The sequence below is a fragment of the Dermochelys coriacea genome, chromosome 5, assembly GCF_009764565.3.
Source record: "Dermochelys coriacea isolate rDerCor1 chromosome 5, rDerCor1.pri.v4, whole genome shotgun sequence".
Taxonomy (NCBI): Eukaryota; Metazoa; Chordata; order Testudines; family Dermochelyidae; genus Dermochelys; species Dermochelys coriacea.
In genome coordinates, this window is record NC_050072.1 from 36,244,749 (window position 1) to 36,382,805 (window position 138,057).

Consider the following 138,057-nt stretch of genomic DNA (forward strand, 5'->3'; position numbering starts at 1 on the left):
CGTCCTCTGTAGTGGCTGCCACACTTTTTGCCCAGGAGGCTGCTGTGCAATGCCTTGAGTGGGCTCTGCATCCTTGTGGAATTGGTTTACCACTGACTGAGTGTGCTTTGGGGATACAGCTTTTTATTCACCTAGCTACAGAGGATTTGGATGCTTTCAAGCTTGTGCATTTAGGGTCTGATATTTGGATCAGATGCTTAGGTGCAAACACAGGAATCAGGAACCCATTTATAGGAGTTCTTTCCCCTCTATTTTCCCAAAACAGCTCTTGACTGTTGGGCAGTTTTTGTCTCAGGACACCTGTGAGAAGGACAAGCCATCCTTTTCTTTGACTAGATCACCTTGAATTGAAATCAGAAACTTAGGTATTGGCACTTCCACAGGTTGAATACCTATGTTGTGCTGGATTTGGCCTCTACTGTGAGGCAATTAAGAAAGAATCATGTAGCTAATAAAACATTTATCTAGAACTACATGGGAGTGCTTATTCCATTCTCATTGGCAGAGTGAGAGCTAATTAACCCATGTATTTGACTGAAAATGGAGAAGTAGTTTGTTAACTGAAGACTGTAATATGGGAAAGTAATGAGATGAGCACCCTGTAGCAATCATATGCTAACTAACTCTGTCAGCCTCCAATAAAGTACAATGTTAGAAAGTGTTTTGCAAAAGACCATACAGCATGCACCCATATAATGCAACTCAAATTTCTGTTGATTAAAAGCTTTCAGTTTTTATTTTTTTTAATTTGTAGCTCAGAAGGATTAAATTGATGAAATAACAGCTAATAACACTGATCTGATTGAATTATCCTTGTTATATGAAAATAATACAGTGTCTTGTTATTGAAGAATATAAAGTATTAAGTAAATCAGATACATAAATCAATCTGTGCAATAGCAAACATTTTGAAAGGCCCATGCTATGTCCCTGTCTGTCTTACAAAGATTTGGTTTTTTGTATTACATTTTTTTGGCATGTGGAGATCACAAAAATCACAAATTCACAGTGTAGAAAATATGTTAGAAATAAATTGGAAAATAACAGCTGATTTACCAAAACTGATGTTTCTTTAGAGTTCAGAATTTTAGTTTAAAAAAAAAATTGGTTTTCAGCATCAGAGCCTTTGCTTTTTGAACTACAGTAGAACCTCAGGTTTCAGAGTAGCAGCCGTGTTAGTCTGTATTCGCAAAAAGAAAAGGAGTACTTGTGGCACCTTAGAGACTAACAAATTTATAAGAGCAGTAGAACCTCACCAACTCATATTTCACTTATCCAAACACTTTATGACTCTCACACAAACCCGGCATTCTAGCCCTCTTTCTCAGCAAAGATTTAATAGCACAGTGCTGTAGTGGGGTTGTATGTTACCAGGGTTTCCTTTCACAAAATATACTACAGTATATTTACTACTCACTATCAAATTAATCATAAATTAAAATACTAAAAATGTCAAAACAGTGCACAAAATACTGTGTGTGATGCATTATCTTTGCTTTTTAAATTGCTTAATCATTAACAGTCTACTTCACATCAGCTTTCATTAATGTGAATTAGCGAGGTTCTACTGTATAGTTATCTTGTAATAAAAAGCTTAGAAATATTTCCATCTATGTGTTTGAGGCCAGCAAGATGAGCTAATTTTCACTGTCTGATTTGCTGGAAGATTTCTTAAAGTATTCCACTGTGAGAGTGGATCCCTTCTGACTCGGGATAGCAGGCAGGACACGGCTTGTTCTGAGAGACTCCCCTGATACAACAGGTAAGAAGGAATGCAGTGAATGACTTTGAGAAAGTCCTCCTCTCTGGGATTTGGAGGTAAGTGCTGGTGGGAGAATAGTTGTGCCAGTCCTTAAGGAGTTTAAAGACAGAGACTTTGACTTCTTGACACCATGAGAAACTTCAGTAGGTGGTAGCCGGACTGAGGAAAAAAGAGAAAGAGAAAGAGTGCCCAGAAAGTCAGAAACAAATTCTATAATTTGTCAAGTTTGTCACTTTCTTATTCTTGTACGTTTATCTTGTATCATGTGCACTTAAATTGAATCCATGAAACTTAGAAACAGTATAGAAAATGAGCAAAGAATTACTAAAGTAATTTAAAACACACTCTGGCAGAACTAATCATGTGTGAAAATACTTTTCTTTGTAATAACCAAGCAAACAACGAAATGACAGATGATTTACAAGGAGTTTTCAGTGATCTGTGAGCCTGCATAGCTTCACTTATGTTAATCACTGAAACACATGGATACATATCCAAAACTTATCTGAACATGAATCTTCATGACTCCCTCTCTTCCTTTGACAGTTCTTCAGTTCTTTGCTCCTTCCTCACAACCCACCTGATGGGGAGTTTCTCTGCACAAGTTTAAGTAAATTCTACAAACCATCAAGGAGGAGATTCTCTCTTAATCTGATGTAAATCTGGTGTAATGCCACTGAAAACAATAGAATTAATCCAGATGTAGATTGATTGATTGACTAGGGGTTACCGAATGAAATTAATAGGCACAGGTTTAAAACAAATAAAAGGAAGTATTTCTTAACACAATGCAGAGTCAACCTGTAGAACTCTTTGCCAGAGGATGTTGTGAAGGCCCAGACTATAACAGGGTTCAAAAAAGACCTAGATAAATTCATGGAGGATTGGTCCATCAGTGGCTATTAGCCAGGATAGGCAGGGATGGTGTCTCTAGCCTCTGTTTGCCAGAAGCTGGGCATGAGTGACAGGGAATTGATCACTTGATGATTACCAGTTTCAGAGTAGCAGCCGTGTTAGTCTGTATTCGCAAAAAGAAAAGGAGTACTTGTGGCACCTTAGAGATTAACAAATTTATTTGAGCATAAGCTTTCGTGAGCTACAGCTCACTTCAAATGCAAATGCATCCGATGAAGTGAGCTGTAGCTCACGAAAGCTTATGCTCAAATAAATTTGTTAGTCTCTAAGGTGCCACAAGTACTCCTTTTCTTTTTGATGATTACCTGTTCTGTTCATTCCCTCTGGGGCAACTGGCATTGGCCACTATTGGAAGACAGGATACTGGGCTGGATGGACCTTTGATCTGACCCAGTATTGCCATTCTTATGCTCTTATGATTTAATAGAGGAGAATTTGGAGCAATTTTTGTTAGAATCAACAGGTAACATCCTTAGCTGGTGTCAGTTGAGTATCTTCACTGAAGCTATGGCAATTTATATCTGCTGAGGATCTTGTCCTATAAGTCCACTTTAAACAATCTGAATTTACCTGATAAGAGTAGATTTGCTGTATATGGAACACTGTAGAATCCATATTTACCGATTAATTGTACCATTAGAAAGAATAGCAGATCAAAAAATGTACAGACAGAAGAGTGGCCTGTTTGTTACACATCTAAATCTGTTTTTATTTAGGATATTGTAATACGTTTACAAATCCTAGCCATATAAATATCAGAGACAAATGCAATAATCATTACGACAGTGAGCTTTGGTTTGGAGAAACATGTAATTGTTGGAGCTCTCCACTTAACATAGTGCTACCATGTTACAGAGTGAGCATCTTTACACTACCCATGACATGTTGTTGTCTAGTGATTTATTGAATTATATTTAACAAATCAGGCATGTCTACTGAATGTTAATATAAAAAATTAACTGGTGTGCTTTTTTTGTAGAGTATTGAATAAATGGTAACCAGTATCTAAATATCCAATAATTTGTGACATGTTGGTTACAAATTGCACCCCAGTACTCTTTAATGACTGGACATGTCCACCACAATTTCCCCAACATTTATCCCCATTCAATCTATAAATATTCTTTAACCTGACTAGCCCGAGCGACTATTGAAACAGTATCGGAAAGACCTTTTTAAAAAAAAATAAAAATTGTGCTACAGACTGAAATTGCTTGTCCTCTTCTCTAGGTAATTTATCTATCCATATGCTTCTCCCAGTTTGTCTCATATGGACACTTTTTTTTTAAAAAAGGTGTCTGCAAAGAGTGATTATAAATTAGTTATAATGTCTGTCACCTAACTGACCATACGCCATCTCGCCTATTAAAGTTGGCTTTCCATATGAAACAACTTTTCTAGAAGGTTGAGAAACATACTGCCCACCTTGAAAGTACTGGTACCATGGGAAAGTGAGCCAGTTAAAGATAGTTTTGAGCGCTAATTAAATTAGAAAAGCTTTTTTGCTGAATAGCTGGTCAACTGTTTGTACTCCATGATCTTTTCAGTCTTTAGACTTTCTGATTCATAATTTGGGTTAAAATTTGGAATGTTTGCAATGGGGGAAAGGGATTTATTTTATCTTTAGTTCAATCCCAACCTATAGAGAAGTCTTCACTTAAGGATGAGTATAAATTTCTGGAGGGCGTGTTTTTTTTAATTGATCCACAGTAGCCTAGCAATGTTTATTCTGCTCCAATTTTCTTGTTAAATAAAAGACCCAGTGTTTGGCTGGGTTAGAGTGCTTTCAATCCACTACTGCAGGGGCAGGCAAACTTTTTGGCCTGAGGGCCGCATCAGGTTTCAGAAATTGTATGGAGAGCTGGTTAGGGGAGGCTGTGCCTCCCCAAACAGCCAGATGTGACAGGCAGCTTCACCACCTGGCTGGAGCCAGCTATGCACCACGCAGCACAGAGCCCTGGATCAGGCTGGGCTCTGCAGTTTTGCTGCCCCAAGAGCTCGCAGCCCCACCGCACAGAGCATTGCGCCGGCGGTGCAGTGAACTGAGCCTATGGGGGAGGGGCCGGGGGCTAGCCTCCCAGGCCAGGAGCTCAGGGGCTGGGCAGAATGGTCCCGCGGGCTGGATGTGGCCCACGGTCCATAGTTTGCCCACCTCCGCACTACTGCTTTGAGTGGGCTGCCTTGGTAGTGCCACAGAATATTTGTAATAGCTAAACCACCTTGTTCAATTGGTGTAAAGAAAGTATCTGCACTCATACTTGGTCTTTTCTTATTCCATATGAATTCTAACACCATCCTCTGTATTTCTGCTATGCTTTTTATCCAGCATGATTTCAAGAAGACTTTGAAAAAAGAAAGATATCCTTGGCAAAATGTTCATTTTGACTGTGACTATTTCTCCCAACCAAGAAATGGCATACTTCCCCCAGGACTCCAGATCTCTTTTCATTTGCTGAAGTAGAGATTTGACATTTAAATTATAAAGTTCTTCTAGGTTGTTTGAGATGTGAATTCCAAGGTATCTTTGTGAGTCTTTCTTTGGGCGCCCAAAATCACAAGCCACTGTTATCCCACTATTTGTGTGAGCGAGAGCTTTACTGGAACTTAAACTGCATGTGTCCTCTCCTTGCCACACCATTCTGCCTGTCTCACCAGCAAATTCCTTGAGACTCTGTCAGTCTTAACCTTGTGTGATAGGTGGCACTCACTGGCAGTGTTGCCAAGTGGTTAGGATGCTAGGTCTCTACTTGCCCCACTTCCAGTGTCTCCCACTGGCTATAGTCATGTCTTGTGGTGGTCTGCCTTCTGATGTGTGTCCATCCGACCCTCTGGTCATGTCATCCATAGGTGCAGATCATCCAGGGGACTGGGCTTGGCATTCAGTACCCCAGAGGGCATTCCCCTCGCTGGGCCCATAGATCCACAGTCTGTGATCCTCTGGAATGAGCATATTGAGGCCTCATTGTTCCAATTTTCTGACAGCTTTATTGCATCAGCCAGTGTTTCAGGCTTGTGTCACAACACTCACCCATGTCTGCCAGCTGGGAGAATCTGCATGAATTGCTTGAGCATGACTTGCTCAACTGGAGCCACAGCCAACAATGTTCTTTAAGGCTCTGAGCCACTGCTTAAGGCTGGGATTCCAGTGGAAAGTGCTGCTGGTGGGTCTCGGCTATGATATCAAAGATGTCTAAAATGGCTGCCTTGACCCATGCATAGTCTTGCACATCCATGGCATCAAGGCTCTGATATGCTGCTTGAGCTGTCCTGGTAAGATAAAGTGCTGGCGAAACAGCCCAGTGTTCAGATGGCCATTGAGCTGCTGCCGCGATCTTCTCAAAAGTAGTAAGGAAAGCATCAGAGTTGTCCCCAGACACCTTACCAGAAGGTTTGGGGTTGGGGTAGGGTTTGTGGTTCTGACCACAAGATTTGTGCTTGTCCCTAGTGGTTGTGAAAGGGTCACCACCTGCTGGACCAGGTGTTGTTGCTGCTCTAACTGTTGTGCAATCAGCTCCTGGTTGAGCTGCTGCTTCTGTTGTCGTGCTGCTTACTGCTGTTGCTGGGTAGCCATTTATGTTGGAATGGCTGGTTCTGTTAATGCTGGCTGTCCATCAGCCACTTCAACAATTTGTCTATATGCATAATTTTTTTTTCTTTCAAGGCTTTACTGCAGACCTCTGATAAGTGCCCACCTTCTCCACCAAATTGCGAAGGGTGGCTCACTGGTGATGTTGCCTAGTGGTTAAGATACTAGGTCTTTACTTACTTCGCCTCCCAAGTCTCCCACTGGCTACTGTCATGTCCTGGGGAAGCCTGCCTTTTGGTGAGTGTTAATCTGACCTTCTGGCCAGGTCACCAATTAGCTGTATCCCTCATTGGGCCAACCGAGTCTCAAGGAAGATATTGGGCCCCACCCCCCCATGAAGGGATGGTGGGGAGATGACCTTCAGTCTGTTTAGTGACCCCTGGGAGTGTTGAGTTCCAGCCAGGCAGTTTGCAAAGTCTTTACCCTCTCTGGCTTTCCCCAAGGGGGAGTCTGGAAGAGAGAGTTTTTGTGCCCTCCATAACAAGGTGGTTGGTAGGGGAGCATGGGCCCTCCCCCTCCACTGGGCTCTGGCACCCAGGAGTGCCTTAAGGCTGCCTCCTGGGACCACTTCTTATCACTCGCTTACCCTGAAAAGTCTTACAGTTTGTCACAGTAGCAAAGGAAAGGAGAATAATTGAAATTTCTGCCCCTCTGGGCTCAGCAGGGTTTTTCTCCCAGGGAAAAGTTTTTGTAGCATCTTTCAGGAGCTTTTAGGGTAGGTGTCTCTCCCTGTCCTGTCAGGCCTCTTCTGAACTGTCTGGCTCCCTTTTAAACTCCACCTCCAGCTAGAGTATGCTCTGCAGGTAGAGATGGGTAGGGCTGCCTGGGTCCAGGGTTACTCCTTAACCCCTTCAGTTCTGACTTGGGGTAAGTACATCCCATCACACCTTGCCTTGCGGGTACCATTCAGTAAACTCTAGTTCCTGAACCTCCAGAAGAGCATTCATTTGCAATATCCAGGCCTTCCAACTGGACAATCACAGAAATTACCAAGTCAGCTGTCTCCAAAGAGACAGAATACACCCCAGCCTATGGTCTCAACTGAGAATGCACCCCTCGCTTTAGTATAACAGCACTGAGAAATTAATAAAACAAGAATAAGTTTATTAATAAAGAACAGATGTAAGTGATGCTAAGCAGAGCTAATACAAGCAGAAAATAGTTACAAATAAAACACGCTTTCTAGAGTATAAAATTTAGATTACAATCCTGGTGTCAGGAAATTTCTCACCTACAGTCAGTTCTGTATCTTTAACCCATTCACCTTTCACAGATTCCAAGAGTGCTGGCCCCTTTTGTCCCTTAAGTAATAGATATCAAAGGAGTCCCCTTTCTTACCTTTTATAGTCCAGAAAAGCTTTGAATTGTATTTTTTGAACAGTAAGCTGAGATAAAGTTCCTCTCCTCTGCTGCTTGTTCTTTGGGGTGTAGGTACTTTTGATCATCCTCCAGTCAATTTGCTCTTTTTACAGGCTTGAGTACTTTGTTTGTAACCAAGCCATGCTTTTGTTCATCCGCCTGCAAACTGGGTCCATATAGATAGGTAAATCCACATTCCTTTGTTTAGGGCAGGCTTGTTTATCAGCTGCCTCCACACCATACTTTAAGAACTTACTTCCAGCATGCTCATGTAACTCTGTATACACAACATGCACATACATCACACAATGATATTCCTGATCAGTGTGACACCAGTTTTCATGAGATACCTTACAAGACACTGTTTGGTAAAATATTCTGACAACTGTGTGTTGGGTGTGCATTTTTCCCATTGGTATAAATGGGTTCTTAGGGTCAGAATCTTATAGAATTTGTTGCCCATTTGTATCCAAAAGTCTTCTGGAAGATTGACTTCTTAGAGCCTGGCAAATTTATAGCTAGCATTTCAGATTTGGCATAACTGACTTTAAATTCAGACACTTTCCCAACATCATGGATTTCTTTAGATACTAATTTCAGGGAAATATTTGGTTTAGCTAAAAATAGTACTACTTCATCTGAGAGATACCTCAACTAGTTGCAAAAAAGAAAAGGAGTACTTGTGGCAGCTTAGAGACTAACAAATTTATTTGAGTATAAGCTTTCATGAGCTACAGCTCACTTCATCGGATGCATTCCAAAACGAGTTTTTTCATGAAGTTGATAGATTTCCACTCCATACGGCTAAATTCAGTGCCTTGCATAATAACAGGTTTCAGAGTAGCAGCCATGTTAGTCTGTATTCGCAAAAAAGAAAAGGAGTACTCGTGGCACCTTAGAGACTAACAAATTTATTTGAGCATAAGCTTTCGTGAGCTACAGCTCACTTCACTTCAGCTCATGAAAGCTTATGCTCAAATAAATTTGTTAGTCTCTAAGGTGCCACAAGTACTCCTTTTCTTTTTTGCGAATACAGATTAACACGGCTGCTACTCTGAAACCTCAACTAGTTGAGGATTCACTGCCTCCATGCCTATCCTTCTCCAGCCAATCTCACGACTTCCTTCCAAGCTGACGTCTAGGGAAGCTCTGTGATTTGCAGAACCTTATGTGGAATCCCTGAATCCCACCTGCCCCTGCAGAGTGCAATCAGACCAGTATTGTCATGCTCAGGGCCTTCTATACCTGCAGAATTACAGAGTGGGTAGGGAAGCAGAATTTTCCCTTGTGCATCAAGGACCTGATTCAACTCCTATTGAAGTCAATGCTAGCTTTCCTGTTGACTTCAATGGACACTGGAACAGCTCCCCTCCCCATATATATAGAATTTTTTTTTGTTATATGCATGATACAACAAAGGCTGAAGTTCTCCCAACCATCCCCTTCCAAAGCCACATGCCTATATAATAATTCGTCATTTGCCATGAACAATAATTCTGGAATGGCCACAAGGGTCCTGTTTGTTGCAAAGCAGATTCTTATAGAAAGAATTTAAAAGTACTGGAGGTCTTTTTTAAAATTTATTTTTACTGGCTTCTAAACACACAAGTCTATTCTAAACTCAAGCTTGATCAAAGCACACAAACCAAGTTCTCATGGGGTGTAATAGGCAGTATTGTAAGCTAACTACCTGGTCTTTTGCAGTTTAACGTGATGCATAGCTCAGATTCATGGTTCATTAATATTTAATACTGTAATTCAAGAAATATTTTTAAAAGAAAAAATGCATCAATTATGGTTTCAATCACTTTTTACAGAATTTGCCTGGATGACTCCAGGGACACATGCATTGTGATGTTCTAAAAAGGAAGGGGTCAGGATTTCTATTTTGTGGCATGTGGTAGAATTGGTTTAGTGGAGACTTTTGCATGGAAACCAAACACATCCAGAGGAGCACTCACTCATCTCTTAAGAGGACAGCACCAAGCTTAACATCTGTGACATTTGCAGATTGTTATTCAACTAAGTGAAATTCACACGAGTGCAAAGAGTCTGCAGAAGGCCCTAAACACCAAGAAAAACCCACTTAAGCCCTTAACTAAAAGTGTAAGTGGTTTAGAGAATCTTGCACAGGCCTGCTGCGCTGTGGTGATTTTACCACCAAGCATCAGAAGCCACTACATAGTAACATTCTTTCAAACAGGCAAGACGAGGTGCCAGAAGTCAAGCTCTGTCTGTCTGTCGGCTCCTGAATAATGCAAAACTCCCTCTAGGACAGTGGTTTTCAAACTTTTTTTCTGGGGACCCAGTTGAAGAAAATTGTTGATGCCTGTGACCCAGTAGACCTGGGGATGAGGGGTTTGGGGTGTGGGAGGGGCTCTGGGCTGGGGAAGGGGGTTGGAGGGTGGGAGGGGTCAGGGCTCTGGGGTGGGGCCAGGGATGAGAGGTTTGGGGTGCAGGAAGGGGTTCTGGGGTTGAGGGATGCTCAGGGCTAGAGCAGGGGATTGGGGTGTGGGGTTGGGGCACTGGCTTACCTCTGGTGGCTCCCAGTCAGTGGTGAAGCCAGGGTGCAGAGGCAGAATTCCCTCCTGTCCTGGGATTGCGGACCATGCTGCACCCCGGAAGCAGCCAGCAGCAGGTCTGGCTCCATGGCGGGGGCGCGCAAGCGGCTCCACGCAGCACTCTCCCACAGGCACCGCCCCCACTGGCCAATGGGAGTGTGGAGCTGGTGCTTGGGGCAGGGGCAGCATGCGGAGCCCCGTGGCCTCCCTGCCTAGAAGCTGGACCTGTTGCTGGCCACTTCTGGGGCGCAGTGTGGTGTGGTAACAGGTAGGCACTAGCCTGCCTTATCTGGGCAGCACTGCTGATGGAACAGGGCAGGGTCAGTTCTCTGGGGAAGAAAGAGACTCCAGCAGCAACTCGATGCCCTTCCAGCCCTTGGTTCCTCAATATTCAAGTATGACTATTGCAAACTGCTCATGTCTGCAGAGACAAGAGGCAGATTGTCAGAGAGGTGGTGCCCAGGGGATGCTGGAAGACAAACTGTGGAGTGAGGACAAAGGCATCATAGGTAAGGCTTGGAAGGAGAATGGAGCAAGATTAGTCATGACAAAATGAAATAATACTGGTTGGGAAGGCAAGGGCTGGGGAAATATTTGGAACAGTGACTGGCACTTCCGTAAGTTAAAAGTTGAGATTTTCACTTAAAGCAGAGATTCAACCACTTTGTTACACATGAAGAAAGTGTGACTAGAGGGCTAACCTTTCAAGATACCCTCTTTCAAAATGGCCACTGACTCCTATTATGCCCTACGGGAGTGATGCCAACCTGCCCTCAAAGAAAATGGCGGCCTGAGTCCACAACTTCCCTGAGTGCAACTTGGCTTCACTCTCATTGGGAAAAATGAGAGGCAGTGGTCAATTTGAAGGAGGATGTCTTTGCAAAGGGCATTTTCAGCCTTCTCCTACTGAGACCCATAGGAGATGGCAGCCATTCTGAAAGAGGAGAGTCCTTTGTGGAATTCTCTGTTGTAGAACATTATTCTTCAGCCCATGCTGATGAAGAAACTTTCAGATTTCAGAGTAGCAGCTGTGTTAGTCTGTAACCGCAAAAAGAACAAGAGGACTTGTGGCATCTTAGAGACTAACAAATTTATTTGAGCATAAGCTTTCGTGGACTACAGCCCACTTCATCGGATGCATAGAATGGAACATATAATAAGGTGTGTGTGTGTGTATATATAGTGTGACAGGGTCGGGCCAGATGGGTTTAGGAGAGTAATAGACGACAGATATATTAGCACCAGGCTAAGTAGGTCCCTTTTCCCTGGGTAAGGTATCAGGGAAGGTTCCAGAACAATCAGGAACCTTCTGGAGACAATTAAGACAGGCTGATTAGAACACCTGCAGCCAATCAAGAAGCTGCTAGAATCAATTAAGGCAGGCTAATCAGGGCACCTGGGTTTTAAAAAGGAGCTCACTTCAGTTTGTGGTGTGCATGTGAAGAGCTAGGAGGAAGAGGCACTGAGGAGTTGAGAGTGAGAACGCAGACTGTTGGAGGACTGAGGTATACAAACATTATCAAACACCAGGAGGAAGATCCTATGGTGAGGATGAAGAAGATGTTTGGAGGAGGCCAGGGGGAAGTAGCCCAGGGAGTTGTAGCTGTCACACAGCTGTTCCAGGAGGCACTCTAGACAGCTGCATTCCACAGGGCCCTGGGCTGGAATCCGGAGTAGAGGACGGGCCTGGGTTCCCCTCAAATCCTCCCAACTCCTGGTCAGACACAGGAGGAGTCGAATTGGACTGTGGGTTCAGAAAAATGGCCAAGTTGAGGGCTGCCATGAAGCTCCAAGGTAAGCAAATCTGCCAATTTGCAGAAATCTACCAAGATAGAGCAGGAACTGCAAATCTACCAAGGTAGAGAAGGAACTTTGTCACAATACACACACCTTACTATATGTTCCATTCTATGCAGCCGATGAAGTGAGCTGTAGCCCACGAAAGCTTATGTTCTAATAAATTTGTTAGTCTCTAAGGTGCCACAAGTCCTCCTGTTCTTTTTGAAGAAACTTTGTTATAAAGAATAATGGCAAAAATGACCATTATTCCTATTTTCAAAATTGACCTGTTGAACTAGATCTACTCATATTTATATTTAAGAGGTGTGAATTTCACTGCAGTTTTAGCCCCTTTATGCCACATGAAAGGGCCAGAGCAGTATAAGGGGACCTTAAAAGCCCAATATTTTGCCAGGGGAGGACTCTTTCATTGCAGGAGCTGTGAAAGTCAGCTCTAAGGCTGTCTTCTGAGGACCCTGTTGCAAGCCTTGGTTTAGGAGGTATATACCAAGGGCAGGAAGGGTGTGTTGGGGTGGGGCAGCAGCACTGAACACTGCATAGATTCAAGGCCAACAGGCCAGCCACAGGAGGTTATGTTATGCTAGGGACCTCTCCAGCTCCCAGAAGCAGCCTAAAATTGGGAGGTCAATATGATGGCTTAAAGACAGCCTAGTCCCTCCTCCCTCCATATGTTTTTCTTTTCTTATGTTCCTGCTTCAGTGCTACTTAAACTTTTTTCTAAAAGATATTTTTAAAGTTGTTTTAAGGCAAATACATCTTCCTTTTTTTTTTTTGCTTCACTTCCTTTTTTTGGGGGGGTATACTTTTTTCTGTTTACATTCATAGAGGTTTCAGTTCTCTTTCTAATTATTTTTATACTTTTATTGTGTTTTCTTTCACCTTTTTATTCTATGTTTTTACCACTTGTTTCAATTTAATTAAAAAGTCATTGAATCTTGTCTTTTCTATTTGAATCCTAACATTCTTACTCAGGTAAACTTCCCTGGGACTAAAACTTCAGGAGTGGAAACCTAGATCTATTGAAATCAATTTGATTTCAGTAGATCCAGGTTTCCACTCTTGAAGTTTTACTCCCAGAGAAGTTTATCTGAGTAAGATAAACCCCAACAGTGTTGGATTTCACCCATCATATTTAAGTTTTTCTCTGTTTTCTTTAGCAAGTGAAACATGTAATCAGTTTTGCAAACAGATTTTCTTTTTGTTATTTATATCTGTCCTAGGAAAGATGATACCTTGTATATGGCATGCTGCTAAACATTAATACCTCACACCTCTATCTGTGATGCTTAACTGTGACAGTAATATGCTACTTGTAGCTGAAAATACCCTGGTTGCTTGTGTGAATTAAGTCTATATAAATGCCAATGACTATGAAATCCACCTTTGAAAGTTATACCTAACAGTATGCTAATTGGGGATGAGCAGAGAATATTTAAACATCAGAGTTTAAAATTAAAAAGACAACTTGAAGCTCTGGTTCTGAAAGTAGTTAAAGAATTTTTCCTTGACGACATGCAGTGTCACTTTGATCATTCTTCATGTCTTTGCCTCAAAAGAGAAGAGGTGAACATTAGTTTCTCTTTTACTTTCTAGACAACAGCAGAGCTCAGAGTTCTGTTTTCCCATCACCCTCGCTGGAAACATCATTAATGTGCAGAGCAGTGTAAGGAGTGCAGCTTCCTTTATTTTTTTGTTGTTAGCAATGGGGTCAACTTCAGCTGCAGACACACAGATTCCAGAGTGGTAGAACTCAGGTCCTAATGGGCAAGAAACCTTTTGCTTAGCTCTAAAACATTGGTGGTGTAGGACCTGGCTGATTTGTGCTTTGTAAATGGCAAACCCACAAATCCTTATTCAAAACAAATATATGGGTTTGGAGCTTACTGGAGCACAGAAATGTGAGACTGTGCTGAGAGTGGGGCTGGCATTGGTAGCATCACACACCCAAGTGCCTTACCATGTCTAGCTCCAGCTAAAACTCTGACACTGGCCTGTGGTCTTCCGCCTCTGTCCTGACTTTTTAAACATTCTCCCCGCTGCTGATGCTGATAACTGGGGCAGGGACCGGCTCTCTTTGCTCTTGCAGCAACTCTCTTGGGGTTGCCATGGGAATGAAGAGGAACTGGCTGGCAGTCTACAGCAAGAGAGGCCCTCACTGTCTTCCTGCTCCCCTCGATTACAGCAGAAGCTACCAAGACAGCCATAATTGCAAGCACCGAGCACAGCTGTAGAGAATGAGTGAAGGCAGCTGCCACCAGCTTCCTGTGAAGGAGAAGACAGCCTCAAGCTCTGCCTCCCATCCTTTCACTTGCAGATAGGATTGTGAGGCTTTGGCCCACAAACTGTACACATTTGTAGCTGTGTATGATGAAATAGTGACCCAAATTACCTAGCAGCTCAGGCACCATGGTAAAGCGCACACTGTCAAAACCTAGACACCTAGGTTAATGTAGACAGATGAACTAATGCTTTGAAAGGTCTGTTGTAGCAACATATAATACAGTACATTAGATTGACAATGTGGATATAAAGTTATATGCTCTTGCTTAAGATCAAGTCCAAGCACCACACTATAATACAGAGTAAAAGGTCAGCACAGACCACCTTCTCATTTGTGCACGATCTCTGTCTAAAGAAAACAACTTGATTTGTGGTAGGCATCCAACTAATCCAGAACTAATTCTCTTTCCTGCCATGATCACGGAAAAGGACATATAAATATAAGCACATACTTATGGGAGATGATGGATTTCTTCATCTTAACTATAGTAGAGCCATTGTGTATCCATGGTTTTATCACACACATCAAGCATTGCTCCATAATGCACCAAGCAGGACACATCTTCACTTTTCAGTGGCACTGTACCTATCATATGTTCTATGATCTACAGCACATTGTATATACATCCCTACTCTTCAGTAGGGTAAAACATTGCTTTGGAGTATCTAGGAAGGGCTGCTACCAGAGTGGTACAAGGCACTTTCACATCTACTGGAGACTGAGCATACCACATCTGCAACATATTCCAGCCCCTGCTATCCTACTATTAAATTCTCTTATGATCATGCTCATAACTGCTGCTAGACCAATTATATCAAACACATCTGGGATAAAGAAAAATTAAAAAACGATCCCAATGCAAATACTTTACAGATTCACATAGGAGTGCTACAGTAATTTAAATGCTCTACTTACTTTTCTGAACACAGTGGTCTGGTATGGGAGATAGATTGCTCCGTACAGGAGTAAGGTCTTTTACTTTGGGTCGGTCTAGGGACATCTGTTGAAAACTTTTCCCTGTGATAGAAAAATATATTTATATAGAAAAATACTATATGTACATGGAAATAATATGGAGCATGACAGTACTCTACTTGCTGGTAGACTAACAACTTCTGTGTTAATATTCAGAAATGGGTACCTTCATGTCTACAGAAAACCAACTGAAAATGGCTAGACAGAAGGTCACTGGAGATTGCTGATATTTATTTACATTCATTTATAAAAATGAGTTGACATCAAGTTGTGCACATAACAAGTCTACATAACAACATGACCTTGTTACTGTCACTCTGGTTCCTGTTCTCTCATATTGTGCAGAACATTCATTTGTACTGTCTTGTTTAAAACAGGCCCAAAATCTTGTAACTAGATCCACATAGGAAGCCAATAGGGCTGCACACTTGTGTGTGCATCCATCCGTAGTACAGTTTGCTGTTCCCACTTCTGAAATGAGGTATGGAAGTCAGTGTTTCTTAGTTACTGTCCTCTATGTAGACAAATGTAGTTCATCTCACCAGTCCTGGACCAAAGGCCTGATTCAAAGCCCATTGAAAGCACCACTGGCCTCTATTGGCTTTGTATCAGGCCAAAATAGCTTTGCTAAAATATGAAGAACACCTGTGAACATAAAAGATTTTGCCCCACCACTAGAGTCTAAATGCAGGTGAACTCCCTAGATCTGCTTTTCCTTTGTTTGGCAGTCTGTTTAGTTCCTAATGCTAGTGCCAAACAGCTGTAAAATGCTGTCACTATCTTACATCCACTTTGCACTAGGATAAACAACGACATAAGCTTCAAGGTAACAGAGAATATCTATCTGCTTCCATTACTGTAGTCAAGTTGTGTTTGTTGTATTGCGATGCTTTAAATTGGAAGCTGTTGGTTTTGCTTAATTTGTATGAATTTGTATGAGTCTGACTTTGGAATTTTACTTTGCATAAGAAAATGACTTATTTCTTAAATGGGGAAGTGTGGTCACATAATGGCCATAGAGCATAATTATATGCTTTGATATGAATGACTGGGAGACAATCCTTGTTGTTGGTTAGAAGGTCTGGAATAAAGTGGATGTATATCAGCATGCAGAGAGAATTTATCTTCCCCAAAATATTTTCTTTGGGCTCAAGGTACAGACTTTTGATGGCATTTGTTTTTGTATGCAGTAGTAAGGATATGCTGTTTTGATTGCAAAATGTTGTAATCTTTGCTGGCATTTTATTACATTGCCAGTTTTATGATAGCTGGCACTGCAGCTGTGTTGTTCCTTGCTCCCCATTTGCAAATGGGGACATGATCCCTCCAGTGGGGCTTCATGTGGCACAGAAATAACTTCTGATGCATAGGGTATCATAAGTTACCCCTTAGCTTTGAAAAGGGGAGCAGGTCACACAGATCAGCTATTGCCCAGCTCCTTGCCCTCCCTGCCAAAACATGTTCCCTTTTTTATTAGCCCATTTTTTAGATTACCTGTCATAGCACTCAAGATATACTGGGTGCTGTACAAACACATAACAAGGTCTAGTCTTGTGCCTGATGGCTTAGCAATATACACAACAAATAAATGAACAATAAAGAAGGGTGGGAGGTGGTTACATGGTGGGGGTCGGAAACATCTTGTGCACCTGCCTTTCTACCCCATACAGGGGGTCCCTTTCCCATATTACTTGGAATTTCTGTAATTTAACTCCTTTCCGTTCCACAGAGTAGATGAAGGGTTGTGTGTGTTTTACAAAGGGATATACTGGCAAGGCTCATTTAAGCAAAATATTCTGTATTGCTGATGCCAACTCAAAACTGCAGTTGACAGGAGTTTCTGCTTCAATGTTGCCAATGTGTTTTGGGATAGTTGATCATCCTTGTTCTACCAAGGTCATGCGCTGATGGAGACAATCCAAGATAGTGTTTTTGTTCTAAATTTGTGCCAGTGATAAGATGGTACGGCTCAAAATGCCCGATGCTACCAACGCCACACTCTGCCCTTTGAATAAATGTCAGGTATCAGTAAATAGATCAGCTGAGCTTTCATTGGCAAGAGTACAAAAAAACACCAAAAAAATCTCCAGTTTCATGACAGATGTCTCAGCATAAAATATAGCTCTAAATTTTAGGAAAGATAACTCAATTTTAGGGTCTAAATGCTGAATTTCAGCTGAGATAATGACTTGCAAATTAACTTCAGTTACTAAACCCCCCCCCCCCGATGACTGGTAATCATAATTTTGTCCTATATTTTCAGTGGATAGGAAGTTGTATGTAGCAACCATTGTCAGTATTGAAAATGGAGGAAAAGAATATTAACATTTAATCCCTATAAAGAGCCAAATGTATCTTTCTCTCTAATCCCTACCCTCTGTGCAAAGATGAAGAAAATGGGCTTTATGAAAGGGCCTCCCCATATAAAGCCCAGCTGTCTGGTGGGGAACCTTAATTTACTTCCAAACCCCTACGATTCTGCAGGCAGGGAAATGCTGTGAAAGTTATGGAGGATAAAAACTTCAGAGCTAAAGTAAGAGACAAGAGGCTTTGAATTCATAAAGTAAATGCAGTGTTAATAACAGGGATGCAGGTGTCCCTAATTACAGCAGCAGACAGATTTTAAACAACACACACAGCTCTTTTCTATCACGAAATTTTAAGACAATACCTGGGCTATGCAATATATTCCCATCAACTAGTGAGCTGCCTGTTTAGGTGCCCTTGTTTTATTCATTTCAATGGATGTCCTCTATTCTAGCTTATGGGAATCTTCTTATTGTTGGAAAATTTTCCTTGTTAAAGAGCAGCTGAGCCTGTACACAGACTACTGAACTCTCATAGTGCTCCAGCTTTATTTAGTAAGTTAATTTTTTAACTGTAATTTTTCATACCTCTAAGGTAAATTGCAAACCATTAGAGATAAGGGGATACATTCTTCCCTTTGATACACAAAGAGCTCCCACCATAATGAGTTAACTGTTTCCGGTAGGTTCCATACTTGGGCCATGATCCTGAGAGCAGGCCCATGCAAGCAGACCTTTACACCCACCCCAAACCCCATGGAAGTTAATGGGGTCTCTATGTGGATACAAATGTCTATTTGTTCAGATTCATTTGCAGGATTGGAGCTTTAAGACATAGAAAACTCTTGGAAGGATAGCAACTAGGTGATCCTGTCTGTCCGTCCATCTCTCCCTCCCTCCAGCATAGTAGAATTGACCCTTACCATATTATGCCTTCTTAAGAAAAGCCAACAATGTAGATTTAAACTACTTAAGTGATAGCTCTTTCATCACTTCCCCAGGGAAAGTATTCCACAGACTTGGGGAATGTTTCCAAATATTCAGTCTCCGTTTTCCTTTTTTCAGTTTTATCCCATTTCTCTGAGTGAAAACCTCTTGCATGACCCTAAACGATTCCTCAGCCTCCTTGGTAGTTATTTACGCTTGGGTTGCAAAAAAGTTACAGGATTTGTTTCATAAGGATTGTGTGAAGTGAACCCTGATGAATTCAATCTAGAGATGATTGCAACATATCAATCACTGCTAGTTCATCTGGAGTCTTGGGTGCATGTAGTGAGAAGCATGGCAAAGGGGAAGGTAGGGAAAAAACTATCCCTAGGCAGAGATCTGGGGTTCCAGACTGTGAGAATTTAATCAGCCAAGGTCTGTCAAACTTTTAGGGACCTGGCTCTACAAATAACTTCCAGCCCTTATTTGCACATCATCAGTTATTCTGAAATTATTTTGTCTACAGAGTCTCTATTACAAATGTAATGAAAGTTCAGCTACTGTGCAGTAAGTAGCTTAGTAGATTGTTCAGTCTTCACTGCCATGCAGGAGGCAGCCATGGCTCAATAGTGATGCATCTGACCAGTTAAGGGTTTGTATCAGAAAGGAGTCCCTTACAATCCTCCTTGAACTGAAGGATAGTGGGCTCTGACATAGTCCCTCAACAGCATTGGTCGTAGCTACAAATACATAAATTATTCTTGGAATTGGTGTAAAAATAGGGGGTTTTTTGTTTAATTTTCAATTAGCATCTAGATATTATGGTGCTTGGTGCACTCTAAGATCCCACTTTGGGAAGGTATGTAAGCATGTGTTGAATTTGAATCATGTGAGAAGTACAATTGGGAATGAAGTTAAAATTGCTTGTATGCTTAAGTTATTTCCTGAATCAGGGCCTGACAGACAGATTCATGAAGAGATAGATGTGAATCAAAACATGGGATCCCAAACTGCCAAACGTCAGCTCCAAATTCACTTCAGAATCTTGTAGCTCAGGCACATCTTTAGTTTCATTATCATTATAGAACAGTTTACAAAATACTAGGTAAAAGCATTTACTTTCTCTTACTAAAATTTAGCAACTTTAATTCAGCACTGAAGACAACGTAAACTTGAACACAGCACATATAACTGAAGTGCTGAAAAGACAATATATTAACTAAAAAATCTCTTAAGATGCTGTTTTGGGAGTCCTACTGCATACAGGAAGAATAAACTAAAAAAATTAGAAATATTAGCACTCAGACTTACCTATATTTCCAACATGCCCCTATCCAACCTGCCATGTCTGTAGAGATTAGATGATACGGGGGATATTGAACAAAGAAATTACCTGATGGAGAACTAGGCAGATAGGGAAGGTGGGGAGGGCACAAAAGCACATGGCTGGATCTTTCAGAGAGTAAACCATCTATCAGTTTATCTGAAGAAGTTGCAGTACAGACTTTATACGAGAGTATTTGATTAGCATCTGTGTTCCAAGGATTGTCTGATAAAGTCTGGCAGCTACTTCTGTGATTTAACAAGTCATGTTCACTTCTACTTTTCTGAGACCTGTGTGCAAAATGGTAGGCATTATTACCCAAGGAGACACTTGAAGATGCACTGTAGGAAGTTGTTAGAAAAGATTTGCCTACAGTAATGGGGGGGAGACTTTGTGTTCTTATTGGAGGAAGTCCATTACACTCTGGCTGCTGCTTTTCTGATATGAGGTACTTCTGGGTGTCTGTGCTCCTTCTTTTAAAGTCAACAGTGGTCATACATTTCTCGGAGTTGTCATTATAGTTTGTGTCCATAATGCAATCAAATGTAGTGATAATGTCATCAACTTCCGAGGTCTCTTCCCTTTGATATCTGTCTCTGCCTCTGTCTTTCTGGTTTGTTTTCTGATCATCTTTCTTCTTTTTGCAGGAGAAGATTTGGTTAAGCATACTGAATCTTCCTTCCTTCTTTAGGATTTTATTGTTCTGTGAAGGAGGGTGATGGACTGGCTCAGATCTACTGGAAAATAATAAATAAATATGAGAACAGAAAGTGGAAATCTGTCAGTTTTTGTACAAATGTCCTGAATCTTAAAAGAAATCTTGCCTTTCTTAGCACACAAAATGAAGACTGTCATATCCAGAAGAAGCTGCAGGAGTAATTTAAGTAGGTTGAATGGTATTGCCAAAACTGGAATGTAAAGGACATTATGATCAAAAAAGAAACTAAAAATGGTGCCTTCTGACTCAACTGATCTGCTTTTTGTGTGTATTAAGAATATATTAGATGGTGATGCATTAGCCAAAAATAACAGAGCTTAACTCAAATGCCAGGCTGAATTTACAGGGCAGGTAGTTAAAAAAAACAACCATTCTTTATTTGGAAACTGAGTAAATTTGGTCTGGAATCTTTGAGACACTAATAGATTTGAAACCTGGGGTGCCAATTTTGTGGGCAGTTTTCAGAGTATAAATGCACTTTATGCCAGTACACTGGGACTCCTTTTAACAAGAAAAAATGCATTGGGATCTTGAAAGACAAAGCAGCCTTTGTTTTATGTCAAATTTGAAAGCTGGTATTTCCAACTGCACAGCGATCACTAGCCTCATGTGAGGGGCAATGGTTCAGCAAAACAAAGCCACCATTAAATCAATACCATTTTTTTACTGTGCCCCAGGACTTTCCTTGGAGGTTGCTCATCAAGTGCAGCACAGACCTCACACAGTTTTGGGAGTTCTATCAAGATCATAGTCTGGCTTCAGCAGGTTTTACAGGAGGCTGCTGCTGCCTAAATCAACTTCTAGAGGCTGCTCAGGAAGTAGAGTTTGCAGCAGCCTCAAAGATCATTTGAAGTACGTCTCACCCTTTGTACACAGGAAATAATACTGACTGCTGATTGGAAAGAAAGGGGCAGGATAAAGAAATGTGACAAGTCTGGAAAAAAACCCAAAAAGCATGATAGCTTTCAGTCTTTATACGTGAGTTTTTCTACCAATGAAGGAGAACCTAAATGAACAAAATTGGAGCCATTGATAAAAGGAAAAATAATTGGTAGAGAGACAAATAATAAAGCCTCTTTAATAGAAGAGGTTTAGAAAAGTGAAAACATGTAGACAGCAAGGCACAGAACTAATCATAGACAAACATTTTATTAAGGGTGACAACTATTTTAAAGTTATGGGTATGAAAGCTTACATTATTAGCCATTTATTGAACATGACTATTATATTCTGCCATAGTTACATGAACCAGAATACATAGCTAACCTCCATGGGCTTCCACAGAAGGCAGATATTTGAGGGCAAAAATTGTCCCATAAAGTGTATTTTGTGCAGGAGACATTGCTGTATTGATTTACAACTAAATTCATGTTTGATTTGTTCTGAACCCTACAGTTGTTATTCTGAACCCTATCTGAGACAGGTCATTCATTAGTTGACTGACTTTACCATTGCTATTTAATAGTGAAGAATTTGAACTAATCAAAGTGAGCTATAGCGCATGAAAGCTTACGCTCAAATAAATTTGTTAGTCTCTAAGGTGCCACAAGTACTCCTAATCATTGTATAGGAACTGCAAATTAATTTCAGTAGTTACGTGGCCCTTATCCTCCTCAGTAGCATGCAGAGAGAAGGAAATGTCATTTCTTTCCTACTGATATACTGTTCTAGCAAGTGACCTGCTGGCAAAAGCAAGAGATTCTTTGATTTCTTGTTCCTTTACCTGTTCTCCTGAGAGAGCAGCTTGATGCATGCTGTGTGCCCACAGTACAAGGCATATGTCAGAGGAGTGTTTTCATTGATGTCCCGAGAGCTACAATCTATCCCCAGCTGCAGCAGCGTCTGTACACAGTCAGCTTTCCCTGCTGCTGCAGCCCAGTGCAGAGGTGTCCTAGGGAAAATATGGAACAAATTAATTACCTAATGAGACGTATTTCAGTATTACGTAGCCTGCATCTACACAGAGTGTATCAACTAGCGCGCTCAGTGATGTGGTGGTAAAAAATGCTTGTGGTTGATCTACATTAACACTCCACGATTGCTAGCACTGGTGGATCTGAACTAGGGAAAGAATTGCCTAAAATTTTCAGTGTGGAGTTTGAAGAAAAGCTTTCTAGTCTCCATTGTCTAGTAGCAAATCCTTCCCATGTCCGCACTGGACCCATCTGTGAGGGTGTAGGGGAAAGGATGCTCTCTCTAGCCACAGAGCAGTAGTGGATTTTCTCTGCAACTGCTACTTCATCCATCAGACTGCAGTAGCTTCTTTTGCTGCTGTGTTCCTATTACATAGTGGACGATGATCAGCAGAAGACCCATATAGAGGCAGATCCATTTTCTAAATCAAGCTGTCCTGATCCTTTTTTGTGTAGGGGAACCTATTTGATTTTCTGCAACCAGGAACCTCTGAAGTCACAGTGAAAGAAGCATTATTTGGGCCTAGTGTCTAGAAACTAATATTTGGGCTCAAAATTGTAACATTACCCAGAAAAACCACAGCTTATATTTCTGAAATTGAAACACGATGCAAGGTACAGAACATGCCAGATAAGAGAGACTGTGAATGACAATAGGTGAATAAAAGAGGAAATGTGTGAACATGGTGCAACTCATTGATTTCAAATGAGAGTAACAGGGAACAGAATTGAAAGGACAGCTAATGAGGGTTTACAAGGTATTGTCCAGTCTCCAACATGGTATCCGTTAAAGGAAAACATGAGGGAATTTAATAGAACTTTTTTTCTCATTTACATATTGAAGATGTTTAGGGTAAAATCTATAGAATCCTGTTGGTTTAATCTCTATTAAGTTTTATAGGACTTTTCCATAATGAATTAAATGTGTAAATCCTAAAGGAACAATCCTGCTCCCATTGAAGCTAGTGTGACTTTTGACCTTGACTTTATGGAGAATAGGATATGCCAATAATTGAACTAAGTCTGAGAGCTGTTACTGACAGCCCTCAGGTTCTAGTCTTACTGAATTCAATGCCAGAACTCCCATCAACTTTGATGGGTACAGGATTGGGACCCTAAACAGTAAAGAGGAGGAATTTTCTGCATGTACAATATAACGGTGCAAAAGACTTCCTATGAGAATGGGAAATAAGGTTCTCAGCATCTTGGAAAATTAGGCTCTAACATCTTAGAATAGTAAGGGTGAAAGACTGCATCCACGAAAGTCAATGGGAGTTTTGTCATTGACTTCAATGGGGCCAGGGCTTCACCCCAAAGTTGTAGGTTCTTGTTCTGGTATTTTGAAAGGAATGACTAATTTTAGTGAATCAAATAGTAACAACCCCCTGTGTATAACCACCATCTTTTCCTTCCAGGCATAGCATAAAAAAACATTTACGCAAGTCAGCAGTTGTATAAATATTATGGCCTGATTTCCACAGTCGCTAAGTGCACACGATTCTCAGAAAATTCAGTTAAATTAAATAGGTCATGGCCTGTAGAACAGGAAACATGATTATTAAACAGACATTCTTAGGCTCAGGTAATACAATGGGACTTAGAGCAGGGGGTTTCCAGCACTTTCAGTACATTTCCATGGGTACCTGTCATCCACGTCAAGGGCCTGTAGATTGCACTCTGGGACTCTAGCCAGCTCACTGATGATGTCACTGTAACCTGCAGCAGCAGCAATGTGCATACACGTCTTCCCATTCTCATCATCATAGTTTATTATCGATGGACCCTGGCGATGGTTCAGAATGATGGAACACAGAATCCTGTTTCCACTCTGGAAAACAAGGGGAAGAGAAGCATTTAACAATGAAGCACATGTAGACTGTGCTGTTTATTCTTGGGAGGAATAAATAAAATAAGAGCATTTTCTGTTTGTTTCAGATGTGAGAATTCCTGCCCCTCCCAAAATTGTCTGGTTTGTGCGTTTTCTAGAATGCCTCTGGGCATTGTAGAAATAACAAATAAGGTACCACAATAGAAATATCCAAAGAAAGACAGCATATAAAGTTCCATTAATACTTTCTCAGAAATGTTTTGATTTTTATGAAACACCAAATTTAGAGGGATACAAACACGTATTTGCATGTGCCCCTTTGAAGAGCATTTACATTTTCCTCTCTGTTTTTAATCAAGACTATATAAAATAGTATAAATCCCTAGATTGACTTAGGCTCTGTTATTCCCTTCTCTTGGTTCCACACTGGGGGTCTTAATTTGGGACAGAATTCTGCACCCCTTCATCATGGTGAGTTGTCCTTATGCAAATAGTTCCACTGACTTCAATGGGATTACAATTGTAAGTACTGCTCAGCAAGAGTAAGGGACAGAGAGTTGGACCTTTGATTACTGTTTTACAACCTTGTTTAACAACCAGTTTGTGTTCCGTGCAATTGTACTTTATCAGTTGGCATTTTTCCAGTTTATTTAGAAGCTTATAATGTGATGATAAACTGATGGCCACATTGAAATCCAAATATAGAATATCCACTGGCTTCCTGTTATCTGCCAAATCAGTAACTGCATCAAAGATAACAAACCTGAGCAGTGTGTTGATTGGAATCTTTTCTCCCAAATAATGACACAATGGCTCCCTTACAATATGTCTGAACATTTCATCCAATTGGCCAGTGGTTTTCCAATTTTTCCTCCTTAAAGTACAGTTCTTCATTTGCCTTTTAATTTTTATAGTCATCAGGTACTTTATTGAAAATTCCTCATCTCAGTCTTTTAAAACATTAACTTGCCCCTCTCTAGAACTGGCAGTTTCTGTATTTTTGAATGATCACTTTAATTACCCTGGATCCCTTTTGTTGAATACTGAGAAAAACAAGGTATTTGAGATTACTGTTATTTTGTAGTCCTAACTAATTCTACTTCTTATTCTGGAATGATCCTATGTCCACTGCCCCTAATTTTTCTTTTTCTGAAGTATTTCCTGTAAATCCAGAAGATCCAGTCACATGAGGATTTCACATGTGGAAGACTCCTTGGGTGGTGTACAACCTATGCACACTTCTTCGTCTACACCAGCATAGAGGAAGCATGGCTGAGACATCTCTACTTCTGGTGTTCGCAGGCTGCCACAATACCCTTTGGGATTGGAAGCCAGTAAAAAGTAAAGCAGTCCTGAGGCTGCTGTACTTTATGTTGGGGACAGGATGGGTGCAGTCCAGCATTTGGGAGTATAAAGGTGCTTTAACACCATCTCCTCATTTCTCCCCTCCCCGATGCTTAACCAAATATACTTGGACACAGCTCAGAAACTGGGCCTATGGATTCATGGGGTCTGATTATGGATTTCACACCAATGTAAATTAAGAATAACTCCACTGAAGTCAATGGAGTTATATAGGTGAGAATCAGAATGAAGCCTGTATGCTTCCCAAGTGAACCCATGATGTCATTTGTTCGCCCCTATCCTTGATGCTTCATCCTCAAAGCACCCACTGATGCAGTGACTCTCACAGAACCATACTGTCCTAACGTGGTTTTGTTTTGTGCCACTCTTGGGAAGAGATTGTATTGTGCAAAAAACTCTGCTTTAAGGGCCCTGAAAACACTACAGACAAATATTTGTCACTGGATCAGTTAGCAGACGTATTTCTAAAATAACTATCCAGCCACAATCATATTACAGGTTTCAGAGTAGCAGCCGTGTTAGTCTGTATTCGCAAAAAGAAAAGGAGTACTTGTGGCACCTTAGAGACTAACAAATTTATTAGAGCATAAGCTTTCGTGAGCTACAGCTCACTTCATCGCAAATGCATCCGATGAAGTGAGCTGTAGCTCACGAAAGCTTATGCTCTAATAAATTTGTTAGTCTCTAAGGTGCCACAAGTAATCATATTACAGTAGAACCTCAAAGATATGAACACCAGAGTTACGGACTTACTGGTGAACCGGACACCCTCTGGAACCAGAAATCAACCAGGCAGCACAGACACAAAAAAAGCAAATACTGTACTGTCTCGGGGCTTTAGCCTTGAAGTTCAGGACTTCAGCCATGGGGGGTTGGAGCTTAGCTGCAGGGGGGCTGGGGCAGTCAGGGCTCTGGGCTTCTAGGACTGGAGCTCCGGGCTTAGACGGGAGTAGGGGGAGTCCTGTGGCTGCGCTCCTGGTTTCAGCCCTGTGCAGGGTGCTGGGGTTCAGGGCTTTAGCTACAAGGGGGCACCGGTTTCAGCCTGAGTGCTCCCTCCATAGCTAAAGCCCTGAGCCCTGGTGTGGGTCCCCACCCGTTAAGCAGGGAGCGGAGCCATGGAGAGCCCCGAGCCCTGGCACCCCTGAGGGGGCTGAAGCTGGGATTGGAGCCACGGGGCTGAAGCCCCACAGCAGCACTCCCCCCAGGTTTAAAGCACTGAGTTTCAATGCTCCTGCGGGGCAGAAGCCGTGAGCCTCTGTCCCGAGAGTCAGAAGCCCCAGCTTTCCCTCCCTGCCCCGAACCCTGGCTCCTCCCACCCTGCGGCTGCAGCACCAGCCCTGCATCTGGCTGAAGTCCATAACCTCTTCTTCAGAGTTACAGACCATTTCAGAGTTATGGAAAACCTCCATTCCTGAAGTGTCCATAACTCTGAGTTTCTACTGTATAGCCTTTGTGCTTTCCAAAAGATACCAAATGACCAAGGACTACTTGAGGAAAAGCTGTCAGGCTGAAGTGTTGGTTTGTCCCTGTCTTTGTTGTAAGTATTGTTCAAATAAAAGTTGTATGAAACACTGACATTGTCTATTTGACACCTTATATGTATATAGAAATTTCTGTAAAGAGGCACAGGGTTTATCAAGTACTATGATTATGACTAAAACTAGTTGCAATCTTTCCCCCTTTCAGCACAGTATTGTCTCAACTGGATTATGTGGATGAGTTACTGGTGTGGTTTTAACAAATGAGTGTGCTCCTGTAGGTTCTTTATTCTGTACTACAAAGCAGCAGAACTTTCCATTATTTTTGTTGTTGAGGATTCATTTGTTGGTACCCTAGGAGAAGATGAGTCATGATGCTGCATTTTGATAAGATACAGAAAATTAAAATATATGTGGGCATACAAAAGGTGTGGGGGCATGCCCCTTACTCATGTTCTGACATTCAGCCAGGGGGCTACACACAGACCATCTGCTAAGAAGATGATTAACAGACATCAGTTATTCACCTGTTGTTTCTGTCACATGGCCCCATCCCATTACTATTGAATACCCTGGCAGTCAGTGGCTCATCTAAGGGTTAGATCACAGCTGGCCCTGTGTGTGTACTCTCTGGATTACTGTTACCATCAGTGGCGCTAGACACATTGCAGGGAATATGGAGGTGTCATGACCCCATTTCTCTTGCACCGTAGCTGGTGGACTGGAAAAGCAACATGTCATATCTTCAGTTGAAAGGCCTGCACTTAGGGGCGGGGAAATCATCTAAGCTCAGCTTAGGTGTTTTGATGACCTAGTGCGAGTGAGTTTATAGCTGAATATTGAGATCCAAAGCAGTGGACAAGCCCCTTTGTTTATTATAAATCAAAATAAATAAGTGTGTATATTCAAAGGCAGAGGCCAATTTTTGAAAAGTCCCTGTAAGAACAGATGTAAATAGCTTTTATTTACTTAAATTCTCCTTATTTGCAATCCTTTATTGTTCATTGTTTGAACATCAGCAGCTCAACTGTTCAGCCCTCACTGCTGTACAAAAAAAACTATCCATGGCAGAAGTCCCTTTCACTTCAATAGGAGGACACTATTTGCATGAGGAAAGATCACGGATGTGAGTACCTTGAAGAATGAGGGATGGAAGGGTGAGGTTGATTCAGATTTTTTTAAAGTAGAAATATTTTTTGAAGTTTCACAAAGTTAGTCACTCCCCTCCTTAGGCATTCCTGGGAAAACACATGAAACCAGCAGAAAGCAAGTTAAGTTTAAAAATGAAAAAGCTGTTTGAAACTGCAAGTAAACTCTACCTAGCAAAGAGTTACAGGTTACACACCTTATCCACCAACAAACCTGGGGCTAGACCATGGCCCTAAAGGAAACGCCCACTGAACTAGGAAACTCTTTTCTTTATTATACCTTTGGAGGGAGGAATCACCTCTCCCCAAAGAGACTAGGGGTCTCCAAGATCAACCTGAACCATGGGATTCAGGTTGACTCAGGGCCATCCACATGCAGATCCTGCACTTCTGCATTGCCATGGGTGGCTTCGCCTCCAGCCTGCACTGCCAGCTATTCCCCCTGAAGAGGTTTCCCAGCACATAGGGGGCTCGTCAGGCCATATTAACTTTCCTCAAGGGCTGTCTGTGGGAGATGGAGGGTGGGAAAATTATTTCCTCTGCCTCGTGCTCCCACCTCCTGGAGCCTGCCTACTCCCTCCACCTTCTCTATATGGAAATTCCCCAGGCCAAGGGAGAGCCTTCTGCAGAACCTAGTGGGAGAGAAAGGAATGCTGCTGAAGAGGCAGCTGTGATCCTTCCATAAGCAAAGGGCACCCTCTACCTGCAGCTCCAAAGGGTAGAGTCTTGTTCTCAGAGAGCCTGAACTTCAAATAACTTCTCAATAAGTCAGAGTAAGAAAAAGCTGTCAAGTCTTCCCCTATAAATCCAAACAAATAATCTACGATTTCATCACACAACGTGTACTAATGAAAGTTTAATCGTTGCCAAGGAGCAAATGTTTCTGGGCACAAGTTTGATAAACTTAGCATCATTCAATCCACATGAACTTGCGCTGCAATAGATCAGGTGTGTGTTGGTTGTTTTATTTTTTTTTAAATGTGAATTCTTTATTTCCCTTCTGATTTTTGAATCTTTAGGGTTCATGTTTTCCAACTTCTCTTGCCCCAAGCCTAGAAACTTTTTTTTTTAAATGAAAGCTGAAATTTTCATATAATTACCTGACTCCAGGAGCTGGAGCTTTAAGAAAAAGACCAAATACTGTGAAGCTTTTTGTAAAAAAGTCATGAGAATTGGCAACACAGCACAGTGAGGAAACCTTTTTAAGGCGTTTCTAGAACCTTTGTCATTACAAAAAAAGAAAAGGAGTACTTGTGGCACCTTAGAGACTAACAAATTTATTAGAGCATAAGCTTTCGTTAGCTACAGCTCACTTCATTGGATGCATTTGGTGGAAAAAACAGAGGAGAGACTTATATATATATACACACACACACACACACAGAGTATAAGTCTCTCCTCTGTTTTTTCCACCAAATGCATCCGATGAAGTGAGCTGTAGCTAACGGAAGCTTATGCTCTAATAAATTTGTTAGTCTCTAAGGTGCCACAAGTACTCCTTTTCTTTTTGCGAATACAGACTAACACGGCTGCTACTCTGAAACTTTGTCATTACAGTATTTAAGTGGCAGCATTATCTGGGATTTAAAACATTTTAAAGAAATTACATTTGGTCTCAACTTTAGTAAACACGCTTTCATGATGCAACTAAATTTCCCTTCCGGTTACAAAGATTATTGCTTGTTTGACTGAAAGGGGAAAAACAGTGTCCAAGGCCCTGTTCAAATAGGGCAAGTGAAACTACAGGGATGACAGGACCGGATGTTCACTCACGAACAGACATTCTCCTGTTTGTGGTGAAATCACATGCAAAGCTCCTAGTGAAGCCAAGGGGAAGCATGTGTGTACATATGCAAGGTAAGTATTTGGCTTTAAGTAGGTGCACAGTTTGGCTCCTGATTGACTGTTCCACATGGAAGTAGCCATGCTAACACTTAAGAATGGTGGGCACAGTTCAACACTACTTGTTCAGCAGAATGAACTGGAGAATTTTCATGTGCGAAAGCTGGGGCTGTGTGTGTGTGTGTGGGGGGGGAGCAGCAGGGATCTCTCGAGCAATTTTGGCTGTCTTGGGGGAGTGCATGCTGGAGCAGAGGCTCTTACCACCCTTTTTTATGGTGCAGCATGCATTACCCTACTGAATTGGGCCAGCAGCATGGAGGTGGGTGGAGGTGCTATGGCTCTGCCTTATCTCACCAGGAGGTCAGAATTCAACTGTCCTGTATTGCTCCCAAGCAGGGCCAGATACAGCCTGCCCTCAACTTCCTTATTTTCAGTTTCTAGCTACTTTAATTGCATAAATAAAAATACTTTTGGCCTGATTCACTACTGTGGCATGCCTCCATTAGAGCTGTATACACGGATGCAGCAACACTGATGGAGCTGAACCAGTGCAAACCCCTAGCGCACATCTGCAAACTGTGACTTGCTCTAATATCTTACTCTCATTTCAAAGGAGTTGTGTTTTACTCTGATGCAGCATGTCTACAATAGGGGCTTACACTAGGGCAACTACATCACTGTTGCTCTTCCGGTACTACACTTCCTGTAGTGTAGACATGTCTTTAGGCAAGGCCTGTCTGGTTCTCTAGTGTCACGAACTCTGGTGGGGAAATCAGATGCACAAACTTTTTGTTTGCACTTTGCCAAGTACTAAACATGCATTCTTTGAAACTGTAGGCAGAGGAAATATATTTATCTCCCACCCACACATAATAATTATAATGGGGCGTGATGGTGTAAAATGTGCATGTTTTAGCAACATCTACCCACACTGCCTCTTTTCTGTGCCTTCTGGCACAGATTTCTTTACTATGCCTGATGTTTCATCTGCTGCTTTCCCAGGAAAAAAAAAAGCACAAGGCCCCATTCAGCTGAAAACAGCTCCTGGCTCTGGGAGTTCTCTTGGCCTCGTGCTTCGCAGATGTTTAGCACAGCTCTTATGGGAAAGCTATCCCCCCCTTCAGCAGCTCCAGAAGTGGTTACTAGACATCCCTTGCCACTGCCACCTCCACACCTCAGTCCTGGGACTCCACCTCTGGGCTCTTGTGAAAAAGTTTGGGGGTATCCACCGAGCATTTTCAGAGTTCCCCAGATCTCAGACTGTGGCAATGAATCCTTCCCCATCTGTCAGCTCGGCAGGAGCTTTAGACAGGCCAAAGCCTTATCCTGCATGGGCAGCAGGTCTGCTTCTGCCTGGGATCAGCTATGGAGGGAAAGTTATGCCAATTATTAGTCTCTATTTGCCCTTATATTGGCAGGGAGGTAGAGAGCAACAGCTATCAAATACTACTCCCTGGCTAAGCTCAAGTCAGAGAAGGACGCTAAGGCCTAACACTACACAGTTAGGTGGATGCAAGGAAGCTTATGTTGACTTAATTATATCAGCGTACACATTACAGCCTTGTCCTGCTGAGGTAATTGCCCTACGACACCGACATACATACATGATATACACGAGAAGTGTATGACATGTCAGTGTAGTAAGGTAGACACTGCACCCTAACATCAGCTGTCTTGTCAATTTCATGGCTCCATACTGCTGCCGGGAGACTCCCCACTCATGGAGGTGAGAAGCCTGGGTGGCTGCCCCCCTCCCCAGCTCCCACCAAGAGCTGGGTGGGGAAGCTGAGCTCCAGGTGGGAGGGCTCTTAGCCCGCCACACTGGTCTCTTCAGTTGGGGGAAGTGCTCCTGGTGAGGACACACATCACTGACAGAAGGAGGGTAGCATGGACATCAGCCACCGCAGTAATTACTGTGCCAACTTTAAGTCAACCTAACATAGGTCAATTTTGGGCTGTAGTGTAGACATGTCTAAGTGACTACGCCCGGTCCAGATATTTAAGCCTGCCCATCCCTCTCCACACTCCCAAGAAATAAAGACTGTGAACAAGCCAGGTTCACTAACAGAAATGTCACAGAACAAATCACAGCAGTGAAACAACACTTATCCCCTCTGCTGTCAGGCAGACAGAGTAATCCAGCTGTGAGTGGGTGACTTGAATGAAGCAAGAGCAGGGATTTGTTAACCACAGGAAACTGAGGGCTTATTTGCACCATTCGACCTCCCATGTTTTCCTAAAACTTGGATTGCACATTTGTTGTTCTGAGAGGAAGGTGTGGGGGGATATGGACTGAGTGGGTATGTCTACACTGCACACTAAGGTGGGGCGTCCATACACAAATCAATCTGACTTGGGTCAGCAACTGCTCAGGACATAGGTCTTAGGACCCTGCAAATGGGTTGGTCAAAAACCAAGTCCCACTGAGACTCGGGTCCAATACCTGTCATTTTGCACAGTATACACAGGTCAAGCTGCAGACCGAAGCCAGGTCTGCATAGCACAGTATGAACACATTAGCATGGCTGAGAGACCTGGGTTCAGCAATTGTAAACCCATGTTTAAAATGCAGTGTGGAAACACCAAGTCCGCAAACCTGGGTCCCACAGACCCGGGCTCAGTGTGCAGTGTAGACATACCCAATAAGGCTTCCACTTTGCTTTTTTGACTAGCTTGGCCCTCACCGAGCTTGAATGCTGGACCCTCCAGAGCTTGCACGGTACAGAATTTCAGAAATTTTCAGCTGGATGGAACCTACACTGGAGCAAATGTACAAGAAGTAGTTAACTATTAGAACATATCCCTTTGAAATACCAAGGCAAAAAAATCTATAAGACAATATAGTTTTGAAATGATCAGAAAAATATGAAATCAGAGAGGAAGTGTAGTTGAAAGTAATGATACGTATGGAGGCTACACATGAATTCTATTCCAGACTTGGAGGAAGGGAAGATATATTTTAAGCAGGATAGAGTTAAGACCAAAAATGTTAGAATAGGGATGTTTAATCACAGTGTGTTTTCTGTTTATATGATACAGAGATGTTTTGAATACTTACTATAAGTGTCACTATCAATCAATAAAAATGTACAGTAAAAGCTTTATCATCAGGCATGTTGGGGAATGGGGGGGGTGCCAGTTAGTCAAAAATTCTGGTTAACTCAGTTATACTTACTAATGGAGGGAGTTTGGGTGTGGGAGGGGGCTCAGGGCTGGGGGCATGGGAGCACGGCTCTGGGAGGGAGTTTGGGTGTGGGAAGGGGCTTGGGGCAGGGGTATGGGAGGGGTTTTAGGGTGCCAGATCCAGGCAGCGCTCACCTGAGGTGGCTCCTTGCAAACAGCGACATGTCCCTGCTGCTCCTAGGTGGAGGCCTGGTCAGGTGGCTCTGTGCGCTGTCTCCGCCCGCAGGCGCTGTCCCCACAGCTTGCGTTGGCCATGGTTCTTGGGCAATGGGAGCTGCGGAGCCAGCACTTGGGGCAGGGGCAGCGCACAGATACCCCGTGGCTGTTCCTCCACCTAGGAGCAGCAGGGACATGTTTCTGGGGAGCCATGTGGAGCCAGGTAGGGAGCCTGCCAACCCTGCACCAACTGGACTTTTAATGGCCTGATCAGCGGTGCTGACCAGAGCCACTGGGGTCCCTTTTCAACCAGGCCTTTCAGTCAAAAATTGGACACCTGGCAACCCTATAAAGATTTGTATTGGGAGATATCAGAAATGCCGATTTCTAGTTGGTAAAGTGCTGGATAACACAGCTTTTACTGTACTTTGATAATTGTCACCTACACACAGAACTCGTATTTAGCATTAAAAAGTTATCTGAAGCAAAGTTCATGCAGGACAGTTACTTAAACAGTATTATAGATAATACCTTACTAATTGCTTAACATGATGCATCCTAAGGAAACCATTCACTTTTCTATAGGTTATTACTATTATTATAGTGCCTAGTCAGATCTGATATTTGCCTGCTGTATTTTTTCATTTTTAATGAGTCCCTCAGTAATTTCTTAGCTGTTGTACATTTGGGGGAGCATTTCTGATGGGTAGTAGAAACCCTGTGAGGCCCCAAAAGTGGCTCCCTGATTGTCCCATATAGCAATGATTTGTTTATAACTTGATAGGAAGAGCATTTAACATTACACTGTACTTAATGAAGTTAGGATTTCCACAGGACGAGAGCTTCAAGCCTTTAGAACAGTGTCCTGTAAGAATATTTGCCATTTTACACTACATGTATATTATTTTATTCTTAGTGGTCTGAAGTCACAGGTTTACAGCCCAGTCCTGAGAGGCATGGAGCACTCTGGCCCTGATCCATCAAAAACACGCATGTCCTTAAGGCTCAGTATGTGACTAGTTCCAGGGACATAAATGCTTTGCTGGATCAGGGCAAGAGAGCTCAGCACCTTGCAGCATCAAGCCCATATTTAATATTTGTTAATAATGATGTTGTGCCACAGGAAACATGGGCTAGATCCTCAGCCAGTGTAAATTGGCACAGCTCCCCTGGCTTTGAGCAATGCAGGCCAATTTACACAGCTGGGGTTTCCTGCCCTAGGCCTTTCCGACTGAAATTATTCTTCAGTTCTGAAGTCCCATGCCTCGGAATTTCAGACAACAAACAATCATTGTAATGCATGTGGTGTATTGTTAAAATATTGATATAGTTAGCCCTCACCTGTACTGCCCAGTGAAGAGCTGTTTTAAAGTCTTTGTCCACCAGAGTTGGATCTGCTCCTTTCTGCAGCAGGGTTTGCACATGCTGGGGCCGATTGTGGAAAGCAGCCCAGTGAAGGGCGGTCATTCCCTTAATAATAATAAAAAAAAAAAAAAAAAAAAAAAAAAAAAAATCACAATCCAAGACAAGAAAGAATTACCATTCACAGAAAGATTTAAAATATCAAAGGATTTAATTTTCCTTTTAACTAGAAATGAGTTTAGGGTGACCAGATGTCCCGATTTTATAGGGACAGTGCTGATTTTTGGGTCTCTTATATAGGCTCCTATTACCCCCCAACGATTTTTCACATTTGCTGTCTGGTCACCCTAGATGAGTTGGGCAATTTGGAGATCAGAAGTCCACCTTCTCAAGATTGAATAATTTGAAGCAGTTTCTGGCTTAATGGGGTTGTATAAAAAAAAAATAAGTAGCAGCCAATAAAAAAAAATAAAAGTTTACTACTATAGAAGACATACAAATATTAAAGTAATATATCAGTCAGACGCATAAGAGATTCCTCACACGTTAAAACTGCATACAGTTTCCAATAGAAAGTCCTCTTTTAGGCTTATATTTTATCACAATGCAACAGCCTTATCTCTAACTCACAATAATTACTATGGGTTAGATTCTCAGCTGGTGTAAAGCAGTCTAGCCCCACTGACATCAGTCTGTGCCAGCTGAGAAAGTGGGCCAGTTATTTTAACAGTAATCTCAAAATACAAACATCACAGGCACCATTTTGAAAAAGAACAAAAACCAAACAAACAATGAATGGAGAACTTGATTCTCTGCTCTATCGAAGCTGTCCTTATACAGTGCAAACTGGTCTTAGCAGACCAAGAATCCACTTTGTATGTGCACATTAATCAACATCAAAAGCAAGTCCACATATACACTTTAAATCTATGTTACACACTTTTCCTATCAAGGTACCTTAGCAACATCAGTCTTAAAAAATAGAATATAAGCACCATTCTCGTTTGGTGGCTTGTTATATACCCACTTTGCACAGGCATCAATGACTACACAATGTGTGGAAATCAGTTCCATGGTTTCTCTTAGTTTCCAAGAGGGTAAAAAACCCAAATCATGTAGAATGGAAGAAAAATTAAAACTTCAAATAAAACTCCAAATGATGGTTGCCAATCAAGTCCAAATTCCTTAACATTAGTTTCTCTCTGCTCATCGGGTCTGGGCAGAGGTTGGGAAGTCCAAATACATGTAGAGAGGAGAAATCAGTCAAACCAGGTTTTGGTTATTTTGGTTTTGCAAAACTTCATCATTGGGGTTTTGTTTTTTGTAAAACTAAAAACCAGGGTTAAATTCAGCCCCATTTAAGTTAATGGGAGACCCCCCGCCTCACCCAATCAACTTCAATGGTGCCAGGAGTTCACCACAGGGACCTGCTGATGGACACTCAATACCCTGGGACTCTTGATCTGAGGCACTACAGCAGTGTTTTCTGCCCTGAAGTGAGTGCAAAGCTAGTTCAGGGGAACAATGAGTCAGTGTAGCCAGGGCAAGCTACAGGACTCCAGATCAGCTTCCTCTCATCCATCTGCTGATAAAAGTGGTAGGTGTCCCCTTGAAAAGTTACCCACCTCCCACTTTGGCCCCAATGAGCAGGCCTGCAGGCAGCAGCTCACCCACCCAAACTTCTGTGCTGCCATCTGTGTCCCACCCCAAAGGTGGCATATAATGTATTAGAAAACTAATAACTCCCTGATCATTAATATTTGCATGTGATGTACATACAATAAGCCTACAAAGGAATGTACAGATATGTGCTGAAAATATGTTCTGAAAATGTATTTGTCGACTAGTGCCAGTTCCAGACAAAGGAATGTGCTTGAATGAGTCTCCAGTGTAAATTAAGCAAAGTGTGACCAAAGACAAAAAAAAAAAAAAAAAAAAGGACATTGCCATGCAAATTAAACAAAGCCATCAGGAGAGAAAGTGGGGACAGATAATTACTTTATAACCTTGACAGGGGTTGGAAACCGCACCCTCAGGAAGCCTTCCTGAGGAATTGTGTGCCTCTGATTTTTGTTCAGCTGCCCTGCTTCTGGAGGGATTTTCAATACATATTTCCCGGCAGCCTCCACTGAAAGTCCTTAGAGATAGCCCCAGTCATAGAAACGGTGCAGCTGCCAGCTGTATTTCTTACTATTTAATGTGTTTAGTTTTTGTGGGGTGGTTTTATAAAGTTACAGGAAAAAACTTGTTTTCCTTTAAATTGGGCAATAGCTAGGAGAAGAGCTGTTAGTGCAAACAAGATCTGAGCACATTTCCAAGCAAACATGAATAACCAGGGGTCTAGCACTGAGCCGTCAGACAAATATGCTCCTGATACCAAGTGGTGTTTAATACACTTTTGACCCTTGAGATTTTAAGTTGAATGTAGTAACACATACAGAAAAAGCATTGAGGATTCCAAGTGTCCTGCATGGTTCACATTAAGTTTTAATTCTGTGCAACTCGCTGACACTATAACCCCACATTTTCAATATAGGGCCAAATCCTAGATCCTGTTCAGGCTGTTGTAAGTCCCATATAGCCAAGTAAAAAGGCTCTGAAAACCACAGTGTGGATGGGCACGAAGTACAAGGCAGGAAGGAAATTTGCAAGTTAGTGCCCTTCAGCAAGGTTTGCAATTTTCAGCAAATTTGCAAGTTAGTGCCCTCAAGCTGCTGCCAGGCTGGAGACACATATTTGAAACAATGCACCAGATTCTCTGTTGTGTTCTGGCTCCTTTGTGTTGAATGGATGGAGCTAGTAAGCAGCCAGATGTGGCAAACAAACAGAGTTCCTCTGGTGTGGGATGTGGAGCCAGCATATCTAATCCATCTCCCGGCACAGGGGTATATTTAGTAGGTGTACAATTAAGGACCATAGCAATCTGGCATAAAACGGTTGCTGGACCTACAAAACTGCTTCAGGCAGATCTCCCAAGAAGATGGTGCCTGATGGTGAGATGCTCAGTGAAGCAGAGAGTCTGTCTAACTTGAAAATAAGCAAAGAAATCCTATCTTGGCAGGTGATGTAGAAAGGATGTGCAGGGAAGCATAACTGGTGGCATATGGAGGGAGTGGGTTTATCGGCCCAGATTCCATTTGCATTTGCCAGCTCCATTTGAGAGCAGTCAGCCAGGAGATCCACAGTGAGGCGATGCAGCTAGGGTGACCATATGTCCCGATTTTATAGGGACAGTCACGATTTTTGGGTCTCTCTTTTATAGGCTCCTATTACCCCCCACCCGTCCCAATTTCACACTTGCTGTCTGGTCACCCTAGATGCAGCATGTATATAAACTGGGAAAAATGAGACCAACTTCTGTAAAGTGCTCTGAGGCCTTTAGCTGAGAGGTGCTTGATCAGCAAAATACTATAATTAGGGCTGTCAAGTGATTAAAAACTTAATTGCGATTAATTGCAGTTTTAATCGCACTGTTAAATAATAGAATACCCATTTATTTAAATATTTTTGGATGTTTTCCATATTTTCAAATACATTGATTTCAATTACACCACAGAATACAAAGTGTACAGTGCTCACTTTATATTTTATTTTTATTACAAATGTTTGCACTGTAAAAAAAAGATATAGTATTTTTCAATTCACCTCATACAAGTACTGTAGTGCAATCTCTATCATGAAAGTTGAACTTACAAATGTAAAAATAATAATTATACATGACTCCCTTCAGCTGAGTAAGCCCTTGTTTGCAAGGGAGGGTGGATTTTACCTTGACTTGGCATGCAGCGGGGCTGAGGGAGGAAGAAGGGGAGAGGCTGATGCAGGGAGTGTGGGATTGCCAGGCCACTATCCTCTATGCATTTGTCAAACTTTTTGTGCTGGTGACCCCGTTTGGACATACATATTTTTTACCCTCCCCATTAGAAAAAATTGTGACCCCCTACCTTCAACCCCTCCTTGGGGCACTGGGCTTCCCCACCTCAGGGTGTGGGGCTCTGGGCTTCAGTTGCTCTTAGGGCTTCAGCCCCTCTTGGAAGCAGGGCTCCAACTCAGCTTGGGGCTTCGGCCCCCTCCACTGCTCCGAAGCTGTGGGCTGGAGCTTCAACCCTCCCCCGACCTTGGCTGTCCCCCCAGCTGTGGGCTAGGGCTTCAGCCCCACTCCTGCTGCAGATGCTTCCCTCCCCACCCAGAGGAATCTGATTAACACTTTAATTTTGTTTTCTGTTAGGTAGGTGTTAAATTATAATTAGGGTTGTCAATAGCAATTACTATAATAAAAAAAGTAGTTCTGTAGACCCTTTTTAGGTGACAGGGAAGAATATTACCTGATGCATGATACCATTACTGCTGGTGCATGTTTACTCACCTCATTGTCCCGATGATTAATGTCACTTAGATGCGATTGCTGCAGCAGCACTGCTAGAAGCCTGTGGAAACAAAGATATATTTAATATGCTACATTCAAGCTAAACTGGATGAGAGGTTTTTAGAGAAACAGAACCCACAACTGAAAGCAAAATTAATAGCAGTGATGGATGTGAACCAGAATCCCAGATCTGGTATGTGTTCATGTTTGAAAGCCAAACCCAGATCCAGTTCTGAAGTTTGTGGCTTACTCTATTTGTAACTAAAACAAGAATACAAACTCAACATTTGGAATCAGAGGTCACTTGTACGTAAATGAAAAAGCAGGCACAATCAGGAATAATTCCAGGGTTAGTTTCCAAAGTAATGGGCATTAATATATCAGAATGTGTAGTGAATACCTGAGCAATCTTTTATAGCCTAGAAATCAATATAACTATTCATTGTGATCCTTTTAAAGTTTTAAACAGAAATGCAAATGACCTCCCTATTATAGTTCTGCATTCTTTGATTAACAAGCCCCTGTATGCATGCACACACAGAGACAGGGTAAGGTTACAGCTCACAGTCTCTGTTGGGAGTAAGGCAATTATGCCATAAACTGGAATTTATGGAGAAATACATCTGTTTACTTTTGTAGAGAAGTAGAATATAAACACTCCCATGTTGTGGAAGGAATAGTTAGAACTATTACACATGAGATGTTGGTTTTTCAGGGTATGTAGCCCTGAAATTGACAAGACAGCTGACATAAGTAATGCAGTCTCCACACAGACACTGCATCACCTTAGCTACACTGACATAAGCCCTATGCCTCCCATGGAGGTGGAGTTATGTCAGTGTATTAGGGCACTTACAATGGTGGGACATGGCTGTAGTGTGTTCACAAACATAATCAAGTCAACGTAAGCTGCCTTACATCAACTTAACTGTGTAATCAAGACCAGGCCTTAGGTGGAACAATGGTTTTATAACCTGAAAGATTTTGCCCCAGAATTTTCATAATCACCCTTCAAACTACTGCAGTTAACTCTGAAAATGGTTTGGTCACTGGATTTGGAGCAGGCAAATTATGTTTTATAAAAGTGCGCTGAGCATTGGTTAAAGTGTGGAGATGGTAGGGATATCCAGACCATCTTGTCACATCCTCATATCAGAATCAGACAACATAGACCCTTATACCTGTTTAGAGTCCATGTGACACTGGCAGATGTAAGGGTCTGAGCTAGCAAAATCCCACTATCAGATTGGGACCATAATACTCACCCAAAGCATGGTGGGTTATGTGAAAGTACTTGCTCCCCCTTCAAACAAAATACAAGAGAAAGGCTCTTCTCTCCTTTGAAACCTTTTCCTCTGTTTCTTAGCTGGAGAATCCTGAATTGCTTACAGTATATCAAGTTGTCCTAGAATGTGTTCTGTCAGTCTTAGGTTTAACAAAAGACATACTATGTAACTTAAGCAATAAATACATGTCCAAAGTTAGAATATTAGTTATTTCATACCATTCTATAAACACATTTGATAAATTCAAAGCCTATAATTCTTCCATGGTATTCCTGTGGTATACCTCACTCTCATTTGAAAACAGGTAAAGCTCAGGTGGATGTATTATTAAACTTTATCAGTATGGATTGCAAAAATATAGCAAACTGTGACCCAGCATCATCCCATTCCTGTCTCTTTTCTAGCCACAAACCACCTAGAGACCTTCTTCTGGTCAAACACCTTGTACAATTCATTCACAGTCTTCTCCTCACCATCCTTATAAATGTTTTCAGGTCTATATTTAGAATAGCATACACACCTCCACTCACTCAATTCCCAACTCCAACTCTTAAAAGCCCACTAGTCTCTTCCTTCCCCCTGTGCACTTTCTTCCTGTGCCTTTTCTACGTCTTGGGTAATGGGCTAATTAGCCTTTGGGGCTCTTCTCAGCCCATCCTAATCTATCAATTACTAGGCACAGCTTTTCCTCTCAGGTTTATACCATGGCAATGTAATTGGTGATCCAGTGATCAGAGACCTGGTACAGATGCAGTTGCCCAGAGCTCTGCCACACAAGCCTATAATGAAATGCAGCCCTGCCATTTATTTAGCTGTTTGTGCATTAATCCCGAAAAAAATCATTCTGCAGTCATGGATTGCGAGCTATTAGACAGTACAACTGTTTTAAAGAAGCTGCATTCAAAACTGCTCAGTGATCATTTGAAGAAGTTACAATTCTCCAAGGGGGCAAAAAAATGATTTGCTCTGAAGTGACGTACCAACATGGCAGAACCCGGGTGTAACACCCCCAGATTCTTTTCTAACCAGATACTCTCTTCAAAAGTATTAAATTAATTGAAAAATATTATTCAGCCAATAGCACACCAGAGCCTGGACTCAGACTGGTATGAGCACTAAAAAGCAAATGGGTGTTACAGCCCTCTTCTGAGGCATGCAGCTAATTGCATAGTCAGGCCATGTTATAATGGACTTAAAAGTCAGGTCATTTTGAGATTGCTGCAGGCCTGAATCTTACCTGTTCTGGGCCTTAAAGGGCATAGATTTTTTTTGGTGGGAAGTAGAGGAAACATTTTTGTGGTAAACTGATATAATTAATAAAACCCCAGACTGACAGCTCAGAAATTTGATATATTAAAATAAGTCCAGGTGGAAATGGATTAGTGCGTAGAAGGAAGGAGAGATGATCAAAAGGTGCTTGATAAATTCATCTATCACATGGCTCTGTAATTTGTTACATAGTTCCACAAATTAACATGGGATGTAATCAATTAAATTAGTGTGTGTGTGTGTGTGTGTGTGTGTGTGTATGTACATATACATACAATCCCCCACAATGCTGAAAGTCTGCAACCACACAGTTGAGCTCTGCCAAGTTTAACTACACATATAGCATGTGAAGAGTCAGCAGGGTCCATTTATCCTATTTCTCACTGAAGGCTCAGCCACTCTACGAAACATGTATTGAAGTTTAAAAACTTGCCAGCCCTTGTGCCTGAAGTGTTTAAATGGACTGATTACAGCCTGTCAATTTCAGCGTGGTCTGTGTGCTGCTAGCTATTCCTCCAGTGCATTGATTTATAGCAGTGGGCTGCCAGTTCTTAAACTCAGGTGAGGAAGCACTTCATAATTAGCCACCGCATTTTGTCTTCCTTTCAAATCTAAATAGTTGGCAGAGAGCAAAAATGAGTACAATGGAAAAATCTCACTAACAGGTATGACACTCCAGCTGTGCCTTCTGGTAACAGGGCAATCGTATCCAGAACTAATTTTGTTGACTTGGGCTAATAAGACAGATGAAAAAGAGCTGAGCAGCTGGCACACTCCTGTGTGGAGCAAAGGTCTGCTTGTTTCCATGGGGACTGTGAAAAAACTTCAGGGAACTCTGTGTGCTGCTGCTGTTAAAGTAAATTACTGTTTCCTTTCTAATATCAGCAAGTGCAGTGTTGCACAAACATAGCCTTTTCTCTTCAGAGGCTTTGTGTAATGATAATGCACTCTTGCTCTGAAACCCTCCAATTGTACCATCAGAGTGATGCATGAAAAACAGTGATGAAAGTGCAAAATTAATACATAAAGCCACATTATAGACTGTCACAATACTCACTTGTAACTTGAACATCAAGTTACAGCTTTGCTGCTTCAGATGTGTCAAACCGCTACTAAGTTCTGTGCGTTTCTTGCAACTTACATTTTCAATCAGCCTTTCCAGCTACCCATAAATGATTTACTCAGGAGAGATTTTGCATGAATTTAATCAACTTATATAAATCAGGACTTGAAAAGCTTTAAGAAGCATTCCTATTCACAAAGGAAACTATGATACAAATAGTACATTTGCTTGTGACTTGCTTGTGTTTTGGTGAACTGCTCTTCAGACTTTTTGATACAACTTTAGTAACAGCTATCAAAAATCAACTGTACTACATCTTACCTGATCCTTTAGAACTACTTTCCATAGGATGGACCAAATCTTAACAGAGTTTGTCTTTTGGACAACTTTCCTCCTATTCATAATCCCATAGATTGCCTCCCCTCCCAATAATAAACTATTATATTCAAAACAATAATATAAATACATCATATTATAAATATATTATATATACATATTATATAACAGAGACATGTTCTATGACTGCGGCTCCACTATAATAATAATAATAATAACAATAATAATATTTACTATTTAATGCCACTAACGTTATCCACATAATATTGTGGTAGCTGTAGCAATTACTTGCTCGAGAAAGTAACATTAGGAAAGTATTTAATAAATTTTTAGCTCTCTTTTAATGCAGCTGTAAACAAGGAGGAGCCAGAACCATGTAACCAGCGACCTCTCCATGAACCACGAGCAAGAGACATATTTTGGGAACCTCTGCTTTAGCATATAGCCTATAACATTTAATTTATATAATATGCAGCAGCCATAGAGTGCAGGGCAACTGGTTTTGTGGCTCCTGCTGGGAGACCTGCATTTGTAAATAATGCTGAAGCCTGAGTTAAAGAAGAACACCCTGAACACTGGCACCAAGTTAGCTAGGGAAAATGCATCATTGAACTATCATGGAAACAAACGTCCTGTGGTATTTCTAGTATAGAGGACAGCTTGATCACGTTGGTGGTGATTGTTCACTGTGAGAAATCTGGAGTTTCAGTCTCCATTATGAATTCCATTGCTTTTGTGAGATTTAAATCAGATTCTTCACCCTGCCTGAACATGCTCCTGTAAAACAAGTGGAGCAGAAAGAGCCATAGACTTAGGTCTAAAGTCCCAATAGCTTCTTCATTTAAATATATGATAATCACCAGATGAAATAGCAAATCACCAGGGTAATTGCCACAGCTAGCTTGCCTGCCCTACGCTGCCTCCAATCAGTCAATCTTCATGTTCTTTTGGTGACTATGTACTGGACTGAGAAGATGTTTTACTCAAATAAGCAAACACCCTTTTAACATTGGGGCTTACCTCACATCAGGCTCTGCGGTAGCAGCATGCAGTGGCAGTCTCCCATTTTTATCAGGTATGTTCTGCTTGGCACCATTTCGGAGCAGACTGACACAGCCTTCAAGCCATCCCTAAGAAAGAAAGTACAGAAGGTCAAAGAGGAACGGAGAAGATTTGGGACCTGATCCTCAGCTGGTATAATTCTGCTTACACCAGCTGGGGATCTGTCCGTTGGTTTCAGAAAAACATCTGGTTAGAGCTTCAAAGATGGTTCACATTTGGTTCAAATCCTGGATTGGTTCATCCATCCATTTCTGAAATTAAACTTTTTAGTTTCACTGCATTTTGGTCTTTCTTTGGCTGTGGTGGGTCTGGAGGGCTGTTTTAAGATTTGCAGTAGACATGGCACTGAAAATTGCTGTTGTACTAGAAAGTTTTATGTATGTTCCTGCATATGGATTTTAATTAAATGAGAGGCAGCCGAGAACCTGAGCATTTGATCTGATTTTCTTTATAAGAAGTTACCACAGGTAGTAAATTGATATGAAAAATCTGAGAATTGGAGTTATTTTAGATTTTGCTTTCAGCTGTTCATTCTTGTTTTAGCAAGTGGCTTTTTACAGAGTTCAAATAGAAGTGTTATACTGAAAATGGTCACTGATGGGAGTAAAATGCTGCACTGTCACCTTCAAAAACAAATCAAAGCAGATGAACACTCTGGTTTTCACTGAGCAAAGTATTTTGGTATGTGCTTGAGTCCCAAGGAAGTCAAACGTGTGCTTAAGTGCTTTCCTCAAACTGGGGCCTCTGCAGGGTCACTCCCCTGCAGCTCAAGTCGTCTGCCTGCCAAGCATGACTAGTATTTACTGGGAAGAGGTGGAATGAGGGAATTAAAGCACCTTTGTGTTGCCCACTGATCAAAGTTTGGTTGCAGAGAAGTTTGCAAACTTGGCTAAATCCAGCGCTCAGTTGCATTCATGCACACATCCAATCCCATTGAAATCCATCCTTTTGGCAGACGTCACACCCAGATTCTCACGAGGCCTCATACTACATACAGCATAGAAACCACCACTCGCTAATTTAAATCACATGTAGCACACTCACATAAGGCTCATGGATCTGAAATTTCCCCATGCATCCAAGGCTCTTACTCTCATTGTCTCTTTAGCGCTAACCAAGGGAGTATATTACAATGATTCACTCTCCCTACCCCAGGCACCTGATTAAATTGCAAAGGATCGTGAGCCTAATCCTTAGGACATCCTTGAGGATTTTAGCCTATGTAAGTTTTGTGGCACTGGTCACTCTATAATTTAATTAACCAGTTGGGGTGGGAAAACAAATTGTCATCCTATTTTATGCCTTCTGTTTAGCCTTAGAAACCGTAAGGATAAGAATTTCAGCTAAAACAGGGGACTTCTGAAGCTATGAGGCCAGCCTGAGTGTCTGGAATGTTTTCCAGTAATTTATTTTTTCAACAGATGTTTTTTCCCCCTTCAGGAAAAGAGGAAGGGAAAACACAGCATGTTACTAATAACGGGATTTTTTGAAAATATCTGGCAAAAGAAATATCTATTCTTGAAAGCGACATGCACATTTAATATGTTTGAATGGATTGCCCATTCTGCTACTTTTGACACATTTTCTAACTGAAAATGTCACAGTTAAGCTGAAGCACTGTTCTTTGCACAGTTCCCTAGGACCACACAAGTCTTGTACTTATTCTCCCCTTGCTGTAATTCAAAATTAGTCTTTATTATTTCACCCTCTTGCCCTCCCAAAGTGCTCTCTGCAACATACAGAAGTCTTGGTACCAGATAGGTTGCAAGAGATAAACTGGTGCGTCCACAGGCATCTTGAGTATTAATATTTGCTCCCATCTTCAACAGCAATTTCACTGTATCAACTTGGCGTCCCGAAACAGCGTGCATCAAGGGGGTACAACCTTAGGGGGGAATAGATACTAATTAATTAATTAGTTAATAATTCTTTTACAATCCTTAGTTTGTTAAAGTCATAAGGAAGAGATAGTCTTTTGTTTGCTAAATTAACCGCTGGTACATTAACAAACCTCCTCTTCTACCAACTGTTTAGCAACTGTACCGGAGGCACAAAGCAATTCCTATTCAAGCTAGCTGATCATCCACTTTTTTAAAAAATGTGTCTTAATTAACAAAAGGCTTGCCTAGTTAACGTTTTGGTGGAAAAATTCTTTTTACATTGACAAGCCTTCTATGTGAGTCAGGCCTCATGTAACAATTTTGAAGCTGATATTCCTCAAAATGCACACAAGCCCAGGCCTGGGAGATGCTTTTCTCCAACTTCAGTTTCACCCTACCTGTGTGTGCCTACAGGGTTTATGAAAATAGGCACCATTCTGAGGGCACAAATCAGCATGCACCTACAGATGATACTGCATATACGCAATTGCTTCTTTGGAAATTGGCCTTCAGTCTAGAATATTTTGCCTTCTCCCACCTTTGGAAGTTAAGTTCTCTAGTAGTTACTCTATACTAGCTGTCTCCAAGACTGGAAAGAGCAGCATAAGCAGCATTCAAACTAATACTTGATTTTCCTCAAGAATTTCATCACTGCATTTAAATTGTTTCTTCTCTTTTATGCCTTGTTAATAATTAACTACTGACTAACGGCAATATGCTTTTCTCCAACAGGTGATGGAGTGATTTAAAATGATTAAACTGATATACTGAACACTAGCAACTATAGTTTGAAAAGTGCTGTATATTTGTGCAATAAGGGCCTTATTCTTACGTGAGTAGTTTCACTGAACTCTGTGGCACTACTTGGGTGAATAAGTACCATTCCACATGAGAAAGCATTGCAAAATCTGGCCCTACATTTTGTCTTGAAGCAGGTTGTGATGGGTCCCCTCTAGGGTGCCATCTGGAACTTGGATACCGCTGAGCCCTCTGTTTTACCAGTCTGGGTTCCCTCTCACACTGTGACATTGTGACAAGCTGCAAAGCCCTCCAAGCTTGTGCTCACACCAACATCCACAGGCAGGTGCCACACCCATCTGTGTTGAGTGCTCTGCCAGCCACTGCATGAACCAACAATAGAAAGGCTCAAGCCAAAATATCTCCAGCTCCCCAGTCTAGGACCCCAGAACTGTACCATCCTGCCCTAGTCAAAGCTTGACCAGTATGAATTTATTACACAGTGCACCCTTCCCTCGATGTGAAGAGGATGATGCACAAGCCCTTGTTAACTGAGCTGAGATTTTTCCACAAACACTTCACTCAAAAACATACTGGTTAAGATAAAACTTAAAAAGGGTTTATTAATTATAGAAAGGTAGATTTTAAGTGATTATAAGTGATAGCAAACAGATCAAATCAGATTACCATAAGAAATAAAATAAAACCGCAATCTAAGCCTAATGTACTAGTTAGGATTTGAATCACACAGTGTCTCACCCAGTTAGATAGTACAAACAGGTTAGCTTTTGCAAACACAGACAGGCTTCCTTCTTTCCTGCATGGGACCAATATTCCCTCTCCCCACCACTTTCAGGTGTTGTGTTGTAGAGAGAGTGAGATCCAGTTATGATGATACTTCTCCCTTTTATATCTCTTCCAACTTGCTGGAAAGCTCTTTTGCTGTGACCTGGGTCAAAGAGTTCCCATTGTGTAGGGCTATCTCTGAGAGGTTTCTATTGTACACAGTTCCTGGGGTAATCCTGGTGCTTGTGTGCATTTCCTCAGTAAGCCATCAACATTGTTTGGCCTTTTTATTGTTGTACCTGAAAGGCTGCTTGTGGGTGTTCTCAACCTCACAACATGTTTCAGTAGCACATACAGAGCCAAACTTCATAACGTCACATACAATAATAGCACGTACAATCCAATGATATATTAATGTCTCGCAGTTCAAGACTTTTAGAATAATACTTCACAAGGCATACTTTGTATAAAACATATCATAATTATATGACAGCAGTGAATATGGGGGTGCCAGGATGTCACACAGATGATCTCAGTTACATCAGTGTGTGTATATAAGTATCACTGAGTTACTCTGGAATTGAAACGTAATGGTTAGTCTACTGCAGGCAGTTAGACACCTTGCCTTCATTCTTCTGGTTTAGGAGCTGGAAGGTCAAAAGGCTCTCGTCTTGACTTTACTGAGATCCAGGGAACTATCTGAAGATAATACAAAGATCCCAGTTTCTGAATCCAGATTTTACAACCAGTTTTCAGAAACAGACAGAGATATCTGCAGGGTGGTTTTTTTGTTTGTTTTTAAATGATTGAACCCTGCAATTTTCATGCTAATCCTGGGAAAATGCTGTGGTAAAAACTAGACTCTTGATTGAACACAAAATACTTCAAGGGACAAGCTTTCAAAGATCTCTGGTTCAGATTCACTTGGAAAATACATGACTGAAAAGACAACCAAGTAACTGCATGTACTCAGATGGCACCATGCCAGGCATGGCATGAGAACCTGAATAGAAAAAAATATGCAGCTTCAAGCATAAAACAGGTAACTGATTATACATGCAATTGCTCTTTTGGCAAGAAACTGCATATGTTACCATTTTATTAATTCTCTGTTTGTACCTGTGCCCATATTCAGCAAGCACAAATAACTGCTGGTGTCCACTTTTTAAAATTTGGCCAAATGAGTCTTTAAGATGTCCAAAATATACATAATTTAGATTTGACTAGAATAAATTATTTCTCCATCCTCCCCTGAAATTTCAGCAACTTTCCAACATTTCTCTTCCTATGACAAACAATATAAATTCATGGCAGAAGACTTTGTGTCTCATGTCCACTGTCTGATACATGGGATATTCTTATTTATATGTAAATAAATAAACTTGTAAGGATGAAGAAAATATTATTTTATGGCCATCCAGGGACATCCAAAATGCATATTCCCAATGGATATCCCCCCAAAATACCAATTTCCCATTCTATTGCTCATAAAGGGGAGAACTTGATATAATTCTACTTATGATGTTTCACTAATTTTTAAAGTCAATATTAAAAATGGAAAAAAGATGATAGCTCAGTCACATATTGTATTGATTAACTCGTTGGGAACAATCTAAACCCTCTAAGTTTTACCCTCGCTGTCACAGCATTCTAATATTGAAGGGTCTTCACGAATCACTGCAGTCAGTGTGTTGACGTCGCCATTAGCAGCTGCTTGGTAAACCACAGTGAGGTCGATTTCTTCTGCTGAATCACCTAGAGACAGATACATTTAAGTAGGTCTGTGGGGAAGCTCTACAAATGATGAATGATAAAAATAATGCCATTTATTTTCATGAGGCTGGGTTTCATGAGAGGTCTAATCAAAAACGATCCAACCAACATAATGTTGCATTTGGTCATCTGAATCATGTTCTTCAGTATCAACAACCTCCTACAAGTTCTCAGACAGAGTCACTGAGAAGTATGTACAAGCAATCTCCTGAGGGGGCTAGGTTTCTGACTCAACTCATGAAAGCCATATTAATTGCACAGAATAAAGTCTGGAGTGAGAAACACTAAGTTATAAAAAAAGAAACCCATCAATCAAGTTTTGACAAATTTCTCAAAAGATTAGCAGCCACGTACGAATGTAAGTGTGTATGATACAGTGTAAGTTAAGGATATGGGTATTTTCAGTTTCTTTATTACCTCACCACAAAACATGAGATGGAGATTATGAACTTGTTTCCTCTGAAGTATTCTGATCCTTCTCCAGGAAATATAAATGTTTGCAATTTCGATGTTGGTTTTAAAGGCAAATAGTGTTTAAAACAAGGAAGTGTAAACTGGCCAGTGAAGATCAATGAGAATTGTATAGTCCTTATTTTCTCTTTGCATTCTATAGTGCCAGGTGGTACAAAAACGCTGATTTAAAACTTAAGTAACATATTCCGACAGGTGATTCTGATGACAGTTTGCAAGCTGAAATGGACATTGGTCCAATTTAAAATAAACTTCCTTGAGGGGTGAAGGTGGGGTGGCTGGTGAAGAAATCATTTGAGCCATCTCTGCCAGTATGTCATTAGTGCAGAGTTTGCTTGTGCAGAGGTTATGACACTGGCTGCCTCCAGCTGCTTTAAGGCCACTTTGTACCATGGCCATGCAGAGTGGTCTTATTTTGCTGGAGAATCCAGCCAAATACAATACTTCTGTAACTCACAGGGATGTGAGACTTAGTTGTTTATAAAGCACCTTCAGATTCTTAGATAGAAAGCACTATAGAAATCCAGAGTATTATTTACTCTATTGCAACACTCTGCACTATTTAACTGTACTTAAAAATGAAAGAATAAAAAGTATGGATTACACAATTTAATACTGAAGAGTGAAATCCTGTTTGCTCCAAAACTTTACTTTACAGATTACCACATACTTTATTCTAGCAGCTGGATTTTTAATTCTGTTTCATAAAGGCTGGTAAATAGAGTCTACTCTTATCAGAGTGAATGGTTAGTCATTACTTTCCCTATGCCTGCATTTGGATTTCATGCAACCATAACTCCTGTTTACATATTACTGCCATGCATAGATTAGAGTCCTCAAAGGGTTGTGTGCTTGTCAAGGGAAAAGTAAAAAGCAAAAAAAAACAATCATGGGTTGACTAGAGAAATGATTTAATTTAGCCAAATTCAATCCTTCAGAAAAAAAGTATTTTTTAAATTTATCATCAACAGCAACTCATAGAGAAGGCAAACAAAAAGGCCTCTATGGTTACTCAGGGATGACAGTTTGGTCAGAGGAAAAATCCAGGAGTCTCATTTCAGAGGAGGTTACACTAGTTTCATTAACAGTTACAGAAGACCAAGTGCAAAGCAGATGTTTATTAGCAATAGTTGAGTTCTTCTTCAACTACAACGAACTTCACCAGTCAAAACAGGTGAAAGTCTCTTTTCATCTAATTTAACTCCTTCATTTCTGGGAATCTTACTTGTTTTCATGTTGGGATTTTTTTTGCAATTTATCTATAATTTCACCAGTGGCCTTATTCTAAAAGGCAGCTTAGTCTCACTAGACAGAGGTTGCAGTCTCTGTGACATCTATTATTGAATTATGAGCACACTCTTCTGAGCCTTCTGTACCAGTGATGAGGAAAAATAATGTCCAAGTAAATTTCAATAACAGTGAAAATAAAGTAAAAAAAATCATGTTTTTAATACAGTATTTCTAGACCTATATAAGCTTAAAACTAAAAAGACTCCTAATTATCATACCAAGATGAGATTTTCAAGTGTGTTGTAATCCAAAAGTGTAGTGACACAGTTGAAAGTCACTGAATCTGTGACATTCTCACTCCACTCCCAGAAATAGTTAAAAAAGTTCAGCTATCTGTACAAGAGAAAAAGTAAATGATGGATGAGCATAGTGTCTCTCTATCTCACTCACTCACACACACACACACACACACATTCATTTTGGTGAGAATGCGACCTTTATCTGAATAAATAAAAATTATGATTAACTCCCAGATTATAATATGTTACATTTTCAAGGTTAGGCATGAGTGTCTAACATGGCATATTAGTATGTGCTTTATTTATATACACAAACAAGTTATTTGCATGCCCACATAGCCAATAGGTGCCTATCTGTCCATGTGCAGGTGCAAATACCTTATTTGTGTATTCACACTGAATATTTGCAAATGAGTTGAAGGGTACATGTGCGATTGCTTGGTCCTAACTTTGAAAATCCCACCCGATATCTTTTTCTGGTGAAAAACCTAGCTTCCCCTCAGCCACCTGCCAAATCTACACTGCACGAGATGGTGAAAGCATCAGTTGGAGCCTGAAATTGTGAAGAGTATTCCCAGTTTACATACAATGTTGCATATATGTTGCTTATAGGGCAAATTACTAGAATACTTCCAAGGTGTGAACATGTAACTCATTTCATCAGCAAAAACAACACCGTTTAAGTAATGTGCCAACGAGTCAATTTTAAGTCTTTTTTTAGGAAAGGAGTAGTTTATGAGCAAAACTGCTTCATGATAAAGCGAAATTAAAAAGCTAAATAAATGAGTTCCTCACTGAAGGTTATTTCACTTAAGACTGACATGAAATCATCTGACCCTTCTGTCATTTTGGTAACTTCTTTTCTTCTCCCATTATCTCTGATCTTCAGCCTATACACATGAAAGAGGGAGAATGAGAACAGACTGGCTACACTATATAATGAACATGATATTGTCCGATTTGAGGGCTGTAAAACAGTCCTGGTTCTTTCTTGAACTCAGACTCAGATTTCAAGGTGACAAGGAACCATCATGAGCCTGACCTCCTAAACATTGCACAGATCTTCACCTACCCACTCCAGTAATAGACCTATAACCTCTGGCTGAGTTACTGAAGTCCTCAAATATTGAGTTAAAGTCTTAAATTTACAGAAAATCCATCATTTACCCTAGTTCAAACCAGCAAGTGCTCATGCCCCATGCTGCAGAGGAAGAAAAAAAATCCCAGGTCTCTGCCATTCTGACCTGGGGAAAATTCCTTTTCGACCCCAGATATGGTGATCAGTTGCATCCAGAGCGTTTCAGCCAGATCCACCAACCAGACACCTGGGAAAGAATTCTCAGTAGTAACTCAGAGCCCTCCCCATCTTCAGACATTGGAGGTATTTGCTAATAGCAGTTGTTGATGGACAATATGCTATTGTAGACAATCTCATCGTATCATCGCCTCCAGAAACTTATGAAGCTCAGTCTCTGCACCTGTCCCTGTGTGAGTTAATCTTTCTTAAACATAGGAGACCAGAATTGTACACAGTTTTCCCAATGAGGTTTCACCAGCACCTCATTAATGATAATAATACTTCTATATTTCTACTGGAAGTACCTTGCCAGTTGCATCCTAGTATTGCATTAGCCTTTTTCACAGTCGCATCACATTGGCAACTCATAGTAATCCTGTCATTGACCAATACATCCAGGTCTTTCTCCTCTTCAGTCACTTCCAACTGATACATCCCCAGTTTATAGCAAAAATTCTTGTTGTTGGTTCCTTGTACCTGCAAGGATCAGGTGTCACTGGCCCTGTGGCAGCTTCTTCAGCCCTACTCCTATGAACCTGTTCTCTCATTCCCCAGCAGAGAGTGCTGCAGCTGTCCCCAGGCAAGAGCCATTCAACAGCATGGTGGCCTCCCCAACAGCCAGGGGCTTGCCCTCCTTCTCACAGTATTAACTGGTGGTGTCTTCTCTCCCCGGCCTGGTCCTCAGCCTTCCCTGCACCTTGTGCCTGCAGGGTTCAGGTGTCATTTGCCCTGTAGGCATGCAGGGAGCCCTCTGCAGCTTTGCTGTCATGGCCCTGCTCACTCATTCACCAGCTAGGAGTATGGGCAAGAAAAGTTCAGTAGGGATGATCTCCCCAATAGCCGGGAGTTTGTCCTCCTCCTTGCAGTCCTGGCAGAGGTCTCTGTTCTGCTGGGCCAGGACCGTAGCCTCCCCTCACCTTGTGCCTGGGTATCTTGGGCCCCTTGGCCATGCAGGGAGCCCCCTGCAGCCCTGCCCTAACTCTAACTCCAGCCCTATCCCCATTATCTTCTCGCACCTGTAAAAATATAGTTAAAAATTCTTTAACAAAGAAACAAAATCTTTATCTTTAAGAAACAAAATCTTAATAAAAATCTATATTATCAAAATTGCCCCAAAAAAACCCAACCCCAAACCCAACTTCCCCCCAAATTCTGCCAACCCTACTTATAATGTAATAAATTATGCTAGGTAACACTTTATTATTCACAGTACCAAACCCCTCAAAGCCTTGCAACACCTCTGTGAAGTAAGGGGGCCCTAAGGCAAAGGGGTCCAGGACATTTATGCCTAGAAAGGACTAGAGTATGGGTCCAGAGAAACCAGGTCGTTTGCCCAAGCCCACAGATGGCATTATTTCCAATGCTAATGAAAAATAAGCATGTCCTCCACTGGCCACGAGTAATTCTTACAGACAAATTATATCTTTGAGCATTTCAGAGGCTTTACTGGGTGCCTATTAAAGAGCCACATGGGGTATATTTCCTAGTAGTTAGAGTTTCTTTCACTTCAACTAATCTGCTTTTGAAAGTGTACTAGATCTAATTATTATTACCCAAACTTCTGACATATCTAAGTAATCTTTCATGCGACACAGTGAATGGCAATTTCATTTTGCATGTTAGCAAAATTGCTGGGAAATGAAGATGAGCATTTATGAATCTCTAGCATTCAGATGTTAAATTGGACTCAGAACATATTTTCAATTTTAATCTCCTTCTTCAGTGTTCAGTAGCATCCATATGTCTCAGGCTGTTTTAGAATTTCCTTTGCAGTCCCCTATCATTTATTGACACAATGATTAAGGATGTTTCTGTAGTTTCTTTATGATCTCATACTGAGTTTTGAAATAAATGTTAAAAGGGTATAAGCCTGAGAGTGAACTGCTTTTACAATAGCAAAAAAGTGCATGTGAACATGTCTTTCTGAACCGGCTCTCAAACACAGTTCAAATACTAAATAAAAATATTATATACAGTACAAACTCATCCCCTTAATGCAGTCTATTTTTATTAACATAGAAGTTAATAATAAGATAAAGTTCAGCTCAGACTTCCTCTCTTCTTCTCAGGTTCCTCCATCTAGCCTGTGTAGCTCCCAACATAGAGCTTCTCTGTCTAGAAAGCCCCCACCCCCACTTCCCTTATATCTTGGTAGGGTAAGGAGCCATCTTTCTCACTAAGTCAACAGAACTCTCCTACCCTTTCTCCACAGGCTCACACCTGCTATTATGGTGCGATGTTTTAGGTAAATGCTGCTGGCCTGTTACAGTCTGCTCTTTAAGGGTATGTCTACACTACATCTGGGAATGAACCTCCCAGACTAGGTAGACAGACTCACGCTAGCAGGGGTTGAGCTAGCATGCTAAAAATAGCAGTGTGGATATTGAGGTTCGGACTCTCAAGCCCCCCTGACCCCTTAGGCTCCAGAGCCCGAGTCACAATATCCAAACTGTTATTTTTGGTGCGCTAGCTCAAGCCAAACCAGTGTAAGTCTCTCTACCTGGGCTGGGAGGCTTGCTCCCAACAGCCACATGGACATACCCCTAGCACAACAAAGTAGCCGCTTCAGTTACGCAATAGATCTCATGCCTGATGCTCAGTTACACTACCAGAGTGACCATCTACCTTTAGGCCCATTAGTGTAACTGAGGGTCAGGCCCTTAGTTCTTTAGTGTGAAGTTTGTCAGGCCACTGAACTACAATGTGAATAAAGGAAGGTGACAGAAAAGTGAGTTTAAGTAACGTGAATGGGAGGAGTTCACCAATGGAAAGGGAATCTAAGTTAAGGGTGGCACGGCCTTATGTACATAATTTTCTGTGCTAACATAATTACATTTGAAAATTGTTTGTAGGATAAAGAAGTCCAAGCAGCTGTAAAGAAGCCTGTTCAAACCATTTACTAATACACAAACAATTATTATTATTTCCTGGATGGATACGTGATATAATGTCTTCAAAATATTTAAAAATTATTTGATGTACAAGAGCAATCCATGATCCTATGTGGTCTCGGCTCCATTCCCATTAGCTCCACATTATAATTTCCCATCCAGCATAATTCCGCACACATGACTTTCTCTCCCTTGGAAACAATCATCATTCTTACTTTTAAAACTTGGCTACCATGGAGACTGAGTCAATCCTCACCCTGAGAAAAGTCTGTCACACTCAAGGCTAGTGCTTATAGTCTTGGTGGATTTAGAAAGCTGACATGAAATCTGCCTCTACAAATACAGATCCTACCATTCCATTACTGTTAAATTGAGACTGAAGCATGCTGTTTTCCTTTCAGTTAGTCTCTTAAATTGCCCATTTTAAACAACTTACAAATAAAAATAGATAATTTTACTTTAAAATCCAGTTAGTAGTGGAAGAGGAATGCTCAGGGGGTGGTAAGTAGATATTGAGCCTTTGACCTGTAGGACACAGCTTTCAAGATAGCTGGGATTAGAAGTGACTAAGAGCCATTACTGTTTGATAGATGCTCGTCAGCCTACCAGTATGTGAAATAATGGCAGTGGTTTCAGTTCAGTGTCCAATAATAGACAGTTTCCACATTACGCAAACCACTATCACAACTGGTAATCTTGGCAAAGAGGCCAAGACTTGATTGTGTCATGGAGATTAGTTCTAATCTCTTACTCCAAGAGGCGTATCTGCTGCATGAAGTTTGAAGCAAATTGGCAGGGCAGAGAGCTGATGCTTATGTTGCTGGTACCACTGCTGTACCTATTCTGCAGCTAGATGGGGAATTCCGTCTTGAGTGCTGTCACTGGGAGTCTTTCACAGTTATAAATGGTTGGAAATCCTACAGGGGTGGGAAGGGGAAGAAACTGATGGAATAAAGGAGCAGGATCAATTTTTGTGTGGGGATAACTAATGAAATTGGGGTATTTGTAACCTGGGTGCCCATCTAGGATTTTAAAATTGCATATACTTTGCATATGCAAGCTTTATGCAAAAATCCTCAGGCTTTATACAATGTAGGCAGGCCTACTCTTGGCAGAGACATGGAGTGATCCATCTAGAAAAGGAAGCCAAATTCTCCAGTCCTTGAGTATGTGAGGCACTTAACCTCCCATAGAGCAATAAAAGGAAATCAATAGAACATTAATATTTAAGTAACAGCAGGTGCACTTTCCCACATAAGAAAAACAAACAAACAAACCTTCCTAGTCACAATAACCTAACCTTACCCTCCCAATCCCCATAGCAACATCATAGCAACCTCCTTCCCACCCCAGGAGAGCCAGAGAAATATTCAGTGACTCTCTCTTCCCTCTTCCCCCCTCCAAAAAACATTGACTCTACTGCTGTCAGTGGCATAGGGCTCTTTATAAGATTTACATAGCCCAAAGCTAGTAAATCCTAGCACGAGACATGGGGATAGGTGGGGAATCCTTAACCAATAACAGGAATGACTAAATGAGCATATTATGTATTCCTAACTGCACCGAAGCCATAATATATCATTTGACACACATTTTAATTAATGCTAATTCCATTGATTTGATTTCAGAAAGGATGGCTTAAACAAGATCTGTGTGTTTTGACATACCTCTAATCTCCTATACCTCCATTGCAGCTTGCTAAACTTTTGCATCACAAACAAGTTGAACCAGACTGAGAAATTGTGTCAAAAAGGGGACTAATACAGCAGTCAGGTAACATATCACCCTTTTAATCTCCTTTTGTAAGTTGTTTACAGTACCAACTTGTGGATTTTTATTGTACGATTGGGGTCACCTCCTCAGCTGAAGTAAACAGACTGTGATGGTGCGACACCAATTTATCCCAGCCGCAGAGCAGGGCCTCTGCATTCAAGTGTGTTTACTTAACTTAATTTGCTTTCTCACTATGCTGTTAAAAACACCAACAAATGCTACATTTGTTTCATCTAAGCTGACTGTTAGACTGTTTTATCTGGGAAATTACTGTATGGCACTGCTGAATGGAAGCTGTCACTGTCTTATGGGAAGCGAAAAGGTGCATATGTGTCAAGGAGAAGCCTGTAGTGTGGCTATACATAGCAGTGCCACAGAAAGATCTGCAAAGAGCCAAATGATGTATGGGTACAAAATGCTGTCACAATAACAAATCTGTGTTTAGGGTTTTTTTTTTAAAAACACTTCTAGTGTATCTTTAATGTTCAGGAAAAATGAATGTTCAAAGTTGCCATCTCTGTTCAGCATTTCAGAAATATGTAGCAGTGTTCCACAAGGATATCATTTATTTCAAGACATTAAATACTAGAAGTTTGGTCTGAAAGGATGTGTATAAAATACATACAATGTGATCTTAATGTAGTATTTTACAGGGAATGTGTTATATGTGCATGCGATCTTTTTGTAGACTAGACTTTAGTTCTTAATATCCACATAGAATTGCTGGAGCTAAATGTATATGATCGTACTGACAAGAAGACATTTATATTTTCTGAATTCTGTATTCATACACTACATGCTGTGACTTGAGTATTAATAGGCTGTTGCTGGAGGGCCAAATAGAATACTAACATTCATGAAACAGGTTGTCACAATACAGCCAGAAAGGAAAGCATGTCCCATTACTTCAAGCATCAAAGGGCTGGGGGAAATGGAAACTTCTAGTATTAATTATTATTATTATTAGTGATTGCAAAACAGGAAAGTTGAAAATCAAGGTGTTACATGTTCAGTATTGTGAAGAATTCTTTTTGCAGATTCAGACTAACACGGCTACTACTCTGAAACCTGAATTTTTATTATTTGCTTTCCCCACCATCAATAAGATGCTGCTTGGTCTCCTCATAAAGACCACCAGTGTCTGGCAGATAGTGAAATATGTCATATCAGGCTCACTTCCCAGCAGTTCAGCATGAACAACAGTGCTTAGCAACAAGCATCCATTTCCCCCAGCCCTTTGATGCTTGAAGTAATGGGACATGCTTTCCTTTCTGGCTGTATTGTGACAACCTGTTTCATGAATGTTAGTATTCTATTTGGCCCTCCAGCAACAGCCTATTAATACTCAAGTCACAGCATGTAGTGTATGAATACAGAATTCAGAAATCACTTAATTCTCTTATTTTATGGATTTGATTATTTTAAACATCCTTGTGTTATTCAGACCTGTGAGATAGCAACGTAAGAAAAAACAACTTATTAATGTAGAGACCAATTGTATGGATTCAAAAAAAACTGGACCTCGTCTCTTGATACATTTGGATAAAGAATGCTAAGATAGCTCAAATAATACCTCTGCGCTTTCCCTCTCCCTCTTCCTGCCCCCTCTCCCCCATACCCTTTCTTTCCTTCCTTTTTCCCCCTTTTTTGTATTATTGTTACCACCACCCTAACATGTTATGTCTGTGTACCATTTTCTGATTTTATATTGACTGGTCTCGCAACTTTGACAAGTTGCATAATTTTATTGATATCTTGTGAAATGTGGGGCAACATAATGTGGTAACATATACAAGTTGTGAGCCATTAATTTTTTTGTATTTTTTATTGTTTGTTTCTTTATGAAGATAAATAAAGACACACACCAACAAAACCATCACTGGTTGTGCCAGGGTAGGGACATAATTTCAATCCATAAAGATAAAATTCTTGTTGCAGAGAGTTCTGAAACTACATGTTGTTCTTTGGAATTGTCATTTTGAAAGTGAATTATACCTAGAAGACAGGAGTGCAATATGTGATTCTCTGCTCCATTAGAGAAACCCCCGAAGTCCTGGACCTAAACATGATGCTTATTCACCATCACATTGTTTATGCAATCTCTGTGTTCAGTCTTTTCCTCCCTCTCCCAAGTCTCTGTTTTTCTTATTTAGACTAGAAGCTCTTTGGGATTGCTGCGCACTCGCTTGTACAGTACCTAGACCAATGGGACTCTGATCTTGGTTGGTTAATGGTACTGCCATAATACAAATAAATATTAATATGCATTACTATCTGAGGGAGAGACAGCAGGATTTTCAAAGCCCAAATATTTTGTGCCTAAACCAGTAGTTACATGCAACAATATGTCATTTTGATACAATTGAACAGAGTGTACTTTAAACAGACTATCAAGTTCTTTTTGGTTGATGGCCCCACTGGCCCATTACCAGGTAGTGCCCCCTTCATCCCACATGGATGACCCAGAGATCATCTTAGGAACTGCAGGAGCTTAAACAACACTTAACCTAGTGGTTCACAGATTTTTAATAGGACACTTTCCCTCCCATGCTTGGTAAATCACAGTCTATTTCGGTGTTATCCCTGGCTCCCCCTCAATTTCCTTCCTCCCCTGCCCCATGTGTTTTATCTTCTCTCCTCTGTATGCTCTTGGACTAGCTTAGTACCCATCCACCCTGGGAACACTGCCAACAGGGGGTAGAATCATAGAAGATTAGGGTTGGAACAGACCTCAGGAGGTCATCTAGTCCAACCCCCTGCTCAAAGCAGGACCAACACCAACTAAATCATCCCAAGTACCAGGTGACCAGAGAGAGGAGGTAGCATATTTTGCAGAGGACATGGGATGAAGAACACAAAGTGTGTGTGAGAGAAGTATTTGTCAGCAGGAACCTGGAGACAGCAGTTGAGTATCTAGTTCAAAAAAGAACTAGATAAGTTCATGGAAGATAGGTCCATCAATGGCTATTAGCCAGGATGGGCAGGGATGGTGTCCCTAGCTTCTGTTTGTCAGAAGCTGGGAATGGGCATAGAGAATGGATCACCTGATGATTACCTGTTCTGTTCATTCGCTTTGGGGTACCTGGCATTGGTCACTGTCGGAAGACAGGATACTGGACTACATGGACCTTTTTGGTCTGACCAGTATGGCCGTTCTTATGAGAGCTGTAAATCAAGCACTATGTCCTGATAGCTGTCCAGAGGTAGAACTGGACCATGAGAAGCAGCCCTGAAAGGCTGACTATACAGCCATGAACCAGCATAGAACAAGGTTGAGAACAGAAGAGCAGCTTACAGAGTAGGCTGCTGTGCAACCCCCTTGTGGAGCTGGGAGAGGGCCTGGAGAGCTACAGTTGTGACAGGAGAGCTGGGTTCTGGGCAAAGGTAGCCCAGCCCATGGTGCTAGGGGGCAAAGTAAATTCAAATAAACAAACTTCCCAAGTTGTGAGGCACCCAGGCAATAGTGGCTATGGAAAGAATAATCTGAGTATCTACTGCTCTTGTCTTCAAGACTGTAGCTTACTGGATATGCCACTAAGGGCTTGTCTACATTTAAAACGCTACAGTGGCACAATGACTGAAGCAGTAGTACTTTAGTATAGATGCTACCTATGCTGATGTGAGGGGTTCTCCCGTCAGCGTAGGTAATTCACCTCCCTGACAAGCAGTAGCTAGGTCAACAGAATAATTCTTCCATCAGCCCAGTTCTGTCTACACAGGGACTTGGGTCGTCTTAACAATGCTGCTCCAGGGTCTGGATTTTTCACACTCCTGAGTAACCTAATTAAACTGACCTAATTTTCTATCACAGACCAGGCTTACCCCTGTGAAAGGGAGTGGTGTCCCACAATGACATGCTGCAGGGAGAGAACGGTGCCATTACACTAGCATTGGCATGGCTGTCTGGTGTTAATTCCTTAAACACTGGGCTGTGCGTTCAAGGCAAGGGCCCTTGTATAATGGATGTTTGCACAATCCTAATAGGTTGCGACTCCATGGGTAACCACTTGTGTTCGAATTCAGCTTTGGATACTGACACTGGCTGTTTTCTTGACATGTGGAGTACCTAGGTGTCTTATCAATGAGTTGGGGTAGCCTCTGAGACCTTGTCCACTTGGTTCCCAAGAACTCAGCTCAATTCCAAACTCATCTCTGAGGTTTCTTTATTGGCATACAATCAAACTACATTTGAACTGGTCAGGCTCAGGTATAGGAGGTGCATATAGAGTGTACCAGGCATCCAAAGTTACACAGCAAACCTCTTCCTTTATACACATTTATACATTACATTGCCTCACATCTTTTGGGACTGGCTTGGTTATTTTGTAGGACCCAATCCCTGTACTGAATGCTCTGTCCATTCTCTGTGTCACTACATCCCATATTCTTCATAGAAATATTGTTATGATATAAATATGGCATAACTAAGATATGTTTTATGCAAGATAGGTCATGTAAGTTATAATTGGAAAGGTTATGTTTTACTGAATATGGTTATCCTATTTGTATACATGTATCATTTCTGTATCTGAAGTTAGGAATATTGACTATGTAACAATTACAATTGTGGTTACACCTGGGAAACGACCGCCAGACAGTATGCAATCAGCCTGGATGACCCATTAGGAAAGACAATAGGTTTATGAAGACGCTGATCTCTTGTCTTCATGGAGTTCCTTCCTGTGGTTGTTACAAGTAAATCTTGTCTCATAGTGGCTTTAACACTGTACGGTCATGTGATAATGTCATCTAGTACAGAGTACCACCTTGGACACTGCTGGTATTTTTCCACTGGAGACAAAGGATTCCTGTCTTATGTAAATCCTACTTAAGGCTGGGAAGTAAGTCAATCAGGACTCTTCTCCATTACTTCCCCACCCAAGAAGGAAAACTGCTGAAAGTACCTGAAGAAACAAAGGAACTAAGCTGGGGAAAGGCAAGGGCTGAGTCCAGGCTCAGACAGGGGGTCTAGCCTGTGAAAATAAATAACTGGAACTCTAATCTGGAGAAACTCTACAACCTGCCTAAAACAACATTTAGGGTGAGAAATTATTATTTGTGACCTGTTTCTTTAGTGAATTAAGCTTAGGTTGTGTGTTTTGTTTTATTTGCTCAGTAATCTGCTTTGTTTTGTTTGCTATCCCTTATAATCGCTTAAAATTTACCATTTGTAGTTAATAAACTTGTTTTTGTTTATTCAAATACCCAGTTTGTACAATTCATATCTGGGAGGACCGGACGACAAAAAGATGTGTATATCTTCCTCCACTGAGAGAGGGGCCAATTTTTATCAGCTTGCATGGTACAGATATTTATATTCAGTGTAAGACAATATTATTTTGGGTTTACACCCCAAAGGAGGTGTGCACATGAGTGCTGGTTAAATCCCCGAGCTGAATCCTCCCACACAGAACTGATTTCAGTCTATGTCTGCTATGCATGTGCCAAAGAAGGCTTGAGGGCCTGGCACAGCAAGGACAGGGGGAGGAAGCCCAGGCTGGTGGAATGGGTGGGTTCAGTGGAATCCCAGCACATCAGGTGGACACCACGACAGGGAGTCCAACCCGTCACATGCACATCTTTCTCTTTATCTCATTGTACATTCCAGGTTTGTCTTATTCATTGTTAATGATTCTCTAGGAGTTCCCCTTATTTTAGCTCGTACCAACATTCTGTTTCCAGCCTGCTGATTTATTTACCTCCCTAATCATCTCCCTCAAGAAATGAAGCCCCAGCCATGTCCAATTACTTATGTCAAGCCAGGCCTACATTCCACTGCTTTTCTTTTTTTTTTAATATTAGCATTTGTTTCATTTGCATTATATTCCAGTCTTTCTGGACTTTCTTTTTTAAGTTCACTACCCAGTGACAGATTCCCGAGACCGGTAGCTATAATCATTTGAACCACCATTGATACTGGTCTCAAAGTACAAACCAGATGGTGCAAGCTCACCTCCTCCAGTATAGTCCACCAGGGTGTAATCCCACATTATAAGATTCCCTGCCTTTAAAGCATCCTTCTGTAATTTGCTTTCATTATAGGATAAAAAACCAGTACAAAATATACAAAAAAAATCTTTCTATTTATTACCACATGAGATTTGGGTGTGAAACAGAACATAGGCCAATTAAAATAGCATTCCCTGGGTCTGTACCAGAAGTGGTCCTCTTTAGCCACCACATAAAATCTATCATCAGCATAGGCAGTTTTTATTTTATCAACCTCCCAGCATCTCAGCCGTACTGTGAAATTTGGAAACTGTTCCCCTAGAGTGAATCCACATGCCAGCAACTCTGTTTGTAAGACATCACACCTGCACATGCAACTGTCCTCTAGGTGCAAACAGCAGTACAAACCTGGGACTTTCCAGACCTTGCATTGTCTTACACCAGTATTTGAGAAGGGAAAACAAACTTCTTCCACATTTCAGAGTAGCAGCCGTGTTAGTCTGTATCCGCAAAAAGAAACGGAGGACTTGTGGCACTTTAGAGACTAACAAATTTATTTGAGCATAAGTTTTTGTGAGCTACAGCTCACTTCATTGGATGCATGCAGTGGAAAATACAGTGGGGAGATTTATATACACAGAGAACATGAAACAATGGGTGTTACCATACACACTGTAACAAGAGTTATCAGCTATTACCTGCAGGAGAGTGGGGGGGGAAAAAACCTTTTGTAGTGATAATCAAGGTGGGCCATTTCCAGCAGTTGACAAGAACATGTGAGGAACAGTAGAGGGGGAAATAAACATGGGGAAATGGTTTTACTTTGTGTAATGACACATCCACTTCCAGTCTTTATTCAAGCCTAAGTTAATTGTATCCAGTTTGCAAATTAATTCCAATTCAGCAGTCTCTTGTTGAAGTCTGTTTCTGAAGTTTTTTTGTTGAAGAATTGCCACTTTTAGGTCTGTAATCGAGTGACCAAAGAGATTGAAATGTTCTCCGACTGGTTTTTGAATGTTATAATTCTTGATATCTGATTTGTGTCCATTAATTCTTTTATGTGGAGACTGTCCAGTTTGACCAATGTACATGGCAGAGGGTCATTGCTGGCTCCTGATGGCATATATCACATTGGTAGATGTGCAGGTGAAAGAGTCTCTGATAGTGTGGCTGATGTGATTAGGCCCTATGATGGTGTCCCCTGAATAGATACGTGGACACAGTTGGCAACGGGCTTTGTTGCAAGGATAGGTTCCTGGGTTAGTGTTTTAGTTGTGTGGTGTGTGGTTGCTGGTGAGTATTTGCTTCAGGTTGGGGGGCTGTCTGTAAGCAAGGACTGGCCTGTCTCCCAAGATCTGTGAGAGTGATGGGTCGTCCTTCAGGTTGTAGGTTATAGATCCTTGATGATGCGTTGGAGGGGTTTTAGTTGGGGGCTGACGGTGATGGCCGTCAGTAGGTAACTTCTGGGTACTCTTCTGGCTCTGTTAATCTGTTTCTTCACTTCAGCAGGTGGGTATTGTAGTTGAGATCCACTTCCTGGACACTACGGTGCTACTAAGCGATGGTCACATAAACACCACCCTATACCGGAAACCTACTGATCGCTATGCCTACCTACATGCCTCTAGCTTTCATCCAGACCACACCAAGTGATTCATTGTCTACAACCAAGCTCTACGATACAACCGCATTTGCTCCAACCCCTCAGACAGAGACAAACACCTACAAGATCTCTATCAAGCATTCTTATAACTACAATACCCACCTGCTGAAGTGAAGAAACAGATTGACAGAGCCAGAAGAGTACCCAGAAGTTACCTACTACAGGACAGGCCCAACAAAGAAAATAACAGAATGCCACTAGCCATCACCTTCAGCCCCCAACTAAAACCACTCCAACGCATCATCAAGGATCTGCAACCTATCCTGAAGGATGAATTAGATCTACAACCTATCCTGAAGTAGGATTTCCCCCCATACTGTTCCTCACATGTTCTTGTCAACTGCTGGAAATGGCCCACCTTGATTATCACTACAAAAGGTCCCCCCCACCCCCGCTCTCCTGCAGGTAACAGCTCACCTTACCTGATCACTCGTTACAGTGTGTATGGTAATACCCATTGTTTCATGTTCTCTGTGTACATAAATCTCCCCACTGTATTTCCACTGCATGCATCCGATGAAAGCTCAGGAAAGCTTATGCTCAAATAAATTTGTTAGTCGCTAAGGTGCCACAAGTACTCCTGTTCTTTCTTCCACATTGTATGTGTTACAGTGATTTCACATTTAACTTCATGGTATTAGGCCCTTGTTAATTTTCTTATCCTGCACCAACTTGTGTCTCCTCTTGTGCCAAATTTTTAGCTTTTCTGTCGGGTTAGAAGTGCGCATGTTTTCTTGCTCCATATATTTTAAGGCTGCTTTTACTTTGTATAGCACAGTGGCTCTCAACCTGTTTATCATTGGGGGCCTCAGGCTGAGAACCACTGCACTCCCCACACACAATCCCTCATGCCTAGTGCCACCACCCAGAGCGGGGCCAGAAGCAGAGCTCTGGGTGCTGGGTTGGGCAGCAGAGACCCAGACCACTGCGTGAGACTGGGCAGCTGAACCCTGGCCCGGCAGCAGGGCCAGACACCAGACTCTGACGTGGAACTGGGTGGCCTAATGTGGGACACCCCTCCCCTGTGCAGGGCTGGATCTGGAACCTGCAGCACGGGGCCAGGCAGCTGGAGCCCTGGACCCCGTGGTGCAGAGCTGGGTGGCAAGAAGCCAGAGCCTGGGACCCTGAGGTGTGGGGCTGGACAGGGGGACTGGACCCAGACCCTACAGTGCAGGGCCAGGCGGCCATACACGTGACTGCCTTGCGGGGCCTGGTGGCCGGACCGGCTGACTGACAGCTGGGGCCTGACCCTGGAACCCTGCTGCATGGGGCTAGGCAGCTAGAGCCCAGAACTCCACTGTGCAGGGCCGGGCGGCGTGACCTGGACAGCTAGCAGCTGGACCAGGACCCCGCAGCGCAGGGTCAGGCAGCCAAGTCCGAGGACCCGGGACCCCCCACCCCTCACCAACCCCCGGAGCTGAACCCCACCTAAAACCTGGGAGTGCTGCACTACCCCAGCAAAACTCTAAATCCCAGCATGCCCCCCCGCCCAATCTACCCACAGACCCACTCTCTCCTGCCCCCTGAAGTACTCAACATCCCCTTGCTGGGAGCAGCACTCCTGCTGGCTGCCATTCTCTCTCCCCTCCCTCAGACAGCCCATCCCCTGCCAGACCAGCACATTTTTTTTTTAAAGCACATGTGGCCCACAGGCTGAGAACTGCTGATATAGCTGTATTGCCCACATACTACATGTGGTGTTATTATTAGCACACCTATTAAAGAGGTATTTTGTGGTCGCTTGCTCCGTTGTAAACAATTTAGTAAGAGAGACCAAATAAATCTTTTAATTTTGCTTGGCTTAGCCTTGTCAGCTGAACCTTTGAACTTTCTTCTATTTTAAAATGGTTTTACACACCTGACATTTTCCTTTTGTAAATTGCACATTGTAAGCAAAGATCACTTAATTTTTTTACATTTTTAAACTGCAATTTTTATATTTAAGCTTTGAACAAGTTTTTTAAAAAAAAACAAACAAACAAAGAAGTGAGAACTTTTTGGCTTGGGCCCTGATAACTGCATTGTTTTGTTTTACTGCTGTCTCTAACTCCTTTGTTTTAATTCTGTGGCTCAGCTAGCTGAAGCTTTAGTAAGCTGATTGCTACATTGAAATTTGTGACAGGCAGTATTTTTTTTTAAACTTACTAGGTATTCCCTTCCCACCCCTCATTTTTGCTTGTAGTTATTTTTCTACACAACTGTATCCAAGTTACACCCCCCTAGTATATTCAGAAGCAGTTAATCCATATTGGAAATTTCAGTGGCATTCAAAGGATCTCTGCTGTGCTCTTCCAAGCAGTTTCCCCACCCCCATAACACTCTCTGGAGTTCCTTTTTCACCTGGTCCCAATCTCCCCCTAATACTTCATTGAGGAGTCCAGAGGGTCCACCCTTAGATTTAACCCACTTCTCCAGCATGGAACCCACTTGTTCATATTTAAACCCTTCCAGTGCCATTCCTTTAATGCTAGGCTATGACTCTTACACTTTGAGGTGTATATGTTACTTGCTCCAGACTACAGCATCTGAGTGTGATGGGATCTCCAGGGTGCAGCCTGGGACTGTGGGACCACTGTGACCCCTTAACTCTCTCCAGCCTGAGCTGTCTCTCACAATGCCTTGCTAACGACCAGCAGCAAACCCCTCCAGGTGTTGTTGTTGCTCAGCACAACCGCATGTAGAGACCCTACACCCAGATAGTTTGCATGAATGCTCCCAGAACCACTCGGGAATCACACAGGGAAAGGCACCAGCCAAATTACGCCCCCCCCAGACGAGCCAATGGAATTTTATTCATTGGTTCACTACTTCTTCAATGGAAAGTGGATATACACCAGCCTTTGCAAACCTGGGCAGTTTTGCCACACACTTCATACAAACTCCCTGGTAAAGATAAACAGTAAAAGAAGCTTCTTGGCTAAAAAAAGATAGATTTTAAGTGACTACAAGTGATAGGCAAAAAGTCAGAGTTGGTTACCAAAATAAAATTTAAGCACGCAGTCTAAACTCTCATCCCTATTAGAGTTGGCAACAGCTAGATTAAGCAGTTTTTTCTAACCCCACTGGGTACTGCAGTTCATAGTACACAGATTTCACCCTTGAAATCTGGTACAGTCCCCTCAGTTGGAGTCTTCAGAGTCTCCTTGTTGCTTGCTGCATAGGTGGATGAAGGAGAAAGGCCCAGCCTGGGCTCCCTGTGTTCAGTTTTATACCCTCAGTCCATGTGCTTGGAAAACACAAGTCCAGACATGTCTGGGTGGGCATTGCTGAGTCTCCAGTCAAGGCTGAGCAATTTCTCGGGTGTGGCCTCATGGAGATGAGTCATTGCATTGTTGCTCTCTTGCTGGACAATGGTTGTTGATGGGCTCATTGACATCCCGCCTGGGTGTTGGTTACTTTCCTTGCTGTTGCCTCTAGGGAGCTAATACGTGGCTGATTCTTCCCCAACATACAGCATGTTTTAGTGACAACCCAATTCACATAACTTCATATGCATTAGTGATATACATATATGGATAGAGAAATGACGTTCAGCAGATCATAACCTTTCCCTTGATATCTTACAAGATGCGCTTTATATGTAACATCACAATCAAGATGTACAGAATGTCACACTTAGTCACGGCACCAGTACGTTGGGGTAGCCTCTGAGACCTTTTCCACTCAGGAGTCTGTTGGGGTGAATTCTGAAAACTTATGCACTCCCAGACCTAATCACTGAGGTTTCTTTATTAGCATACAATCAAACTACACTTGAGTTAATCAGGCTGAAGTGTTGGGGGGCAAGTACAGGGCATACTGCACCTCCACAGTTACAAAACAAACTTCTTCCACGCTTACGTATTACACTGCATTTACTATACCTTGCATTACACGTTTTGGGACTGGCTTGTTTACTTTGTAGGAACCAGTCCCTGTGCAGCATGCTCTGTCCATGCACAATTTACTTTTACCTCATTTATGTGCCAGGCTTATTTTATCCATTGTTATCTTCTTCATTGTAAATGATGTTCCTCTTATCTTAGCTACTACAGATATTCTGTGTACAGCCTCCTGATTTATTTATCTTCCTAATCCTGTCTCCCAAAAAATAAGGCTGTATCCATGGCCAATTATTCATGTCAAGCCAGGCCTACAGAATGACCAATAACGAAGTTTGGCAAGAATGCTTATGTGGGAAGAGTGAATCCCACCAAATGCAAGAGCCAGCACAATGAAGTAATGGATCTTGTCTATCTCTGTTTTGATACAAAACTACTCAAGCTAGTTAAATCCCAGGCAGACTGCAAAAAGCTACAAAAGAGCTCTCAAAACTAGGTGATTCGGCAACAAAATGCCAGATGAAATTCAGTGTTGATAAATGCAAAGTAATACACATGGGAAAACATAATCCCAACTATACCTATAAAATGATGGGGTCTAAATTAGCTGTTACAACTCAAGAAAGATCTTGGAGTCACTGTGGACAGTTCTCTGAAAACATCCACTCAATGTGCAGTCATAGTCAAAAAAACGAACAGAACATTGGGAATCATTAAGAAAGGAATAGATAATAAGACAGAAAATATCATATTGCCTCTATATAAATCCATGGTATGCCCACATCTTGAATTCTACGTGCAGATGTGGTTGCCCCATCTCAAAAAGATATATTGGAATTGGAAAAGGTTCAGAAAAGGGCAACAAAAATTATTAGGGGAATGAAACAGCTTCCGTATGAGGAGAGATTAATAAAACTGGGACTTTTCAGCTTGGAAAAGAGATGACTAAAGGGGGGGATATGATTGTGGTCTATAAAATCATGACTGGTGTGGAGAAAGTAAATAAGGAAGTGTTATTTACTCCTTCTCATAACACAAGAACTAGGGGTCACCAAATGAAATTAATAGGCAGCGGGTTTAAAACAAACAAAATGAAGTATTTCTTAACACAACGCATAGTCAACCTGTGGAACTCTTTGCCAGAGGATGTTGTGAAGGCCAAGACTATAACAGGGTTCAAAAAATAACTAGATAAATTCAAGGAGGATAGGTCTATCAATGGCTATTAGTTAGGATGGGCAGGGATGGTGTTCCTAGCCTCTGTTTGCCAGAAGCTGGGAATGAGTGACAGGAAAAGGATCACTTGATGATTACCTGTTCATTCCCTCTGAAGCACCTGGCATTGGCCACTGTCAGAATACAGGATAGTGGGCTAGATGGACCTTTGGTCTGACCCAGTATGGCCGTTCTTATGCTCTAATCCTATAGAACACTTTAAGAGAAAAACTCAAATCAAAATGGATCCAGAAAATGACCGTGACAAAACTGTGTTTTGCACAGTCACTGATTCCCATTGCAATTTGATGCATATATATCTGATTTTATATCAATTTATTCACAAATAGCAGAATGGGATGCTGATTGTTAAAGTGACTAAACAAGCAGTATTCTTGGTGCACCACTTGCATTTTGAAGAATTTTGATGTTAGCCTTTTCACATGTGCAGCAAGCCACAACCTTTTGTTTTGGGGCCAACTCTGCTTTATCAGCATGTACACCTTGCTGGTGCATACTAGTGACTGGGAAGATTGCACAGAAGTCATTTTGGGGCTTTGTAAATAGACAGAGAGATTTAGTGCAACATAGTTGTTTAAACAATGAAAATTTCCTGCTTTGTGAAAAAAGGGGAATATAAAGAATATAGAACTTTAGTGAATTAAGCAAGAAAGGATGTAAATTATATTAGATATAGCATAGCCCCCGCCCCAACAAATAAAATTCAAATAATCTAACTACAAAATAGATAACTAAGATCCATCTATATTTCCATAGCAACCTATTCTTGTAGAAAATTTATCATTGCCCTAGGGCTTATTTTAGATATCTTATATTCAGACACAGTAATATTTGTGCAGTACATCTAAAGAATTCCTGAATTAAGATCACTTGTTAGTGTGTATTTCTTTCATTATTTACATCTTATAATTCCAAAATAGGTGAATTTAATTAGGAAAATGGGCACTTAGTTTTGTACAAGTCAAACACCACATTTTTAACTGGTTCTAGTTTAATGTAACAACTGTTGTATACACAAATCTCATAGCTGACCCTAAAAAACTGCTGTCATTCTTCCTGATGAAATCATTGCTTTATTTTTAAAGCAATACTAGTAGGCAGAAATATCTGTCCTTAACGCTGATGGAAGAAGATCCCTTTTGTATAAACACAGTGAAACAACATACAATAAACATATAAGAAATTCACATTAGACCAGACCTCCACCATAAAATATGAGGCATTGATTTACCAGCCAAAACCATACAATTTCAACAGGCATGCTGGGATTTTGAAATTAGTAGCAATTGACTTACCTTTGTGCTGATCAAACACCGATGAGGTACTAAAATCCATTGTGGTCTATCTCATTATTTACTGTTAGACCAGGCAAATAGCATCTCCGTGGTTTCCAGGGAAGAATCCCATATATCACAGTAAACAATATATGCAATGCTAGCTGTTGCCAATCTTCCTGTTTGAGAATTAAATTCGCTTTACGGCTGCAGGTTGTTGTCAAGGCAAAGACATGGTCGTTCACATAATGAGAATGGTATATTCTGTTAATTAAGGACCCTATTAAAAAGACTTCTCCAGAAATGGCCTAATTGAGCTTCTAGTTCTTGAAAAAACACTAGCTTAAGAGGGGCAAACTGTCTATGATCAGGCCTGAGAAAGACACTGCAGATCACCCAGCATCAGCAACAAGAATGCTGGCTTTAAACAAACAGAAATCTCAATGGGTGAATGAGGATTCACTATGGCAAACAGAGCATGTGCAAAATTGCCAATGCAATTTGGATGCTTCTGATGTACTCATTTTAGAAGCCAAACAGCATATGCTGTGTTCACAGACAATGCTGTCTTAATTGACTATTATATAAATATTGTAGTAGGCATACATTCTGTAGTTTATTAATTAATCAGCCACCCACCTATTTAACTGAGTGAGTTTTGAATAGCATGGAGAACATAAATAAAAAGGAATGACGTTTATTGCTGTATTTAATAGATAAGGTTTAAAAGTTCAATGTAACTGTTCTCAGTAACTACGGTCAGTTGAAATAGAAAGCCTTTTTAATGTAAACATGTTTGGTGTGTTTTAGGTAGTGTTTTAATGAGATATTACAATGCAACTTGTAATATACACATTTTATACTTATTCTCCTAGTCCTATGTCCAAGCCAAAGGAGAGGGAGTCCAGTTGTAGGCTGGTTAGTCTGACATCAATTCTGGGCTAGATAATGGAGAGGCTGATATGGGACTTGATTAATAAATAATTGAAATGAGGGTAATATGATTAGTGCTAATAAACAAGGACTATGGAAAACAGATCCCAACAAACTAACTTGACACCTTTTTTGAAGAGATTACGAGGTAAACATTTTGATATAACGTATTTAGACTTCTGTAAGATATTTGTAAGACACAACATTTTGATTAAAAACCCTAGCTAGATATAAAATTAACATGGCACATATTAAATAGATTAAAATCTGGAAAGGTCTCAAAATGTAATCGTAAACAGGGAATCATCATTGAACAGTGTTTCTAGTGAAATCCCGCTGGGATTGGTTCTTGGTCTTACATTATTTAACTTTTTTATTAATGGCTTGGAAGAAAACACAAAATCATCACTGACAAAAATTGGGGGTATGGTAAATAATGAAGAGGACAAGTCACTCATACAGTGTGTTCTGGTTGACTTGGTAAGATGGCTGCAAGCAAACTATGCATTTTAATATGGCTAAATATAAAGGTATACATTTAGGTACAAAGAAGGTAGGCCCTACTTACAGGATGTGGGATTCTACCCTGGGAAGCAGAGACTCCGTAAAAGATTTGGAGGTTGTGGGGGCTAAACATGAGCTCCCAGTGTGATTCTGTGGCCAAAAAGGCTAATGCGATCTTGGGATGCATAAACAAGGGGAATCTCAAGTAGTAGAGAGGTTATTTTACCTCTGTATTTGGCACAGGTACAACGATTGCTGGAATACTGTGTTTAGTTCTGGCATCCACAATTCAAGAAGGATATTAATAAATTTGAGAGGTTTCAGAAAAGAGGCCTGAGCATGTGTATAGGATTAGAAAACAAATCTATTACTAAAAGGTTTAAGGAGCTCAATCTATTTAATTAACAAAGAGAAGGGGTGTCTTATAGTCTATAAGAATTTCCATGGGGAACAAATATTTAATAAATATTCTCTAGAAGAGAAAGGTTTAACATGGCTGGAAATTGAAGCTAGACAATTCAGACTGGAAATAAGGCATATATTTTTTAACAGTGTGTCATGGGTCATACATGCCCTGTTCATTTTTGGGATGGGGCACGGGTTGTTATAGGCCCATGGGCAAGTCTGTGTGACCCCTCTGGTCTCAGAGTAATGCGGCCTAACAGCCAAAGTCACTCTATCTGCCCTCTCTATCAGGGCTGTGCAGCCTAGCGGCCAGAGTCCGTAGGGTGGCCCTTGCAATCAGAGCTGTGCGGCTAGAAGCCAGAGTCCATAGGGCGGCCCTCGCAATCAGGGCTATGTGGCTTAGTGGCCAGAGTCCATAGGGTAGCCCTCGCAACCAGGGCTATGTGGCATAGTAGCCAGAGTCCCTAAGACAACCCTCTCAATCAGGGTTGTGCAGCCTAGCGGCCATAGTCCATAGGGCTGGTGAGGCAGGCTGCCACCCCAGGGTGGGTGGCAGCCAGGATAGGGGGTGCCAAGCCAGGGCCCTGTCAGTGGCAGGGGCCACCACCAGCTCAGTGGGGATCCAGCCAAAACACACCAAGACAGTCTCCGGGTCTCCAAATACCTCCCTAGGTTACTTCCTATCCACTTCTCTGCAGCTTGTGGTCTCGTGGTTCCCCCAGGCTCTCCTCCCTCTGTGGCATCCAGAACCTGGGGTCACTGCCATCTGACTGGCTTCTGTGTCATGGAGTGTCAATGATCCTTCAGCAGGATCACACCTCCTTCCTCTCAGGTGGTCAGCCCCAAATGAACTGGGCTGCTCCCTTTTATACCTGGCCTCCAGCCAGAGCATACCCAGCAGGGCGTGGCCTGCTTGGCCCAAAGATAGGAATTAACCCCTGTAGTCCCATGAGGGGCATGCATGACCTGTCACACAGTGAGAGTAACTGGAACAGCTTACCAAGGGACATGGACAATCTGCCATCACTGACAATATTTAAACTAAGAGTGGATGTTTTTTCTAAACGATATACCCTAGGAATTATGTTGTGGAAGTTCTATGGCCTGTGTTATATATTTTTCTGCAGGACCTGTGCCTGGCTGCCTTCTTCAGTGTGCAGGTTGGATTCTGTGCAATGTATGAGATAGAAGCCCTTCAGATCTTTGCATTACACTGGGTCAATGTCTAGTTGCAATTACCATTGTGTAAGTATGATAAAATGAATTTACTTTGAATTTACTTTGGCCTCATGAGAACACATTTGGGCCAGCAAAGGACAGTAAGTTGTGGATGATGCAAGTCCCTGCTTAGTGAACAGTAAGGGCAAAAATAAGTTCACTGAACATCATCTAACCTGTAAAATGAATGATTTAGGGTCCTGACTCAATAAAAAAGCTGAGCAGTGCTGACACAGGGGATTCGGGAAAGCTGTCAGAAAGCCAAATCTAGTTCCCTGATTCTCCATCAACCCAGTTCTGGTATGAGTCAGAACATAGGCACTGACTTTTGTTTTTGCCGATGGGTGCTTTTGAAGAGGTGTGTATGTTTGAGGGGGGTACTCTGCCAGTTTTGGGGGAAAGCTATTTTCAGCATATTTATACACTTCTTTCATATTCTAGTTATTGAATGTTTATCATTTATATCTTTACTATTTTAATAATGATTAAATTGTTATGAACTACATAATTACATTATCATGAATTACAGTATATTAAAACCATTGCAATCACCTAAAAGCTGTCTTCACTAACATCTCAGTTTAGAGACATTATCTCTCTTTTTAGCCTTCTGGATAAAACTGTCAGCAATCTTATTTACATCTGGTTCTCTGGTATTATCTTGATGCACGTTAAGGACAGCTACATTATTCAGTTGCGTCTGTCCCATTGATGACTGGAGATAATTTTTATGTCTTCTGAAGCTGGAGAATGAGTTCAGGATGATACAGACACAATGAGAAGGATTCTTATAAATTTGCAGTACTTTGGAAGCATCATACTTCCAGAGTACTGCAAGTGACTCCAAGATCTCTTTCTTGATGGGTAACAGCTAATTTAGGCCCCATCATTTTGTATATATAGTTGAGATTATATTTTGCCATATGTACTTCTTTGCATTTAACATTGAATTTTATCTGTCATTTTGTTGCCAAGTCACCCTTTTTGTGAGATTGGGTTGTAACTTTTTGTAGTCTGTTTTGGATTTAACTATCTTGAGTAATTTTGTATCATCTGCAAACTTTGCCACCTCACTGTTAACCCCCTTTTTTCAGATCATTTATGAATATGTTGAAAAGCACTGATCACTGTACAAGCCCCTCGTGGGACACCGCTATTGCCTTCTCTCCATTCTGAAAATGGACCATTTATTCCTACCCTTTGTTTCCTATCTTTTAACTGGAGTGCCTGGAGTGCTTTCAGGATCATCTAATGATTCTTAATTTAATGACAAACCTTTTGATATCTTAATCACTCTGCCTCTGTTTATAAACAAACTCCTTGCCCCAAGGATGGAAGTTGGTAGCAGCACAGAGCTCACCACATTCCACACTCAAGGTCCGACTCCTGGGTGCTGAGCACCCACTATTTTTTACCATGGGTGCTTGAGCCCCAGAGTGGCCACGGAGCCAGTGCCTATGAGTCAAAGAAGTCTAGAGAAACTCACATTAGTGGTGGATCAGTGAGGCATAGCTCTGCTCCGCCTGACCTTGATTTCTCTATATCCCCATCATGCCCAGATTCCCATCAGAGTTTTCTCCTTCAAAAGAAGATTCTGTGCTGGCTGTTTATAGCCAGAATCCAGCTCCTTTGCACTAATTGGTAAAAAGGAGCTGGATCACACCAGAGAATCTGGTGCAAAGACTTGATCATTATGTTCACCCACAGGGCAGAGTTAAGACTGTGTAGGGCAATCTTAACTCGGGTGTTTCCTAACTTGATTGCTTCCTTTGCATTCTTAACATAATGTAGTTTTATTATTTAATAGTTGCAAACATTGCTTCATTGTGAAGAACCTACTGTAGATGTAATAACACTTCTCAAACATTCAGAAACTCCAATGTTCAAATTTGAGTCTGAATCCAAACTGCCTAAAATTCAGGGCTGCTAAGCTACAACAAACAGTTTGAGAGAGAGAATACACCCCAAAATTCCAGGCCAGTTCTGAAGTTCTCTAACAGTTAAAGGTGTTCAGCTCTGGAGCAGGGGTTTGCATAAAGAAATCTTGTTGTGGTATTTTGATGTCAAAGCTTTGACTCATTTATATTGCCTTCTTTACTTGACTGCCAATGTATTCATATAGGGAATTTGGATGCTATTTCCTTTGAATAAGATCAGGCTTATTTATATTGCAGTAGTGCTCCCTATGCACTAGGCATTGTATGTACACATAAGAACAGAGTCTATTCTGTTCTGTAGAGATTCTTTTATTGCCTTCATCACGGTAGTATCTGAGTCCCTTCCAGTAGTCATGCCCTGAGGAGCTACAGTCTCAATAGACATACAGCAATATAAAAGTAAAGATTCAAAGTGATATTAGGTTGATATTATGATATTAGATACATAGAGTGTAAGCTCCATCTTTTCTTTATCCGTGTGTACAGTGTCTAGCTCAGTGGGGCCCTGATCTGCTCCTAACTGGGACCAGTTGATGCTACTGCAAAACAGGAAATGAATGTAATCAACAAAAGCTGTTGTTCCTACTTCTTCCCCTAACCCTTCCTCTACCTTGATAGCCAATGGCCTCACCTGCCCCGAATCGTCACTGGGAATCTTTCTCTGCCACCCATCCTCATCCCTGAATGGATGGTTTGGAGGGCATCTATATATTCTTAGCCCTGGTCTACACTAGGCATTGAGGTCGAATTTAGCAGCGTTAAATTGATGTAACCCTGCACCCGTCCACATGACGAAGCCCTTTTTTCCGACTTAAAGGGCTCTTAAAATTGATTTCCTTACTCCACTCCTGACAAGGGGATTAGTGCTGAAATCGGTTTTGCTGGGTCGAATTTGGGGTACTGCGGACGCAATTAGACAGTATTGGCCTCCGGGAGCTATCCAAAGAGTGCTCCATTGTGAACGCTCTGGACAGCACTCTCAACTCAGATGCACTGACCAGGTAGACAGGAAAAGGCCCGCGAACTTTTGAATTTCAATTTCCTGTTTGGCCAGTGTGGCAAGCTGCAGGTGACCATGCAAAGCTCATCAGCAGAGGTGACCATGCAGAGCTCATCAGCAGAGGTGATCATGATGGAGTCCCAAAATCACAAAAGAGCTCCAGCATGGACCGAACAGGAGGTACGGGATCTGATCGCTGTATGGGGAGAGGAATCCGTGCTATCAGAACTACGTTCCAGTTTTCGAAATGCCAAAATATTTGTGAAAATCTCCCAGGGCATGAAGGACAGAGGCCATAACAGGGACCCGAAGCAGTGCCGCATGAAACTTAAGGAGCTGAGGCAAGCCTACCAGAAAACCAGAGAGGCCAACGGCCGCTCCGGGTCAGAGCCCCAAACATGCTGCTTCTATGATGAGCTGCATGCCATTTTAGGGGGTTCAGCCATCACTACCCCAGCTGTGTTGTTTGATTCCTTCAATGGAGATGGAGGCAACATGGAAGCAGGATTTGGGGACAAGGAAGACGATGATGAGGAGGCTGTAGATAGCTCACAGCAAACAAGCGGAGAAACCAGTTTTCCCGACAGCCAGGAACTGTTTTTCACCTTGGACCTGGAGCCAGTACTCCCCAAAGCCACCCAAGGCTGCCTCCCGGACCCGCCAGGCGGAAAAGGGACCTCTGGTGAGTGTACTTTTTAAAATACTATACAAGGTTTAAAAGCCAGCATGTTTAATGATTAATTTGCCCTGGCATTCATGACTCTCCTGGATATACTCCCAAAGCCTTTGCAAAAGGTTTCTGGGGAGGGCAGCCTTATTCCATCCACCATGGTAGGACACTTTACCACTCCTGGCCAGTAGCACGTACTCGGGAATCATTGTAGAACAAAGCATTGCAGAGTATGTTTGCTGACGTTCAAACAACATCCATTCTTTATCTCTCTGTGTTATCCTCAGGAGAGTGATATCATTCATGGTCACCTGGTTGAAATAGGGTGCTTTTCTTAAGGGGACATTCAGAGGTGCCCGTTCCTGCTGGGCTGTTTGCCTATGGCTGAACAGAAATGTTCCCCGCTGTTAGTCACGCGGTGGGGGGAGGCAAAATGCAGCCTTGGAACGAAAGCACATGTGCTATGTATATAATGTTAACAGCAAGGTTTACCATGAAAGAGTGTACCCATTGTTCTATAAAATGTGTCTTTTCAAATACCACTGTCCCTTTTTTTTTCTCCACCAGCTGCATGTTTTTCAAGGATCACAGGATCTTCTCCTTCCCAGAGGCTAGTGAAGATTAGAAGGTGAAAAAAATGCACTTGCGATGAAATGTTCTCTGAGCTCATGCTGTCCTCCCACACTGACAGAGCACAGACGAATGCATGGAGGCAGACAATGTCAGAGTATAGGAAAGCACAAAATGACCGGGAGGAGAGGTGGCGGGATGAAGAGAGTAAGTGGCGGGCTGAAGAGAGGGCTGAAGCTGAAAGGTGGCGGCAGCGTGATGAGAGAACGCAGGATTCAATGCTGAGGCTGCTGGAGGATCAAACTAATATGCTCCAGCATATGGTTGAGCTGCAGGAAAGGCAGCAGTAGCACAGACCACCACTACAGCCCCTGTGTAACCAACTGCCCTCCTCCCCAAGTTCCATAGTCTCCTCACCCAGATGCCCAAGAACGCGGTGGGGGGTTATCCAGCCACCCAGCCACTCCAGAGGATTGCCCAAGTAACAGAAGGCTGGCATTCAATAAGTTTTAAACTTTTAAAGTGCTGTGTGGCCTTGTCCTTCCCTCCTCCACCACCCCTCCTGGGCTACCTTGGTAATTATCCCCCAATTTGTGTGATGAATTAATAAAGAATGCATGAATGTGAAGCAACAATGACTTTATTGCCTCTGCAAGCGGTGATCGAAGGGAGGTGGGGGAAGGTGGTTAGCTTACAGGGAAGTAGAGTGAACCAAGGGGCGGGGGGTTTCATCAAGGAGAAACAAACAGAACTTTCACACAGTAGCCTGGCCAGTCATGAAACTGGTTTTCAAAGCTTCTTTGATGCGCACCACACCCTCCTGTGCTCTTCTAACTGCCCTGGTGTCTGGCTGTGCGTAACCAGCAGCCAGGCGATTTGCCTCAACCTCCCACCCCACCATAAACATCTCCCCCTTACTCTCACAGAGATTGTGGAGCAAACAGCAAGCAGTAATAACAGTGGGAATATTGGTTTCGCTGAGGTCTAACCGAGTCAGTAAACTGCACCAGCGCACTTTTAAACGTCCAAATGCACATTCTACCACCATTCTGCACTTGCTCGTCCTGTAGCTGAACAGCTCCTGACTACTCTCCAGGCTGCCTATGTATGGCTTCATGAGCCATGGTATTAAGGGGTAGGCTGGGTCCCCAAGGATAACTATAGGCAGTTCAACATCCCCAACGGTTATTTTCTGGTCTGGGAAGAAAGTCCCTTCCTGCAGCTTTTGAAACAGACCAGAGTTCCTGAAGATGCGAGCGTCATGTACCTTTCCCGGCCATCCCACGTTGATGTTGGTGAAATGTCCCTTGTGATCCACCAGTGCTTGCAGCACTATTGAAAAGTACCCCTTGCAGTTTATGTACTCGCTGGCTTGGTGCTCCGGTGCCAAGATAGGGATATGGGTTCTGTCTATGGCCCCACCACAGTTAGGGAATCCCATCGCAGCAAAGCCATCCACTATGACCTGCACATTTCCCAGGGTCACTACCCTTGATATCAGCAGATCTTTGATTGCGTTGGCTACTTGCATCACAGCAGCCCCCACTCCAAATTGATTCCCGACTGACCGGTAGCTGTCTGGCGTTGCAAGCTTCCACAGGGCTAGTGCCACTCGCTTCTCAACTGTGAGGGCTGCTCTCATCCTGATATTTTTGTGCTTCAGGGCAGGGGAAAGCAAAGTTCCACGAAAGTGCCCTTACGCATGTGAAAGTTTCGCAGCCACTGGGAATCATCCAAGACCTGCAACACTATGCGGTCCTACCAGTCCATGCTTGTTTCCCGAGCCCAGAATCGGCATTCCACCGCATGAACCTGCCCCATTAGCACCATGATGCCCATATTGGCAGGGCCCGTGCGTTGAGAGAAGTCTGTGTCCATGTCCTCATCACTCTCATCACCACGCTGACGTCGCCTACTCACCCGGTTTCACTTTGCCAGGTTCTGATGCTGCATATACTGCTGGATAATGCGTGAGGTGTTTAATGTGCTCCTAATTGCTAAAATGATCTGAGCGGGCTCCATGCTTGCCGTGGTATGGTGTCTGCACAGAAAAAAGGCGCTGAACGATTGTCTGCTGTTGCCCTGACGGAGGGAGGGGCGACTGACAACATGGCTTACAGGGTTGGCTTACAGGGAATTAAAATCAACAAAGGGGGTGGGTTGCGAGAAACTGAATGGCCGCCTCAAGGATAGAACTCAAAACCTCAAGGATATAACTCAAAACTGGGTTTAGCAGGCCGTCAATTTCACAGAGGGAGGGAAGAGAAAATGAATACAAAACAAATCTGGTCTATTTCTTGTTTTGAGCCACTTCATCTATCTTTATACATCATGCTGGCAGCAGACTGTGCAGTACGACTGCTAGCCATTGTCACCTCCTGGGTGCTCGGCAGAAGACGGTGCAGTATGACTACTGGCCATTGTCTTCTGATAGCTGCAGATTAAAAGACAGTGCACTGCCGGTAGGACTCAAGCGCCATGAGACGAAACAAGGGAAATTACCTGGCTGAGTCACTCCCATGTTTGCTCAGGCGCCCGGTTAAAAGAGCACCCAGGACTACGTTGACGACGGCTACCAGTCATACTGCACTGTCTGCTGCCAAAAGGCAATAAACTGCTGCTGTGTAGCAATGCAGTACCATGTGTGCCAGCACCCAGGAGACATATGGTGACGGTTAGCTGAGTGGGCTCCATGTTTGCCGTGGTATGGCATCTGCACAGGTAACTCAAGAAGAAAGGAGCAAAACAATTGTTTGCCCTTGCTTTTACGGAGGGAGGGAGGGAACGGGGGCCTGACGATATGTACCCAGAACCACCCGCGACAATGTTTTAGCCCCATCAGGCACTGGGATTTCTACCCAGAATTCAAATGGGTGGTGGAGACTGCAGGAACTGTGGGATAGCTACCCACAGTGCAAAGCTCCGGAAGTCGATTGTTGCCTCGGTACTGTGAACACAGTCTGCTGACTACATGCACTTAGAGCATTTGTGTGGGGACACACACACTCGACTGTATAAAAACGCTTTCTACAAAACCGACTTCTATAAATTCAACCTAATTTCGTAGTATAAATACCCTTATTTTCATAGTTACGCTGAGGACAAGAGACACTGTAGAGCGTATGGCCACTGACTGACTGAACATTCTTGTGAAGTAGGGAGATAAACCTGTATAAGCCTTTTAGGGATCAGATTAATTTTGGAATCCCGTAAAAGGCACAAGAAAGACTTCTTACAGCAGAATAGGATTTTATTTCGTTGTCACTTAAAACCAGCATGTAGTCTCCAACTGAAAATCTGAGAGCAAAAATCTCTTGCTCTGTCCCATCCATTGAAATACCCCAACTTCTCCCTTATGAGCAGATTCAACACAAATTAATTAATCAGAACACTATAGTCACTGCTTTTCTTCATGCATTTTAGAAACCAAATACTGAAAATAAAGTCAATCATTCCCTAGAATTATACTCACTCTTGAAGGTTTATTGAAAGAACACAGAGGTTTTACATTTTAGTCTCAGCATGAATGTCGTAACACAATTTTTTACCAAGAGGCCAGCAATGTCCACAAGACAAATGGCTGATGAACCACACTAAAAATCCAACTCATTCTTTCCTCTGGAATCCTCAGTGTAACCTTTCCACTCTATCTTACTGAGCCTGGGAGCTCTTCAGGACAGGGACTGTTTCTGCTTCGAGTCTTATAAGTGTTGGACTTAACATGTAACTTTTACCATCATACACTATATTAAGCCACTATTAAAAGAATCTAACATACAAAATAAGGCCCTGAACCTTCAATTGACTTTGCCAATGTAGATCTGATTGCACGATTAAGGCCTCAATCTGTATCACAGCAATGCTGGACACATTGGAGCTTGAAGCTGCTGAACCTTAGACTTGGCTCAAGTCCCCAGTGTTTTTAGTGGAGAGGAATTGGGTGGTAGTTTAAGACCCATGGAAATATCTCAAAAAATTTAAGGCTACTGTCAGCGTGATGGCCATGGTTTGTGAAAGTGACACCGAGTAGGACAGAGATGGAATCAAAGAACTGGTACTGTCCAGTCTAGGCGGGAAGCAAAGAGGACAGTTCTTATACTACAGGCATTTGGATTTAATTGATTTTAATTAGTTTTTCTGATTTTTAAAGTGATGCCATTTTTAATGGAAGAGAAGCCTGGTTACAGGTAGGGGTTGGAGTGATCATAGAGGAAAACCTCAGGTGTTGTGATTTACCACTGTATGCACATACCGTACAGAATGGTAACTGTGTGTTTACACAGTGCCATGGTAATTCCCCCATGGTACTTGGTGTGTAAAGAAATTGTGACATTTTAGGTCTAGGCACAAGGCTGGGAATAAAGAACTTTAGAGTTCAATTTCTATCTCTGCCACTACCTTCCTGTATGACCATGGGCAAGTCTGGCTCCAACTCTGAATCCATTTTGCACTCATATCATTGTAGGCTATGGGGAAGGAACCACATTTTTGTTGGGTGTTTGTACAGTATCTAGGCCTGTCCATGACTTACCTTCGTCCCAGCTCATTATTTCTCACAACACACCTAACATTGGAACAACACAAATATTGTTCTTGTAGGATATGATCTGGTGAGCCAAAGTCAAGCTCTGAGCACAGGGATAAAATATACCCCAGGTACACAACGTTGACTCTTTGGTCTTATGGAATTGCCATTATACTAACCTGATTACTGATATATAAAAATAGGTTAAAAATAACCCCCAAGGAGTTTTGCTTCTGCTTCTGCCTGCTCCCAGAAGTGTCCGTCATCTCTCTAAAGATCTGGCATAGCAGGTTTGCCATGAAACAGTTTCACTTGGTATGTGAGTAAACATGTCAGTGGGCTGGGATGTAGGGCTAACTTCACTGCTGGCAACACTCCACCAAAGTGTACAAAGTTGTGCCCACTTGTCCAGGGTAAAGTTGATCCACAGTCTGAGTTCTCACAAAAGTGGGATTCTAAACGTCATATCTCCTGGTGCATATCTAAGCACCTATTTACGCCTGCACATCTGGGCTGGCCTGTAGTTCATGTCATAATCTAGCCCTCAGTAGATACAATATTTTTGCAGTATACAGGGTATTATTATACACATACTGCCTCCACTGAAGTCCACAGCAAGACTCCCATTGACTTCAATAGGAAAAGGATTGAGATCATTCACACTCTTTCAATTCTTATTTCTTCAAGGAGGTTTTGCAGGATTTAATAATCCTGTGTTCTGAACTTTCTATCGTTTCATTGTACCAGATGGCATTGCACCACTGCACTGAAAATTCAGGACTGTTACAGTCACTAGAACAACCTCCATTTAGTCAACAGATCAGTAGTCCCCAAACATTTTCGGTTGCGCCCTCCCCGTTACCCGGTCCACATCACCAAAGGAGGCAGGATTGGGAGATGGGAGCAGGGTCAGGGCCGCGGTTGAGAGCCAGGGCCAGGAGCGGAGCCACAGCTGGGTTGGGCCATGGTCAGGGCCAGAGCCGCAGCTGGGAGCCGGGAGCCAGGGTCAGGAGTGGAGTCGCGGCCAGGGGTGGGACTGCGGTTAGGAGCGGTGGCCAGGGCTGTGGCTGGGGATGAGGGTGGGTGGTGCTCCCTCCCTGCCCCCCAGAGGGATTGGCCTGGGCCTTGCTGCACCCTATCCCCCCCAGAATGTTCCTGCGTGCCCCACAGTTTAGGGACCACTGCAACAAATGGTAACTAATAGGGAGATGTTTCTGTACATTTTTCATAGCTTTGTAGTTTGAATCCAAGTTTTAAAGATGCAGTGTCGAAGTAAGACCATTAACTTCACATACAAATTCTACATATGAACATTCAACCACATGCTTCTAAAACCTACCTTAGTTTCTGTTTGACTATAGAGCCAGGAGACAATCATTTTGTGCTTCTGTCTGGACAAATCAGTCATTATTAGAGCTGGACAATATTGTGTGTTCTAAACTATTGACAAAGGGGCTTTTTGAAGAAATTTTTCTCTTTCAGTATTTGATTTTTTAAAAAACTTTTTACCTCCATTTTTTTTTATTTCCCTTTTCTTTCTCCCTGCATTTCTTCCACTGTGCCACTAGAAAAGGGGGGAAAACCACCACAACGTTCACTGTATTTTTTTTTTGTTAAAAAATCTCAACGCTTTGTAATTTTTCATGAAAACTGCTTGAAATACAAGATTTTTTGTGCAGCTTTAGCCACTATGTTGCCTACTAAAGCTGTAGAGGCAGAGAAGTCGATCGTCAATACAGAACAAGGAGTGAAACAGTAGCAATTGTTGCAAGACATCCGGCAATCAGAGAATACGAGGGTTCCATGGTTAAGCACACATGTCAGGAAGTGACAAAGGTAACAGTAAGGTCCCACGTAGATTCATAGAGTCATAGATACTAAGATCAGAAGGGACCATTCTGATCATCTAGTCCGACCTCCTGCACAGCGCAGGCCACAGAATCTCACCCACCCACTCCTACGAAAAACCTCACCTATGTCTGAGCTATTGAAGTCCTCAAATCGTGGTTTAAAGACTTCAAGGAGCAGAGAAGCCTCCCTCAAGTGAGCCATGCCCCATGCTACAGAGGAAGGCGAAAAACCTCCAGGACCTCTCCAATCTGCCCTGGAGGAAAATTCCTTCCCGACCCCAAATATGGCGATCAGCTAAACTCTGAGCATATGGGCAAGATTCACCAGCCAGATACTACAGAAAATTCTTTCCTGGATAACTCAGATCCCATTCATCTAATATCCCATCTCAGGGGATTAGGCCTATTTACCCTGAATATTTAAAGATCAATTACTTACCAAAATCACATTATCCCATCATACCATCTCCTCCATAAACTTATCGAGTAGAATCTTAAAGCCAGATAGATCTTTTGCCCCCACTGCTTCCCTTGGAACTGCTTCCCTTGGAACAAAACTTCACTCCTCTGACGGTTAGAAACCTTCGTCTAATTTCAAGTCTAAACTTCCTGGTGACCAGTTTATACCCATTTGTTCTTGTGTCCACATTGGTGCTGAGCTTAAATAATTCCTCTCCCTTTCCTGTATTTATCCCTCTGATATATTTATAGAGAGCAATCATATCTCCCCTCAACCTTCTTTTAGTTAGGCTAAACAAGCCAAGCTCCTTAAATGTCCTTTCATAAGACAAGTTTTCCATTCCTTGGATCATCCTAGTAGCCCTTCTCTGTACCTGCTCCAGTTTGAATTCATCCTTTTTAAAATGGGAGACCAGAACTGCACACAGTATTCTAGGTGAGGTCTCACCAGTGCCTTGTATAATGGTACTAAAACCTCCTTATCCCTACTGGAAATGCCTCTCCTGATGCATCCCAAAACCGCATTAGCTTTTTTCACAGCCATATCACATTGGCAGCTCATAGTCACCCTATGATCAACCAATACTCCAAGGTCCTTCTCCTCTTCCGTGTGGATAAGTATTATGATAGGGTTTGATTACTGACTCAATCCAAGTGGGCCTTGTGGCTCCCAGGAGCCAGTTGTGGCTCCCTGATCTGGACACTTAGTTGACACTCAGAAGGAAGTCTCAAAGGGTATGTCTACACTGCACCTGTGAATGCGCCTTGCAGCCTGGGAAGACAGATTTGTGCTAGGTTGGCTTGAGCTAGTCTGCTAAAAATAGCACTGTGGACTTTGTGGCACTTGTGGAGGCTTGGGCTAGGGACCAAAACTTGGACCGAAGGGGATCAAGTGGGCTTGAGAGCCCACTCTGCCACCTGAGTCACAACATCCACCTGGCTATTTTTAGCACACTAGCTTGAGCGGAGCTAGTGCAAGTCTGTTTTAGGGTTGTCCTGTAGTCTCCAAGATTAATCTTTTTAATTAAAGATTGTCATGTGATGTAACCTCCAGGAATATGTACAACCAAAATTGGCAACCCTAGTCTGTCTACCCAGGCTGGGAGGCTGGCTCCTAGTTGCTGCACAGACATATCTGAAGAGCTTGTCTTGTTTAGTCTAGCAAAGCAAAGGCTGAGAGGGGATATGATTGCTCTGTATAAATACATCAGAAGGTTAAATACTAGGGAAGGAAAAGAGCTATTTAAGCTAAAGGACAATCTTGGCACAGAACAAATAGATATAAACTGACCATGAATAAATTTAGGCTGGAAATTAGAAGAGGGTTTCTAACCATCAGAGGAGTGAAATTCTGTAATCAACAGGAGCAGTGGGGGCAATCAGTTAGTTTTCAGATGGATCTTGATACATTTATGAATGGGATTATAGAATGGGGCTGCCTGCACTAGCAAGTGCCTGTTCTTGATGACCCAGGAGGATCCTTCCAGAGTGGTAAAGCACCAAGCTTTGATGAAACAGAAGCTGAAATGTTAAAAGCTGGAAAGCAAGTGATGGTGAGTTACATGTGCTGGATGGCTTGGGAAAAGGAGATTATCCTAAAGATTGGAGAAGAGTGTCATCCATCAATTCCCTAAAAAGGGGGAGCAGTTTATTTGTGATACCTGGAGAAAGGTGACACACCTATTTATACCTGGCAATAAAAAGTGTTTTGCATTATCATTTGAATAGGATGAAAACTGCTGTTGATAAAGTACTCAGAAAACCAGCAGCTGGATTTTCATCTGGTAGGTTATATTCAGACCAGATTTTAACCTTGAGAAGACTTATTGAGAAAGGCTTAGAATACCAGCAGAAGATAGTTTTTAACTTCCTTGATTTTAGAAAAGCATTTACTAGTGTCCACAGAGAAGCCCTCTGGAAGATTCCCTGAGACACTATGGAATTCCAACAAAGATTTTTAATTTAGTATAAAATTTCTATGACAAATCTGCAGGTTGCAGCAGGACAGAGTGGAGACACAGAATGTTTAAATTGTTAGTGGCATAAGGCAAGGTTGCATACTATCCCCACTTCTCTTCTGCATTGCCATAGACTGCAAATGCCAAGGGCACTGGTATTGTTTGGGCGAGAGAAGCTGAGAGACTTGATTTTGAGATGACCAAACATATTGGATAATAACTTGGATGGAATGAAAGGCTCTTTATGACCATAAAAACAGATGCTGCTAAAGTGGGACTTCAAATGAATATGCAGAAGACGGAAGACCATGGAGACAGAGAATGTTGTCAACACTGGCAGATGTGTGATTAATGGAGAAGAGTAGGAAAGAGTTGATGACTTTGTCTATCTTGGAAGTACAATAGTGGGTAGTAGCCAGCTCACTAAAGTGAAGGCAAAAACTGGTAAAGCCACTTGATATTTTCCAATTTGTCAAATATCTGGAAGAGTAAGAAGATAGATCTATACACTAAAATTAGATTGTACAATGCTATTGTCCTTCCAACACTACTGTATGACTAAAAAATGTAGAAGTAGCCAACAAGAAACTGAATGCATTCCACTAGCATTGTTTAAGAAAAATCTTGGGAATTCATTTGAGAGAAGTGTAACCAATGTGGAAGTGCTGCACTACATGGGTCAGCAGTAGGGTTGCCAGGCACCTGTTTTTTTAACCGGAACGCCTGGTCAAAAAGGGACCCTGGCAGCTCTGGCTGGCACTGCCAACCAGGCCATTAAAAGTCCGGGGCTAAGGCAGGATCCTTGCCTGACCTGGCTCCATGTGGCTCCCAGAAGCGGCCGCCATGTCCCTGTGGTCCCTAAAGGCATGGGCAGCCAGTCCTCTGTCCCAAGTGCCAGCTCTGCAGCTCCCATTGGCTGGGAACTGCGACCAACTGGAGCTGCGGGGGCAGTGCTTGTGGGTGCGAGGGCAGTGCGCTGAGGCTCCCTGGCCACCCACACACCTAGGGACCATAGGGACCTGGCAGCCACTTCCTGGGAGCTACAGTAAGCACCACCTGGACCCCGCACCCCCCCACACACACACCCAACCCCTTGCTCCAGCCCAGAGCCCCCTCCTGCACCCCAAACCCCTCATCCCTTGCCCCACCTCAGAGCCTGCAATGAAAAATCAAATCAAATTTGAATCAAATGGAATTTTGTTGGACTCAAATGATTTTTTTGAGGGGAGGGTTCATATTTTGTCATGAAAAACAAAAAAGTTCAGTTTTGGTTTGAACTAAAAAAAAATTTTTTTTTTTTCAGATTTTTCATTTGGCCACCGATATACATGGCCACATCCTGGTCCTACTGAATCAGTCTGAATTGTGCATTGACTTCAGTGGGACTAGGATTTGGCACAGTATCTTTATTATATTGCCAAGATTCGATTAGACAGCAACATGTCACAGTCATCCCTGCAATTCCGCTCAACCGTTTCTAGTATTAGCGTAATGCTGCCAAATTCCACTAGATGGTGAACTTTGATCACCACTTTTTTCTTTGATCCAATTTGTAGCAGAATTGACTCCATGTATAGACACTGATGTTGCTTTTCCAAATCATTTTAATGGGAAGAGGAAAAGAAGAAGGTTAGCTGTTGGGAACAGGGAATCTCCCACATTATGCAGTGCATTAAGAATAAATAGAAAATTCATTCATTCTCGTTCCAGAAGCTAGATTACAATGAAGACAAATAAAAGTAGATTATACAGCAATACTAAATCTTGAATCTCTGTATAAACCTTTGACACCAACATTTTCATAGATATGTAAGCAAATAGTCTACTTTACACATCAACTGACACTTACCTGCTTCTAGAATGTGATTTTTTTTCTCTCCCCTGCTCCCAATCCCTGGTCACTCACTTGTTGTCTTGTTCCTTATTCTTCTTATTGACCCTGTGTGTTCTCAGACTTCTTATAATTTCCAGATTACCTCTAAATCACAGACCTTTTCTCACTCAAATTGCAGCATAAGTGGTATAGTTACACTTTACCTCTTCTCATTGTGGAATGGGACACTTGGATGGTTTAACCTCGGAAGTTTGCAAATCCAAATAGGCAAAACTAAACAGAGAACAGGGAGCTCTAGGTTGAAAGAAATTGTCAGAAGAAACCTAAGAATGGGTTTTACCATCACTGTAGTTAATTAATCTCTCTGAGAGGTGTTAGCCAGGACGATGGAACAACTCTGTCGACCTAGCTTCATCTACACTGGAGGTTAGGTCTATTTAAACTACAGTGCTCGGGCAGGAAATTTTTCACTGCCTTGAGTGATATAGCAAGTTCAATAAGAACATAAGAATGACCGTACTGGGTCAAACCAAAGGTCCCTCTAGCCTAGTATCCTGTCTTCCGACAGTGGCCAATGCCAGATGCCCCAGAGGGAATGAACAGAACAAGTAATCAAGTGATCCATTCCTTGTCACTCATTCCCAGCTTCTGGCTAACAGGGGCTAGGGACACCATCCCTGCCCAGCCTGGCTCATAGCCATTGATGGACCTATCCTCCACAAATTTATCTAGTTCTTTTTTGAACCCTGTTATAGTCCTGGCCTTCACAATATCCTCTGGCAAAGAGTTCCACAGACTGACTGCATTGTGTGAAGAAATACTTCTTTTTGTTTGTTTTAAACCTGCTGCCTATTAATTTCATATGGTGACCCCCAGTTCTTGTGAAGTAAATAACACTTCTTTATTTATTTTCTCCACACCAGTCATGATTTTATAGACCTCAATCATATCCCCTCTTAGTCGTCTCTTTTCCAAGCTGAAAAGTCCCAGTGTTATTAATCTCTCCTCATACGGAAGCTATTCCATACCCCTAATCGTTTTTGTTGCTCTTTTCTGACCCTTTTCCAGTTCCAATATATCTTTTTTGAGATGGGGCGACCACATCTGCACACAGTATTCAAGATATGGTTGTACCATGGATTTATATAGAGGCAATACGATATTTTTTGCCTCATTATGTATCCCTTTCTTAATGATGCTCAACATTGTGTTTGCTTTTTTGACTGCCACTGCACACTGAGTGGATGTTTTCAGAGAACTATCCACAAGATCTCTTTCTTGAGTGGTAACAGCTAATTTAATTTAGGCCCCATCGTTTTATATGTATCGTTGGCATTATGTTTTCCAATGTGCATTACTTTGCATTTAGCAACATTGAATTTCATCTGCCATGTTGTTGCCCAGTCACCCAGTTTTGAGAGATCCTTTTGTAGCTCTTTGCAGTCTGCCTGGGACTTCTTATCTTGAGTAGCTTTGTATGATCTGCAAATTTTGCCACCTCACTGTTTATCCCTTTTCCAGATCATTTATGAATATGTTGAATAGGACTGGTCTCAGTACAGACCTCTGGAGAACAGCACTATTTACCTCGCTCCATTCTGAAACCGAACAATTATTCCTACCCTTTGTTTCCTATCTTTTAACCAGTTACCAATCCATGAGAGGACCTTCCCTCTTCTCCCATGACAGTTTACTTTGTTTAAGAGCCTTTGGTAAGGGACCTTGTCAAAGGCTTTCTGAAAATCTAAGTACACTATATCCACTGGATCCCTCTTGTCCACATGCTAGTTGACCCCCTCAAAGAATTCTAATAGATTGGTGAGGCAAGATTTCCCTTTCCCAAAACCATGTTGACTCTGCCACCAACAAATTATGTTCATCTATGTGTGTGACAATTTTGGTCTTCACTATAGTTTCAATCAGTTTGCCTGGTACTGAATTCTGGCCTGCAGTTACCAGGATCACTTCTGGAGCCCTAATTAAAAAATTAGCTATCCTCCAGTAATTTGGTACAAAAGCTGATTTAAACAATAGGTTACAGACTACAGTTAGTAATTCTGCAATTTCACATTTGAGTTCCTTCAGAACTCTTGGGTGAATACCATCTGGTCCTGGTGACTTATTACTGTTTAGTTTATCAATTTGTTCCAAAACATCCTCTAATGACACTTCAATCTGGGACAGTTCCTCAGATTTGTCACCTAAAAAGAATGGATCAGATTTGGAAATCTCCCTCATGACCTCAGGTGTGAAGACCAATGCAAAGAATTCATTTAGTTTCTCCGCAATGGCCTTATCGTCCTTGAGTGGTCCTTCAGCATCTTGATCGTCCAGTAGCCCCACTGGTTGGTTAGCAGGCTTCCTGCTTCTGAGGTACTTTTTTTTTGCTATTATTTTGAGTCTTTGGCTAGCTGTTCTTCAAATTCTTTCTTGACCTTCCTAATTATATTTTTAGGCTTCAATTGCCAGAGTTTATATGCTCCTTTCTATTTGCCTCACTAGGATTTAACTTCCACTTTTTAAAGGATGCCTTTTTGCCTCTCACTGCTTCTTCTACTTTGTTGTTTAGACACAGCGTAACTTCTTTGGTTCTCTTACTATTTTTTTTAAATTTGGGGTATACATTTAAGTTGAGCCTCTATTATGGTGTCTTTAAAAAGTTTCCATGCAGCTTGCAGGGATTTCAGTTTTGGCGCTGTACTTTTTAATTTCTTTCACTAACTTCCTCATATTTGTGTAGTCCCCTTTTCTAAAATTATATGCTACAGTGCTGCACTGCTGTGGTGTTTTCCCTGCCACAGGGATGTTAATTATATTATGGTCACTATTACCAAGCGGTCCAGCTATATTCACCTCTTGGACCAGATCCTGAGCTCCACCAAGGACTAAATCAAGAATTGCCTCTCTTCTGGTGGGTTCCAGGACTAGCTGCTCCAAGAAGCAATTATTTAAGGGGTCAAGAAACTTTATCTCTGCATCCTGTCCTGAAGTGACATGTACCCAGTTTAATTCTCCATTATTACTGAGGTTTTTTGTTTTAATAGCCTCTCTAATCTCCCTGAACATTTCACTGTCACTATCCCCATCCTGGTCAGGTGGTCAGTAATACATATCTACTGCTATATTCTTATTATTAGAGCATGGAATTACTATCCAGAGAGATTCTATGATACAGTTTGGTTCATTTAAGATTTTTACTTCATTTGATTCTACGCTCTCTTTCACAAATCACAATGTAATTTTTAAGTGTAGACCAGGCCTAGGCATTCATCTAAGTCTGCTCCTGGGCAACTTTGCTTATATGACTGGCAAATAGTGAACATCAAATCCATTCAGACATTGGCCTCGGCAGTAGTAGAAATGTAATTATACACAAATGCAAATATTAGCTCTAGCCATCAACTGCTACACTATATTGGGTACAAATAAGTTTTCCTAGAATACCAGTTATGAAGGCTCATGTTTTTAAATAACATTCATATTCATATTAAAGATTTCCATTTCATGCTGCTGTGATTATGTTAGCACTCCAGTAGTTCCATGCCTTTGGAATTAATTTTTCCCCTCTGCCTGACACATGAAGATCTAGAGAGTGCCTTCTACCTTGTCTAGGAATGCTTCTGGCACCAGTGATGGGGAATGTGCTAGAAACTATGCCAGGGTCTTCAGCTCTATCTTATGAAGCCATTTTGAATGGAGCTAATGGGACGGTGCTAAACCAGTGAGAATTTAGGTTTATTCACATAAAGAGTAAAACGTTTTTTGCAAAATTAAAAAGGAGAAACCTATTTGGATTGGGACATGTTTGCAGCTTCAAATATAATTAAAAATTAAGAATGGACCTTCACACAGTTCTAAAACAAAACCAAAACCATAAGGGTTTTGTACATTATACAGAGACAGTATACCACAACCAGGCTGCAGCATCTATTTGTTATTATAAACAAGCACTGCATTCCTTGCACACTCAGAACTCTCACTGAGCTCAGACCTTAGATCATTAATTTGTCTTTTGATCTGTGGCCTTCTGTTCCAGTCTTCTCATAAATGGTTCTGACATCTCTGGTTTGTCACAACCACAGCGCACTTTGTATTTTATTAACCATCATCCTCTTATAGCTCCATGCAGCAATTCTATTTACAGTGTCAAATAATCATAAGAGGGGGCAGAGATCTCCCTTTGCCCTGGCCATGTTGACCTTTCTCCCTCTCACTGTGTGCTTCCTTCCTGTACTTCTTTTCCACTTTTGCAATTAACAGGCTAATTAGCTTCTTAGCTCTTCCCAGTCTAGTAATTAGCCACTCCCTTCCCTCAATCAGATCCTCTGCAGGGAATTAACTGGATTTACAGTGACCAGAGTGCTGCTTCAGCTGCTGGTTCTCAGCACTCGTCACAGTCGGAAAGGCATTATGTGCACTACCAGTAACTGGGCACAGTAGATCTGCACATTTTATTACTGCATTTGTATTGTAGTGTTTGATTTAACCCTGCGCATGTATCCACAACACTCAAACCACAATATTTAACCCTGCTAACTGAACATAATCAACATGGGCACACACAAGCAGAACTGAAGAATGAAGAATTTGAAGCAGTTTCAGAACAAAAAAAATGGAAGAAAAGTGACTGATCAGCCGCTAAGTATCCCAAATCGCTATTATACCTGTAGCAGTGCTTTGTGATGCAGATATCAAGAGTTGATGTAGTTCCAGATGCTGAGTGCACATGAAGTCCACACTTAATATGGCTCTGAAAGAGGCAATGAATTATGGTGATTTTAGGTATTACTTTGACATAGCACAAATTATCCAGACAGTTCCCCAAGGGCTTTGTTATCTACGTATGAACTCACCGTCCAGCTATATCACTGGAATTATTATTTATATTACTATAGCACCTAGAGGCCCACACTAAGACCAGGGCTCTGCTGTACAAACACTGAGGTGAAGTGACTTGCTTACAGTCACACAGCAGGCCAGTGGGAAAGCTGGAACTAGAATCTACATCTGCCTGAGTGCCAGGCCAGTGCTATCCATTGGACTGCTCTACTTCTCTTGCAAGGGGTTAACACCTTAATCATCCAATTTTGTTTACTGAGAATACAGGCAAACACAATTCACAGTGAACAATTTATTTGGCGAATGTGTCTTTATGTTAGCTGTCCAAGACTGCTCAATGGGTAAATATTCATCTGCAGATTCTCAAATGGAGAGTCAGTCTGTTCTGCTCTGTGTGGATTAGTTACACATCATATGGAATTGTTTCTCCCTTCACTGGAGAACTTAAATAATTAACCAACAGAGGTTGTGTAAGATTCCCAGTGTGAAAGTTGCACACTTGTTGGTTAGTTGCACAATTCAGAGTGTGCTCTCAGTGAAAATGCAAGCATACAAGCTTAAAGTGTGCTTCTCAAGAGAATCTACACTAGTGCTGATGGTAGAGAGAATGATGGTCTTTGGTTGAGGTGCTGAACTGGGAACTTAGGAGATCTAGATTCTGCCACTAGCCTTCTGTGTGACTTTGTAAAGTCACATAGGTCCTGATCCTGCAGTTTATCAGGAGCAGGCAGACCACTGTGGGTGTATGCAGCCTGTTGATGTCAGAATCAAGTTCTTAATCTCTGTGAGCTTCACTTCCCCTCTGTAAAATTGGGATAATGCTTCCTTTCTCCTAGCCTAGCTTGATTGTAAATGTGTTGGAGCAGAGTTGCATGAATACTAGGCACATGTACAGTGCCTAATCCAGTGCATAGTTCAGTTGCAGCACATAGGTGGTACTATAATACAAGTAATAGTAACAAAGGTCAGCTGACAGTCATAGAAAGCAAAAAAGACCTGCACACAGAATGGATGTGAGTTTATTTTAAAAGTCTAAATGAGCATTTTCAGAAGATTTGTTGCAGTTCTTGCCCATCTCTAAATTGTGACCCCACGACTGGGTATGCAGCACTAAAGCAGAGCCCATTTTTTGTTGATGGCTTACAGGAGGGTTTGAAAAAGTCACTTTATATAAAACTACAAAGGACTTTTGCTGAGAGAAGGAAAAGTCAGCCTAATTGTGGCCCTAAACTACTTGAGCAATCTCCCTTTAATGTTCAGAAATAACTGGGACCTCATTGTGAACGTGTGAAAACTATGGGGCAAAAATAAACCTACAGCTAAAGAGGAAAGTTTTTCCTCATAAATGAGTCTGAAAACTCAACCAGATGCAAATATACTGTTCAGAAAGACAATTTATAGATTAAGTATTGACAACGCTCCAACCCTGTCTCAGTGGGTCCCGCACTTCCAGGCAGATTATGCTAGTCTCAGAGGCTCACTGTGACCCTCCACGTAGCCCTTCTCTCTCTAGAGGCAAGGGTCACAGCCTACAGAGCCATTTTCATCATAAGCCAGCAAGAGAAGTGGGAGGAAGCAACTCTCCCTTGCACAGTCTCTGTTGTCCCAAAGTCTCTATGATTAATTGGGGAGGGAAGCCCGGGCCCACCCTCTACTCTGGGCTCCAGCCCAGGGATCCTAATAGTAGTAGCTATTGGTAGCTGACTTCTTGAAACAAGACGAGTACAATTCCCTGGGCTACTTCCCCACAGCAGCCTCCCCCCACTCCTTCTCCACCACATCGACTTCACCCTTACTTCAGGACCTCCTTCCTTATGTTTGATAGGGTTTGTCCTGCCCAGTTTCCTCAGCAGTGCGGCTTCCTCCTACAGCTTCTGACGCACATGCCTCTAACTGACTAACTGGGAGGCTTTTAACTAGTTCCAGCCAGCCCTTGATTGGCTTCAGGTGTCCCAACAAACCTAGCTGTTTCCACTGCTTTCTAGAAGGATCTTAATTGGCCCCAGGGACAGCCACACTGACCGCTGCTGGAGTTGCTCTGCATCCATTCACACTGGCCACTGCTGGAGTGCCCCAGTGTAAGCTACACCAGCTGCTGCTCAGGCAGCCCCGGGCAGCTGGCCCCAGGGACTGCTGGAGCAGCAGTCCCCGGGTGGCTGGGTCAGCTGCTGCCTGGTGATCCCCAGCACCTGGTTCTTCTGGCCCTAGCTCCCCCACAGCGGCCCCCTCCACCCAAGATTTAGTCAGGGGTATTTATAGTATAAGCAGGGCTCTATCAAATTCACGGCCATGAAAAATGCATTACGTACCATGAAATCTGGTCTCTCCCCTCCCCTCTCTGTGAAATCTGGTGTTTTGTGTGCTTTTACCCTATATCATACAGATTTCATGGGGGGAAGACCAGCATTTCTCAAAATAGGGGTCCTGACCCAAAAGGGAGTTTCAACGGGAGTTCCAAGGTTATTTTAAGAGGTGTGTGTCACAGTATTGCCATGCTTACTTCTGCACTGCCCTTAGAGTTGGGTGGCCAGAGTGGCAGCTGTTGTCCAGGCGCCCAGATCTGAACGCAGTGCCCTGCCAGTGCAGAAGTAAGGGTGGCAGTACCATACCATGCCACCCTCACTTCTGCTTTGCTGCCTTCACAGCTGGGCTCCCAGCCAGCGGCCACCGCTCTCCAGCTGCCAGAAGCAGCATAGAAGTAAGGTAGTATTACTGCATCCCCCCCATAGTTACCTTGTGACCCCCCCACACACTTCCTTTCTGGGTCAGGACCCCATATAATTACAACACCATGAAATTTCAGATTTAATTAGCTGAAATCATGAATTTATGATTTTTAAATTCCTATGACTGTGAAATTGACCAAAATGGACCGTTAATTTGGTAGGGCCCTAAGTACAAGTCATGAACAGGTCACAGGTCATGAATTTTTGTTTATTGCCCATGACCTCTCCATGACTTTTACTAAAAATACCCATGTCTAAACTGTAGCCTTAATCATGATGAAATACCATGTCAACTGTGTGAGATACTTGGAATATTTAGGTCACCTTGTACTTACTAAAACCAGATTCTGCATGATTCTTACCTGGGTATCCAATAGTTGGGGAGTGCAAGAGCAGCCTCAACCCCGTGTGCAACGTGTATAAGGACAGGAAGAACTGGAGTACCCATGTTAAGAAAAAAAGCAGGGACAGCTCCCTCTTTATTCTCATAGGCACTTTAGAAAGGATGGGAAAGTATGTGGCCATGACTTCTCTCACCTCAGCATTTGGCCACAAAGGGAATAGGAATCTAAACCTTGTGAAAATAGCAGAAGAATGCTGCCTTTGTGTAATGGGAAGCTCTCGGAGGCATTGTTCCTTCTCGAGTACTGTGGCTCTGTACAGCCTCACATACAGAACTATGTCCATGTGACATAACCAAGCCCTAAACTAGGGCTTTGCAACTCTGCAGTTTGACCTGAGGCAATAATTAGCTTGGCATTTTATGGAGCTAGAGTACATGATCAGAAGAATAGCACTGCATGGCCCAGTGTAATATTTGAGTGCAAAGTACTTTGCATTGGAATAAATTTTATTCGACACACAAGGTGACACATGAAACTGCAAATCTTCCTCCCAAATCCCGAATCTGCATTACATGTGATGCTCAAGATATCACACGCACCCCTTTCTGGCAAAACTGCCATTCTTCTGTTTTCAATGGAAAGAGAAACATTTCTCATTTTGATCAACAAAAATTAAAGTAAAGCATATCCTGGACAGGATGAGAGAGAAAACAAGTGTTAGGAAAGATAAGGGGGTGAGATTTTACTCCCTTAGGAACAATGCAAAACAAACATGTACTTTTCTGCAAGTGTCTAGTTCAGGGGGAAATACTCTTGCAATGTTTATTCAATTAAAGCAGCATTAAGGACCAGAAAGGCCCAGTAACCAAAACATAATATTCACTGCTCAATAGAACTGTGTGCCTGAGATCCTCAGATGCAGGACACTCTAGCGGCCAGCTGGTGTCAGAGATGCTCCTTGTCTGACTAAGAAAAGTCACTGTGACTTGCTCATTGAGCTAAGTGTAGATCCATCCTAAGAGCTAAATTCTGCTGACAAGACATCCAGGCTGCTCTCCCAATTGGCTGCTGATCTGTGTGTGAGCGGGGCAGTGGGAACATGAATCTCAGTAAACAGATCAGACTGTCAGAGGGGGGTTCTCATTTGCTTTGAGAACACATGGTTAATATTCTGTCAAAAGCTGGCCCCATATTTTTGGGTTAGATTTAAAGCATATGTTGGCTTGTTTTGGCTGCCAAATACAGTCCAGGCTCTTGAGCTACATTCCATTCTAGAACCACACAAAATATCTTCTTATCTTCTTAAATGCATCCGATGAAGTGAGCTGTAGCTCACGAAAGCTTATGCTCTAATAAATTAGTTAGTCTCTAAGGTGCCACACATACTCCTTTTCTTTTTGCGAATACAGACTAACACGGCTGCTACTCTGAAACCTTCTTAACGAGGAGACACATATTATCCAAGTGATAAGAGATCAGTGCTGCGCCCCCTCCCCCCGCAATTGATTATCTCAGACAATTCTGTGATAATATCCCCTATTCTGGATACTCAATCTAGTCACATTTTAGATCACCTGTTGAGTTTCTCACTAGATGGTAGCTGTGATACAGATAGCATCAGAGCACATCCCAAGCATGTCTGCTTGTAGCTCAGCTGCCCAGCACACCCTTCTTTGTACACACTATTTGAAGCACCTGCTGTGTGCAAGTCACATGACTTCCTGAGCAGAGCAAAACAAGAGTCTCAAATAACACTGATCATTTAACTCTTTAGGAGAGAAGACCATGAAGAGTAGATGCCAAAGGAAAGCTTTTTGTCACATGTTAAACATATATTACTGAAGTGTCAGGCACACCACACCTGCTTTTTGATTGTATTATGCTACTGCTAGTTATGCAGGCATTTTTGCTTCATCTTTGTTTTTAATGGAACAAAGCAAGGAGTGATTTGGCCCCCACTCTCCCCCTCACTATGTATGTCAAGCTTTGTAACTTGTGTCTCAATCTTTCAGAGTATTGATGTAGTATTAAGTATAACAGGAATTAACAGAAAGGCAGTGAAAGCAGAAAGAGAAGAATCTGAGTGTAGCCTGGTATGAGGGAAGGCATGGCTGTCATCTCACTAGCTCATTGACTCTCAAACCACCACAAAAAGAGATGACTTTGCAAGACAAGCCTTTGGACAGCACTGAAAGAAACATACAAGATAGAGTGAATGTCTATTTAAATGGTAGCGCACTGACTAATCCTAGTAGTATTTAAAGTTCCTTACGCAGGTTTTTAATCTTCACTTTGTGGAACAATCACATTCTTACAGAATAGTAGCTCATTCTTTTCTTTAACTGCGTGGCAATTATGCAGATTATAAATCCCAAATTATTAATTACCGCATTATCTGGGGGACGAATAAGGCTGTGTGTATGGAAGAAAACATGAGACATTAACTTTATTACTAATACAACAGGGAGTCCAGTGGCACCTTAAAGACTACCAAATTTATTTGAGCAAAAGCTTTCGTGGGTAAAAACCCCCACTTCTTCAGAATGGTTCAAGTTATAAACTCAAGGCTGTTTTTTATGGATTAGATCTGATGGGTTTTTTTTTTAAACTCTAAAAAAAAGATGCTTGGATGTGAGGTGTATCAACATTAGGGGTGCTGTGCATAAGTAATAAAGAAACTGATTTGTATACACTTTCGTTGTTTAAAGCCTTGAGTTTGGTTTTGATGAGCTCATGAAGTCATTAGTTGTTCACAAGTATTCTGGCAGCCATGTGACCAGATAATCTTGTTTGTGAATCGTGAAACTTTTATGATTCACAAACTAATCTTAATACAAATTAATACCTAGTTATCTTAATTTTGAACTGGCAATGTATTATTTGTTGTCCACTGTCTTTTCCTGTCATACTTTACTGCTTTCAGAGTGAAACTATACCAGGAAAAAATGCACTCTTATTCTGAAATAAGAATGTCCACATGGGAAGTTATACCAGCATAGCTAGAGTGGTATAATATACTAGTATACTTCTGCGAGTAAATTCCCCAGGTTGACAATCCCTTAGATGAGCAATCAAACAATTTAAAGATAACTTTTCATGAATAGTTATTTGTAGGTTTTCAAGTTGTTTGAAGGAACACCTATCAGCCTTAGTAAAGGAGAGGATAGTAAAATTAGCATCAGCTAAAAATATTTTCATTAACTAGAAGAGGATTTATTTTGAATATTATTTGTAATCTAGTGTTGAATCAACTCTAATTCATATTACTTATACACATGCACAGTATCTTTAACTGGATGTTAAGTTTGATTATAGGAAAGTTGATGAAAAGAAAGATTGCAATGAACATAGAAACTCAGAAAAAATGCCTTATATTAAACAAAGATACTGAACTTTCTTATACTACAGCAGATTTATAACTTATAATCAGGATGAAACAGCTTTCATTCTAGCAGAATTCTACACTCACTGAGACAAGTTGTAGAAAGGATGATGTCCTGCCTTGGCCAAGTGCCTCCCAGCTTCTGTGGTGGAAAGCAAGAGTTTAGATCTGACCTCTGGTCTCTCAGTGGCCCTCTTTCCCTTCCAATACCAAGGACTCTTTCTTCAGAACCGTAAATTTTTAAAAGTGAGGCTGATTAACCACTGGAACAATTTAACAAGGATCATGGTGGATTCTTTATCATGGGTGATTTTAAAATCAAAATTGGATGTTTTGCTAGAAGACACGCTCTCAAAATTATTCTGGGGAAGTTCTATGGCCTGTGTTATACTAGAGGTCAGACTAGTTTATACAGTCTTGACACAGTTACATGAATCCCCCGCAATACGCTTTCCTTAGAGAGCTGAGGATCACAATAGGGGCACTGGAACATGCACAAGCACCGCAGTGACCACTGCACCATTATGTAGCCAGATACTATTCGTTGGTGTGAATTTGATTCTTGGAAAGAGGCTGGACTAATTGTTTTCAGTACTGAAGTGCTCAGCTGTCTCTACAGAGCAGGTACAGCGCAGGTAGTAGCAATATACAAAACTAATACCGTGCAGATAATAGCAATATAAGCTACTCATCGGTTTACCTAACCTCCTTACAGTGACAGTGTTCAATCTCTTCCCCAGCAAGTCCTTGTCTTCTTTGAGGATATTGGCTGTCAGGATACAAATTAATATCAATTAGTGATGTGGACATTTGTCCAGTAGGAACAACACTGACACCACCAACTCATTTCTCATTTCTCATAGGCCACCAAAAAGTAATCAGATAGCAATGACTTGCAGTCACTACCGATCTTGTTTGGATTTGATCTGGTGACCTAGAGGTGAAAGGTTTTGTATGCCATTACCAATTCCCCAACGCATTCCAGTTCCCCACATGCTTTTTAAACCATCTGTTGTCAGTGCTTTTTTAAAGAATTCAAAGAATGAGAAATAAAGGCTGTTCCATATTCATCAGGAACTCAGTTACGTCATGAAACTGAAATGCATCTTAAGATGCACATAGTCTAAGGTATACCACTTTGCAGTTTAGATTTAATGGAATACGCTGAGAAATGAAGTTCTATAGCAGGTCTGGTGCAGTTGTATTTTTTCTGCCAAACTTTTACAAATCAGAATCATAGAAGTGAGGAAAACTACAAAGAGACCTTCAAAAGGAATAATTCTCTGATTAGGGAATAGCAAGCAGATGTTTCATCAGTACTTTGATAGGAGACTGAAAGGTCAGTATAGCTGTCAGCCGGAGCTGCTTAAATACAGTGGACAAATCCATCCTGGCAGACCTTCATGGATATCAGTGGAGTTCACTGGGGGGGTGAATTTAGTCCAACAACTAACAAATCATCTGAAAAGGCAGTAACAAAATATTGCACACAATAGCTGTCAGTGCTATGATCAGATGTCTCAGCAGGTTTACTCTTCCTACAGTAGTGAAGAGAGAAGGGAGAAGGGAGAAGATAAAGTTCTCAGACTTGGAAAGCAGATAGAAAGCTTAACATACATAAGACTACTTGGCAAAGATCAGCAAACAGCAGCTTATAGAAAGGCCATGGTTTGGTGTAAGGATGATTAGCATTTCATTGTCTTGGTGTTCAGGAGGGGGAATGGCTGGATGTTTGCTAGGGGTGGGGGCCAAAGACCAGTGGAAATTCTATCAGAAGCACAGAAATGAGGATGAGGACCAAAGTTTCAATATTCCAAAGGGGTCTGCCTGAAGTTCCACTCAGAGTTTCTCCCCTATGTAGCCTGATTGCTTTTTCTTCACCAAAAAAAGTCCAGCCCAGAACTGCCCTCCCTAGACAGAATGGTTCTTCCTCTACATTTGTTGTTGAGATGTCAGCTATGCAAGGCACCATTCTTCTCCTGCTCTGACTCGGGGCTATAGACAAGTCCTCCCCAACATGAGGGCGAAGATTCAAAGAACATTAACTTTCCTTCCCCTGAGCCAGCAACTATCAGAATAGTAAGAGAAAGCTCCAACCTCCAAGAGGGCACAGCCAGCAGCAGAGCAAGTGGTGACCGGATGTCACTGTGCCAAATGCTGAGCTTGAAAGCACCTCTTCAGGATACATTGCAGAGCAAAGCGATTGTAGCCTCAGCTGCAAAGCGTAGAAGGGGATGTAGCATGAGTGCATTAAGGGATACTGCACTGTTAGAGATGTCATTTTAGTTGTTCTACAGTAGTAGGAAATGTGTAATATACCCAGTGTCCCAGCCAATATTCTCTCTACAAAATAAGCAGGTCCGATAACCAATGTGATAGGCATCATATAAATATAATAGCTAGATTAGATACAGTAATGTACCTACTGTCGAAGGCTGTGTATAAAATACTATGGAAGATCATAGGCATTGTAGTTTCCTGAATAGCCACTGCATAACTGGTCACTAAATTATTATTATTTTTACAGTGCTAACTTTTAAGATCCCTTGAATGTAAAAGGCACTATTTTACTGTCTGAGAATTACAATTAAAAATTGCAGTCCTGTGAAACTGTTTTAGCCACACACTATCATTTGTTGTTGGCTGCACATTTTAATCAGGATTATGAAGTCTAATGAGATTATCTAGATAACACTGCTTGTTAATTAGGGTGGCCTTTCCACTGGACTCTTTCTGAAGGGGATGGTGGTGGAGCAGAATGATTTGGAAGACAAGAGGCTCTATCAGAACAGGGTCAAAGGGTATGGGCCTGAATGCAAACATGGAACATACATGGCAATGTTTTTTTTAAAGCAATGGATTAAAAATAGATGAAAGGATGGAAAAAAAGACTAATATTTACAGGAAAAATTCTAGCCACTGAATTTTGAAGCAGAGGTGGGTTGTATGGGCAGTAAGTGGAGTAATAGGAAAAAAGCTTATTCCTTGAAGAAACAACGTAAAATTTGTTCTGAGTTGGAGGCAGATCCATGCTGCATAGCTCCAAAATATTCAGTAATGTTCTACCTACTGTGTCCCACTTATACTTACTATCTATTTTAGGATTTTCCATAGCACCTAACTCCAGAATTATTTCACACTTTCCAAGAAGCCAAAACCTAAAGGGATCCAGGTCCTTTACGTACCAGTAAAAGCAAGGACAACAATTAGAAATAGTGGGATGAAACTGAACAAAGTAAAATGTAGGCGATCAGAAATTTTTTCCTAGCAATGGACTACAAAATAGTCCGATAGAAGCCTGAAGGTCACTTAAAACTAAACAGGAAAAGATACTCTGAAATATATTGTAGGGAACATTCCTGAACTGACAGGGGGAGGGACAAGATAATAGATCTTTTTCCATCTTATATTTTCTAGTTTCTATAATCTGTGATAAGACATAGGAAAACATGTGTATGGAGCTAGGCCAGTATTTATAAGCACAGACATTAACAGCTTGGATCAAGTTTAAAGCAGTATACATAATCAATCATAGGGAGCTGTTCCAGAGCTCTGAGAGCTCTGAGAGATGACGCAAAAGAGTTCAGGAAATTATTTTGTTGACTAGACAAGTAGTGGGTTAGGGGCACGGACTCTGTGTTTGTGCAGAGCCTAACATAATAGGGTCCAATCTTAGTTGATCCCTAGACATTATTGTAATAAACCATGATGGATCCTAGTGAGTGCCTGCCCCTTCCTGGCTACCCACTAGGCCTGCTGTGAGGGGAGTCCAAGCCTCTGCCACTCTGGATCCCTGGGGTGTTTCAAGCTCCTGGAGCCTGAATGGAGTCCAGCCAGTGCCCCACTCTCAGGATCACTAGGCACACCCTCAGCTTGCAGACCTAATGTCTGGTACTCCCCAGGGATGCCCGGGGGGGTGTGTGTGCAAGTGGAGCAATTTGCCCACTTGCACGGGGCCCCACAGGGGCCCCCACGAGAGTTTTCAGGAGCCCCCATGAGAGTTCTCGGCAGTGGGGTCCTTCTGCTCCATGTCTTTGGTGAAGTGCCCCGAAGACCCGGAGTGGAAGGACCCCCCACTGCCGAAGACCCTAGGCCCCCTGAATCCCCTGGGAAGCCCTGGTACTCCCACCTCAGTGTTGGAACCCACTGTTCAGCCACCATGCCCCTTGGGCACATTGCTGACCCTTCAGACTGCCCAGTTCTTAAACACACCCCAGCACTCCATCCAAAGCTGTGAAGCTTCTGGTAACTTCACATTACTCTCAACCCCCATCCCTTCAAACAAGAGGAGGAAGTGTCTTCTCCCCGCTAGAGCAAACCCATTGTCCCAAGGGGTGTGACTTTGACTAGATCATCGTGTGCTGATCACTCCCCACTGTCTCTGGCCTGGCAGAGACGTGACACAACCTTGCTAAACCCCTTTCAAGAACAAACCCTGGAATACTTGTGTCCCCCTACTCTGATGTTCTAGTCCCCCACTTCTAGATGGAATATTTTAGTACTCTGCATTGGTAGCTGCAACCCAGTTTAAAGGACTGACGCCTACGAGAGCCCTATGTTGGATTTGGAGATGATCTTTGGTACACTTTTAGCATACATGGAGGTTCTCTTATGTGTTTTCTCTGTAAATGCTTTTGCCCTAAGAATAAATGGTTTGCTTTGTGAAGGTTGGCTGATAATTGGCATATACTGTGTTATCTTCTGAAGAAAGAGAGTTAAACTCAGGTGCTAGACACTAATCAGACCTGCTCGGAAATTGTAGTGAGGTGTAGGATTCCAAGCCTAAAACCCCCAGCTGAATCTCCACTCCTAGAGAAACGACAGGTGGAAAGCCTAAAATCTTAAGTGGGTGCCCTCAAGGAAGACTGGGAATGTGTGTGTCAAAGGTGCAGTTAATCCTGAAACTGTGACAAACATGATTATTAATAAATAATGGAGTACTATTACCCACCTATTGATAGGAAAGCCCAAAACTGTACTCATTATGACCAAAACCTGCATTTGGATCATAAAAAGCTCTGTGTAGACACTTCATGTAAAATCAGAATCTTTGAAAACAAAAATTGGGCAAGATATAAAAGTCACAATGGAGACATGCATTATCTCCTCAGCATCACAAGATAACATGATTGTGTTATCACATCATGGGAATTAACACTTTCAGTTGTCAAGGAAAAATATGGCTTCTGGATTCTGAATGCTGGCATTCCATGACCTGCAAAATCACAGGCTATGATGTGCTGGGCTGGAAGTTAATACATACTATCATTATACTTTTGCTTCCAGCTGCAGTGCAGAAATAACCATAGTGGGAGAACTGTGCCACCCACTCAGCCTGGATAGACAGACTCGAGCTAGTATGCTAAAAAAATAGCGGTGTGGCTCCGGATTTAAAGCTGGGGGACCTGACAGCCTGAGCCACAACTTCCTCACTGCTATTATTAGCATGCTAGCTCAAACCCTACTGGAACAGTATTTTCTCCTAGACACTATGAATGCTGCAATTACAAATACCCAGGCTAATTTGTATCACAACATTCTTTAGCCTAAATTTTTTGTAAGATATTTTTATTAATTCTATTCCTCTATAAAAATGTTAACATACATAAGAGGAAAACACAATCAAGGAGAAAATATCATTACAATACCCTCACCTATATGAAAGCTATCAAGAAATATTGATGAATCGGTGATTAGCCACAGCATAGTATCTAAATTAATACAGGCTTTCAGGCTATATATTTACATTGGAAGGAGATTCTGCATTTATAGGATAAAATTTTTAAAAGCAGCCTAACTCTGCTCCCATTGACATCAGAGAGAGCACAATTAGGCCAATACGGAGGACTTTTGAATATCCCACCCATAGTCTATGGCAGTTAGGTTGGGAAACCCATTACATAACCTTACTTTCTCTGAAACATCAAGTTTTGACCATAGCAGGAAGTATTAAGAACTAAGGCCCTGTCTACACTACAAAATTAGGTCAATTTTATAAACGTTGATTTTTAGAAACCTATTTTATAGAGTCGATTGCGTATGTCCACACTAAGCGCATTAAGTTGGCGGAGTGTGCCTCACTACCGTGGCTAGCATTGACTTACCAGAGCAGTGCACTGTGGGTAGCTATCTCACAGTTCCCGCAGTCTCCGCTGCCCATTGGAATTCTGGGTTAAGCTCCCAGTGCCTGATGGGGCAAAAACATTGGCGCAGGTGGTTTTGGGTATATGTCATCAGGCCCCCCTCCCTCCCTCCGTGAAAGCAACGGCAGACAATCGTTTCACGCCTTTTTTCCTGGATTACCCGTGCAGATGCCATACCATGGCAAGTATGGAGCCTGCTCAGCTCACCATCACCGTACGTCTCCTGGGTGCTGCTGGCAGACGTGGTACTGCATTGCTACACAGCAGCAGCTCGTTGCCTTCGCAGCAGATGGTGCAGTAGGACTGATAGCTGTAGTACGTCTCCTGAGTGCTCCTAGCAGACCTCGGTGAGGTCAATCAGGGGCGCCTGGACAGATGTGGCTATCTTCCTCTTAGAGCACCAAATGGGAGCCAGAGACTCCAGGTCATTTTCTTCTTTAAGTTTCATCTCATGGAGATTCAGTCCTGCCTGAAATATCATGTGAGCTGGAGACTTCTGCCTCAGGTTGCTCTCCCAGCTGGCAGCACCGTGCAGTTGCACCTCCCCCAGCCTAACCCTTGCTCTGATGGCTCATGAAGCCTGGACAGTAGAAAGGAGCAGTTCATCTATAGGCTGAGCAAGTGCTGAATGGTGGGAGAATTTGGATGTTTAAAAGCTCGCTGGAGCAGTTTACTGTCTAGGTCAGACCTCAACGCAACCAACATTCCCATTGTTATTGCTGCTTGCTGTGTGCTCCATAATATCTGTGAGAGTAAGGAGGAGATGTTTATGGTGGGGTGGGAGGTTGAGGCAAATTGCCTGGCTGCCGATTTTGAGCAGCCAGACACCAGGGCGATTAGAAGAACACAGCAAGGTGCGCTGCGCATCAGAGAGGCTTTGAAAACCAGTTTCGTGACTGGCCAGGCTTCGGTGTGACAGCTGTGTGTGTTTCTCCTTGATGCAAACCCACCCCCTTTGTTGATTTTAATTCCCTGTAAGCCAACCACCCTCCCCCCTTCGAAATAATGTAACTATTGTTTTGAAGCCAGGCATTCTTTCTTTCTTAATTAAAAAAAAATGAGATAATGGACAAGGTAGCCCGGGTGGGGTGGGGGAGGAGGGAAGGACAAGGCCAAATTGCTTATTGTAGCCACACTAAAAATCAAACTGTTTGAATGACAGCCTTCTGTTGCTTGGACCATCCTCTGGAATGGAGTTGCTGGCTGCCCAGAGCCCTCTCCCGCGTTCTTGGGCGTCTGGGTGAGGAGGCTATGGAACATGGGGAGAAGGGTAGGCAGTTATACAGTGGATGCAGCAGGGGTCTGTGCTCTTATTGGCTTTCCTGAAGCTCCAACAGATGCTTCATGTCTGTTTGCTCCCCCAACAGACGTTTCAACAAGTACATTTTCTCCCCAGTTAGCCTCAGCATTGCGTCTTGCCTCCATTCTTCATGCCCACTTAATTCTTTCCTGGCCTCTGCCACTGAATGCCTCCTGGTATTAAGCTGTGCCCTATCAGTGAGGGAGGACTGCATGAACTCGGAAAACATGTCATCGCAAGTGAGGTTTTTTTCACCTTCTAATCTGCAATAACCTCAGGGAAGGAAATGATAGGGGGAGTGTAGAAACATTCTACGCTCTAAGATTCTGGGGGGACTGCATGGTCACCTGTGCTGCTGAGTTCGCCATCCTGACCAAACAGGAAATGAAATTCAAAAGTTCCCGGGGCTTTTCCTGTGTACACCTGGCTATTGCATCCGAGTTCAAAGTGCTGTCCAGAGCGGTCACAATGGATCACTCTTGGATAGCTTCTGGAGGCCAATACCATCGATTTGTGTCCGCACTACCCCAAATTCAACCCAACAAGGTCGCTTTTAGCGCTACTCCCCTCATTGGGGAGAAGTACAGAAGTCAATTTTAAGAGCCCTTTAAGTCGACGGAATGGGATTGGTTGTGCGGACGCAGTCATTTTTAAATCGACCTTACGCGGCTAAATTCGAAGTAACCTCATAGTGTAGACTAGGCCTAAGAGTCTCAACTGGCATGACGTTCATTGAGTGTCATTGTACCTGTCTCCTTGTTAAATCTTCTGCTTCAAGATTCAGCATCAGGAGTCTAAGGAGAATAGGTTAGTTATTGAAACAGGCATTCAGTTCTTAACCCTTTCTGGGTATTTAGTTTGGGTCATTGTGCCCTACTACAAATTTTGTGAACCACAAGAGTATTTCACTTCCTGCTCATGTCCATTTACCCAACATACATTACTACAAATAATTCATGAAGGAGTACAGAGGGCCCTAGCTTCTGATAAGTGTTTGAAGTATGATCCTACCTCTACATTTATATTTCAATAACAGTGAATTTTAGGTTTCTTAATGACTATCCATTGTCTAGTTCTTATTTTTCAAGTAAGAACAGTTGCAGAATCAAATGCATTCCTGTGGTAATGAGATTTGAGTATTTTTTCCCAACTTTGCTATTGCGATGTAGCCTACAGCAGTGGTTTTCAAACTTCTTTTTCCCTGGGGACCCAATTGAAGAAAATTGTTGATGCCCACGACCCAATGGAGCTGGGGATGAGAGATTTGGGAGGGGTTCAGGGTTGGGGCAGAGGGTTGGGGTGAGGGCTGCAGGGTGAGGCCAGGAATGAGGGGTTCAGGTGTGGGAGGGGGCTCTGGGCTGGGGATGAGTGATTTGGGGTGCAGGAGGGGCTCAAAGTTGAGGGGTGTGTGTGTGTGCTTGTGTAGTTGCTGCACAGATATCCAGCAGCTGATACATTTTAGAGTTAGAGGGAGAGTCCTTATGTTCACGCAAAAGCTGCAGCTGGTGCAGCATGAAGGTTATTTAGTGATGCCACTCCCACAGGCTTGTCAAGAGAAGTATGGGGCCCTGGTACATCATGTTTGCTGGGACAGTACCCATCTTTATTTACATAGATGGTGTATGTTTTGGGGGGCCCCCTAAGCTCAGGGTCTTATTACAATTGTCTCTCCTCCCCAGCTGTCCCCACCCCATCAGTCCTGGGCCAGTTGTCATGAGTTCCCTATTGCTGAAGTTTTTCGATCTGAAGTCTCTACTGGTTCTAGTCACTTTCTGGCTGCAATTCAGGACACTGATTGTGACAGTGAATTTTGAGTGATGGTTGAGTTTCAGGGCATGGTGTATGGCCCATCTATTTTCTCAGCCTTATGTTTGACTTAAGTGAAGGGAAAATATGTTAACTGAATTCAGGCGGGGGACCCTTTGTTCATTTATTTGTTGGTGTGTTTTGCATTGTTTTTGTAACCTGGCACATGCCCTAGCAGTTCTGAGCCAGGGCAAATTTAAAATTTCATGATACATAAATAAAAGTTATTGCACAAAGAATGCAAGCTGGCCACTAGCATTAACATTTCCTTATAATTAATGGAACCAGCACCACCCTACTAGCATGGAGACTGTTACAGAGGCTTGAGCCAGGGCTTCTGCTCTCCTTTCCTCCTGTCCCGACTTTGATTTACTACTAGTTACTATCAGATCTCTACCCTTCTGTGCAATTGCAGAGGAGATTGTTTTGGCTGGAATTAGACAGGCCCAGATGGTACTATAATGCTCAACACCTGCTGCAAATCCTTTAGTTCTTATCTCTGCAACAGCTTTACATATGTCTTTTAGCAGTTTATTCAGTGGAGGATGGGAAGAGAGGAAGATTCCCTGCCCAGCTCCAAGTGAATACAAGGTTGGGCTATTTTTCCTGTGCTTCACAGACACTATATTCAGCTCAGTAAATCAGACCTGATTGGAAACCATAGGCCTGTTGTACCTCTATTGACTTCCACTGAGTTACTACTTTTATACACTTGTGTAAGCAAGATCAGAGTCGTGCCCCTGGTCCCACCAGAAATATTACACTAAGCTCCTTATCTTCCAAAGTCTAAAATATATTTAGATGAGTTATTTTTCCTTTCTTCCTCCATTGCTAAGACTAGTGGAGCTCATGTGAATAGTTATCCCTCAGACAAAAGTTCTCTAAAATAAAATACCCCCATGTAAATTAGCTTAAATAATAAAAAAATACTTTCCCGACATCCTTCCTAGAACAGTTTTTGGTTCTTAGGGCTCAGTTTGGCCTGACCTGTTCTTTTCCACTAGCTGCCATGAACACAATCGATGCTGCTATGTCTCAGACAGAGGTGAACTGAAATGTCTGCCAGGCGGCCATGCTGGGATGTCAGACACAGATCAGCTAAGTATGCCAGCTCCTCCAGGGCTGATACAGACTTATAATCAAAACAAATAGAACTCAAAATGTCTGCTTTGCCCAAGTTCCCCAGACACAGCAGGTTTGGTGGCACCTGAAGTTTGCTGGAATGGTTCTGTTTCAAGGACATAGATAAAATTCCTTCTTTCCAAAAATATATATTGAGCAGGTCAGATCCTCAGCTGGTGTAAATCAGCATAGCTCCACTGAAGTCAATTGTGCAGTAACAATTTACATCAAATGAAAATCTGGCCCAGCATGTCTAGACACCTATGGTTTTATGCAAAATAATTGTGCAAGACACATCTGGACTGAATAACTAGCCCAAAAGGAACAGGCTGTCCCCCCCATCCATTTCAACTTCATTCTCTACACATTTGCTTATTGCTGGCCTTTTGCTAATTTAGAAACAAACTCACATTACTAACTAGCAAAAGAAAGGGGCACAAGGTTAGGAGAGCAGGACATGCTTTCAGGGCATCTGTTACATTTTCAGTACACACTATCTGATCCCTGGCTAGCTGATCCAAATGTCTAATTGCTGGAGACAGCACAAACAAGTTTTTAATCAATAAATATAGGAAAGCATTCACATGACCTTTGGCACAAACAGAACTCCAATTCCATCAGAAGATAGTTATTGTCTAGATTTTGCTTCCCACCACATAAAATACTGTGTGAAATGGTGGAAAACCTTGTACATTTGGAATGATGATGATACGTTGACTAAGAAACACCAAAATAAGCTGGAGGTAAGTTACTGACCATGAATTTATTATTTTTGATAAGGTTACAAATCTTTTCTGGGAAAATGTATTCTCTCTCTCCATTGTACTTTTGATACATCTATTACATATAACAGAATATTAAACTAAGTGCATATTTATAATAGTGCAATGCTATTGCAGGTGCCATGTAGGTGGTGCTTTACATATAGTCTTCCCAGTTCTCAGTGTGCAAGCAAATGTTCAGACAAGCTGTGTTGTTCATTTTGGTTATGGAAATGTCTGTTTTGAGACAGTGGTGTTGCCCTTGAAGAGGGAGCTGTGCAAGCAGCAGGACAGTATGCTGCCTGTGGTGGTCTCTGACTGGAGAACGTTTTAAGGCAGTTCTGCTTTCTGGGAACTGGACACCAGTTAGGCTGAAATTCCCAATTGCCCTGCGTGCTCTCTGCTCCAGGATGGATGTGTGTGTGTAAGTAAATAAAACATGTTATACTCAGAATGTACATCCCTGACTTCTCCTCCATTTGGAAGCCAACCAGCAAAGCCTCAAACATCTGCTACTGCTTGTTACATGAGTGACACTGGTGTAAGCAAGAGGGGAACCATGCTACAACATTGTCCATTTTGCTGATATGTTGATGTGATACAGTGTGCTATATTTTAAGTTAGTTTAGTTAAGGGTGCTGGAGCAATACTTTAGATAGAAATATAGTGTGACAAACAGGCACATATTTATTTTACATGAGTCCTATGTGAAATCAAACCAGATCCTACTGAAATTTTACCATTAAAATACATACAGGACTGTAATGGTCCCTCCCTCTCGGGTCTGGAGGGAGTAGGATTGCCACCTGTCCACTTTTTAGCCAGACAGTCTGGTTTTTGACTTCTGTGTCCAGGTGCCATTTAGGGTTTCCAGGGGTGTCTGATTTTTAGGGATCTACCAACCTTAAATGGCATCCTAACCAAAAGTCTGGTTACTGCAGGGTGGGGGAAGCGCTTGGTCATTGACCAGCACCAGTCCCTGCTCACCCAGGGCCACCTTCTACCTGCAGGCAGGCTTCTTGAGACAATCCAGCAAGCAACAGGGGGAAGGGGGAGAGAGGGGGTGTGACAGGAGCCGAGCTTTGGGGGGTAGGGGAGAGACAGAGCAGTGGTGGGGCCTCAGGGGAAGCAATTAGAAAGGTGGCAACCCTAGGAGGGAGGCCACTCTGCCGCATTATGGCTGGTACCAATACCCTGGGCTTGGGCTCCTCTGGGCAGGGCAGAGCAACAGTCTATAGCCCACAGCCTGCTGGCTGGGGCAGACAACAATCAAGCAAGGACTGCCCTTCTGGTCTAGGGTGAGTGTGCAGCAAATCCCAGGTGTGGGGGTGGCAGCAGGGGGTAGAGGGACCCGGTGCCCACGCTACTGCACTGGGCTCAGCCCAGGGTCCTGTTAGTGGTGGGTGGTCCCACCACTGGGTCAGCGGGTAAATACAAAGGCACTGCCTTGCTTCCCTGGCAGTGCAACTGGATCAAGTCTAGCTCCTCAGGTCTACTTCCTACTCAAATGTGCCTGCATTGCTCTTTTGGGCCCAGGCTCTGTCTCGCCACTTTGCAGTTGGGTGGCATCCTCTCCAGCAACTCCTTGGAGCCTTCCGGCTTCCCAGTCAGTAGGGCGCTGGTTTGGGATCTGCCAGAGGGGTTGGCTCCCTAAAGTAAATGTCCACCTCCTTCCCTGGTCCAGTCCCAACTGAGTTACAGAGCCCTCCCTTTACCTGCTATCCCACCTCGATATGTCCGGTAAGTGGGGCAGGGCATGTTCGGCTCTGTTGACCGGGCAGGTGTAATGGTCCCTCCCTCTCAGGTCTGCAGGGAGGCCACTCTGCCTCATTACAAGGATTCCAGAAAGGGTCCATTGATTACCAATGCCAGTTATGATGTTGGAGAATGCTTACTTACTGTGGGAGTGAGCCAAAGTTACTGTGGACTTCAATGGGAATTTGCTTAAGCCAGGACCTAGTAAAGACTGAATACAAACTCATTGTGGATGTTAAATTTTTACCACTCTAAAGGTGCAGTCCAGCTCTAAAGGCATGATCCAGCTCCAGTGAAGTCAATGGAAAGACCCCCATACACAGATCCAACTCATTAAATCAAAGTGATCAATAAAAAAATTGAAAAAGCAACAACCTTGGAACTGAACCCTGAGGTCATTCTAGTGATTGCTAAGTGCTCTAGTGACACTAGGGAATTCTCTCCACATTGCATCATGCTAGTGCCTTTCCTCTAATGACCAGTTGCCATTTACACGTATTTTAATCTATTGGAGCTATTGTTTCAGTCTGACGAAAGGCTCCATGAGGACTTGTCTTGATGGGCTAAATCATGTTAGCTGAATGGATTTATGGCTTAACAACTGAAAACCCAGTGAACTGTTGCAGGCTGACAGCTTTGAAGCTTGTTAGTGCACCATATTAAGACGGGTTTCAGAGTAGCAGCTGTTTTAGTCTGTATCCGCAAAAAGAAAAGGAGTACTTATGGCACCTTAGAGAATAACAAATTTATTTGAGCATAAGCTTTCATGAGCTACAGCTCACTTCATCGGATGCATTCAGTGGAAAATACAGTGGGAAGATTTATATACATAGAGAACATGAAACAATGGGTGTTACCATATACCCTGTAACAAGAGTGATCAGGTAAGGTGAGCTATTACCAGCAGGAGAGCGGGGCGGAGGGGCTGGGGAGAAACCTTTTGTAGTGATAATCAAGATGAGCCATTTCCAGCAGTTGACAAGAACATCTGAGGAACAGTGACGGGGAGGGAGGGGAATAAACATGGGGAAATAGTTTTACTTTGTGTAATGACTCATCCACTCCCAGTCTTTATTCAAGCCTAAGTTAATTGTATCCAGTTTGCAAATTAATTCCAATTCAGCAGTCTCTCGTTGCAATCTGTTTTTGAAGTTTTTTTGTTGAAGAATTGCAATTTGTAGGTCTGTAATCGAGTGACCAAAGAGATTGAAGTGTTCTCCGACTGGTTTTTGAATGTTATAATTCTTGACGTCTGATTTGTGTCCATTTATTCTTTTACGTAGAGACTGTCCAGTTTGACCAATGTACATGGCAGAGGGGCATTGCTGGCACTTGATGGCATATATCACATTGGTAGATGTGCAGGTGAATGAGCCTCTGATAGTGTGGCTGATGGGATTAGGCCCTATGATGGTGTCCCCTGAAGAGATATGTGGACACAGTTGGCAACAGGCTTTGTTGCAAGGATGGTTCCTGGGTTAGTGGTTCTGTTGTGTGGTTGCTGGTGAGTATTTGCTTCAGGTTGGGGGGCTGTCTGTAAGCAAGGACTGGCCTGTCTCCCAAGATCTGTGAGAGTGATGGGTCACCCTTCAGGATAGGTTGTAGATCTTTGATGATGCATTGCAGAGGTTTTAGTTGGGGGCTGAAAGTGATGGCTAGTGGTGTTCTGTTATTTTCTTTGTTGGGCCTGTCCTATAGTAGGTAACTTCTGGGTACTCTTCTGGCTCTGTCAATCTGTTTCCTCACTTCAGCAGGTGGGTATTGTAGTTGTAAGAATGCTTGATGGAGATCTTGTAGGTGTTTGTCTCTGTCTGAGGGGTTGGAGCAAATGTGGTTGTACCGAAGAGCTTGGTTGTAGACAATGAATCACTTGGTGTGGTCTGGATGAAAGCTAGAGGCATGTAGGTAGGCACAGCGGTCAGTAAGTTTCAGTATAGGGTGGTGACAGTCCACTGGAAGGGTACTGGTGACTTTCCAGAACAACTTGTAAAGAGTTACTTTGCATTTAGCAAGGTCCCAACCACATGGTCATAACTAAGCCAGCCCAGACTGTATGGAGGATTGTTTTTTCTAACCACCAACACACAAGCTTACCTTTTCTTTGGCTATGTCTACACTTGCAGAGTTTTTGCACTTGCCAAGAAAACAGGAAGGGGAGTTTCAAAGTTTCCGGGGCTTTACAGAGGGAGGCGGATGTCTGTTTACCTGGTGTTAGAGCAGCAAAGCTGCTGGCCAGAGTAGTCACCTAGGCACTGTGGGATATCCTGCAGATGCTAAAAGCTCTGTAAACAGGAAGAACATGTCTTCACTTGCACCTCACCACAAAACTATCACCGGTTAGAGCTGTACGCCTCTTGTGGAGGTGGTTTTCTGTTTGCGGTGAAACTTCTGAATTTCACCGCAAAAAGTCATTGGCAAGTGTACACACTCCTGCAGTTTTTGTGCAAAAAAGGGACTTTTTGCACTTTAAATGGCAAGTGTAGACATGCCCTTTGTCATAAGGTGATTATTCTGTAAAAATATCACAATCCGGACAGTCCCTGTAGCCTGACTTGTGCCTGACCCATCCTGAAAGCCATCTGTTTCTTAAGGTTCAGAAGAAAATGACTTTTAGCTGCCATTGGGCTAGGCACCCCAGATTAGATTAGAAAGAGAGAAAGAAACGGTTTGCCATAGTCACTATCTTGGGCTTCTGCTTCATGGAACTTGTATGCAGTGCATACAAAGAGGGGCAGAGGTAGTTAACAGCGATTCTTGATGTAGCCTGATGTGTTCTAGTCACTCACTATAGTACTAACATGCATCAGAAATGTCTGGTTTTAATTCGTTTAAGTTGAGGTCCTTTAGATGAAAGGACAATACACCATATATAGTCTGGAAGCTGAATAGATAAAGAAAAAAAGCCATTAAAATGTTTTTGGGGAGGGCCGGGAGAAATGTGTAGCCAATGCACCTAGTGATTACAAATATTTCTCTCTCTCTTGCAGTTGCTAAATTGGTAACACCATGAATGTGTTCTTGTAGATCACAAAAAAGCACTACCACAGTAAGTTATTGTAAGCACAGTCAGGATGAGCTCCACCCTGACATCTGGTGGTGAGGTGTGGCAAGTTGTGGAAAAGAACTTCAGGGGCTGATCTCATTTGCATAGGCACACCCACCCCGCCTAGAATGAGCCCATAGCTGCCCAAATGGTCATTTTGGCTGCTGTGGGATCCCCAGTTTCTCTGTTATTGGGGCAGTAAGAATAAATTGTTATTATCCTGATTATGGGAATCAAGGACGGTGGAATTGTACTTGGCCTTTTGTTATGATGGAGGGACTCGCCATCAATGAAGTTGCACTCGCTAGACAAGGGTTCCAAAACCCTGTGACTTGAGAGAGACTGGAGATAAGTAGTAATGTCTGGTAGTACAGGCCTTCTTTGTGGGGGCTAGAAACGTCAATTATATTTCTGGAACATCAGAGCTAGTTTTGGATCTATTAGGAGTCTAGCTTCAGGTGCTAGGCTGAATTCACTTTGGCCTTATGGTGCATCAGTACTGAGGCTCCTACTACTACAAGCTGAAATCACTGAGTACTGTGTTAAGTAGTGGGAAGCCTGAAGATCTATTGCAGAGTGGAGCACTTTATGGAGCGACTTGTGGACTGACTGATGGAGCAGTTCACTGGACAGCGGGAGCTGCTTGTGGGAAGTGGAGCGGAGCAGTTCACGGGATAGTGGGAGCTGCTTGTGGAGTGGTTTGTGAGATGGCTGGTGGAGTGGATTGGAGTGAAGCCCTATAGAGCTGCAGGGAAGTCAGCTTCAGATTACGTAAGGTGCCCTTACCTCTTTCCTCCTCCTCCCCCCTATGTTTTCACCCAGACTGGGGAGTAACACTCTGCAGATGAACTTTTGAACTCTGGGGCTGGACTTTTGGGTTGTTGGACTTTTTGGACTTTGGGTGATTTTTGGGTTGCTGGACTCAAGAGACGTTTGGGTTGTTGGACTCAAGAACCCGAGGGAAAGGACATGGCCCAATTTGCTGGGGTGGGTCTTTGCTCATGGTTTGGTTGATGAACCCTAGTTATGGTGTTTTACCAATTTAATGCTGATGTCGTTTACCTCACGTTATTAAAGATTCTCTGCTACACCGAAACTCTGTGCTTGCGAGAGGGGAAGTATTGCCTCTTTGAGGCACCCAGGGGTGTGTATAAGATTTTCCCAGGTCACTGGGTGGGGGCTCGAGCCAGTTTTGCATTTGCTTTGATGAGAGGGAACCCCGGTGTACTGAACCTGGCCCTGGCTACTATCAACTCGGCCTGGCAGAAGGGTTACATTATTATATATACACTATTCACAGAACTTGGCTGATACTTAGGTGCTTCTTTCCAGCTTAGGATCTATCCTCTTCAGCTTAAAGAGCTATTATAACTCTGTTTATTTAAAAAAATAGATTAATGGTACCCCTCCTGTTTTCTCAGAGACACACTTCATTCTGTCTAGTGTGAGTCATTAAAAGTGCTGGCCTAGTTGCTCTAGCTGCAAGATCAAAGATGTAAAATTATTCATGTTTGACATAAACCAGCTGCCACATTTTTGCCAAAGATCCATTTGATATAGTTTTTTTTTTTTTCAGTCTACATAGCTATAATACTGATAAAAATACAGAATGTTGTAGATAAGAGAAAAATCAAAAGGCTGTGATTTTTGTTCAAGCAGTACTCTGCTCTGGTTTGTTACAACAAGAAAACAGCAGTAGAGACACAGGAAGAAACACTGTGGTTCCCAGCTGACTATTAGACTGCTTTTCATCTTCTGTCAATTACAGTGGATTAAATATAAGCATATCATTTAAGACAGTGGTTTGTAACTTCTTTTCTGCCACCACTACACACGGAGACAGCCTCCCACCTCTCTGTGCCAAACATTCTCCTTCCCCTCCCCTTCAAATACCTACTTAAAAACACATTTCATTCAGGAAGCCCAACAATGGGCTCATTTCAGTGGGCCATTTGTCTGCTTTGCACTAGCTGGTAGTACAGAGAAAGTGCTAGAGTGGTGTGTGCATGTTGGGCTAAAGCTGCCCCTTCATGGTGGGTGTGAATGAGGCCTGGGGCAGGGGTTCACAAACTTTTTTGGCTGGACCCCCCCTTTGAAAATATTTCAGGCTGTGATCACCCCGAACCCCTAAAAAGTGACGACCCTCCCATATCATGCTACCCTTACTTCTGCACTGCTGCTGGTGGTGGTGCTGCCTTCAGAGCTGGATGCCTGGCCAGCAGCCACTGCTCTCCAGCCACCCAGCTCTGAAGGCAGTGCAGACGTAAAGGTAAAAATACTGCCCCCCCCTTGTGACTTGTGACTCCCTTTTGGGTCAGGACCCCTAGGGAAATGGGGGCTTACAGGACAGGATTAGGGGGTTGGACTAGATGACCTCCTGAAGCCCCTTCCAACCCTGATATTTTATGATTGAGGCCTGTTGGTTGGGCTGTGTGAGAAAGCTTGCATCTCTATTTGAATAGTGTATCCATTCCATAGATAAACAAAGGCTTCAGGCTGTCCCTCCAACCCCTTTCATTAACACTCATACTTTTAAAAATTCAGAAACCAGTTTACCAGCATGTCTACTATCAGCATTTCTTTATTCATCTCACTTTTTTTTTTTTTTTTTAAATCTACAGTACTGAACCTGCTTTTGGCATGCCTAAACTACAGGCGTAGGAAGGGAACCTAAAGATTAACTCTTTTAATGTTCTCCATGTGCCTGTGGGTCATACATTGCCCTAGATCTATGTCTAATTCCCTTTGACCTTATGCAAAGGTCAAGGGTAGAGTTTAGCCAACAATGTAGACAGGCAGCACTCACAGGCCCTGATGTATATACTATATTAGTCCGAGTTTGTGTTCAGGTGGACACCCTGTGCATCACAGGGGTTATGTTGTTTTATCCTGTTCCACCTGCCTGAAAAAAATGCAACAGATGAGACCCTTCATATATATTAAATATATTCTAAATATGCATTTCAGAAAGAATATGTATTTAATTTGAGATGGGACAGATCCTAAAGAGGATCCAAGCATTAATGGGGAAGGGGGAGGGGAATGGGTTGACATCTGTATCCAAATATTGCAGCTGCCTCTGAATTCTGTGATAAGGCAAACAGACAGCCCTGCTCTTAACACTGTTAGTCTTAAAAGACATCCTAAATCCAGAACCAGTGTTTGTCTCTGGGGTATTAGTTCAGGCCCTCGTGTAGTACTGTACATAATGTACCTCCTAGAAGCCAAAACTCATTCTGCTGTGAGGAGTAAAGATATGGTAAAAACCACGCTGAAAGGTCGCTTTTGTTCTGCATCACTATGGGCAGGCTTGAACAGATTCGATCTTTATTGGCAAGCGTCAGTAAACGATGTCTGCATATGATGACTTCACTGCACACATACACAAACCTATGAAAAAATATTTCCAGATAGAAGAGTACAAAAATTTTGCTTGAGAACTTTGATTTAAGGATATTTACTTTGTATACTTTGCCTGGTGCAGTTGATAAATTTGTGTTTTAACAGTTATAGACCTTTAAATTTCTGGACCTCAACATCTTCTGTCATTAAACAATTATTGTTTGACACCCATAATTTCCCTCAACTGTGAAAGTTAAAAACAAAAAACCAGAAATTTTAAAAGGTTGAAAATAAATTGATATCTGTTGAAATTATAAAATAAAAATGGAATTCCACCAAGTCTAACTATGGACTAGCCAGACACTTGATTACATGCCTGTGCAAAAGAACAAGAGGGAGTAAGAATTCCCCCCCCCATACGCAGACACCCTCTTGTACATTTTATGAGCTATCGGAACTTGCATCCAGGTGCACAGGAGCAAATGGGGCTACTTGATTGATAACTCTGCCAGGAGCATGTAGATGGGGAATGGGTAGAGCCTGGCTACACTTCCCTCATATTCACTCGCCAGAGTAGCTAAGGCAGCACAAAGGAGATGGGTACTAAGTTACTGTTAGTATCGGCAAGCTGAAATCAGGGGTTCTCAATAGGTGGACTGTGGGCCAAATCCAGACCACCAGACTCTTTTGAACAGACCCTGAAATCTTTTTACTTATCATCATTGTTATCTTTGGAGTCTGGACCTTGATTATACCTTGACCAAGAAATTTGGACCTTGACAAAAAATAATTGACTACCATTGCAGTAAATGAATACTGTCTGTGAGCATGGAGGAAGTAGGGAAGGAAATGAGACCCAGGATGTGTTTTGTCAGTCACAGTGCTTCACAATGCCGTTTATGAAGAGATGCACCTTGCTCAGTGCTTTGCCTAGAATCAATCTGCCCTCTATGATTTAAAACCATTATGATTTCCATTGCAAACATATCAGGTTCTGCACATTAACAGCATGAACCACACTGCAATAGTATGATGGGATGGAAAATAAATTATTTCAGCAAAAGGCGTGATACAGAAAGGGACCAAGCACCTGCAGATCCTATTAAAAAGTTAGATATCAGCCTTTATAGGGCAGTATGTTAATAATTAAAATCGGATCTTGACTTGGAAACTCGAAGAAATACAGTAAAAAAGATATACTGATCTTCATTCACTTTCTTGGGATTCCCATATACCTGATTTTAATGTGCTGTTTTGGTGCCACAGAAGAACGTCTCTTACCTCCAAGTTGTTAGAATTTTAATTGTGGATTCGCTCTTCTCAACCTCATCCACATTGTGTCAGGCTGAAACCTGTAAACCGCTGAAGTGAGGCTTCCTGGCAGGCACACTCCCATGGGCTATGATTTGCACACAAAGACTAATCTACAAGTAAGACAATCCAAGGTCTTCACCACAGGGATGTCACAGAGACTCACCAATTCTCCTCCACTTGCTACTGGCCAACTCCTTTTTGCTCTCTTTCTTTTGTTTGTATCTATTCAATTTGGATTCAGGCCTGATTTAAGCAGTTTTTGACAGATTCCTTACATATGATGTTTTGTAGCTCTTCCACAACTGTCCCATGTGGCAAAATAATGAATGCTCCATATATTTATGGTCTCATAAAATGCTTTGCTTATTTTTAAAACATTTGAAACTATGCAATATATTTCAGATTCAGTGATTTAAGACTATTTAGAATATAGTAGGGCCAAGGTTGAAACCTCCTTGCAAGTTTGTCCCTGTTAATTACTACTTTTTAAAAAGGCCAACTGCCTTCAGTCTGGGTGAACATAATTTCTTGACACTGACAAGAGCTCTGCTATGGATCAAAGATTGCGTTCATAATTTTCTTAGACAGACAGTTATTAGTTCATAGATTTCAAGGCCAGATGGGACTATCATGATCACCTAGCCTGATCTCCTGCATATCACCCCAGAATGTGGCCACAGAACCCCACCTACACACCGCTGTAATAGGCCCCTAAACCTCTGGATGAATTGCTGAATTCCTCAAATCATGATTTAAAGTCTTCACATTACAGAGAATCCACCATTTACTCTAGTTTAAACCTGCAAGTGACCTGTGCCACAGTCTGTAGATGAAAGCAAACCCCCCTCATTGTCTCAATCTGACCAGATGAAGAATTCCTTTCCAACACCAAATATGGCAATCAGTTGGACCCTAAGCATGCTGGCAAGACTCACTAGCCAGACACCTGGGAAAGAATTCTCTGTAGTAATTCAGAGCCCTCCCCATCTAATATCCCCAATGGCTAGAGATGGGACATTTGCTACTAGCAGTCGCAGATGAGCCACAGGCAGCTTCAACAGACCATTCCCTCTATAAACTCACCAAGCTTAGTCTTGAAGCTTGTTAGGTTTTTTTTTGCCCCCGCTGCTCACCTTGAAAGGTTGTTCCAGAATTTCACTCCTTAACTACTTTCTTTTTCAAAATTTTGTTCCAGACCTTGCATAAAACTGAGTTCAAACTAACAGGCCAGTAGTTTACCAGATCACCTTTCCTCCTCCTTTTCTTAAAAATAGGTACTATATTAATAATTCTCCAGTCATAGGGTATGACCGCAGAGTTTATGTATTCATTAAAAATCCTTGTTATTCAGCTTGCAATTTCATGTGCCAGTTCCTTTAATATTCTTGGATAGTGATTATCCAGGCCCCTGATTAAGTCCCATTAAGCTGTTTGAGTTTGACTTCCACCTCAGATGTGGTACTTTTATTTTCATAGCCTGATTTCCAATAACCATTCTGCCACTACACCTAAGTTCTTCACTACTCCTTATTAAAAACTGAGGCAAAACATTCATGTAGGTGTAGGGCCAGGCCTAGATTATCTTGAATCTCCTCTCCATCCTCAGTGTTTAGCGGTCCCATTTTTTTTTCTTTCCTTGGTTTTATTTTTATTTATATGGCTATAGAACCTTTTACTACTGGTTTTAATTTCCTTTGTAAGGTCCAACTCCGCTTGGCTTTGGGAGGCTGTCATTTTTTCCCCCTACACTTTCTGATCCTTCCTATCTTCCATTCCTTGTAGGCTTTCTTTCTCTTAATAATCTGTTTGAGATGCTTGCTCATCTAGTTTGGTCTGCAACCCTACACATTTTCTGCCCCTTTTTGGGTGGAAGCTTCAGATAGCTTCTGCAACTTTGACTTTAATTAATTTAAAGCCTCCTCCACCTTCAAATCCTTGAGTTCCTCAGTCCAGCCCACTTCCCACACTAATTCCCTTACTTTTGTAAGGTTGGCCCTTTTGAAATCAAGGGCCTTAGCTGCAGATCTATTTTTGTTTATCCTTCCATTTAGTTTAAACTGAATTAGCTCATAATAACTTGAACCAAGGTTGTCCCCTACAACCAATTCTTCTGAGGTCAACAATACTAAATCAAAAATGGCATCACCTCTTGTTGGGTTGGTAACTATTTGGTGAAGAAATCTCTCAGCTATCAAATCCAGGACAGTCTAGGTTCTACCATTCTTAGTAACACATGTCCTCCAATCTATAGCTGGGAAATTAAAGTCTCCCATAATCTCACAATTCCCAGTAGTATTTGTTTAATTCAAAATATTAAAAAGGTCTCTATCCATACAGGGTAGCTCTGGTCTGGTCTTTCATAGCACACCCAATCTACCTGAAACAAAGCAGTACTGGGAAATCCTTACTCTGTGGGACATCCACAGAAAGAGGTTGCCAGCTCTTGAATAAGGCCTTTTTGTCTCCATGTCAGATTGCCCTGATTGTGCCAACACTGGTTTGGTGATTAAGCCTTACCAGAAAAATTGCTTCAGAGGTGGTTAAGATCACAGTATGGAATACATATGAACTTTGCGGTATAAAATAGATTAGGAACACCTCCACTTTCCTCACATCCATTGGCTCAAGTGAACTTTGGATCAGACCCTGTATCTTTCATTTGCTGTCTGCATGGTGTTTTTGCTCTTTCTTAACACATACACAATACAGATACAACAGTGTGTCTGTACATTTCACTGGCTGAATCATATAATACTTTGATAATAGCTGCTACACTGTGAGAATAGTTTGTGATGTCAGTGGAAGAGAAATTCCAATTTGTAAACAGTACATGCTCACTGCCCCCCATTTTTTTTTTTACTTAAAAAGGATGGGGTTGAGTCCTAAAAACATGAATTAAATCTTCCCACAGTGCCCTTATCTCAGTCAACATTAAATAAGTACCCTCCTCCTTTCTTCAGGATGCCCAACAGGGCTCCCAAGATGCCTGTACTTGAATGTATGCAGAAGTAGATCAGCACAACACTTCAAAAATGTCCACATGCTTCAGTGGAAAATACAGACACCTAAAACAACATCAGTGAAAAGGTTTACATGATTTACAGTAAGATGAAGTACATCTTTCCTATCTGAGGGCTTGTCTTCACTACCGGGGAGATCAAAGTGGCTGCAGTAGATGTAGCAGGTGTCGATTTAGTGGGTTTAGTGAAGACCTGCTCAATCGGGGTAGTCAATTTATTTTTTGTCAAGATCCAAATTTCTATAGTTAAGGTCCAGACTCCAGAGTAACATCTTTTCACACCGCAATAACAGTGATAATAAGTAAGTAAAAAAATTTCACAGTCCATTCAAAAAAAAGTGTCTGGCAGTCTGGATTTGGCCTGTGGTCCACCTATTGACTAACCCTGTGCTAAATTGATGGCAGAGTGCTCTCTGGTTGACCCCGGTACTCCAGCTCCCTGAGAAGAGTAAGATAAGTCGACCGCAGAGTGTCTCCCATCAATGCAGTGCAGTGAAGATACCGTGGTAAGTCAACCTGAGCTACATCGACTCCAGCTACATTATTCATGTAGCTGGAGTAACATAATTTAGGTCAACTTATCTGGGTAGCGTAGACAAGGCCTGAGTCCAAGAAGGGCACCAGTAAAAGTGAAAAAAACGCATTTACCTTAGAAATCTTCAGTTTACAGGGCAGTGAACATGGGGAAAAAAATGGAAAGGAAACTCTCAGCTGAATGTAGATCATTGGGATGAAGAAAAGTTGACTGTAAACATGCACTTAAACTCACACCTTTAAAAGTTCAAGAGATACTAGTATGGGTGACAAGTGTTGGATGGATAGCCAGAGGAGGGCCTGAAGCCAGTGTTATCTGCTAGAACAGAGGCGGGCAAACTACGGCCCGCAGGACCGTCCTGCCTGGGGAGGATAGCCCCCGGCCCCTCCCCCGCTGTTCCTCCTCCCCTGCAGTCACACCGCCGCGCAGGAGCACGGCTTGTGCCCGCCCACCTCCCAGGCTTTCCAATAAGCCTGTCCTGCTGCTCTGAGTGGCATGGTAAGGGGATGGGGGTTGGATAAGGGGCAGGAGGTCCCGGGGGCAGTCAGGAGACAGGGAGTGTGGGGGGGTTGGATAGGGGGTGGGGTCCTGGGGGGACAGTTAGGGATGGGGGTCCTGGGAGGGGGCGGTCAGGGAACAAGGAGTGGGTGGGGGGGTTCGATGGGTCAGAGGTTCCGGGGGGCCTGTCAAGGGGCGGGGGTGTGGATGGGGTCAGGGGACAAGAGCAGGGGTGATTGGATGGGTCAGGGGTTCTGAGGGGGGCACACAGGGGGTGGGGGCCAGGCTGTTTGGGGAGGCACAGCCTTCCCTACCCGGCCCTCTATACCGTTTTGCAACCTCGATGTGGCCCTTGGGCCAAAAAGTTTGCCCACCCCTGTGCTAGAACGATTCTGCATTCAAGCATTCACAGGTGGTCACTAAAGCTATGTCTACACTATGAGCTAGGGATGTGATTCCCTGTTCATGCACACGTACTTGCGTTAGCTCTCATCGAGCTAGTGGGAGTATAAATAGCAGTGTGGTTGCAGTAGCATGGGTAGCAGAGTCACGGGGCTGAGCTATGCCGAGTACATACCCACTGGTGTAGGTGGGTTTGTCCTCAGCATGGCTCAGCGGTGCCTCTGCTGCCGATGGCCATGCTGTACTGCTATTTATACTTGCACTAGCTCGATGAGAGCTAGCATGGGTGGGTGCACACAAGCAAGGGGAAAAACAAAATCACATCCTCAGCTTATAGTGTGAATATAGCCTGTGTTTCTGCCATTTTCTTGGTGCCGGTCTTGAGACCGTGGGATGTGACTTGCAGAAGTGCTGGGTATCCACAGCTTCAACTGAAGTCAATGGGAGCTGTGTTTTGAACGTATAAAGCGTTATAAAATACGAAGTGCTCTTAAAAAAAAAAATCAGGTCCTAGGTGTCTCAAATAGAGCATCCAAAATTAGTGGATACATTTGACCTTAATCTCTCTGCCTCAGTTCCCCATATGCAAATTGGGGATAACAGAAGCCCCTCACCTTACAGGGCTGTTGTGAAAATAAATTCATTAGTATGTGGGAAGTATATATATATATATAAGGTACTATAATGAGTTTCATAGAAAAGCCTGTGAAGAAAATAATAATTCCATCCTCAGAGCAGGGTCTGAATAGCAGGCAGTAATTAAGGCATAGGGCCGCACATTGAACAATGAGGAGAAAGCAGAATATTGAATAGCTTCTCCTTAACTGAACCCCATCCATCCTGTGGACAAAAAATGAGGCAGGGTCCTGTGGAAATAATAGCATGTTATGTAATTAAAGACTATCATAATCCATACACACAAGGGAGTTGAATTCAAGTTGCAAAAGCAACTTTAATTCTGGCATTTCTTAACTTTTGCATGCTTGACTTTGCAATTTAATTGTGTTCTCTTAACATCTTTGTCTGTGTGTGAGATATTATTCTTAGCTTGTAAAAATACCACTATAGACTTGCACAGAAAATATGGAGGCCAAGTGTTTTTCCAAGTGGAGAAATTTTTGTGGAATGTGATCTTTATTTATTTATTTATTTATGTAAATATAAAATTTTATAAAATATAAATATAAAATTTATTTATCCCTGCAGAATTAGAGGGAAATACACATCTCTCAAAGGAAAACAAGTAAATGTAAAGAAGAAAAATGGTCAAAAGCCCCCATAAGAATGTCTAAATGCACTTTGTTTCAACTTCTCATGAGAGTCTGTACTTTTCCTTCTATATTGCTTCCCCAACTCTGCCTATACTGTTTGTTATAAAACATAGCTGCTAGAAATGATGAAGAAGAAGAAAGATAAAGGGGTGATTTTAAAGGATTCTACAAAGGACTGTTTATATTTCTTGTCAGATCATTTTTCAAAAGGAAAGAGAGACCTACATTAAGCTATAAAATGAAGTCTTGTTCACTGCTTGGTGGGGCCTGTAAGTTCAAAAAACATCGACTTGGTTTTAACCCCCTCACTTCTAAATTTAGATTTCCTTGGAAGCTCCACATTTGCCATTATTTCAATTGGATATTAAAGCTGTACCAGGTATCAGCTATGCTAGAGAAGTTTGGTTATAAACTTGCCACATCATTTTCTGTATCTAGAATTTTTTGTATCACATTGTGGTGTGACTTTACTAAAAAATAATTTAAAAGAAAAATGAATTTTGTGTCATTCTCCTACTAATACAGCTAATCCTTTCAAATTGTCTAGTTGCTGTCCCTCTAGGTCACGGGCCAAGGAACAGGGCAACTGCCCTTCATAACCAGTTAGGCCTTCCCTTGTTCTTTATGTTTGATTTTTAAACACTGGCATCTTTTAAGGGCACCAGATTTGCACAGGACAAGGAGGGAAATTATGAAACTAAGGCTCTTAAACCACTCTCTCTGCTGGAGGCAATGTAGAGGGGCCGTGATGCAGAAGAACTTCTCTGATGCAGTGGGACTTTCTCAGAATTCCTCCTGGAGTCCCCCAGAAGCACACATTGCAGTGGGAGTTCTGTCACACTTTCAATGAGTACAGATTGCCCCATGAGCTGGACTTATTGATATGGGACCAGGCCTGTGCCCTCTGTGCACTACTTTTCAGATATGTGACAAGTTGCTACCCTCCTTTGTGGCCAGATGTGGCATGGCAGCAGCGATGACTCAGTTTCCCCCTCAATCCCCACCTTTCCTCTGGCCTACTTCACCGTAGGTTGTCCTGGCCCTCCAGCCAGACCAATTTACAGAGTCCTGCCCATTCTGGGGCCACGGAGTCCTGTATCAAAAGGACAACAAAAACATACACAAAAACAGATCTTTAGCCTCCTCAGCCAGCAGCCACCTCATCATAGGCTGACCTCTGCTGCTGTACACTGTGCCTCAGCCACCCGTGATCAAGGGTCTGGGACCCTCCTTCCCTTTCAGGTAGGCTCCAGTTCATCAAGTCCCCCCATCTCAGTCAGGCTTCCAGCTCATCCCCTGCCAAACTCCATCTAGTCCTCTTCCCTTGTACCTTCTCAGCTTGCTTCCTATCTCCTCTCTTCTAGGTCTCCTACCTCCAACAGCACTCACGCAACTCTTTATGGAAAGAAGGTTGGCTCTCTTGCAACTGGACTTTGTTTCTAATTAGGTCTGGCCCACCCTTGAGGTGTGAGTAGGCAGGTTATTTGGCTTCTCAGGCCCATATGAACCCTCTCACAGCACGTTTGTGTGGGTTAAAAACCCATCACAGAGTAGCTAATATTCTGGTTTCTCTTCATAGTAGTGTGGCTTAGTGGATAGAGCACCAGAGTAAGTCTCAAGGGACATGGGTTCTATCCCTAGCTTTGCCAGTGACCTCAGACAAGTCACTTCACCCTCCGTCCCTCAGTTTCCCCATCTGTGAAATGGCAATAGTGATTCTGATCTCCTTTCTAAACTGCTCCAAGAGGTACTAATGAAAAGTGATATAGAAGAACTACATGTTATATCCATGGTGCCTGCATTCTTCATGAGGATTATGCTTCACCCCTGCACAGAGCATATGTGGTGGCGCATAAACGTCTGTGGAAGGCTCCTTGCACCTTCCCCAGCCTTTGCACCAACCCAGAGAAGGCAGCACTTGTTCTAGAACAGCAACAGTTGCGCTAGTTGCTACTCAGATGAAATGTGCTGAAAGTAAGGAATTTCATGTACATCTTACGATTTTGAAGAGGTTCATCATTTTTAAGAATTATGTCCATGATGCAATCCTTGCAGCCTGAACATCAGGCTTTCCAACTGCCGATAGTAGAGAAGAAAGCTTTCCTTCTGACTCGCACTAGGTATCTCACATTTCTCCACCACTAAGTTAGTTATTACTGAGACCGCAATGTGGCCCAGAGCGCGCTAGATTCTTTCCACACACTGGTAGCTGAAGAATCTATATATTCAAAGCAGTATATATTGGCTCCTGATCTTTAGCTACCCTCAACCAATTAAACACCGGTGAAAGATTGCAAGTATTCTTGAAAATTTGTGTCTTCATCAGTATGCTCCAAAAATGTTCTTAACACTTAAGGGTTGCAGAATGATAAAACTAGGTATGGGCCCCAAACACAAACCCTGGATCTGTAAATCATTGTACTTTGACATAGCCTGGATATGTTCAAGTGTTGTGGCTCTAATGAGTAGATAGCAAGATTTGGCCGCACTAAAGGATAAAATGTATGATAGATTCTTGCTTCAGAAAGGAACTGATGCTCTAAACATTGGTTGAACTGATTTTAAAGCATAAATGGCAAATAAATTGCTTGTGTCAAAGAACTTACACACAAGTCTATTTGCATGGTGGTGTTCAAAGTTCATTGAAAATATGGAGGGGTGTCTGTGTGCAAGTGATAGATTAGATGCAATTCACCTAAATAGGTGCAACTGGTGCCACTAGAATTTGCTGGACACTTGCCACAAAAGGCAAATTGTTTTCTGATTAGATTCTAGAGCAACTGTAACTATGAGAAATGACCTGATACAGTATAAATTCTAGGAATAGACCTATGGAATGCAGACATCTAATTAACTTAACCCATCGTCAAGAATTACTTCTGCTTTGTGCAAACAGCCCAGAAAGAGCACTTGTCCTGGCAGCAGAGTTTTATAGAAGCACTTCGTCAACTGCCTTCTTCTGAGATTGAAGATGCTCCCCCTCCCTCACAGGGAAAAAGCCTGTGAGCTTCCAAAGACAATAATAATGGCCATTTAAAATGCTGCGTTTTTATTTATAATCTTTAACCATTATTGAGGAAGCCTACAAACGATTCTCAAAGAACAAGGGTTATTTATTGCACTTGGCAAATGCCTAGGCACATACATGGTGTTTACTGATGATTATGCAGTTGCTTTGCAATGAAGGATTCCAACATCATCACACAAGAAAGGAATGTTTAATTTTTTAGGCTGGTCATAATTCGTTTTATGATCTAAAGCTTACTTGCTTGTGATAAGTGGGTCTAAAAATGCTTTTACTCCTTTATCAATTTTCAAAGTATTTACAAAACAGAGAAATTAGCACTCAGATAGTATCACAATGGCATTTGCATTATACACTAGAGAGACAATTTCCACTGAGTATTCCTTTCTGCATTCATTTAGATCACAAACCCATCTCAAAAACAGGTTTCAGAGTAGCAGCCGTGTTAGTCTGTATTCGCAAAAATGAAAAGGAGTACTTGTGGCACCTTAGAGACTTACAAATTTGAGCATAAGTTTTCATGAGCTACAGCTCACTTCATCAGATGCATTCGGCTTATGCTCAAATAAATTTTTTAGTCTCTAAGGTGCCACAAGTACTCCATCTGAAAAACAGAGCTATGAACGATTTTTTGGTTGTTTAGGAAAGAAGTGTTGCACTGAATTGCCATAGTGGCACCTTTTAGTGGAAGCTTAGATATTCACATCGCTTCTCTTTGATATTTGTGAGTGCTCTTTCTTATTGTTCGGAACTTTCTGATTTTTGACGTGTTTATGCACAGCCCCGAGCAATTTTTCTGGGGAAGGGCAGGGATAGTTATTAGCAGAACCATTCAAAAAAACTGTCGACAAAAAGTGGTTTGTTGAAAGGTGGGACTTTCACAAAAAAGATTTTTATAAAAAAAATTATGGTTTTTGTTGGCACTCTGAAAAATGTTTGGTCTTTTGGGTTCTGGGCTTTTTGATGAAAAGCTGAAGTTTTTTGCAAAATTATTAAATTAAAATGAAAAGTTCATTTTCACTGAAATTTTTCATGGAGAAAAATTACAGCCAACACAGGATGTTATAATGAGTAATAATGCTATTTGATCTTTAAGGCATAGGGGCAACCACTGAGAAGACAAAAGCAATACAAAGAGCCACCGGACTTTAAAGGGAAACCGTATTCCTTTTGTTCAGACCGGCTGAAGTTTCAAAAGATTAGAAGCCCCGCTTTGCATGAAAGAACTTAGAAACACATGTGCATGTTCAATTGGCATCACATTTTGAATTTCCAGACAGCAGTGATGAGAAAAGTGGGCCATATCCTGTCAGGTTTTTTTAGGGATCTTTACATCATTGTCATTGTTTATTCAATATCTGAGAAGAGGTCCAGCCTCAACACATACAGGATGCATCCTATTTCTTTCAATTCACTGCCACATCCTACAATGCACTACACAATGCTGCAGTCCCTGTTGCTTTTTCTTAGTACGATGCCACTTGGAGACATTAAGGGCCGGTGGAGGTGGGGGACGAGGGTGTTCTATGATGGACTTCTACCCTGACCCCAGTCCTTTCCCCTAACCATGTAGTGGTACTGGAGCTGTTCTAGGGAAGCTGCAGTGTCCTCTATGTGCAGAGGCAGTGAGGGCTGTTGCCCAAACTATGTGGTGGAATCCAGCCTTGCTGCTTTTTCCCCCTCTCCCCCCGCTCCCCATGAAAGAGTCCACCTGCTCTACTCCCTTCTTCCCTTCTGGGGGGGAAAAACCCCTCATGCTCCCTAACGCAACTTCTGCTTGACCTCTTCCTTCCATTTAATGGTGTGCCCACAGCTGGTGGACATGGTGGAAGGTCGGCGGATGGACCCAGGTAGTTGGGGATCCTTGGCTCACTCCCATCCTACTCACAAAAGGCATAGAATTCAATGCATCTATATAGCATTAATAGAGAGTTAGTTATTAGACTGCAGCATGGCCCAGATAGTGCTAGATGCTTGCCACACAAAGATAGTCCCTGCCCCAAGCTTTCATATACAGTTAGCACAGGAGCATACTGCACTGTACAAATTGTATATGTACAATGCACCTGAGCAGTGCAAAATTCAGCAGGATCACTTCTAAAGATTCAAGTGCTGAGTTTCCAAGATAAGCAGACCTTATTCAATCTTCTCTGCAGCTCCTTGGTTTATAAATGTCACAGCATGCCTTCCTGTGAGGTTTCCATGACTGTCTGGTGTTAGCAGTGCTGGTAAGAGTAGGCCCCTCTCACAATATATTGCTGCAGCTACTTTTCATTCTTGCAAGAAGGTGGAAAGCTGGGAAACCTGAACTTGCTCTAACCTCAAGAGTTCCATTTCATTAGATTTTTGGATGAAAGTTCCCTTGTATTCCTTATCTCTCAACCCTTTTGTCCCGCCCTAACGCTTGTAGGTTTTAGTGACAAACCAGTCCATAAAGCTTCTTAGCCCTGGTCTAAGGGTTTCAACTTAAAGGGCTCTTAAAATCAATTTCCTTACTCCACCCCCGACAAGAGGATTAGCGCTGAAATCTGTTTTGCTGGGTCGAATCTGGGGTACTGTGGACGCAATTAGATGGTATTGGCCTCCGGGAGCTATCCCGGGGTGCTTCATTGTGATCGCTCTGGACAGCACTCTCAACTCAGATGCACTGACCAGGTAGACAGGAAAAGGACCGCGAACTTTTGAATTTCAATTTCCTGTTTGGCCAGTGTGGCAAGCTGCAGGTGACCATGCAGAGCTCATCAGCAGAGATGACCATGATGGAGTCCCAGAATCGCAAAAGAGCTCCAGCATGGACCCAATGGGAGGTACAGGATCTGATTGCTGTATGGGGAGAGGAATCCGTGCTATCAGAACTATGTTCCAGTTTTCGAAATGCCAAAACATTTGTGAAAATCTCCCAGGGCATGAAGGACAGAGGCCATAACAGGGATCCTAAGCAGTGTCGCGTGAAACTTAAGGAGCTGAAGCAAGCCTACCAGAAAACCAGAGAGGCCAACGGCCGCTCCGGGTCAGAGCCCCAAACATGCCGCTTCTGTGATGAGCTGCATGCCATTTTAGGGGGTTCAGCCACCACTACCCCAGCTGTGTTGTTTGACTCCTTCAATGGAGATGGAGGCAACAAGGAAGCAGGTTTTAGGGACGAGGAAGACGATGATGATGATGAGGCTGTAGATTGCTCACAGCAAACAAGCAGAGAAACCGGTTTTCCCGACAGCCAGGAACTGTTTCTCACCCTGGACCTGGAGCCAGTCCCCCCCAACCCACCCAAGCCTGCCTCCCGGACCCACCAGGTGGAGAAGGGACCTCTGGTGAGTGTACTTTTTAAAATACTATACAAGGTTTAAAAGCCAGCATGTTTAATGATTAATTTGCCCTGGCATTCGTGGCTCTCCTGGATATACTTCCAAAGCCTTTGCAAAAGGTTTCTGGGGAGGGAAGCCTTATTCCATCCAATATGGTAGGACACTTTGCCACTCCAGACCAGTAGCACGTACTCGGGAATCATTGTAGAACAAAGCACTGCAATGTATGTTTGCTGGCGTTTAAACAACATCCGTTCTTTATCTCTCTGTGTTATCCTCAGGAGAGTGATATCATTCATGGTCACTTGGTTGAAATAGGGTGCTTTTCTTAAGGGGACATTCAGAGGTGCCCGTTTCTGCTGGGCGGTTTGCCTATGGCTGCACTGAAATGTTCCCCGCTGTTAGCCACGCGTTGGGGGGAGGCAAAATGCGACCTTGTAACGAAAGCACATGTGCTATGTATGTAATGTTAACAGCAAGGTTTACCATGAAAAAGTGTACCCATTGTTCTATAAAATGTGTCTTTTCAAATACCACTGTTCCTTTTTTTTTTCCTCCAGCAGCTGCATGTGTTTCTAGGATCACAGGATCTTCTCCTTCCCAGAGGCTAGTGAAGATTAGAAGGCGAAAAAAAAAAGCACTCGTGAGGAAATGTTCTCTGAGCTCATGCTGTCCTCCCACACTGATAGAGCACAGATGAATGCATGGAGGCAGACAATGTCAGAGTGTAGGAAAGCACAAAATGACTGGGAGGAGAGGTGGAGGGCTGAAGCTGAAAGGTGGCAGCAGCATGATGAGAAGAGGCAGGATTCAATGATGAGGCTTCTGGAGGATCAAACTAATATGCTCCAGCGTATGGTTGAGCTGCAGGAAAGGCAGCAGGAGCACAGACCGCTGCTACAGCCCCTGTGTAACCAACCGCCCTCCTCCCCAAGTTCCATAGTCTCCTCACCCAGATGCCCAAGAACGCGGTGGGGTGGGGGCCTCCGGCCACCCAGCCACTCCACCCCAGAGGATTGCCCAAGTAAAAGAAGGCTGGTATTCAATAAGTTTTAAACTTTTAAAGTGCTGTGCGGCCTTGTCCTTCCCTTCTCCACCACCCCTCCTGGGTTACGTTGGTAATTATCCCCCTATTTGTGCGATGAATTAATAAAGAATACATGAATGTGAAGCAACAATGACTTTATTGCCTCTGCAAGTGGTGATCGAAGGGAGGTGGTTGGTGGTTAGCTTACAGGGAAATAGAGTGAACCAAGGGGCGGGGGGTTTCATCAAGAAGAAACAAACAGAACTTTCACACTGTAGCCTGGCCAGTCATGAAACTGGTTTTCAAAGCTTCTCTGATGCGCACCGCACCCTCCTGTGCTCTTCTAACCGCCCTAGTGTCTGGCTGTGCATAACCAGCAGCCAGGCGATTTGCCTCAACCTCCCACCCCACCATAAACGTCTCCCCCTTACTCTCACAGATATTGTGGAGCACACAGCAAGCAGTAATAACAGTGGGAATATTGGTTTTGCTGAGGTCTAACAGAGTCACTAAACTGCGCCAGCGTGCTTTTAAATGTCCAAATGCACATTCTACCACCATTCTGCACTTGCTCAGCCTGTAGTTGAACAGCTCCTGACTACTCTCCAGGCAGCCTATGTATGGCTTCATAAGCCATGGCATTAAGGGGTAGGCTGGGTCCCCAAGGATAACTATAGGCATTTCAACATCCAACGGTTATATTCTGGTCTGGGAAGAAAGTCCCTTCCTTCAGCTTTTAGAACAGACCAGAGTTCCTGAAGATGCGAGCATCATGTACCTTTCCCGGCCATCCCATGTTGATGTTGGTGAAATGTCCCTTGTGATCCACCAGTGCTTGCAGCACTATTGAAAAGTACCCCTTGCGGTTTATGTACTTGCCGGCTTGGTGCTCCAGTGCCAAGATAGGGATATGAGTTCCGTCTATGGCCCCACCACAGTTAGGGAATCCCATTGCAGCAAAGTCATCCATTATGACCTGCACATTTCCCAGGGTCACTACCCTTGATATCAGCAGATCTTTGATTGCGTTGGCTACTTGCATCACAGCAGCCCCCACAGTAGATTTGCCCACTCCAAATTGATTCCCGACTGACTGGTAGCTGTCTGGCGTTGCAAGCTTCCACAGGGCTATTGCCACTCGCTTCTCAACTGCGAGGGCTGCTCTCATCTTGGTATTCTTGCGCCTCAAGGCAGGGAAAAGCAAGTCACAAAGTTCCATGTAAGTGCCCTTACACATGCGAAAGTTTCGCAGCCACTGGGAATCATCCCAGACCTGCAACACTATGCAGTCCCACCAGTCTGTGCTTGTTTCCCGGGTCCAGAATCAGTGTTCCACCTCATGAGCCTGCCCCATTAGCACCATGATGCCCACATTGCCAGGGTACGTGATTTGAGAGAAGTCTGTGTCCATGTCCTCATCACTCTCATAACCGCGTTGACGTCGCCTACTTGCCTGGTTTTGCTTTGCCAGGTTCTGGTGCTGCATATACTGCTGGATAATGCATGTGCTGTTTAATGTGCTCCTAATTGCCAAAGTGATCGGAGCGGGCTCCATGTTTGCCGTGGTATGGCGTCTGCACAGAAAAAAGGCACGGAACGATTGTCTCCTGTTGCCCTGATGGAGGGAGGGGTGACTGACGACATGGCTTACAGGGAATTAAAATCAACAAAGGGGGTGGCTTTGCGAGAAACTGAATGGCTGCCTCAAGGATAGAACTCAAAACTGTGTTTAGCAGGCTGTTGATTTCACAGAGATAGGGAGGGAGAAGAAAATGAATACAAAACAAATCTGGTCTATTTCTTGTTTTGAGCCACTTCATCTACCTTTATACATCTTGCTGGCAGCAGACTGTGCAGTACAACCGCTAGCCATCGTCGCCTCCTGGGTGCTCGGCAGAAGATGGTGCAGTATGACTACTGGCCATCGTCGTCTTCTAGCTGCAGATTAAAAAGACAGTGCACTGCCGGTAGGACTCAATTGCCATGAGACGAAACAAGGGAAATGACCTGGCTGAGTCACTCCCATGTTTGCCCAGGCGCCCGGTTAAAAGAGCACCCAGGACTACGTCGATGATGGCTACCACTCACACTGCACTGTCTGCTGCCAAAAGGCAATAAATTGCTGCTGTATAGCAATGCAGAACCACGTTCGCCAGCACCCAGGAGACATACAGTGATGGTTAGCTGAGTGGGCTCCATGCTTGCTGTGGTATGGCATCTACACAGGTAATTCAAGAAAAAAGGCACAAAACGATAGTCTGCCCTTGCTTTTACGGAGGGAGGGAGAGAGGGAACGTGGGGCCTGACAATATGTACCCAGAACCACCCGCGACAATGTTTTAGCCCCATCAGGCACTGGGATTTCTACCCAGAATTCAAATGGGCGGTGGAGACTGTGGGAACTGTGGGATAGCTACCCACAGTGCAAAGCTCCGGAAGTCGACAGTTGCCTTGGTACTGTGGACACAGTCCGCCGACTACATGCACTTAGAACATTTGTGTGGGGACACATACATTCGACTGTATAAAAATGTTTTCTACAAAACCAACTTCTATAAATTTGACCTAATTTCGTAGTGTAGACATATCCTTAATAAAAATATGCCGGGGAGACTATGGACCTTTTTACAGGTAGAACACAGAGGAAAATGAGGCCCCAGGAGCTTTCTGGTCTGTTATGAGTGGCCAATTCCACTTGTATGGCTCGAACATGTTGAGATCTCTAAGGTATCTTGGTAATTATGTTCAAGGCTCTCCAAGGCTCTCTAAGAGATCTCCTAAAGTTGCAGGATGAAGATGGAGGGTGACAACTCTCTATTTTAAGGACAAAGCTCTTCTGTGCAAGAGACAGAACTATCTCAGAGGTGATCTGAGATGGGGAAATGAACTCCTGCAAGAACTAAGGAGCATCACAAAGTTCACCAACTTCTGCTCCAAGTGTAAAGCATATTTCTTGGACCTTGCCTTCTCCAACATGCATATATCGCAACACGCATATTAACCACCTTCCCCCAAAACAAAAAACAAAGATCCCTACCAAAACAAGAGACTCCACTAAACACACTCTCCCACTGGGGGCAGAGGGGGAGTAAGGGGGGAGAGGATGAGAGAATAAAGAATGTGTGATAGATGTTAGCCATGTTGCTTAATGCACTACTGAAAAATGCTCAGACATGACAGTGATGAGTATGCTAAAAAAGAGCCTATATAGAATAGAGAGACAAGGTAGATGAGATACTCACCAACAGAAGTTGATCCAATAAAAAAAATATTACCTCACCCACCTTGTCTCTAAGATCCTGGGACCAATACAGTTATAACAACACTGCATATACCTGTTTTAAATAGATACTTGTGCCATCCAGTACCATAGTTTCTGAAAAACTCACAGTGTATTTACTCTCACAACATCCTGTGAGATAGGGGAGTGCCATTATCCTAATTTTACAGATGAGGAATGTCCAGTCACACAGGAAGTCTGATAGAGCAGGGAACCAAACCCAGGACTACACAAGTCTCAGGTTAATACTCTAGCTTCTGGGCCACCTTCCTCTCTACACTTACTTTGCTATAATACCTTATTAGCATAGTTTAGAATTTTCTACCTGACATGAGACTTTTGTAACTGAAATAACATTTTCTGCCCAATCTATTTTACTTACATACTATTAATTAGTTCATGCATTATGTACAACAGCAAATAAAAACCATCAGATTGGGAGTATAGCAAATACAGTTGCTAATGTGACATCATAAATGTCTGAAACAATCAGAAACAATCTTCAGTGCATATCTCAAACAAATTTATATCATGCAGACCAATTATGAAAGGAGTGTATAGTATATAATGAAGTGCTTATTATGATATTGAAGGATTCTGGTCATTTCCTTGTATCAGATTGTTGAATGTTAGTTGTTTTTATATTATAAGGTTAAAGCATTTCTACTTGAACAGTTTTCTGTTTACATTCCATCTTCCAAAA

General features: G+C 42.5%; 1 protein-coding gene across 4 annotated transcripts; it reads right to left on the reverse strand.

The window, feature by feature from the left end:
* Nucleotides 1-517: 517 nt before the first annotated feature.
* Nucleotides 518-71,705, reverse strand: ANKRD55 (ankyrin repeat domain 55). Of its 4 annotated transcripts, none has more exons than XR_006281470.1 (12): nucleotides 71,274-71,699; nucleotides 49,208-49,330; nucleotides 45,926-46,056; nucleotides 44,130-44,239; nucleotides 39,156-39,216; nucleotides 34,769-34,897; nucleotides 24,071-24,255; nucleotides 22,238-22,405; nucleotides 19,866-20,530; nucleotides 15,180-15,281; nucleotides 1,252-1,921; nucleotides 518-1,150 (listed from the first exon to the last, which is right to left on the reverse strand). XR_006281470.1 is itself a non-coding variant. In XM_038403800.2 (11 exons), the coding sequence occupies exons 1-11, from the start codon at nucleotides 71,311-71,313 to the stop codon at nucleotides 1,638-1,640; spliced, it is 2,001 nt and encodes a 666-aa protein (XP_038259728.1). In that variant the 5' UTR covers nucleotides 71,314-71,705; the 3' UTR covers nucleotides 519-1,637. The 4 variants fall into 4 exon arrangements, 1 of the variants encoding a protein (XP_038259728.1); XR_006281469.1 differs by having other exon boundaries at nucleotides 520-1,150; nucleotides 19,866-20,533; XR_006281471.1 differs by lacking the exon at nucleotides 71,274-71,699 and adding an exon at nucleotides 51,328-51,436 and having other exon boundaries at nucleotides 521-1,150; nucleotides 19,866-20,533.
* Between the last annotated feature and the right edge of the window lie 66,352 nt (nucleotides 71,706-138,057).

What these genes read in the sequence shown, in the direction of transcription:
- ANKRD55 (XM_038403800.2), bottom strand. Translation starts at nt 71,313, where the DNA reads ATGGATTTTAGTACCTCATCGGTGTTTGATCAGCACAAAG. An exon ending in TATCTCTTGCAACCTATCTG is followed by an intron (nt 44,240 to 45,925) that starts GTACCAAGACTT and finishes TTTCTTTCTTAG; the next exon opens with GGATGGCTTGAAGGCTGTGT. An exon ending in CTGCTCTCTCAGGAGAACAG is followed by an intron (nt 20,534 to 22,237) that starts GTAAAGGAACAA and finishes ATTATTTTCCAG; the next exon opens with TAGATCTGAGCCAGTCCATC.